Below are 144179 nucleotides of genomic sequence, written 5' to 3' on the forward strand. Positions count from 1 at the left end.
TTGGACATCACTGTTTGTTTATTTTATGAGTCCAGAGTCCAGACTGACCGAGTGTGGAGCATCACCTCTCCCTCAGCTTCGGACACCAAACGGTTCCATTGTTTGTGCGTCTGTCATCAAGACCCAGATAGCCATTACATCTGGCCCGGATCCGTTTTAAGGTCCTTGCCTCCGTTTCTAGCTCCGATATGTTTTCTGACTGTGGACCGGATCCGTGCCAGATAGAGGTTTCAGCTTCTAGAGTCAGTGTCGTTTTTATATCGTTTTACAGATCTGGCCCAGATCACTTTTCCAGGAGGTAACCTAAAGACATTTGGCTTGTCTGACACTTATTCGGTCCAGATCCGCAATACTGATCAGAGCCGACACTACTTGCGTGAGACGGAGCTGGGCCAGCTCCGCCTTTGCCGTACTGCGGATGCGGGCCAGTTCCGTTCCAGTGTATGTTGGCTATCTGGGGAGTGGAGGGTCAGGGTGCAGTGAAGACACCGTCACCACTCAGGCACTCCCCCACTGGGCTCACTGGACAGAAGCATGGGAACCAGATCAGTGACATACATTCTCAAAACAAATGAACCCGTGGCTGAATCCAGCCTCAGTGTGTCCTTTGTTTTCCAACAAAGGTCCACGGTGAAAGTATGTCGCGAGCCACTATGCATATCTTATTATCATTTATATGACGGTTCAAAAATAATTCCTTTCATACTGTGGCCCCTTATATGGAAGCAACAAAAGTTCAATTGGCTTTGGTTTCATCCTGCATGAATGTGCAGTATAGAGAGAGGGATGAACTTCTTGTGGTTTGGTAGCAAATCCACAAGTCAAAATACAATATTACAGAGCAGGAGAAAGAAGTGTTGGGAAGAAGTTGGCTGGATGAGACTTGACTGTATTTTTGTGCCTTGGAGGAGACACTGTGTTCTGCTTGTGTCCTCAAGTAAAGGCAGCTGTGTGCGGATCATTTCTTGTGCTATTACAATAAGTCTGCTGTGCTTGTTTTTTTTTGGGTTAGGATTTTCTACCTAGATATTATAGATGAGCACACTTTGTACAGTGCAGTGATCGAAAATATAGTTTTATGAGAAAGGTCGGCTCTCTGCAGCAACCAGCTGAGTTTGAAGTTGGTCATGCTCACCACCATGTTTCTACTAAAATAGTATATATAATGCAGAACTAATAGAAGGAATCAGCTTCAAAGAAAAAAGGATAAGGAATTAAATAATAATAATAATGATAATAATAATAATAATAATAATAATAATAATAATAATAATAATAATAATAATAATAATAACAACAATAATCAATAATAATAATGATAATACATTTTATTTTATTTTTAATAAATTTGTTCTAATTGTTTTATTGTTTTAAATTTTATTTGTACAGCACTTTTCAAGAATATATATGTATATATATATATAGCTGCCCCCACCCAGAGGTTACATTCAAAAGTAAAGCAAATGCATTTGTGCTTTTGTTTGTTCGAAATTGTTTCTCTTCTCTCATGTGCTACTGCACCATGGATGTTGGTCTCTGTAGAAGCTGGCATTGCCTTTTGTTCCTCATCATGTTAAATGGTTTCCATTTGCAGCCCGTGCTTACTCCTTCCTGCTTTTCTGAGGAATAAATAAATAAATATATACATTTAAAAAACTTAAAACCAAATGGAGATTTTAGGAGTTCAAATGAGAAATCCCAACCATCTACCTATTTCACGATTCCATTGAACAAACCTATTGACATACAGTAAAGAAACAGCTTTTTTCTTTTAGTGTATTACAGTATTGTCATAAGACTGTGTCTCTACAGTAGGTGCTGCAGTTAAATGATGCTGACATGTTCCACTTCATGGATGGTAAACCTGTCCGTCATCGCTCCTTCTGTTCATGAGAGAACTAAGCTCCTTATCATGTCCAAAATAGATCATTGCATATCAGACTCCTAATAACTCAGAGGTAATTTCAGACTCACGTTCTGCTCTCGACCTTCACTTTCTCCTTTCTGCTCCTGTGCATGGGAGCACACTCCCAAGAATTTAATCCATGATTAAGAGTGTGAGGATTACCATTTTCATGCTCTGTTTGAAAAGCTTTAAAAAAAAAAAAAAAAAGGAGAGGCAGAGGCAGAGAGGGAGATCTGATAAAAACCCAATAGAGGTACTGATTTAGTGCAAGGGCCTGCTCCACGTTTGGGAATATTAGCCAATGTGCTGATGGCGAATGAAACAGTTGATATGTATGAGCAGCCTTGCCTGTATCTACCTGCTGGAAGGATTTGCGTGTGTGCCAGTAGGACAACCTGCTTGTTTGTGTCCTAATAATTGCAAACAATCAAAATCGAATCATGGTGATGGAAGACTGAGGGTGGCTGAATGCATTTTGTGGACACACACACACACACACACACAAGTCAATGCCACCTTTCACTCATTGTTTACAATAAATCTTACTGAAGTAAAGCGCTTTATTTCTGAAATTGGACCCAGTTTGACTTGTGATGCATAAAAAGTGTATTCCAAAGGTTTGTGATACGCCTGCACACAGAAGATAGTCTGATCATTTTCAAAGACTCCTCCATCCACCTGGGTTAACCAAATGATTTATAGTTTAAAAGCAGTTAAAAAATAATTAGAGACTGAGCCTGAGCCTCAAATGAGCCAGTCTACACCGAGGCGAAGATTCCATCGTTACGTGGGATCAAGTCCAAATACGACTACCTGAACATGCTCCAACACTCCAAGACTTGGGTTAAAAGATTCCTCACAAGTTCTGCACTCAGAAAATGTACTTATATCTGTCAAAAACTGTGGCAGTGGGAGCTGTTCCTTTCTCAATTTTGCTGATTTTTTTGGGGGGTGACGAGACTGTAAGCTGTGCTTTGACAGAATAACTGTAAGAGGATTTAAGTGAAATAAAGGACATTTCTATTGTGTGTACTTTTTCTATTGTATGTATTTAAGGCAGAGAAAATGTCTGTCTTAAGGGACAACGTGGTGCCTCTCTACATATATATAGACAGTGATTTAATTAAGGAAAAAAAAATATTTTGGAAGAGAAATCCGATGGCTCAGATCACTGAATTTCAGGAAATGCCATTTTTTTCTTGTGTCATCGTGACAACTACATAAAAATTCTCTGTAGGTGTTGTTCTCTTGCTCATTAACTGAAAGACCTTGCTCGTTGACATCTAACAGAAACGAAGCTGACAGTCGCTAACCTAAGCTGGCTCTCAGAATAGTTTAAGAAAAAAACAAAAAAACAAAAAAACACTCCGACAGGAGGAAAAAGGCTAATGGCTAATGGCTGAAAGTCTAAGGTTAAAAAAATAGGGCAAACAGAAAACACTCCGACATGAGGAAAAGGGCTAACACTAAGAAAAATGTACAAATCAAAATCACTGCCAAGGAGGAAAAGAGAAAGTCTAGGACTTCAGATCTAAACTTGGCTATAAAGGTAACAAACAAACAAAAAACACTCGAGGGAAATTAGCTTACTTGCAGTGAACTCAATGGCTGTGATCATGGGCAGTGAAAGGGCTGGGACTCCAGCACTCCATACTTTATATGGTTAAAGACCACCAATTAATTAAACATGATCAGAAAATGTCATAATACCAGCGTAAGAGGTATTGAATGATTGCATGGTCGGTCTGGATCCGTGTGTACCGCATTAAGGATCTAGACTCACCAAAAAAAAAAAGTTAGTCTTGAGCAATGATTCAAATCTGTTGAATATCATTCCTTTTTAAGAGTGTGTGATCACCTGAGGAAGTGGCCAGCACCTCCATATTTCTGGAGGGACCAAAAAATATCTAGTATATTGAAAGATGTAATAATTAAGGTGAAATGCATAGACGCTCTGTGCATGACGACAGTTTAACATGGCGTCTCGCCTCGTGTCGAGGTCACCTCGATATCATTGCGTCTTTCGCATAGTCATTGATTAAGTCAAACCACCGAACTTCTCTGCAGTGACGCTGTAATAAGCGGGGAAGTTAGGACTTCGACACGTGATGCAAGCGGAGGCGGGACTCCGTGCGTGCATTAGCCAATAGCAGCGCGGCGTCGCTTCTGCTCCCAGCAGCTCCATGGGGAGAAAAAAAAAGCGAGAGAGGAGCCGAATAACGTTACACACACTTCATGGAGCTAACCTCGGTATTTAATTTCACGGCAGCTGTGACTCGTGTGGAGGCCAGTACACAAATAAAAGTCAGACGGAGAAGGTGAACGAGCCGTGCGTCTCGGGAGCGGACGGAAACAAGCGGTCCACCATTGTCGGCGTAGAAAAAATAAGACAGAATGGCCTGGATGTGGAAGGTAACTGGAGCTTTCTATCTTTAACATTCAACACAGCCTGAAGTGAGGAAACGGGCAAAAAAAAAAAAAAAAACAACAAAACAAAAAACAGCCCGCCTCCTCGCCGGTAGCTTAGCCCTGCGTCGGTGCGCCTGTTTCGGCAGATGTGAGGCAAAGCGAGAGCCGTGCTGCTGGTGCTGGTGCTGGCGGTGGCGGTGATGATGATGATGATGATGCTCTGAAGAGGTAACCTCCCCTCCTGCTGTGGTTTCCGCCAGCCGTCTACTTTCACTCTGAAAATGTGTGCTTTCCGCTCCCGCACATGGAGATAATAGCGAGGTCTTGGTCGCAATTGTGTTTATTTTTCCCCCACTTTGCGTTGCCTTGTGGACGAGGCCCGCGCGAGCAGGCCATCCAGCTGTGCTCACAACATCCTTCATGCTAGCTTCAGGTGGCGAGAGAGCTCCCCTCACCCGGCAGGGGAAGCCCCCCCCCCCATAGCCAAGTGCTTTCCGTTTGTTTTCGTTTATGTCAGGGACTTGACCGCTGTTGACATTCGACACTGTGGGACGGAAAGATTTGCATCGCTTGGCCATGTGGTACAAACCACATGGCTGCGAGAGTGAAAACTTGTAGTAAGAGAGGAATTGATTTTTTTGTGGCCCACTCAGGACAATCCTTCTCTCACATCATTCTTTTCTTTGCTGAATGTCACACATTTACCTCACCTAGTGACATCTCTCTCTCTCTCTCTCTCTCTCTCTCTCTCTCTCTCTCTCTCTCTCTCTCTCTGTCTATCTATCTATCTATCTATCTATCTATCTATCTATCTATCTATCTATCTATCTGTCGAATGAAAGGTTCACATGTTGAATTCATGTTTTTTTCCTTAAAGTTATGTAAAGTTAAACTTATGTTGGCAAGCTATTTAACATTATATGTTTACAGACATCTATTACATACGTCTGTTACTGTGTAAAAAAAAAAATAGGCGCTGTCTGTTTCATCTGTTACTGCATGCAACTTTTAAACATTTTTAACTTACTTTGTTTCACACAATTGTATAGTAAGTGAGACATTCCGAAAATCATAGTTTTACATTTTGGCAAATTTGCCTATTGCCATCGTCGCTGTAGTCATATGGGTAGGTACATTCCTTTTAGTTGTCAATACCTGTTGTTTTGAGGGGCAGACATGTGAGCTACTCAGTGACCAGAATTGAGGTGAACGGTCCGGGTCCCTCAAAACTCATTAAACACACAATCCAAGCACTTCAAAAACACTCTCATGGATAAGTTGTGACCTGCACATTCACCACGATATGAAATGTTATTGTAACATTATGAGACAGAGTTGTTTTCAATGCAAATCTAAATAATGTACATACTCATAGGATAACAGGGATTATGGTTTTGCTAAACATGTTGAACTATCCCTTTTAAAAGGTATAAACCATTTTTCGTCAATTACGAAATAAACCACCACCACATTTTCCCCCTCATTTTATTGAGTTAAGGTGGTAGTGATTTACTGTAATTCACTCTAGTGTGTTTCATGTTTGTGTTTAATATGCTGAAGTCAGGAGTTGACCCCATTTAAACCTCCTGGTTTTCACTTCATCCCCTGGTGTGTTTGTGTACATGACCAATCTCTCACACACACACTTGATCTGTTTGTTTCTCCTTCCAAAAGTTAATTTCACTTCACAGTGGAGAGTCCTCCACGTCTGTGAGACACTGAGAGTCGAGTCATGTGATAGAAGTTGTAGAGTAATTGAAGAAAAGTAGAAGAGGACAGCAGTGAATGACCTGTAATCGAACAACAAGCTGCAGTTTCCTGTCAGAGGAGCTGAGCATTGATGTGGTGTGACACACTTTGCCTACTTGCTTGGTCCTAAAGACAGCTTTTAACTTAGCATATTTAATCGTCTTGTCTCTTGGCTCTGGTATTAGAGATATGCAACACTACATGCAGACAGCATGTTCTCACTGTGTCAATGCATTCAAAGGATTTACGTTATCCCTGCTCTACTTTTATACTCTCCCTCTTTGCTTTTTGGATTAAAATAAGGAAAATAATTGCTCATATTTGTCTCTTTCACCAAAAATCCTTCATGTATTTTTTTTTTATTCCTATTTTTTATTATTTATTTGTATTTGTGATTTTTTTCCCCCTATTTTTCCAACCCAAACTCCTAATCGTAGTTGTCCAATCAAAGTGCAATGCAGAGCAACAAAAATGGTGAACTGGATCATCAGCCAAAACCCAAATCAATCAGATTAATGGATTGATGGATTGTGTGAATGTAGCAAAAATGATATGTGTTAATTATGTTTCTTCTGCAAATTTTCATTTAAATTTAATTTAACCTTGCTTTGGTGGGGCTTCACATACAGCAGTCTGTTTATTGAAACTTCATGGACTACATCAGATAGACATCAACAATTTCTGTGAGTCACAGCTTTATTTTCTCTTTGAAACTCTAACTATAAAAAGGTGTGAGAGGAACTTTCTTGTAAAAAAAACCCCAAAAAACCCAGCTTTATCCAATAGTGACTTTAAGGCTGCTAAAAGTGCTCTGACTCATTTATGAGGAGAAACTATAAAAACAATAAGGCATGAAGTCACCCGCACCACAACAGCATCTGCTTGGCACGATGACGTCTTTGTTAGCTTGTGTTTTAAGTGGAGTGAGTTCGTCCGTGAAGAACTCTCCGTGAGCCGGCAGACGGCCTCTGGCTGTTCTCTTTCGGCATAACTGTTCAGGATGAGCTTTCCATCCAGCCTCGTCCAAGGATATGAAGCTGTTGCTCTCACTCAGGACGGTGTGTGTCAGAGAAAGGCAGACAAAGTGGCTTTTTCCGTCAGAGTTACCCTCTTGTGGGCAGAAAGTGCTCACAGACCACACAAACTTGCTGTAATTCTGGGAGTTCTTAAGTGCTGAGAGTTGATGGACTGGCTATGGGGAATGTGGTGTCCCAGTTCTTGTAGTTTTCTGGATGAATGGCACTTCTCTGGGTCGTCCCCGTCCCATGTGTTGACTTACGCAAAGTAGGCTGATAAGAAAGGCCCTTCCACATTTACAGAGAATGTGCAAGACACCCTGTGGATTTCAAGTAAAGCCAAGAGATTTGTGTTCAAAGTTTTGCTCCGTCTGTGCTCGTGTCGACTTCCAACCGCACAAGAACTTTGGAGACTCGGGAATTCAGTCTTATCTCTTAGGCTGTGAATTCATTGTTCATCAGACAGTGAAGCGGTTCTTTTAAAAAAAAAGTTTTATATGTATTGTCTCAAAAAAGCCAGAAACCAGAGCAAAGTTTATTTCTTCTTATATTCTTATTATTATTCTTATATTCTTTAAGTACAAAGGAGTTTAGGTGGAACCTTGACACTAACATGCTAGTTTCATATTTGACTGCAAACTCCAGAAAATCAAAAGGAAGACAAAACATTTGCCCACAGTGCAGTAAAACTGTATAAACACATCCCCGTTTCTGTAAGTTTTAGCAGTTATGTATTTGTGCAATCACATTCCAACTTCATCCACGGAACAAGAAAACACGTTAATAGAGCCGCAGTCTTAAGTAGTGCAGACAGAATTCATCACTTGGAGACCCTAAATTCTCTTGGCACATCGGAGTTTCTGAAAATCAGCAATTACTCAACATTACAATACACAACACTGCACTCACTGCACTCAAGTCAACAGTAATTACATTGTTGAGTTTCTGTAAATCTTCCTGACTTCCTGACATGTGAAGTGTTGATTGTTTGCCGTGAAACTTGGCCCAAAATGTGGCATTTTAATTTTGTACATGTGTCTCAAACAAGCCTTAAATAAGGTGGCTCTCTGGGGGGAAATATGCTGTCTAGACTGAAAAAGTTGTGAAAACCTAATAATTCACCACTGAGAGAGTCTTGACAGTAGGATGTCAAGCAACACCAAACCCACACATGCAACAGTCATTTCCGAAGAAGTGTGACCTTCTGTAATGCACCGTCACTGCAACACCACACGGTAAAACTCTGTTGCCCGGTGGCTCTCTTTCTGGATCTCAGCCCTAAGGAAGGCAGCCTGCCAGCGGCAAACACGTGCACTTTTTAGTCAAAGTAGTTTGACACTGAGCGTTCCCCACAGGGGAACGCGCAGCACTGTGGCCAGCTGCTGCAGCTTTACTCGGCACGACCACTTTTCAAAAACGGTTGTCCCTGTTACTCATTTACGATGGAAAATGTGGTAAATGTTGGTCCTTTAAAGTGAGCTTCTCTATTGCAATAGTGAGTAAAAGTGTCAAGATGTGAAGGGTATGGTACAGCCCCGTTTGCTTTATTATGCATTCAACCACCTTTCAGTTCTGCTATGAAATTGGTTTATTGGGATAAATAATAAATGCAGTGTTGCGCTTTTGTCGTTGGCCTCGATAAAAAACATTTTTAATTTAATTACAGTTTGATTTAATTTACATTTAATTTCAACTCAAAACCTACTTCTTTAAATAAAAAAAAATAAAAAACACCCACACGGAGACAGGAGAGTAACTTTGAAGAGCACTGTTTCTTTATCATGGCAGTGTGAGTCACATCACACACACGAGCAGGTGAGCTCATTCACAGCAGTAACCACCTCTCTTGCCATTCAGCATTAATCCACACTGGAGCAGCAGCAGCTGTATGAACTGGCCCAGCCAACTGAGAACACACTCACTCATGAAGCACTATCAACATGGGCGGCCACACAGTGATGTGATCTCCGTCTCTGTGTAGTCGGCCGAGTTGGTCTGCAGTTGACTAATCCTGCCTGGCTTTATAATGTCTCACTCTGACAAGTCAAGGTGTTTGAACTGCGCTGCCACGGCTGCTTATTCTCTTGACTCTTTCCACTCATACTTGGCAACCTACCAGGCAGGCACCCACATATAGTGAAAAAGGAAACTTCAGGCACCCACATATAGTGAAAAAGGAAACTTGGCTGCCTGTGCATTAAGCTAAATTGTGGAACTGCACACTGTGGTCAGCAGCATAAAATGAATATTTTGGCCATATGCTCTATTATTAGATCACATCCCAGTGGATCTGTCTTTAGTGGACCCTAAAGGATTGTAAATGATGAAAATGATCAGTTTCATATACTCTTTCCAGTGAGCCAACAGGCACAAGAGCAGAAAGTTAATTCTTGTAGACCTGAATGAAACAGGTCCTTAAATATCTGAAATCTCCTGTGTTTAATCTTTTTAGCCAAATATCTGCTGTTACACTGTTTCTCTACTCTGCTGTACTCTGTCTTGACCTCATCAGAGGTGCAAAATATGTAGATTTTTACACCTCTATAATATAGATTTATTAAGGTATTGTGTTGGACTGACTCACCTCTGCCCCCCCTCCCTCCTGCCCCCCGTTCCCCCTACATTAAATAGTGCCTTCTGTGCGTTGTCATTTGTTGGATATGAAGTGGACAACTGCCAGTGTGTCTGTACTCTTGACAGACAGTTTGGTCACCTGCCATTGGGAGTCTGGAATGTAAATGAAATGAAATGCAATGCCAGCAAATTCCAACGACACAATGATGACAAACGCTCACTAATCTATGGTCGTGATGAAATAATGACCGTGCTTTCCTTCTTGTGTTGTAAATAATATCCCGCGCACTCTGATCGTGCTTCAGAAAGCATAGCCTCCATGTTTTTTTAAGATGCAATTTTTAAGGTAATAATAATTTGCAAAGAATTTGGAATATCATAGAATGTGACTGCATCAAGACAGTGTTTTACCACACACACTTATGGTCGATGTTACGATATGTCAACAACAATGATATGGAGTTCCTCTTCTTTTGAGGTTCCATGACTCTAAATAATGGGTGCACTCACTATGAGAGGGTTGTGGGTTTGACACCCATGCCTGGGATCTTCCTGTGGGGAATTTGCATATTCTCTGGGAGACTGTGGGTTTCTCCCACCGTCCAAAAACATTAATTTGAGGCAAATCGGGTATAATGGATTGGGTGTGAGTGCGAGTGTCCAGGGTGTTACCCCACTTCAAACCAAGACTGCTGGGAAATGGATGGACTCAACATAATCCTGCCTCCTCTCTCTGGCCTCTTGATATCCTGCAGTATCTTTATCTTGTCCTCCAGGCTCTGTCAGTGGTTTTAGAAAGGATTTTTTTATTATTATTTATTTCAAGATTTTCAGATGGCCACAGTTCTTGTCTATGTGCCGCTACACAGCACTCCACAGCACCTTCCTGCTTGGACACTCAATTCTTGGGATTAAAAGGTCACACACCAGGATTAAGTCTGATCTCTTAACACTTGCACACCGAGCGGTCAGTTGTGAACTTGTGCTCGCGGATATGGTGACTGCGGAACCAATCTGTGAGTAAGCGTCGGAGCTGCCAAAGTAGCAGATTGTTGGTGGTCAGATGGCAGTAGAGGGCCCTGGTGCTTTCCTGGACAAACTCTGCCGTTCTGGACTGCCGCAGGTCATCTGCCAAGTCACTGCTGCGAGGAAATGACAAACGCTGGCTGGACACTTTGTGTACGTGTGTAACCCGTGATTGTCAATTTGTGTTGTAGTGTGAAAACCTTTATGCTGCACAATATGTGCGTTTGATTTCTCATATATTGGAAAATAATTGAAACGTTTGTTTAATATAAAGGTACAAATGATGGTCCTTAATGTCTTTGCTGTTATTTTCTTGATAAAGTCATTAATTATCTCAATAGTTATAGCTTATTTGTCTATAGAAGATTCAAGATTTTAATCAGTGCCTCCAAAAATAAAGCTAGCTAAAAGATTGTAAGTTATAACGGGGCCTGTTGTGAATAGTTCAGTGGAAGCTGCTGTCATTCAGAGGTGTGCTAAGAAACACAAGGCTTGGCCTGGTGTTGTCGAGCAGAGTGGAGAGCGTGTGAAGAATTTCGGATCGTAGCTCCCTCAGTTGTTCTGCTGGTTTTATTGACCTCTGCTTCCTCCGGTGGACATGTAGCAGTGTCACCGGCTGTAATTTAATGCTTTATGTATCATCGTCAACTCACATCAAACCTCTAAATGGAAACACAGCACTCGCAACCAGTCGCTAATAGTTGTATATGGTCTGACTTCCTAGTCAGACCATGTACTCAATATCTTATTGATGCATTTCTGGTGTAGACACTATGATGATGCATCGATGCAATACCATTCTTGATATAAAATAAAGGTCAAAACCTGCAATCCTCTTTACTTTCTCTCCACAGTGTTTGTCTGCACAGTGAGACGGCTTGATGGCTTGGGTGTTGAGCTGAGTAACGGCTGCATTTTGCACCGCTCACCCTGAGCTTTCTTCCCACTCTGCCCTTGATCGAGCTTCTGAGCAAGCAGAAAATCCCTGTAATTGCATTAGTGTGGCCCAACTGTGCGCTCTGTGCCACACCCCCTTCACCATGACTGGCAGTTCCCCCCCCATGTATCTGCTCAACGTGTTCCAATTTTTCTGTCCTTTTTCGGCACTGCCGTATATGTTATATACAGAAGTTAAAATACATTTTTTTTTTGGAAACCACATGCATTTGTGAAACATTAAGGCCCTGTTTGCACTTGGTCATTTCAAGCGTTTTTCGTATTCCGATTGGCAAAAATCACACGAAGTAACCAAGTGCAAACACTCCACATTAACGACCGCCTACTCCACTCACCTCTCCCGTGTACGTACTTGGTCGGCGCCCCACCTCCCGGCGTCGTCATTATAAAGTTACAAACAAGAAGGGAACACAAATCATTTTTGTTAGACTCGTTTATTAGGATGCTAATAAATTTCATTCCGCATTAACGTATTTTGTCAGTGGAGCAGCGGTCGCAGTTTCCCACATATGTGATTAAATGTGCGACGTTGCATCCGAAAATTTGCCAGCCACTGTTGATTCGAAAATAAAGTCGTCACCACTCTGTCCCACCAGTCGTTCCTCCTCGTTCGGATCCATACGAGCTGCAGTAGAATTAAAACCAGTGACTTGATATAGTCCGCAAACAGGAAGTTGATTCTTATTCGTTTTCAGGTGAAACTAGCCGTAGTTTGCGCTTTACTGCCCCTAGTGGTTAAAAATGCACTAATGCGATCACAAGTGGCACGCTCGAGACGCACGTTGATGCCATGTGCGAACAGATTGTGCAACGGATTCAAGATGCGTACTTCGTGATACGATCCCCCAAAACAGTTACAAGTGGCCAAGTGCAAACAGGGCCTAAGACTCACTCTTCGGTCTCGAAGTAAAATTTCTTATTGCATTTTTTTGAAATGCAAAAAAAGATATATCCAGGACCCAGGACTTTTGTATTGTGGATAGTGTTGGGCCCTGAAGTGGGCGGCGTTCTCGGCAGGAGCTAGGTCCGCCCCTTTTCCCGAGGGCTCTTGACAACATCTGCTAATAAGGGCTCAGTGCCACCGTTATTATCCCTGAGTGGAAGTGTGGCAGTGTTGTTGGCACAAGCACCGGGAGGCTGATTGCCTTCATGAGCTCGAGGAGGCTGATGGGAACAAACAGAGGAAGTTATATCGGGGCATTCAGGGCGGCATTGACGGCTCTTTAATTTTTTAGTTTCTCTTCCAATGACGGGCCAGCAGCAGGCATCGGATCACTGATCCGATGCCTGCTGGTGTCTCGGAACTTTTGTTGTCATGGAACATGGAAATGGGCAGCGGTGGGAAATGCCACCGTGTCCTGCGGGTGTTGTTTCATCTGCTCCCTGGGCATGCAGGGTTGCTGTTGGTGTTGTCAGGGGTGCGTGCCACTTGCTTGTCAAGTCATGCTGTTGTGTTTGCTCTTTCGTCACTGGCTTCATGATGGCTTTTCTGCTGTCCAGATGTGTTTTCCAACAACAGCTCAAGCTTGCTACTACTCCCCCCCCCCACTCCCTCCAACCCTGCCCTGCTGTTTTCCTGTTGCCCCACAGAGTCGCTGACAGAACACATTTTTTCCATTTTTCATTTCCCAGCTTGAGCACATGCCTGTGCCACACCGGCAGCAGTTTGGTTCTCCTCATCCCACCAGATTTTAGTATTGTTTTCCAGAATAGGGAAGCAGTTGTCTTCAAAATAAGAGGATTACAGAGTTAAAAAAAAGGAAATGGCAGGAAAAAAAACTAACTTTTTTTTGTTCATTAATCTCAGAGAATTACTGATGTGAATAAACAGTAAAAGCTTGTACCACACATGTCCTGAACTGTCACTTCACTCTTTTGAATTTGAACAATAATGTTTGTATAAAATTAAAGATTAACTTAAAAAAATGTTAATGGTCAAGGCTCTCAGATTGCATCAAAGGAATTTAACCAATTCAGAATTTCTTTGAAGAATGACACAGAATGACTTTAAATGACAGCCTCTGCCCTGGCCAATACACCAGCGAAGCATCAGTAAGCATAGCACTGGCTAATGTTGGGATAAGATTTGGCCATGACGTTACATGTTTGGGCTTGAGTGAGAGCAGGAGTCAGATGGCGTAACAAAGTCTTTTTTGTTTTGGTTTTGTTAAAATGCTTTAAATTTAGATGTCTTTTTGCCTTGCCATTACTCAATGTAGAATAAACGTGTCTGATATAAACAAAACAAACATCAGCATGAGACCTGCTGGCCATCTGCTCAGACTGCGCAGGCCTTGCTGGCCTACATGACTGCCACCCACAGAGTTGCTGTTGGCTGCGGGTGAAGGTAGAGGTGGAGGTTGGTAAAGGGAAGGAAAAACGAAATGTTTTTGGGTGCTTTAAAATGTTTTCGGTTGGCATGATCAAGAAACTACATTAACATACACATTAGCTGCAGTGAGGCGAGTGCCGGGTGAGAACTGCACCTTTGCAACCTCGAGGCGCGTTAGTCCTCATCCCTTCCAGTCCCAGGTTGCAAGCTCCTTTCTATTGCTGAACCGCTTGAAAATTGAGTATGCACCACAGTGTTCTGTCTCCGGCAGCCTGGAGGAGATGCTCTCTTGTCGAACACGTCAGTAACAAATAGAACACCCAGGCAAGCCGGGCCGGTGTCTCTCGGAGTCTGGGCTGCTGGTGGTGGTGGTGGTGGTGGTGGTGTTGTTTGTTCCCTTGTCCTCTCACAGATCACACTTTGCATCCGCATGATGTCTTTTATGTCTCTTTTGCCTTCTGTATGGTTTGTGTATGTGTATTTGCATATAAACTGTATCCTCAGCTGTTGCTGCGTGAGCACACTCTCTCCCTGTAATCGCTGCTGGTGAGGAGATCTTTGACAGAGTGAGAGAGGGATACTATTGAGTTTGAGGGAAAATACCAGTCAGTAAATGTCACTAATCCAGAACCCGCATTTGGCAAATTGAAATGGATTTTCTCCAGTCAATGTTTTTCCTATGCAGTTGGATCAACCCCCCCCCCCCCCCGCGTGTTTACCCTTCAAACACAACGAATCGGAGAATAAAAGCTCTTTCACTGAAAAGTATTCTGTAGTAAATCTTTGGGATTTGGTATTTTTGTGCTTGAATGCTGAGTATCTGCAGTCATAGCCCAGAGCTTCGTGACTGTGCAGCAGCTCTGTTCTTGGAGGCAGTTTGCCCCTTTGCTTGCTGTTTGTATGTTACAACAAGGGCCTGCGGTTGAAACCTCTGAAATTATAGGTACAATAGAGATAATATGTCCTAAGTGATGCGAGAAAACCTGTGTTGTCTCTAACGACTGTTATCCCCCAGAAACTCGAGCACGACATAAAGACTCTCCCCCTTCTCCCAGCGCTCTAGGAAGACCATGCACAGTCCACAAGATGGATTTGATTCACTACAACCATCTTAGCATAAACGTTGGGGAGGGCATGGCCAAAATAATAAACAAAATGGTTCTTTTGAAGATCTTGCCTCATAGAGCAAAATAACAAAATAAATACAACACAACTAACCTCCTCCGCTGAAAACAGGAGAAGAGCGTTTCAACAAACATGGCTTCCCTCCACTACAGGACCTCTCAATGGCCGGCGGCTCCGTCTTCCTTCGGGGTCTCCTGCTCTTGTACTCTTGAAAGGGAATTCAGTTTGTCTGCCACACTTAAGTTTGCATGCACTGTTTGATCTTTAATTCACAGAATTACATATCAATGCTATATAAATAAAGTTTCCATTTTTTCATATTTAAAGATAGGGGTAAAATGTTGACAGGCACTTTTCAGCACAGCGTCAACAAGGGCTGTGTGTTGTAAAGTTGGAAGGTGTCCGCCTGTCACACTTTGCCTCCAGCAACTGCTGGTGTGGCTGTTGTTGGTCAAAAAGTGACGTGGTTGGCCTTCATATCAGCGCAGTGATAAGCAGCACAGCTGTCCTGTAGATCTTAGTGGGTTTGTTGTCAGTCTGGTGATCCTGGCACCCACAAGTATCGGACTAAAGCCAATGCTGTCAGTGCTGTGAATGCAACTTTGTTACTTTGACACTGGAATCGTTTTTAATGCTGCATCTCCGCATTGCACCATCCGACTGCTTTCTTTTTTTTTTTTTTTTATCTTGCACTGGTACACTGGTATTTGCATTTCACTTTTGTATTTGTGCTTTAATTATATTTAATTTGTATTTTAATTGTTCCTATCATTATTTCTGACTAGCTGTTTTCCACTAAGAGGCTTTGTGAACAGTTCTCGGCATTTCACTCCGCAATTTTAGAGCATGTGATTGGGCGACACAGTGGTGCAGTGGTTCATGCTGCCGCCTCGCAGCGATAAAGTCTTGGGTTCAATCCACTGGGCTTGGGGACCTTCTGTGTAGATTCTGCATGGTACTTCCTGCGTCTGCGTGGCTTCTCTTGGGCTTCTCCAGATTCCTCCCACAGTCCAAAAACATACATGTGAGGTGAATTAGCAACTCTAAATTGTCCATAAGGGATTGAGGATTACTGTTCATAGGCGTGCGTGTGTGGATGCTTGTTTGTCTTTGTTTGTTTTCCTATGTGGCCCTGCAATGAACTGTGGACGTGTCCGGGGTGTCACCCTGCCTTTGCCCCATGGCAGCGAGGACAGGCTCCAGCAGTGCAGGAGGAACTGGGTATAGAAGATGGATGGATGGGTGGAAGTAATGAATTGATAACACATACGAAATCCACCCTAAGCAGCAGAGCTCAGAGCTTCACCCGACTCTCTCTGTGTGTGAGCATATGGCAGCGTTTCTGTCCCCTCGGCCCAAAAAGTTTGCTGACTCCAGACAAAGAGGGGTGGGAGCGGGATTCCAGTGAATATTATAGCGCTTAATCCTTTATACTCGTGGGGATTATGTTCCATTTGATATCAGATATGCATTAGTCTGATGGATTTGGAGCGCTTTGTCGTTGCGGTCACACGCACTCGAGTCCACGTGTGCAGATGCACACATGCACGTCACCATCCGCAAGCTCTGATTAAACACTGGGCCCTTGGGTGTCGATGATGCGACTCTTGTGGAAATAAATGGCAGTGAAGTGGGTTTTCTTAACCGCTGTGCCCCCCACTCCCATCCCCACCCCCACCTCCTGGCAGCGCGGCCCTACTCACATGAAGAGAAACTCACTGTATTTATTTGTATTTCAGATTAAAACTCTCTGTGCGGCACTGCGTTATAATGAGCCCCTATCATGCCATTGGAGCAGATTAGCGTTTGTTTGACCTGGATTGAAGGATTAGCTTTTCACATGTCACAGCTGATGTGAATACATGCGCACCAAGAGCTTCAGAATCAGGACGTGATGTCAGCGGTGCTGATGGGGACAGAAGCGCTAAATCGGCACTTTCAAAACTAGCAGAGCTCCAAAGGCTTCTGAACAACGTTGTTGTTCCGAGCACTTTGCATGAGTATTGGAATTAAAAGGATGATGAAAATGAAAGCCACTAAGGAAACTAGATCATCCAGCACATTTCTTGCTCTTCTTCAGAAACCGAGTTTGCTGAGAAAGAATTAAACATGGTCTTTGTTTGATAATTATATGTGACACACAGATGATGAATGAAGATAAATTATTGTTATTAGTATTGCCAATTATTGTAATTCTATTCACATTTTGGACATTTCTGCACAGACTATCAGATGGTTTTTAATGCTAAGAAGCTAATCCCTCCACAGTTTTATGCTAATAGGAATTTTGTTTCTTCAGATATTGTATTGGCAAACTGTATTTCCACCAGCACTCTGGGGAGTCTTTTTTAAACAAACTAAATACTTCTGGGCCTCCAGCTGCTCTGCTGTTGCTGCGAATGCTTAGGAACAGATAAACCTCCTGCTGCCGTAATCCCTCCGTTGAACAAACCTTAATTACATATCAAAATAAATGTTTCACAGTGACACATCACTCAGACTTTTGGCTCTTCCCCCGTCAGTGAGGCCTGCCACAGTCAGAATTCTCCCAGCTGGGAGAATTCTGAAGAAACTCCCAGCTGGGTGCTAGGCAGCAGCTGTGTGAGGTGACTGCCCCCTCTGCTGGACTATGCAGGAACCAGCAGGCTCCAAAACTCCCAGATGACTGATGAACTTTGCGTGTTCCCGCTCACTGCTGCCTCCTCACTCAGCATCAGCCATGTCGCTGTATTCCTGAGGGTGAAGCAGGATTAAGACGGTCTGCAGCGGTGAAGTTGTGGACAAGAAAAAGAAAATCTGACAGTCTTTTTCTCTCAAACTTTCTTGTCTCTGTTTTTATGCTCATATCCACAACTTTCTGATGGATTTTTTTCTAGCAAAATTGTCTGCATCACTGTCACCGCAAGCCTTTCCCTCAAAAAAAATGCATAAACATTTTTTCCTCATCGTTGAAAAGAGCTTAGCTAAGATTAGAAATGAAGCTTTTGAATGTTCTTGCGACTGAAGCAGGAAAACCATCTGAACATTTGCCAATGCACGTCATGAAAGAAAGCCCAGAAGGCGTGTGCAAACAGCCCAGAAATGAAAAGAATCATCAACCTCACATAAATGCAAAATCATTTACAAAGTGTACTAATTTCCCCTCCATGGTTCCCGTGGTGCCGTGAGCTCCTGCGGGGAAAATTTGGAGCGGAACTTGTGCATGACCGTACCGTGCTGGCAGCAAACACTCAGCTGCTCCCCCTGCTGGGATTGCCGTAGTTTCTTATCTTGTACTTGCGCAACTTTTGAAGTGAGAGCTCCGCTGGAAGTATAAAAAGAATTCTATAATGCTCCTGGACCCAGCTTTTAAACTTGAACGCGGCTCTCGCGGCCCATTCGACACCCTTGAGAACAGCACTAAGGTTCAAAAACAGGAGTAGTGAGACTGAGGCCGGCTCTTTTTCCTCAAAAGCCTTAATTGAAATTTGAATAGAAGTGCGAGCTGCTGTTGGTGCTCGGCAAGAACCAGGTGCCAGAGAGGTATCGTTTTTGCATTGCAAATGTAATTATCTCTTTTGTTTTCTTTTTTCTTTGTTCTACTCATTGCCTTGCTCTGCCCACGAGGCACATGGGAATAGCTGGCGAGTATGTTTTTTCATGAGCCATTTCCCTAAGGTCGAGACTCTCATTATTTCAGTGCCCGCTGTGATTAGCGTTTCGGATTGAACTCGTAAGCTGCCCTTGTTTGCTGAACGCAAACGCGAGTCTTTGTGGAAAATTGTGTTGTCTTTATGCTCGCGTAGTTTCCGAAGGGGCCGCCGACGTGTCTAGAGCACACAAGTGGCACGTAGACGTTTTGACAAGAGTGGGAGACCAAAAGCAAACGCATCATGGAATCAATACTGCTCTTGGATTGACTGCAGATTCTTAGATCATAACGGTTATTTACCAGACTGTCTTAACCAAGCAGGTGCCACTCCCAAATCAGATTTAGATCAGTTATCAGAGCGCGCGAGTGTCCACTTTCATCTGGGGGTGCCAGGTGCCGAGCTTGATATGCAAATCAATTTAGAAAACATAAAAAAAGCAGTTCTGATAAAACCGCCGCCTCTGCGGGATCCATACTCGGCTGGAGGACTCTTGTCTTTTTTCTCCGCTGGTTTTTAAGGACAGCTTAAGGCTAAATGTTTGCTAAACTCAAAGACTCACTGAAGATGCATTGTAAAGCTGAAAGCTGGGACTGTGAGTTTACTTAAGGGAACCTTCCACTCGCTTATTTTCACTGAATGCATTTTTACGCATCTTCCTGAAATCTTCGCTGCACTTTCATTCAACTTTAATTTAACTTAATTACCCACAACTTTTGGCTGCTACTTTTGACAGTGCTGACATTTTCTAGTCTAGGCTGTTCTATTAGAGCTTCAAAATCTTGATCCAGATCTAGAAGTTGTATGCACACTTACTTGACCAGGAAACCCCTACGCTCCGTTCTTATGTTCCCATCCTATGACTGAAACAGCATGATACTGATTCTATACTCTGCAGCTGTTTGAATGATATATTTTGGAATTTAGCTTCGTATTTTTCAATTTCAACAGCTGGCCTCTAGTGTTTCCAGGGGCTAGAGAAGATCACTCTTTTTTAAGAAAGTATTTTTCCTCAGAACAAGTTCACAAGGGGTCCGTCAGTATTTCCTTTTTTTTGGTCTTGCTAATTTCCTCCGCTGTAATCTTGTCACAGCCTAACTGCAGCAGGACAGAGCCGTGGAAAATTATGGCTCTCTGGTGTCTGCACGCCCACTGATCGCACACAGTCTGTCTGCCAACCGAGATCAATACCCCCTCAGAGAAGGTTTTAGCACCTTTTAAAATAGCCCCCGCCAAGCGCTCTGTGCATGTAGGGGTGCTAAATGACACATCCTCTCCCGGGCTACGGTGCTAAGTGACGCACTGGCAGTTAACGGCCATCATTGGCTCGTTCGATGGCCCCAAACAAGGTCGTTGCGGCTGCATGCGCAGCCATATACCTTTAACATTGACCGGGAAGCCTCTACTGTTGTGACTTTATGGCCTTGTTGCTGTGTTAATGGTCCTTGTATCTTCTGTCTCCGCCACAACCTGTACTGTACTCCTTCCTCAACATTAAGAAGCTTCTCTGCTCGTCTGTTTTTGTCGTCCCAAGTGTTTTGACATTTGGTCGCTGATTAGTTGACATTTCGGGTGGGATGTGAGGATTTCTCCTGTGCTCGTGAGAACGCAGGGATGTTGCAGAATTGTTTTTTCCTTTTCCTCCTCCGCTCTCCAAGAGAAGGTGCTTGCAGGCTTTGTGATGGGCCGTTATTTTGGACTATTTTCCCAGCAGCATCACCTGCCACCTCTCTTGGAACATCACAGAACAGTCTAACTGTCCTTGTTGGTGAGGAAAAATGTGAAACTTCGTGAAAGAAAAAATGACTCTCACCATTTTGGAACGCCAATTGGGAACTTCTTGCGCTGCGTGGATGGCCCTCTTTGTGCTGTTTCATGTTAGATCAAAGTTGGCACGCTGTTTGTGATCAAAGATGGGCGGTAATGCTGTGAAATGATGCATGATGAAATGCACATGCAACTGGTTAAGACGGGCGGCTTGTCAGGGCAACAAATGGTCACCTTTTTTCTTCAATGCATCTTTGATCTTGTCACTGAGAAGGAAAGCCCCCCTCCCTCCCCCCCTACCCCCCGCCTCCGACCCCCCCGCCTCCGACCCCTTGGGCTGTTTTGATGTTGGAAATCAGAGGTTATTGTGGTGCAGGCACGATGGCAATGGGGGCTTCACCATCATCCCGCACCTCATCCAATCTTCTCGCCATCAGATCACTTCAAAGGACCAACAGGAAACCGCCACATAGAAAAAAATCTCGAGCTTCCTCTCAGTGTTGCATGTGAGATTTTTCTGCGCGCCACTGAAGTTTCCCGGGGAAAGAAACGCCTCTTATTCAGCAGAATTTCATCATGACCCCCCAGACTCTGAGGTGTCGCTGCACAACACAGATTTTTTTCATCGCTGTCTTTTTCTCTTCTGGGCATTGATCTGCGGCGTCTCCTCTGCGAGACCTTTCCCCACCCTCAGTCTCCCATCTATTATTCATAACCCTCAGCTCTTTCTGCCGAGCCATGGCGCGACTTACCTTCAGATGATCATTTTTCTGTTTTGAAATGTATGAAAGCGGGCCTGCCCTGCTGCTACTTTAGGGTGCGGGTGCAGAGAAAGTATATTTCATATTTTTGCTCACCAGACTGCATATTTAGTCATGTGGCTCTGATGAAAAAAAGGAACAGAGGTCTACTTCCAAAGTGGCTCTCCAAGCTTTGCTTTGGTCGAGTTTGGTGTTTTCAACGCGTGTTGAGCAGATTAATACAGTCGCAGAGGAACATATAAGGCAAACAGAAAAAGTATATGACACATTGAAGTGTTGGACATGTGATAATCAAGTTAATGATGAAAATAATTGGTTAGACAGGAATTTGTTTTTCCTCATATATAAAATTCACTCTCACATATAGTTAAAAAGTAAAATACCACTAGTAAAACAATACTGCACATGCGTCTGTCTCCAGCACCCCCTAGCTGTCAGCAGATTCAGTTGCGAGTGACCCTTAATATGCTGAACGTGTCCTTAGTCGTATCATCTGTCATTCCATTGACAAGCCATTGTAAATGACAAGTGCTGAATTTATGCATCAGTTCCTGCATTATCTGCAAAAGCATCTTGAGATTTTTTTTTTTTTTTTTAGATTTTTGAGTGGGGACCAAAGTGGCTGGAGGATGTATGTTATGTATTGCTCGCGGGGGTTTGTTCAGTAGAAATGATTTCCTTTCAAACATGATCACAAGTTGTCTGAATTAGTGATTATTTTGTACGTTAATAGCAGCACCATTGAAAAGGCAAGTGCACACAGTTCAGTTCAAGTGTTCAAGTTCTTTTATTTTTACAAATTTAATGAGGCGATTAATTAGTGCTGTAATTTAAAAGAAAATTACACCTGTTTGGTTATTAAAACCATCTCATCTTGGCATTCCTTACAGTAACAAGACTATCAGATTGCGAACTGTGGAAGTTCTGCGCCTGATCATCAATCTCTGCTGGAGTTTTCCTCCAGAAGAAAGCGGACACGGGAGAATTTGTTCCATGCATTTAAAGCAGGCAGCGGAGATTTTCCCGCAAGATATTTTACTGAGAGGGTTTGGAAATACAGCAGAATATAGTCACTTCTTAACATGTCATCACACCAAATGGCCTGTAGCCTAATGATGCCTTTGAAAATAGACCTTTACCAAGAGATCAAGCACTGAGATGATAATCTCATGCATTTGTCACTTTGCTGCTGTCTACGCTTCTTCTACTCAAGTGAAGACAACACAATGGCACACTTATTTAGTGTCAAATATTTTTATATTTTTTTCCAGCCTTTCTACGGTCTACATCATCTTAATCATTATAGTATGCTAAGCATTCATGCATTGTAAGTAGATTAAATACAACAAAACAAAATCAATTAAAATAATAGATTGAATTCAGGAAGATTTAAAGGAATGAAATAATATCAGCAAAGGCCGGGCTAACTTTCAATATCTAGGTATGATTTCAGGTGTTTTGACCATAATTGGTTGGTGTCAATGAGGAATGATGTCTGCATTGCAGTACTGAAAGTTAACGAATCTGTCATTAAAATAAGTCTCTAAGTCTCTAAAAAAAAAATGCTCTCTATTTCCACAGAGGAAGTCGCTGATTGCCACCAGTCTGATTGTGGTGGTGTCGCTCTTCGTGGTGGTGGTAAACTACTCGCAGAAGCCCTACTTCCTCCTGCAACCGGTGTTTGGCCAGACGTTCAGCAGCCACTGGATCTTCTCCAAGCAGCCCTACAAGGCCTACAAGCCTCACCCGGGCTATGTTAGCATCCCCAAGCAGGAGGTGAGTGAAGACTGGGCTGGAGATATCTGCCAGTTTAAACTACATGAAATGGTGCACCTCACTTCACTGTGAACACAAGGGTCCGCTTAAAAGTGCCCCCATGAACCTCCTGAATGACATAATGCCCTACATGCACTTCACTATGTGACGTATTTCCACTTACTGGTACTGGCCTGCCACTTCCAGTTTCCCTGTTTACACATAGGCTAAACCTGTTGGTTAATAGATACTGTCTGGGCAACTGTAGAGGTAATACTAACAATGTGAAATAAATGGTGTGTGCATTGAAAAAAAATGCAGTTTTACACTTTTGTTCCCCTCTGTGTTATTTCTTTATTTAAATGCACAGCATCAGCGGGAGAGCGTTTATCAGGAGTGAAGTGTAATCGTGTTTCTTCTTTGTGTGTGCAGAGGGCTTTAACAGCAACTGTTCTCCAACAGGCTCACTATCTCAGCTTAATGATGTGATAACGTGTCGGCCATGTATTTGTCTTGTGCGACATCCTCAACATCCTCAATAAACTTATCAAAGAATTTTGTAAAATTGCAGCTTACCTCATTACTGGAGACATTTGTCTGTGTAAATATACGTAGTGCCCTTTTGTCCTACCATTGCTTCAATCTGGAATGCAGTCATTTAAACTCAGTTGTGCAAATCAGAAAGCTTTCACATTTAATAGTGACACAGAAATCGACGCACAACAGGCTGAAAGAGAGCGTGATTGTGGAAACTCTGGCTTTGGATGCAATTGCACAGAATGTTAAGCAGTGCTCACGGAACGCTCATTGAAAAGCTTTGTATCTGATTTAACGCTTACGCATTTTATCAGGACACATTTGGGAAGTGCAAGTTTGCAAGTTGACTTTAAATACATCTAATATATATGACAGCAAACCTTAATTTATTACTACTGTACGTAGCAGAGTAAGTGGCGTAATTTATGTCATAGCCAGGTAAGCCTCTTTTTATGCTCCCTTTTTGCATAAACCTGCACTACCCACCTACAGTAAATGAGGAAGGTGTATTGAGATGCATTGGTGCAGAACCCGGCAGGCCTGCTGGAGGATTAGTTCATTACACCCTCCTCTCTGTGATGGATCCGAAAAATGCCTGTTTGATGTCTCTTGCGTGCATTATTTCTTTGTAATTCCAAGCAGCCATGTCCGTGATCCTTTTCTTCAGCCTTCACAGCTCTGCGCTGTAAATTCCCCACACAATTTATGGAAATTGAAATATCCAAGCCTTTTCAATTCCCACTAAATCTAAATGTAAAAATCCTAGCTGCGCGCTTCTTGTTTGGGGAGGCAGATGGCAAAGTTTGTGTTGGTGGATGGCGACGTAGGACCAGCATAGAATTTGCTCGTCACGGCACCCGAATACAACATGCTTCTCTTCTTGCTCACATTCTTCACATCATCCTTCGACTGGTCCTTCATGGGGAGCGGATGCCTGATAGTCAGCTGGCTGATATTGGCAGATTAATGTGGAGTGTCATTCTGCCGCCGCCGGAGGGTTTGATCCGCACAACTCGGGCCCAGAGGCAATCACAGTTTACACCAATCTTTATGTCTGCACCTCTTCCTGCCTCCAGACGAACCCGCTCGAGTTGCTGCCCTCCTCCCCGCGGAGATCCATGCAAATCATAGGAAAAGCTGGCAGCTTCTGCAGAATTAGGCCCCCATTTTGGCTCAAACCGCCCAAACTGTGAGCTCCATTTATCGAACTGGGACAGTGATTGGCCCTAAATAGCGCTGTGGAAAGCGCCCTGCGTCGCTCCAAAAAAACTACTCTATGAGAGGAGAGACCGAATGAAGAAAGCCCGGTCAAGGTGATACTCTTGTGCAAGGTGTCATAAGCGATTAGAACTGGAGTGAAAGCCGGCGGTGTGTGCTGTCAGCTGCTGTTAGGAACACAGCAACACCTTGCGAGGCTCCTATATTTCTGGCAGAAACTGAGGCCGTCGCGCATGGTGCGCAGCGAAGCATCAGCTGAGGTGTCATAAGCCTCTTGCAAGAATGTATTATACATAAGGCAGTGGCATGGGGCTGGCGTACCTTATTTTCCTCATTTGATGGGGTCTGCCTCCAGATGTGATAAATTATTCCCAGTCTGCTTTTTTTTTATTTCGGAAGGGATGGAACCATTTGTCTTGTGCCACTTTGCATTTGCGCTGCTGGTCAATCAATGACAAGGCAGAAGGTGAATATTTTCATTTAGATTAGACACAGATTTCAAATTCCATAGCACTCCTTCCCAAATGTGTTCTATTAAAAACTGAGTCTGTCACACATTGTTTAATTTAATTCAGTGTATTGCTTGTGTTATCATTGAATCTATTTTTCATTGTCCATAAGATGAGTAATGTTTGAGTCAGGCTCAGTTCAATTCAAAAGCAGTCATTGTAATGGGATCTTTGTTTCGAAGGGAAAAAAGTTATAATTGTGCAAAGCCAAACCTTTGAAATGATTCTGCATGAGGTTGTACATTTTTGCAACTTTTGGTATGTGTTTTATCGACTCCTTCACTCAACATGACTGATATCAGTTGCATTTCAATCGAATCGCAGATAGAATCTTAACTGGTGACATTTAATTGTGTCTCAGTAGATTTAAGTCGCGAGTAAAACGAGTCAGATTCAATCGTTTTTCTTTTTTCCTGATGCTTCAAAAATTACATAAAAAAAACATGAATACTATTTCCAAAAAAAATAGCCTGCCTTTACCCTGAGAAATAAGAAAGTAATAAAAAGTCAAATGACTTACAAATAATATGGTTCGTTTTTTTTTTTTTTTAAACTAAAGTCATGTTTATGAAGTTACTTTTAAGTATGAAGATGTTGCTTATGTCCTCACAACAGTGTTGTCACAGCTAGCATACTACATACAGTCACAACTAAAGAGTCCAGTCAAGCTTAGCTTGGAAAAACAATTATTTTTCTTTTCTCATTATTCTCAGAACTTGCACTGATGAACCTCTCTGTACCTGCACTTTGTTGCATTGTGGTGTGTTCCTTTTTTTCTATTCTTCAGTTTCGTTTCCTCAACAATTAAATAAGTTTCTACACCATGCTGGTCCTGCTAATCAATGAATGCAACGTAGGCTTCTTGGTAATTTGCACATTAATAACTGCTTATTAATTGATTCTGTGAAGAGCATTTTAATGAATGGCAAGGTTGAGTTCTCTGAGTTCAATGACTGCACTTTTCAGCATCAAGCCTGCTTGAAATAAACAACAACCGACCCCCTTCACCCCAAAAATAAACAAACAAACAAAAAAAATTGGGTTGATTTTGTGTTTTTCAGAGGATGCCAAAATTTGTACAATTGTCAGAACACTCTGTTTTGCGATGAGTGCGTCACAAGCATTAAAATATAACATGACTCATCACTAAAGGGATTAAAGGCTTTGTTTCTTTTTATTGATTTCAAGGATGTAATGTACCGGCTGGAGACGGTTTCCTTAGGGTTCTGCATCATCGATACATGTGAGTGTCATTAGTGCTTCAGGGAAGTTAAACCTCCAAATAGCTGCTTCTGTCCCGGCGTTATGCAGTAGCTGTGTATCAAACGCCCTGGCCAGTGCTGCTGAGGTGAGTGAGCTCTTCGCTCTGAAAGCCATGTGTCTCGCATGCAATTTGCAGGCTGGGTTTTTACCCACAGAGCTCGGCCAATCTGTGCTTGCCGGGAGGAAGAACGGAGTCAAGAGCCAGGCTGAAGGCACTGGCTAATGATGGACGAGCTGCTGACATCACAAGGCTGCAATGACACGCGTCTCAAGCAGCCAGTAAATTGAGAACGACCAGCTTTGGTCTGGAGGGCATTCCCTAACACTGCATCCCTACATGAGGGAACAAGTGACAGCAGTTCCCTGTCGGGTTAATTCAGAGAAGAATTGTGTCCAATTATTGAAGAAATAAACTCTCACAGTTTCTCCTTCACACAGAGAGTGAGAAGTTAAACCAGAGGTCGGCATATCATACTGTCTGATTTCACTGCCGTTCAGTGGCCAAATGCTGAACAAGACTCTTTTTTTATTCATTCATTTATTCATTGCCTTACCTGTCACCCAGAACACTGTGCAAGTGTAATAAGCCCAAGGGAAAAAAAGCAAAAAAAAAACAAAACAGCAACTCTACAGTTTTTCTCCATTATGGAAATGATCAAGCAGGCCCTAGTTATTAATACAACAGACTTACTTTTCAGAGTTTCTCTTGCATTCATCCACTTAAGTGACTTCAGTCTCATCAAATGTTAAATCTTTAATTTTGGGTTCAGGGAGGGCTTCTTTCCACTGCTGGCAAAGAGTTGCTGAAAGCTATTATCCAAGATTAATTGCAAATCCCTTTGGCCCAATAAAATGTAATAAGTTACATGAGAAATATACGGTTATGATAAATGACATGGCTCCCTTGCTGCATTATCACAGAAAGACCTCTGAGATCCCATGCTCAATTAATTTAATCAGCATTAATTCAGGACACAATGCCATTACTTTGAGGAGATGAAGAAAAGGGAAGAAAAACGACACAGTTTGATTCGGAGTGGTTCTGTGTTACCTAACTGCTTTTATGCTGATTACATCCAGTACTTGCCAAAAAAATCCTTTCTTATTTACCTTTTATTACTGGGAACCAATGTGCATTAAATGAAATTGGAACAGTGGATGCCAAGAATCCTACTATAAAACGGCCTTTCTTTCTATTGGTCATTGATTATGGTAAATGGGTTTCTATGTAACAGGAGACTAGACAATACCACTAAGCATTTGAAAGAGATCATTTGTGCAGTTAAAATAAAAAAATCTTTAATGACATACTTGAATATGATAAGTATTTTCTGTTTTTTCTGGACATAAAATGAACAGGTAAACTTTCTACTTGCTATGTAAAAAAAAAAATCCCTGATGGTCATAGCTGTAAAATTTTTAGGCTAGTTGCATTTTAGCCCTATCATGATCGAGGATGCTATTACTTTTTCTTAAAACACGGGCATGCAGGCTAAAATAGAACCCTGTTCTCAAGGAATTTAAGAACATGATAAAGCACTGTGCTCTTTTGCCTTATGAGATATTTGCTCTCCTCTGGGTCTAGTTATCTACTCCTGATCCTCCTTTGTTTGTAGCTATGCTACAACTTTTATTTTTTTAGTTGCCTTTGTCACGAAAAACAATAAAAAAAAAACCCTACAAATTACTTATATGCATCAGACTGAGCAGCACAGTATATTGTCTTAAATAAGCCTTCAAAGTCATTTGAACAATAGATTAATAGCACTTCAGCAGGAAACGATACAGTTTAGCATCTCACTGTGTTGTGCAAATATAATAATTATTTCAAATCAAGTAGAGATATTGATTCCAACATGTCCTCATTTAGAGTGTTCCAAGTCTGTGTGAACAGTAGTTCTATGGAGACATCAACTTGTTGACCCTTCTCTGTGCCACACTCTTTATTAGTTTGGGTCTGAGTTTGTTTAAATGTTTCAAAGATTTTCATATTTATTTTACCTGAAATTGATGAAAAGGCATTTGATAGCTCAATTAGATAGCTTAATTAGAATTGCTGATGGAAGCGGTCAGTATGCAGACTTGGACCTTGAATGACATTGAGCCCATGTCTCAATGTAGACATACGTTAAAGGTTAAGTGTGTAATACTTGGAGATTTATTAGAAGAAACAGCAACATCAAGTGGTTACATTTTAGATTGCAGCGCTCTTTCACTTAAGTCCTCCTAGCGACTTCATGCATTCCCTCTCCCGAGCTTGCCAGTGAACTACAGTGGCCTGCGAGCACAAACCTGGATAGCTCGTCCACCTCCTTCTTTGTTAGCTTATTTGAGGACGTGAGCGTTCACCTTAAGTACGAAACGTGCTGTCAGGCAGCTGGATTGTCCATCCTGGGCTTCTTTACAAATATGGCAGTGCAAGATGGCAGCTAACTTGGAGCAAGACCCTTGTTATATGTACATTCTTATATAATTTTATAAAATTATAATAATAGTTCTAAGGGTAGGAAAACCAAATTACTTTTTATTGTACTGCGAGTATACACTTCTATTTATGTATTTTTGGGCTGTATGTTTGGCTTTTACCAATATTAAAATCATAAATTACGCCAAATTTTACACACTGGTCCTTCAAATGAAGAACTTGTGATTTGGGTTGACAGTCTTAAAAACCCTCACAGTCATGGATTTATTCTCTCGGATTCACGTGCTCCAACTCACTTTCTTAGACTCCACTTTGCCGTCAGACGACAAAAACACTAATCGCTGTGCCTCCCCTCCATCCAGCCGCTGAAGCTGCACTGTGAACTCTGCAGTATCGTCTCCAGCTCCGGGCAGATGTTGGGCCAGGCCGCTGGCTCGCAGATCGACCGCTCGCCGTGCATCTGGCGGATGAACAACGCACCCACGCGGGGCTTTGAACATGACGTGGGCCAGCGCACCACCCTGCGAGTGGTCTCCCACACCAGCGTCCCGCTGCTGATGCAGAAGCCCCAGTACTTCTTCGGCCAGGCCAACGACACTGTCTACGTGGTGTGGGGCCCGCTGCGTAACATGAGGAAGGACGGCAAGGGCATCGTGTACAACATGCTGCGGCAGGCGGCCGAGAACTACCCTCACGCCCGCATCTACGTCACCACGGAGGACAGGATGAACTACTGCGACATGGTCTTCAAGAAGGAGACGGGGAAAGACAGGTGAGTCATCCCTTCCTCAAGTCCCCGTTTGCAGCAGACGGCCAATTTTCCTCTCTGACAAATCCACTCAGCGCTCTGATGTTCACTGCTCCCCCCACCGCGTTATAACATCGACCTTATCAGTGCCGATGGTCCGCTCGCTGCTCTGCACTTTCCTTGTCTCACATCTTCCCTTTCATGAGGCCTTATCAGAATCAGTTGCTCAACTTTCCCTCTGAAGAGGCTGCACCGCTCTCTATACGAGGGGTTTTCATAAGAAACCTTTGAAAAACTAACTACCTCGTTCGTGGACATCGTCCAAGTGCTGATCTCTCAACTTGTCTTTTCTTGGCTCAGTTTAGATTTTATAGAAATTAGGGCAAACCATTCAACTTTTTAAATCGTGGTTAAACTCTGAATTTCCATAGTTAACCGTGATTAATCGCATTTTGATTTGCATGCTTTAAATTCTGTGTGGGCGACACGGTGGCGCAGTGGTTAGCGCTGCCACCTCACAGCAAGAAGGTCTTGGGTTCAATTCCGGGGGCCGCACCTGGGACCTTTCTGTGTGGGGTTTGCATGTTCTCCCTGTGTCTGCGTGGGTTCTCTCCGGGTTCTCCGGCTTCCTCCCACACTCCAAAAACATGCATGTGAGGTCAATTGAACATTCTAAATTGTCCGTAGGTGTGCATGTGAGTGTGAATGGTTGTTTGTCTCTATGTGGCCCTGCGATGAACTGGCCACTTGTCCAGTGTGTCACCCTGCCTTCACCCTAAGACAGCTGGGATAGGCTCCAGCAGACCCCCCGTGACCCTGAATAGGAATAAGCGGGTATAGAATATGAATGAATGAATGAATGAAATTCTGTATGTATGTATGTATTCATATGGAAAGCAATTCTTACACTTCCTCTATTGAGATGAATCAAGCATCTGTTCCAAAAACAAAAGTAAAAGTTAAAATTTGGGCAGCACACCAGGCTGTCTGTGTTTCGTTGGTGCGTACAAGTCCTGGCCAGTTTATTACGTCCCGGGGGTTAGGGAAAGAAAGAAAGTAAAAACCCTGAAGGACTGACAGGTGCGTTTGTTTCTTCTTTTTTTTAGTTTTTTTTTTGAGGACGACACATCAATCTCCTGCGAGTCCCTCCAGAGAGCTGTAGGTCGGAGACAATAATGAGCGCCAGGCTGCAAGCTGGCCATTGTTTTGGACGAGCTTCATTTCTTTGGCTGTACACGCTCCTACCTCTCCCACATGTCGTCAAGACCTCTCTTAACTTCTTAAGAGGATTAACATGTGCCATAATAGGCGCGGCATCCATCCCATTCCAGCTCCATTGTCTCGCTCTTATTCAGGATGGTGGGGTTAACAAGGAATTTCATGTCAGGCGCCCATGTTCAGCCCGGCTCAGCTGTTATCCAAGGGCCTCCCGGGTGCAGATAGAGACATGGGATTAGAGAGGTGCGTCTGCGGTGAAGAATCTCATTACGGACCGCAAGGCTCCTGGGTGTTGAGGCAGCGCTTCCGTCATGGCTGATTGCTACGGTGAGGTGTGAACAATGAATTGCATCAAATGCTTACATGATGGTGGGTGAGGGGCGTTTGTCTCCACGTCGGCTTTCTGTCACACGTCATCATCGTTTTTGTGCACACTTGGATTGCGCTTCACTCAACTGTGACTGTGGTCATCAGTTTTGAACAATCAGGTGACTGTTTATGTTTAGGTGGTTTTACGTTGCTGCAAGCTCAGTGTCTCGGAGGGGACGGTTAGCTGCGCAGGCTAGCGATGCAACCTCCCAAAAAATTGAGACTAAACTTTAGCTTTTAATTTTTTTTTATCTGCCAAGAAATACACAGCACTCAACCCTGAAACAGTGGCATCAGAGCGGCCCCGTCACTTGAGCATGTTCACCGGGGTGCTGCGCAGGGATAATAATCAGCCTGGTGCAGACAGAGCAGCGATCGGACACGGGTCTAATTATCCAGACTGCCTTGAGCACCCTCGAGCAACGACACCTCGGCTCGGAGTTGCCGATGAGGCGCAGCAGAGTGTCGCTGACAGACTAGCTGGTCAAACTGAGTGCATTTCTCTTTACCTGTGATTCAAAAGCAGGAAGTGGAGGGAGCGGCAGGAAGCGCGATTACTTCTGGGCAGAGGCGTGAAGTGACTGTAGTTCGGCTGTTTGGATAAATTTGACGGGAGCTATATTTAATTCAAAGACCCCCAGCAACATTAAACGTAGCTTCATCAGATTAACGTTAGCGCTTGGTATCCATTCACATTTTCCAGATCGGTTCCATTCGATTTTACAAGGTCCTAATTTGATTGGAGTCAAGATTCAGTTCAGTTCAATTTAATATCGATTCAGTCAGAGATATTTCAGTTATATTAGCAGTTACCAGTTTTGCTACTGAGAAATAATGCTGTACATTTTACAAGGAACCCTTTGAAATTTGTGTTTACATTAAGACTTGAACCCAAAGCAGTTGCATTTATCATGTACTTGTCTTCAGACGTTACTACACGACTACAGTGGTTGTGATGCACACTGCTGCATCAGAACAGAAACAGCCATATATTGACTCATAAATAAATGGCATAAAAGTCTTTTAAACTGTATATTTTAAGCATATGATGAAATACTAAAAAACAAAACTAACATTAAGTTGCCAGGTTATATTTTCCCCTTAGGCATTCTGCTGAACTTTGTGTCTGGTTTGTTTTATTTTTCCACTCATTCAGAGATGTGCTACTTCACTTAATTGTTTGCGTGATGGCAAAACATAACGTGCCTCCAGAGTTTTAATGAGGCTTTAGAAAACATCATTTTCAACAACGCTAAATGGCTTGAACATAAAAATAGCCTCAGTTATTTTCTGTGCACATTGAGGTTGACCATTGAAAGGGAAATTGATAGAAATCGAGTAAATAGATTTTTTTTTTATCCCAGCCCTAACGTCAGCATTGGTTAATGGTATTAATGAAGTATGACTCAATCTAAGAATTATCGTGTGGAAAGCAAACCATTATTTTCATCTGGCGTGCTTACTGTTGAACAATAATGCACTCAACACTATTTTTAGAGCCGACGTGTGGGTAAAATGTAATTTCCATCAACCAGCTTAAGAGTAACCAGCAGGGTTGCAATTATTTCGCAGAAAATGTGGGGTCTGTGAATGGAGCTTCATATCAGCACAAGCAGCCAGAGGGCGCACTTCCAGTAGCTGCACATCTCTGAATGGAGGACACATTGAAAAAACATCAGACTGAAGTCAACAGTATTTTATTAGAATAGCATTAAATAAATACATCATTATATCAAGCAAAGGTTGAATTACAACAACTCAAAAATAACATCTATAAATAAACAACCTAATGTGTGACTAAATGTTTGTGCCGTCAGCTGACCTGAGCTCTCTTAGCCATATGACCTTCTTGGTCCATCAATATCACTAATCTGTATTGCAATGACTATTCCACCGTATCTCTCTCTCTCTCTCTCTCTCTCTCTCTCTCTCTCTCTCTCTCTCTCTCTCTCTCTGTCTCTGTCTCTGTTTCTCTCTCTGTCTCTCTCTGTCTCTCTCTCTCTCTGTCTCTCTCTCTCTCTCTCTCTCTCTCTATCTCTGTCTCTCTCTCTCTCTCTCTCCCTCTCTCTCTCTCTCTGTCTCTCTCTCTTTCTCTCTCTCTCTCTGTCTCTCTCTCTGTCTCTCTCTCTCTCTCTCTCTCTCTATCTCTGTCTCTGTCTCTGTCTCTGTCTCTCTCTCTCTCCCTCTCTCTCTCTCTCTCTATCTATCTACACATATAAATATATATCTGGACACCTGACATGCTAGAAAGGCTGCTGCTGCCGTTCAGACCTCACTCTCCACTACGTAATTCATGACATTTTGAAGGCGTGGAGGAGGGAGCAGCCCTGGTGTTCTCACTCTGCACTGTGTTACCCGTGCTCCTCACTGTCTGGACCACGTTGTATGAAGAGAGGATAAGATGGGCTTGGTAGAGGACAAGCTCCTCCATCTCCTCTCTCTCCTCTCTGACTCCATCCATCAGCAGCCATCGCTCTGCCAAGCCGAGAGCAGGGGTCCCTCTAAAAGAAACTGGAAGTATAATGTCAAATCAAAAGCTCCTTCTTGGATGTAGAAGGTTTGTGCGTCTTGTATTTATGACTGATGGATCTCACGCTGCTGCTGCTGCTGCTGCTGCTGCTGCTGTTGCTGAATGTTGCGCTGGCAGAAACTATCCGTTATCAGTGCTTCCGGCAGAGCTGCAGCCGGTAGCTGTCGGACCATATCGTCGCAGCCCTCTTACCAGCAGTAGATAACAGACCTCAGGACGACACGGCACCTAAATCACTGTGTCACTGTACAGTATTGCCACCCAGGCCTGTCTGACTGGGCTCTGTGCTTCCACTGCCAGCTGCTCCTTTACTGCGTGTGTTGCCTAAGGACTTGTTTTTTGTGTGTGCTTGTGAACTCAGTTGTGATAGCGGAGGCAGCTTCATCCGTCATTTGAATGATTGAACTTGCCCACCCCTCCCCCCCCCCCCAGTAAACTCTCAACTTGCAGCCTGCAAGCTGAGTATTTCTTTTAACTAACTTGGAACTTTTAACCTCACAAACCAGCCGGAATGCTGAGATTTCGAAAATCACGCAAAGTGCCGACAGCTACGACCAGGGTGGCTTTGAGGAAAAACAGGAAGAGCAAGACAATAGCAGCTGCAGTGTAGATGCTGCAAGAGAAGCAGTTCTATCGGAACTCGCCAACATTTGGTCATTAGAAGAACAGCAAAGGACAGCACTAAAGGCCTTTGTCTACTCTCTGTAGTCTTGGGCACGTCATGGCTGGGCCGATTGATTTGAAGTCTCAAGGATATCCAGTCGACTTTTAAGCCTTACACTTTCCATGGCACGGCTCTGTGTCCTGAACAGTTTGGTTTTAAAATATTTGCAAATCCACCCGACACCTTTGCATAACAACTGGCCCTCGGCTTGTGTAAAAACTGAATTTTACAACATGTGGAGTGGAAACACAACTCGGAGAAGCTCCGTCTTACACTCAGCTTAGTTTTCCCCTGGTCTCTCATCACCCGGGCTGTTGAACTCACCTTCAGAGTCTGGGGCTGAAAGTTGAAGGTTGCTGTATTTTTTTCCTCATCATTATCCACACGCTTATAAAAACAAAATGTAATTGAAGTGCTCAGTCTGTCTAATGCGTAAAAAATGAAGTAAAACGGCGCAGCTGGCAGGGTGGCAGATCTCAACAGCTGCAGCTGGCTGCAAGCATGAGACACCAGCTCACCTGCTTTTTCGCCTGCAGATTTCTTAGATTTTTTTGGTTACGCCTCAGCAGGCGTTTCGATTAAAACCCTTAAATTCCCTTCACCTTTACTCCCCTGATGCAAAAACACTCTAGCATCACGTCTGTGCTGCTGCTCTGAGATAAGACATAAGACACGGTTGTTGTGCAGCTGGTCAAAATCTGAAGAAACTTAATGGTAACATCCGCACGTTCATCTGCAAAGCATAAGGTGCATGTCGTACTTACATTTCATAGCCACCTGTTGGTCAAAACATTGAAAAGGCAACACATGGTCAAAAACCTACACAGGTGACCTGTACCTTGAGAAAAACACAGGTGCAGTTTAGTCACAGCTCATTTAATTCTGTGTACTCCACTTTCATCACACTCAGTCATCTGCAGACGCATCCAGCGTGAAATTAGATCAGTTGTTGTTGTGATGTGTCGTAGATTATGGCACCACATCTGGTTCAATTTGAGCTTCCATGGAGAGATCAGAGGATGTGACAGAGACACTTGCAAAGTGGAATTATAGATTATGTTTACAACAATAGTTGCGTCTCGTGCTTTGACAAAAGCAGCTGAGAAAGACCAAATGGTGACCATGCAGTGACTCTCTCTGCTTTGTGTAATGTGTTTTTACCGGCGCCTCAGAACCAGTGGTGGCTGCACACTGGAACTCGGAGAAGTCACACAAGTATGAATCATCCTCAAAGGGTTCGCAGAGCCTTTGGGTGAAGTCAAAGCATTACGAAAGAACCAAAAAGGGACGTGTCGTCTGAGATTCAGCAGTGAGTCATCCTGATTGTGGACGAACTTAATAGCAGATGTTCTCCTTTTCAAATTATGCAGCGAATTCCATTTAAATCCCCTGTTAGTAGCGCAAATGTCACAGCTGTGAAATCATGCTTCGTAATGTCCGGCCATCCACTCCGTGTGAGTGTTTTTTTTTTACCTGAGGCGGTCGGGGCTGAGTCACCCCGCCGCAGTTTTGGGCTTAAAAATAAAACGCCATTCGGCTCTGCAGCTCCTCTGTGCTGTTACCATGGCCTTGGATATTTAGTGTAGTATTGAGTGTGAACGAGAGCAGCTCTTGATTGAAGTCGTGTACTGCTGTTGTGAGGTGCCCGTGATGTCGGTATAAAAGCCTGCAGGGACACTGAGAAAGAGGGGAAGAGGTAGAAGCATCCATAAGCTCGACATAAGGGAGCATTTTCTGATTCCAACCTAACATCTCTCATCCCAGTCTTGTTATTATGAAAGTTTTTTTTTAACTGGCTTTATCTAAATTAAGTGTGGCGATTCGGGATGGGCGATATATCGCCCAAAAAATCCAAATCCACACTTGCCTGGCAGCCGGCAGCAAGTGTGTCGCACAATAACAAGCACGGGGCTGATAGCGTAGCCACTGTGCTCGAGAATCGATCGTGGATTGTGTGCAAAGTGAAAAGAAACACCACGGAAACGATTTGCAAACATCCTGTTTTACTTTTTATTTATTTTCTTTTGGGTCGGCGGACCGGGATGTTGAGGCAGGAAACGCAAAAATGTTAGCGAACTTTTACTGGCACAACTCCGAGTCAATTTTAGCATGGACCTTTTCAGGCTTTATGTTCTAAAGGAACTCAAAGCAGACGTTTTTCGAGTGCAGTTTCAAAAATATGCTGTTTCAAAAAAAATCCCAAAACATGGAGTTTAATTGTTTTATATTTTCTATTGTCACTTTTATCGTTATCGCAATAGATCCCAGAAATTATCGTGATATAAAACCTTTAGTCCATATCGCCTATCCCTAATGGCGATGTTCTCCTTAGATGGTCCTTATCTTCAGTTCTACATGGCTGCTATTTATCTTCTGTTTGCTTTTTTGTTCTTTTTTTTCAGGCAAATGTTCAAAGTTTGAGTAGAAGCAGCAAACATCAGTTGTACTCACTACAATTTCACGGCGGCAAAATTCTTTTTTTTTCCTCCTTCGCCCAGCCTTGCAACATTTCGCTTTCATGTCTAAAGAAATGTTTGCTCTCAGCTTCTAAGTGTTTGTCAGTGTTGGAGAGGAGAAGGGCCACATGGCCCTGAAATATTCCCGTGCAAGGCGATACAGTTGACAGAAAGCAATGTCTCAGAAGTTGTTTTGATGCAACGCCCACTTGTGCACAGGCTTTTGTTTACCAGATGTGACAGCTCTGGCTGTATCTATAATTGCTTTGAATATTGGCGACGAGAAGAAGGAGTCGCAGATAGGAGAGCCGCTGCCGTGGCTCATGTGGAGGATCGAAAGCAGTGTTTTCAGCGTCACCGCGGTGGAGAGGCGATTTCACGCTCCTCCCGACTAGCTGCTCGGAGGGACGGCAGAGCAGGAGGAGTCACTGCGGCTGCCCCTCAACAAATCGCCCAATTCCCACTGCAAGCACTGCTTTTGACTATCAGCTCTTCTTCCAAACTGAGAATTTGTGACTAAGCAATGACTTTACATTTCCTGTGCAGAAAGCTTGTAATTGCTGTGAAATGATCCTCTTAAATTGGGGGGGCTGGAAAAGCCGCAGCGCAGGTTGCTGGGCGTGTCACGCCGGCCTTTCTTCAGTCCAGAGTCGGTCAGCGCGGCGGAGAAAGGAAGCCGTGACAGTTGCTGCTCCGTGGAAGAGGGGATCAGACGCTCAACCTCTGTGTTCTGGAGCCTTCAGAGGGAGAAATGAGGCAGGAGTTGAAAGGGAGAGGAGCAAATGGCCGGCCCCAGGCAAAGTGTAGCCCTCCTTAACGTCCATTTGCATTTATGTCTCGGCGATGGAATAGCATTTGGGGAACATTAGCAAAACTTTCATTGCTGGAGGAATAAGGAAGGAAGATATTTTACCTCTATTTTGAAGTTTAAGGAGTTGAAAAATTCCATTTTTTCTTCTTTGAAGTTTATGGGCCAATGTGTTCACACCATTCATTGATGCAGTCCGACGACATAAATGTAGTTGTTTTTTCCTACTATGCTTTAGCCAGTGATTGGAACAGCAGAGGTCAGGTTGTCATGGTCTGTTGTTTTGGTGTATCTTGTCTCTCCTTGTTTTGTCTGTATTTTCCTTCCTGTTCCTGTTTCCCCGACTTTTTCGTCTTCTCAAGATTTTTATCTGTGTCTCGTTATGAGTCCTGCTCCTAAGAGTTCTCACCTGTGTTCCTCTCTCCACTTGTACAAATAGTTCTTGTCTGTGTTTGGTAGTTGTTTGATTGCCTTGTTTGTCCCATGAACACTCTATCTTTGTCCAGTTCTGTGAGTTTGTGTGTGTGTGTGTGTGTGTGTGTGTGTGTGTGTGTGTGTGTGTGTGTGTGTGTGTGTGTATATATGTATATACAGTATATATATATATATATATCTCTGTGAGTGTGTGTGTGTGTGTGTGTGTGTGTGTGTGTGTGTGTGTGTGTGTGTTTGTATTTGCCTGGTGTCTTGGCCCCCGCTCTGAGAACTGACTGAATCGCAGTGACTGTAGCGGCGACACAATAGTATCGCAGGTAGACATGATGGTTAGCCTACAGCCACAGGAGCCATAAATACATTTCCTGCTTTGCTTTGCAGCACCTGATTGAATAATATCCTCTGGGCAACGTCTTGTACCAACCCTGCTCCATCTAATAAGGCTTATTACATCAAATGGCTCTGTGGCTTCAGACAAATAACGCTCTAAAGAGATAAAGTAGCTTCATATAAGAGCCTCTGCTGTGGCGTTTTCCTGCCAAAGAGTTAAAAAAAAACACAACAACCCTCTTCATTGTGCTGTTCACGTTTTGACGAGACAAAGACATCTACCAAAAGGTTCACATGGAAGTTATACATGAAGCTACTGAGAGGCTAACATTTTTTGTTTTGACTAACACCATTGCTGTTAGCGTTTGGTTAAGTAATATTTTAGGGTTGAATTTAAAACATTATTTTAGTGGGAGTCCTTTTGGGAAATCCAAAACAAATAAAAACCTAATAGGAATTGCATTGTTTTGTATTAGGGAGAATGGCATCGTGGCATCTCCTTGATATGAGAACGGTAAGACCATATAACAGCCTGGCTGGTGGCATCTTGACAAGAAGACACCAGCATCAGCAGTCAATATTTGAAAGTAAAAAAAGTAAGAAGTGTCACTTTAATCGTCGACAATCCGTAATATCTATTACTTTCATATTTACTCAAGAACGAATCACTTTCTTTCTGCTGACACGTTACATCGTCAAAAACTCTCTTCCCTCGTCCTCTCAGCCTTTTTCTTGTAATCTTATTTTTGTCTTGACTGCTTTTTCATTCACAGGCACTCTGCTGTAAAATCGAAATCAAATAATCTCCAAAATTGGCCACCATACAAAGATACAAGATGTGCAGGGCCCTCTCACTCTGTGATGTCAACTGCTGTGAGATTGACTTTTGAACGCTGAGCACAACAAAGACTGAGTCCCCAGTAAATGTGATCTACAGCACAATGGTGATATATTCTGTCTCTGGCGCTCTGTTGTATACAAATCTCTTCAGATTACACTTGAACAATGCAGTGTGCAATGGAAAACAGCCTCTTCCTCGCAGCACCATTAATGTCCTCTTGTAAAATTGCCAAGTCCATATCTCACAAACGGCAAAAAACACAAAGGCATTGACAAATGATGAAATTGGCAATTTGCTTTGCCCGACAAACAGCGGCTTTTAGGTTATTTTCATTCGGTTAGCACAATGCTTTACTTTTTCACACTTTAGTTTAGGACTTAAAAAACACTGACGCTCCTGTCAGAGTAATCTCAGCAGGAGATTTGTGATGGTTTTATTTTCTTATATATCTAGATAGCAGTTTTAAATGAGATCATTTATCTTCTGGTCAGATTTTATTTCAGCAACAAAAGGTTTTTCAATGTAGTGTTGTTATACCTTATCCTTTTCAAATGTATTTTTCCACTTGTGCAATGTGGCAGGGATAGCCCAGATAATTCTTTTTTGGAATTTAATATTTATACAATTGTAGATTAATTTGAAGCTCTTGTCTGATTTGTATTCACACTTATATAACATAACTGCAGTGGGCAGGGTACTTCATCCACAAAAAGATGGCACAAGGGTCCATTAGTCAGTGATCACTTAGCATAACCATAACCATAACCATAAGCAGTCAGCTTGTTTTATGGATCCAGAGGGAGGAGATGTGCTTGTAAGATTTTTTTTAAAGATAGTCAAGTACAAATCTTTGAAGAAAAGAACAGAGTAAGGCTGATCTTTTTACTCAGTAAAGTTTGAGAAGAGTAGTAGTGGTGAAGAAATAGTGAACGCATTTGATTGGCTGTCCAATCCCATTTATATATTTTTAGATGGGACCTTTTCCAAAATGTTTGGGGCAGCTGTGTCTCAATTGGTACAGCAGGCTGACCAATGATTGAGGGATGGTTGATTTGAATTGACACTCTGACTGCCCACATGTGGAAGTGTCCTTGGGCCAGACACTGAACAACAACTGAAGACTCTGCTGGGCAGCCAAACCTGCAGCCGGACTGCAATAAGTAAGTTCCGTCCTTGGCTGACAACCGATTGCCCTTCAGCGTTGCTGCACCTTTCCAGTCTTGTAGTCCTAAAGGAGAACTTTAAGACTGCAAGGCTCAGTTGGACAGCCAAGTGGAACTTATGTTGGAACTGTGTAATACTTTCCCGTATGTACTGCCAGCTTTGCTTTGTCACTTTTACATAACAGATTGATTTGTTGACCACGTGCATGAATGAGCATAATCAGCAAGTAGTCAGGTGTGGCGATGTGTAAGTGTTCCACATTAGCAAATATGACACACAAGAAAGGACGTTTAATCAATTCAGTCTGCAATCTTTCACATGGTACAGATTTCCGATTTGCATGTGGCACCATGTAGCACTTTCAAAATCTGCCGTGATGTTCATGAAAATGTAAAATTTCCCCCATTGTAACACCTCCTTGCGAGCAGTTATGAATCTTACATCGTTTTTGAAATGTGGGGACGTGGATGTATGGCGTTAGAGCAGCCTGAACAGCTGGTGAGCTTAATAAGCGCCTCACTTATTGAGTGTTAACGCAGGATTGCTCGTTGCAGGGAAGCTCTCTAAGGTGTGCAGCTCTAAATAATTCAGCGGTGCGAGTGAGATTAACTGATTATTGGGATTTAGATCAATGATAATCAGTGCTTCTCTGTGTAATTCTAGATCTCGGGTCTTTGTCTCGATCTGTGTCCCTGGAGAAATCTTTTAAGTTGGTCCTCATCTGTACTAATCCTCAGGTTTTACTCCCTCGGTCTTGGGCAGGCATCACATTACCATGTTGAATAGGCCACAGAGCTTTCTGCCTCCTTCCTCATTCTGTTCTCCTCCTTTTCCCTTCCCCCCAATTTTAAGACAAGCTCACTTTTGCCAAACCGATTTGGCCTGACCTCCTCTGACATCCCTACATTTGTCATGCTGCCTTTTCAGCGAGATGAATTCAATTATTGCTTTACAACTCTTGTGCGTAGCGACGGTGTGGTTGCTAGCGAGGGGAGCGCCCTGCCAGTCAATCCAATCCAAGGTCTCACTCTCTCTGAGGACAGACACTCAAAGGTGTTGTGTTGCAGTGCCGATGTTGCTGATTTTCAATAGTTGTACCGGTCAATCTCTATAAGGCCGATCAATTCGACATTTTCTTCTCACTTTGAAAAATTCATGATGAAACCTCTCACACTTTCAGAAAAAACAGTGTTACTGGCTGAAGTTATGTGAAACAGATGCTCTGTGTTTGTCAGCGTTTTAAAATGTGAAAATTACAACTTAACTTTTAAGTTAGTAATGACTTTGAGCCAAGTAAGTCATACTTCTAAGACAATATTTCCTTGATTTATTTGTCAATAAATCATCAAATCCACATGATAAGTGAGTAAATGATATCAAGGAAATTTTAAACCAACTCTTAAACATTTAACATTATTGTTATTAGATGGAGTGCCCTAAATTCACACTACACAATACATTTTAAAATTCACATTCCCACAGATGTCTAAGTCCAATTGGGACATAACTAATCACCAGCACTCATGCATATATGATCCAGCAAACACACTTGTTGTGTGTGGTAAAAAAGCATTTTGATATGAAAGCACTGCTGTGCCTTGCTACTACTGCTACCGACTGCTACTGACCTGAAACATCTGAAACAAAAATGAAAATTGCTGTTGATTAAATCCGTGCACAAGTGCCTATATTGACACTTAATTAAAATTGGGAAAACGAAGCCCTTGCTTTAATTACTGCAGCCATGGTAACCTGTTCTTTGCACGTTAACGGGTCTTGGGTTTGTTGCTCCCACACAAAATCATAACCCCTCATGCAGCAACAGTGTCTGCACTCATCTACCAGCCCAGGTTTTTTCAGTTAGTTCTGCGTTAGAAAGCAGCAAGTCCAGATCGCGTTCGTTTCAGACAATTGAGAATTAATAGATGCATAGATTTAAATGTATACATTATTTCCAACGCTTTTTTAGGATAAAAACACTGCATCTAAAATAAAAAGGATTTTTCAGGAAATGTGTGGTGAGATTTGCTATGATACATTCTGAACCAAAACGAATTACATCTCTCTCAAAGTGCAGCTTCAGCTTCTTATTTATTCTCAAGTACACAGGCAAAAAACACATGAATTGCACAAATAATAATAATAATGGACCCTTTTAGGAATTGCTTCCATATGTAACCCTATATGAAAAACACTGTGGACCAAGTCATCAAACTGTACAGCCAAAGAAAATGTAAAATGAAGAGAGGAAATTAACATCAAGGGTTTGGTTCAGTTCAGTCTTTTTTGAAATACTTTTGTAATTGCCAAGACAGTCTTGTTTTCTTTACACACTGTTCAAATTCAGAGCATCCACCCCTTCACAACATAATGATAGGCACAATGGCATGCTTCTGCACCAGTGAGAGGTGGTGGTGGTGGCGAAGTGGTGGTTGCTGATCGAGGGTGGGCTGCTTCCATGACACCGTAACACAGATATCTATTCATAACCAGCCCATGAGTCACAAGAGTGCCAAGACCCGCCTCTGTAGACAAGACCAGGCCAAGACACAAATCATGTGATATCTTTTTTAAAATTAGATTTTGTGTCTTATTTCACTTCACAAAAAGTTACATCATAAGATAGCATTGTTGTCTTAAACCTCATGCATGGAAACAGTACTGCTAGTGTATATATATATCTGTAACCATAATTTAGGTTTACGTATTGCTACATGTATTGCAAAGTGCATATTTCAGAAATCATTCCCAATGATAACAAGTCAGGAATTGTTATGTTCACCTTTGTTTTATTTAATATTAAAGAAGAAAGAAAAATAATTGAATAGTCATGATATGTGTAACAGCCAGCCTAATGCATGGTTATTGTGTTGACCCAACACATGCTATGTCTGTCGCGCCGTGTGGCTGTTACCTTACTCCTTGCAAGAAGTATTGAGAGTCCACTGGTTCAAAGAAAATTCCCTTTTATTCCAAAGTTGTGACAAACAATCCAAGGATAAAATTCACTCTCCGCTGCCTGCGGTCAAAACCTATTGCCCTTCTGGGGTCAACACACCTCCCGACATCACTTCCCAACTCCTTCTACTGTATGCTCACGATTACATCTAGTGGACATACACGATACCAAACACGCACATTCCAACATACATTTCGACTACGATTTGTGACAAAAATCCCAAGGCATTATATCATCTGTGCAGGTGTGATTCCTTGGGTTTTGGGAACCCAAGGACTCTGCTGGCAACCAAAGATATGATATGATATGCAGAGCAGTCCAGCTGTGGCAATCAGCTGCCAGGAACTCTTAGACAGACGGCAGGCATCTGATACAGCTATGTCTTCCTCAGACGAGAGTCGATTGGCTGGCCCACGCTGCCCTACAGTAGCTGCTTGACAGCCACAGGTTACACGATCTGTCCCCAAACGTTCTGACATTTGGCAATGTCTGCGTCCGTTAAGATGATGCACAAAAGAGGTTCGATGGAGATGAACACCGCATGCTGAACCCCGTTCTGCCCTGAGGACACAAGCTAAAAGCCACTGCAGGCAGAGTAGTCCCTTTCTCCCAACAGCACTTGAAGCGCCTAATAGAGAAAGAGCAGGATGGCAACTTCTCATGACCAAAGTTCAGCTATTTACGAATGTTTAGCATTGCAAAGAGTGTTGGGACCCCCAGTATAATTGCAAATAGAGAGAGGATGTGTGTGTGTGTGTGTGTGTGTGTGTGTGTGTGTGTGTGTGTGTGGTGGGGGGTGGAGGGGTGTTGGACGATCAACCTGCGGGTTAAATTTCCTTTTTAAATGTGTTAGTGTCTCTTCACTAACCACTTTCACTGTAGTAATTATTCACTTAACACGAGAAACATCTCATGGCTGTGGTCTAGTAAAATCGTTTGATTATACTCAAGCAGTTAGAGAACTGAATCACACTGTGCTTGGCTAACGGTGAATGTGTGCATGTTGCTCACACACGCTTTGCTTCGACCAGATGTTATTGTTGTTGTGTGCGAACCCAGGCGAATAAAGCTTCATTCTGCCCTCACTTTCAGACTCATGGCCAAACACCCTTAGCGCATGCAGTCTGCTGTCTCCTGACAAAAGCACGATGTAGTCCGAGATAGTTAGAACACTATACTGTCATGAGCCTCTGGTGGAAGATTAGCTCATATAAAAAGAAATCTTTGGCTCCGTCTTTATCTTCTATCCAAACATACACAGTGTTTTGTTGCACAGCTGAGACAGTTATATTAAATTTTCACAGCTTTAATAAGTCGGCTTTGAGCTTTGCACTCCACTCAGTCAGGTCCTTTTTTTTTTTTTTTTTTCGAACTGAGGAATTGGATAGAAGAAGAGAGAGAATAAACCTGTGTTGCTACTGAATGTTTTGCCTCAGTCCCTTATGAAACTGTGGACAAGTTCTGAAATAGTCGAATCGTTTAGTGTCAAACACTAAAATACATTCAATTCAAAGTCATATGTACTTTGTACAAGAATGGTTTATTTGTAAGGAGAAGCAAATCTGGTAAGTTGTTTTTCCACAGTGTACATCATCGCTCTGACTTCTTCTCTTGTGCTAACATGAGGTTGCTGTGGGTTTTTCTTCTCTCCTCCTGACTAACAAATTGAAATTTTGTAAGTCTTGTGATTAACACTGACTTCCCACACCCCAATATTCAGATTTAACTACAATTATGAACGAGCGCCTGTACAAGTCTTTTCCTTCCCGTCCCTTAATGGTTGGCCAATCGTCTGACTCCATCTGATCCTGTCAACTTCATCCTCTTCTCTTACAACTAACTTCATGTCACTCTTCTACTACATCCATTAATCTCCTCTCTGACAAAGTTGTCTAACGCTGACTAAAATAAAGAAGCAAAAATCTCAAAGAATTCAAGTAAAAATGTGCTGTTCTGCGTTTTGTGCACCTCCAAGGATTAACATCTCAGCTAAATGCTTCACATTGTGAAAGGGAAAATATTCGAAGTCAGTGTGGCACACTTTGATTCAGCACTGAGCTCCCTCCAGATGATTAATCTTGTTTTGTCTTTTTAACATGAGAATTAAGGGTTACATAATCGGCTGCTAATATCTGCTGAGTTTTTTCACATGAGGAAATTAGCTTTGAAGTTTAGCCAGAAGTGTGACGGTGTGATTAAGTGTGGGCGGAATCGCTGTGGAACAGCTGTCACTGCTTTTGACTTTGACATACTTTTGAGGTTTCCAACTGGAATCGGTTCAACTGAACAAGAAGAACAAATAGGAAATAAACTGACAAATTCAGGCACATTGTTTTCTTTTTCTCCCTGAGAAAAAAAAATCGAATCTGGAATACAATATGTATATTTTGGAGAGTACATTTTGAGAAGGAATTCAAACTCGGCTCCACGAGAAGAGCACTGTGTGATTTATTATTCATTATCAAAGTAAATGCACTACTGAGGATTAAATGACGTAACACAGACCAAAAGGCAACGGGGCACATTTGTTTTCCCAACACCGTGAAAGCAAGGCTGCTGGTAAAACAAACAGCTCAGACACTTTCGAGGGAGTACTAAGAGGGCAAATAGGAGGACGGACTCAGATGTGTGTGTTGTCTTCTACTTGCCTTTGCCTCAAACCCACTGGGGTGCTGCGAAATTAATGAGAGAAAACTGCCAGGGTGGTGGTGGGCATAAAAGCATCAGATGCCGTCATCTGCACTGAGAGAATTATTAAAGCCCTGGTTGCCAGGCGGAGATGAGGAGATCAGTGAGAAAGCCCTCGCCACAAGCTCCTCGCACATGAGGAGAGGAATCGACTGGCTGGGAGGAGGCGGCGGACAGGCAGCGTGGACTTGGGATAATAGATGTTATTTTTGGAGGAACGCGGTGGGCTATTAGCACCATGTGGTCTGTTATTTGGGCATTGAAAGGGTTTTTTTTCATACGCAAGGGATGCTCGATGAGCATCGGAGAATTGGTAATTTGGTGGATTTGATGGATATTCTCCACATGCGTCAGCTAACACCGCAGCCTCGGGCTCCCTGCAGTGCAGTGCATGTGAAGAAATGAAAAACATCCTGTTATTTCTTCCATATAATCACACAAAACCCGAATCACCAAAACATCAATTTTTTTTCCATAAATCAAGTCAAGTAATCTCAGTAAACAATCCCGAGCACAAAGGAGACGAGGAAATAGTATTTTTTTAGAGTCTGTTTTGGTTTTTAGAACGCCCTAATTTCATCCTGACAACATTCCTTATCTGAAGCGAGGTCTGAGCCGCTAAGTACATATCATACATCACATTTAATAGGTCCGTAATTGCGTAGTGATGTCAAAAATCAATGTCAGTTTACGTGCAAGGCTGGTTCCAGTAGACCTTGTCATTTGTGGTGGAGAATAAGTTGTTTTTAGCCAGAAGTGAGGACAAGCTAATCCAGCCTTTTTATGACAGTTAATAAATATGCCAGCCGTGTGGATTGAGCAGTTTGGAAAGGCCGACTTGAGGTCACCGCGGAACTCATATGGTGCACTCCTCTCACTCCTCCCCAGCAGTGCTCTCGAGATGTCACTGCTCTGTTCGCCTTCTGGCTGTAAGCCACTGAGACCCAGACTCTCTTCAGAGCTGTGCTGTTGCTGGTCTGTGTGTGTGTGCTTGGGGCCTCAAGAAGGTGGTGACCTTCTGAAATCCATCCAGATCCATCCAGTTTCTTTTCATGCCAGTTTTTGAGTTTCCCCCAAGCGAGGGTGGCGTTTATTCGGTGACATTTATTGCAATGAATTTTGGAAAGCTGTCTTCAGGAGGTTGGTTATGTGCAGACAGTGACGAGTTCTCTGTGACATGGATCACAGCCAGACCTTCAGTTGCTTGTCGCCACACTCTTCTCTAACCCCTCCTTCATGGGAGGATCCTTTTAAGCACCACCGATTGTCAAAAACGTAACATTTTCAGCTCCTTGATGTGTATTTTTTTTGCGTTACACACCAAGTATGAAAAACGAACACTGGCTCATTTCTAGATGGGCTGGTTTTACCCGTGTTGCTGTACCTTTACAAGTCCTTCGGATTTTGCTCAACTTTTTATGTCTCAAGTCTCAGGCCTATTATCATAGTATGCCACTGCAGACTTTTTTTTTCCCAATAAAAAATGTGCTAGCTAGCACCACCTACCAGTGAGTGCTATAGCAGTAAGCCGCTGACCAATCACAAAGGGTTGAGCTGTTCCAAGGCGGAGCCACAGCAGGAGCAGGTAGGGAGGGGGAAAGAGCCACACATGAGAGGAAGGCTTCTTTTGTAAGACCTGTACAGCTCAAACTAGGAGCTGATCATTGGAAGTGGACGACTAAAATGAATTTATTAAATCTGGAAATGGCGATACTAGAGCCCATTTAAAACATCTATTGTATAACAACTGTCCTGTTTTGCCTCAGTGTTTTGATTTGTTCTTCCTGGTTCAGTCTTCAAGGATATCATCAGCATATTGACAAGATCAAGTGGAAAAGATTGAAGTCCAAGTAATTGTAACATGTCTGAACTTGTGAAATTTGCTCCCTGTATTAACCCAGAGGGAGTGACAACAAGCTAAACACTCCAAAGTCCATGATGTTTGATTCTGGGTGCCAAGCAGGAAGGCAGTAGATCCCATATTCAACTGACCAAGAATTGAACTCACAGCCTCCCAGTCTGGTGGTCATTTCTATTTGTTGAAGATGGTAACTGTGAAATGGTCCCTTTTCCCAAAAACCAGAACCATAGAAAAACAAAACATAAACACAATATTCAGTTTATGAGTTGATAACAAGGTGAAAATGTTCTAGCAGCAAAATTACAAAATGCAAAATGATCTTATATTGCATGGCTTTGTTGAAACTGAATTTTAAATGCTCCTTTTTTGCCTCATTTGGCAGGACTTAATGGGTCTTAGTGCAAACAAGTTTTATTTATAGAGGCAAATAAAGGATTGAATAAACAAATGGTCCAGTCTTTCTTTTTTTGCTTGAAGAAAGCAGTGTCACTCTGAAGGTCATTCTGTTGCATATCTTATGGTGGGATTTGTTCAGTGCTGATGCTTTGATCCCTCCCTGAAGTGGGATATTGCCCACTTCTTAAATGGGATTAAGCTATTTTTTGAGCACTAAATTAATTATGCAAACATTAATGATGCTTAGAAAGGAGATTTAGCAGAATCGGGACTTTGGCCAATTTATAACAGCCTCTCTTTACTTCTGCAATGTTACTCCAAGTTAATGAAGCGTATTTTATTGTTCTACCCCTCTGTTTTTCTGATGCTTTTGCTGGATGCCCCCACGCCTCACCTCTCTCTCTCTCTCTCTCTCTCTCTCTCTCTCTCTCTCTCTCTCTCTCTCTCTCTCAAAAAAAAAACAAAAAACTTTTTGTTTGTTGTGTGTCTTTGTGCAGTTGATTTTTATGACATTTGGCAGCCCTGAACAAGGAGACAATACCCTTTTCAGGCTGACAGACACGTCACATTAGAAAAAGCTGATTAGCGCTGACATTGTAGTGGAGTAAATGTGTCATCACAGGCAGGCGACTTTAATGTGCTGACATTTTCCGGAACACTTCAGCCAGGGTTTTCCTACTTGACTGTGGCATTAATTGCTTGTGTTGTGGCTTTGACAGAGTCCTTGTCTCTCTCCCAGTCCTCATTGTCATGAAAACACAACACAGTTTGACTTTCCTTTCAGCACCGCTGTCATCTTCGGGCATTAATCTGATCACATACTGTAGATCCCTCCTCATCCGAGCCAGAAAGTTTGTTTTTCTGTTTTTGTAATCCAGTGCACCCTATAAATGGCGCCAACTGTATCCAGGCTTTGCTATTCAGTCAGTGGCTACTTCAGCTCTATAAAGGCCTCTGTGCAGAATTCTCAGGAGTGACAATACTTGGCTGTTTGGAGGAATCCTCAAGGGGAGTTCAGGGCCTCAATCTTTTCGTTTTTTTGTTCAGCTTTTTTTTGTGTGTGTTAAATCCTTCTGTCCTCTCTCCTCTCGCCGTGCTCCTATTGGCATCTTTTTAAGAAGGCCAACTCAGTCATTAACGAACACAGTATCAGAACATACCGTGTCAGGAGGGGAACAAACGGAGTGAGAGGGGAGTTGAAAGGTTTCAGCAAAGAAATTACGGGTAGAGGTGATAACACACAGAGGGGCAGAGTTTGAGTATGATCGGGAAATAAGGAAAAAAAAAGGGGTCAGTGGCAAGAGAGGGGAGGTGGGGAGATAATTTAAAAACTGCCCAGAATACTGAGTGAGAAACAAAGCAGTCCTTCAGGGCCTAGAATCCAATATTTTCAGGCCCCAAAGGACTACAAGACCAATGACTAAAACCCATGAAAAGACAGTTTTACATATCAAAAGACAAAGTGGGGCAAAGCAATTAAACCTTTTCTTTTTCTTTCAGTCTTTTTTTTTTTTTTTTCTTTAATAAAGCCAGCCTGAGATAGCTGAAAAAAGGCAGGAAATTCACAATATTGCACAGCAGTATTGTGAATTCAGGAGAACTGGATCGTGAAGAAATGATGCATAACTATGCATAATCTTACCTTTGATTCATTAAAAAAACATTTAAAAAGTGAATCAAAAAATTTTGTAGCAGGAGTTTATAGCTGCTTTGACAATGTTTGTAATCACACTATTTCCATTCCATTAAACAAAAAGACTAAGTCAGTGTTCCTGCATTCAGCAGGTACACTCTTACATTATACATACTGGTTAAGGTTGAATGAAGAACGGTACCACCCGTTTAGATCTAGATTTAAACTTTTAATAATTTCTCCAGAAATATTCGTCACCATTGCCAAGAATCAAGAACGCAAACAAACTGATCTGTGTGTGTGAGCGTGTTTGTGCTTGTGTTTCTTTTTTACATCCCACTCGCACACTGGCAGCACAGGTGCCCTCACCCTCATGTTTGTTTGTCTTCTCTCATTTTTAAGGATTAGACATTTGTGTTCTGACCGGCGTATCTCATACATAGGAAACTTTTCCTATTTACCTCCTTGGAAAACAGCTATTCTTCTCTTAGTATTTGGCTGTTTTGTGTTGTTTGGTTGGGGATTGGGGTGAAAGACATCAGCAACAAACAGCAAACAAGACATATTGGAAATCAAGGAGTGCAATCATGACGGGTGTGTGTGTGTTGTGTGTGTTGTTTGTGGAGGTTGCTGGGCACAAGTGGCTATGGATGATGTGGAGAGGAGAAAGCTGATAGAGGTTGACACACTGCATGTGAACGACATCAGACTCCTTCTGTTCCAGTGCTGAAAGAGTTTTGCCACAGTGATAGACACAGGAGGCCATGAGGGGAAAATTCCACCAGGAAACACCTCTAGGCAAACATGGACTAGTCCAATAATATGTCTGAATATGTCTGAAAGCAGCAACCTTCCTAGGTTGTGGTAATTATTTCTTGCAAAGTCTGTGACTTATTGCTTCATTACTTCAGCCGGTTTGCTTTGACAGATTTAATTAGTTTCAGACTTGTCTTGATGAAAATTTTGTTGAAAACCTTTCACACCTGTAGGAATAGTATGTGTATGTTTGTATGTTTGTCATCTACACCCTACTCTATCAACCTTATAAACATTATGGCACATTGCAATCAGGGTGTCTGAAATTTCTACATTTTGCACTGAATGTTCTGACATGGTCGTATTGAGCTGCACCAGTGGTGGAAATGCCACAGTTTTGCAATTGTCGGTTTCTCAAAAGTTACTTTCACATTATAACTTTGTGCCAAGACCGAAACACAATAGTGGATGCTGATGTAATAATGCCATTAGCTCTGCAGGTGTTTGGTCAGGAGCCTTGAAGTCTTGACATTTACAAGCTGTAAATGTCAATACGTTATGTTGAACTAAAGCTTCAGTTCAGCCTTTGCTCAACATGATTTATTTTGTGCCAAGTGGCGAGGTCGTTTCTGTGGAGTCAAGATATTTCTCTGAAATCCCCAAAAATGGGCTCTCCTTTGCAGGAGGAAGGGTTGTTGGATCAACGTAATCGGACGGCTTGAATTTCACTGTACTAAATAGCGTTAAATATCTCAACAAAATATCATGCCAAACTACCAAACTAGTGGTGATTACCATAGAAACACAGTGTTTGGTTAAAATAAACCTTGACCTTGTAATTAAACTCAAAGTGTTGATATTTTTTATTGTGGAAATTAACTGTTGTTTATTTTTAACGGGATAAAATATAAAAGCTAAATTTAAATTCTACTTGCACTTACCCGGGGCCATTGTCCTATCTCATTTTAATCTGTACATAACAGTGCTTATGCTGAAGGGAGTGTGTGGGATGTGGGTGACTGTACTGTGTGTCAGTTGTCAACCATATAAATAATAATGGTTTTATAATGTCTTGTTTTTTGTTTTGTTTTTTAAATTCAATCCTTACCAAAGTTTTAAAAGGGCAATTAAGATTTCCAGTCACATCAGATCCAGTGCTAATGGTAAGGCGATAACTGCGATATGATCAACTTTATTTCCATAGCCACATATTTAAATGCACTTACACTTGAGGGAAACTGTCTCTCATCAGACCTAATCCACACTAACTCTGCATCAGCAAGCCAAGACTCTGCAGGGCACAACAAACTCTTCCGGCTTATTAATAGCTTTTTATACTGGTACAAAAGTAAACAGAGAAGAACATTGTCTTTTTCATAATGCAGGTTGTGGAGGTCACCCCTGATGCTTCCTATTGCCTCCCGGCAGAATTAAGAAACGCTCCAGCAAGCCCACACGGCAGCATTGCTCATTCACGTCATTAAAATAAATTGCTGTTCTGTGGTCTGTAACACAAAATAGAAGCAAAAAAAAAAAGAAGAGACCAGCTTTCTCCCTGCAGCTTAGCTCTGGGTTTTGTCCCTGGGTCTGCCCACTGCCTCCTCAGCTGCTCCCGGGGCACAGCGAGTCACAGTGGCTGCGCAGTTCCTCGCAAATCGCCCATGGGGCAAAGGCGAGTGCTTGTCTCACGGGTCCGATGTCGCGCAGAGCAATCACTTCATAACAAACAGTCATTTGCATCAGCCGATATCTTGGATGCACAGCACAACGAAATCAGAGGTTTCGTGAGAAAGACGCCGAGTCATCGCAGGCGAGTGCGAAGCCTCCAACGAGTTGCAATACAAGTACGGGAGAGGAAGCAGCCCCCCCCCCCCCCCCGTCTTTGTGTGCCGGTGGGATGGAACTGGTAAAAAGCCAGCGATGAACAGCAACAGTGAGTTCCAGCATCCCTTCTCTTATGGCACAATGGAGAGGAGGAGCAGAGCGGCGGACGGAAGGCCTGCCCGAGTCTCGGCTTGCTCTGATGAAATGCCCTCAGCTGATTGTGTCTGAAGTTGCCTGATAACAGTGGGTGTGCGGGAGGGTCTGCCCGTCTCCATCAAAGGTGCACAACTGACCTGGTGCAACACCATACATTTGGCTTTTTTTTCTTTCTTTTTTGGCCCAACAGGTTGACAGCTAATTCATTGTTGGTGCAAAGTGCGCCACGTCAAGCCGATTTGCATTTCAAAAGCTGAACCAACATCAGAGATAAAATGAGACAATAAGTCTAAAGGCCTGCACTTAATTCTGAATGCTGGGCTAACGCTCGCGAGCCCTAGCAGCCAACATTGTCCAACACAACAGCACCAACAGGCAGGGTCAGTGGGATCGGATTGCCCTCTCCCTCTGGCACTTTTCAGCCTGTTTCACCAGCAAGCAGTCTGTGTGACTTGTTGAGCGTCGTCCTGTTGGGTGGCTGTCGGTGTCTCCTTTGTCTGTCATATTGCTGCCAAACTCTGAGAACTATGCGGTTGTGGACTCAGCCGTCCTCCCAAGTTGTCGCCGTTTTCGTTCTTATGAAATCTTCGGCACAGGAGCTAATTAACCTGAAGATAAATGAGGTCATCTATGAGGCAGAATTTTTTTAATTAGCAGAAATCAAAGCTCGGGGAACAAAAATAATGGGAAATTAATCCAGTGACAGAATTGTTGCCTCCACCGGTATAAAGACACTGCAGAGAAACGCTCTGGAAAGTAAACACTAATAGTTTTATGACTTTAATTCATTATAAAGGAAAAGACCACTGTAGATGTGCTAAAACAGAGGATAAAAAAAATCTGTTTACAGTGAATTCAACTTTTGCAGCTCATAACTAATATGGCACGATTTGCTATGATGTCAAGTGAAGTGAAAAGTGTTTCAAATCTTTAAACAGGTGTAAAGCAACACACAGAGCAACGTCTGGGAGCTTTGAAAAGCAGCAAAGAAATGTGGCCAGTGATTGCATTCTCCCAATCGATTAACAGTCGACATGGACATTAACATCAACATCAACAAACAGTGTTGGTCTCAGTGAACTTCAGAGATGCTGAGAAGGTTGTCAGCCTTTCAAAACTAAAGGCCAGAATCTGAATGTTAAACAGGAAACACAATAAAAACCACAAAAAGGCAAAAGGTGGCTGAAAAACTGGTTGGACTAATTATCCTAGTTTATGGTTTTCACACACACGTGCGTGCACATTCACACACACACACACACATGCGCGTGCGAGCTCACACACACACCTCCTCCTCCATGATTCCTTCATTATTCTACTCCTCAAGGTTTTCCTGTTGTATTTTTTAATTTCTTCTACTTTTTAGTTTTTGCGGAAGGCCAGAGAGACAGACAGGTTTCCCCTGTTTTCAGTCTCTGAGTTGCTGATAATGGCTGAGTAGGAGCTTCAGAATGTGTGCAAGCGTGTTGATCGTCAACCTCTAGAGTCTAAGCATCAACCTTCTTCTTTATTTTTTTTATTATTTGGATCAGCTTAGCTCATATTTCCATTTTTCAGTGTTCCCATTTGATAAAGCGATATTTCTCTTAACGGACTCCTGCCGTTACGGCGGCGTGTCACAGCCTGAAGTATGGGAGCACAGATTAAATTCTCACAATAGGGTGGAGCTGTATTCCCCTAAGTGTTTTTGGCAGGTGTCATATCACATTTGTGCCGCGGCGGAGGAATTATAAAGTATGTTTCGACAAATCGCTTGTCACTGCGGCTTTTCCCCGCACGCGCAGACAGCTCGGCGGCCCGGAGTGTCAAGAGTGTGAGTTATTGAGCGGAGTCGGAGGGAGAGTCGAGGAGTCTCTCACTGATCCCGGGCAGCTCTCCACCGCTCCTCTGCCTCTGGCCCTCAGCAGGTGTGGCTCAGTAAACCTCAGGAGATTATTTACTTAGAACCGCCTCACTGCGCCTGACTTTATTTCTCAACACACTTTGGTGGGGTTGAAGGGGTGGTGGGGGATGGGAGGGGTGGTTGCACTGTTGCATTGTGAGGGAATGTTAGAGCCACATCACCTGTTTGCTCTTAGGCGAGAAGAGAACGACTGAAGTTAATGTTTAACTTCTTCTCACTTTGTTGCTCTGCTTTTGCGAAAACACGATTTATTGGGCTGGATTCATCGAGAAAGCAGAAGCTGTGAGGAACCAAAGAGACTTGTGGAATTGCTGGGACACCCTTGCTTGCTGTCGCCATTTCGACAGTTTTATTGCTCTGCTCTCGCAACAAAAAAATACTTGATAGTTGAGTCCGCTGTCCGTGCTGCGGCTCAGGATGTCAGGCAGGATGCTGCACACTGCAGCTTTTCCACTTTTAATTCAACAAACAATAACGACATTCTTGATGCAGAGACCTCATTATGTTGCTACAAGTAAACACTTTGGCCAGAGGAGACCTTCAGCCCCGTCATTTTTATCGCCGCTCCTCCGCCAAGATGTCTGCTTTGTAATGATTGTTATCGGGCCGGCCGGACACGCCCCTTTTCTATTTATTCCGGTAAGCTTTTTTTCTTCTTCTTTTTTCCCCATTCCTGCCTCCAGGACATTCTGAACCCGACCGGGGACGTGCTCTGCGTGTGTGAATGCGTGTGTGTGCTGTGTGTTTATGTGTGAGAGTCTGCTGCTGGAGTGGCAAGTGGCTAATGAATAATGCAGGCTAATAGTGATGTGTTGACAGCTCTGACAGCTGAGTGCTGCAGAGCCGCGTAGCGCCCATAATGTGCTGTTTCCCTTCTGCGCTCATCTTTTCACTTATTACAATTACTTTTTTTGGGGGGGGGGTAATTTCACGTCCACAGCCCCTGCGCCTGTGGTGCGCTGGTGTTTTTGTCTGTGTTCTGAAAGCACCGGGCGAACACTCACAGGGATAAATGATCACAGTGTAAATCTTTGCAGTGACAAAATCTGTACTTTTTTAAACCTTGCATCTGCATTTATGACTCTGGTTTTACTGTAAGTCGCGGCTGCGTGTTTGCTTCACTTTTATGTCCATCCATCACAAGTGGCCACTTCATCGCAGGGCTGACATGTGATGGACACAAGCAACCGCATGTGCACACCAGAGAAGCCACTACCACATTCACCCATTATTTATTATATTTGATTTTTTTTTTTCTTACTTTCTGCACGACTACAACATTAGCTTTCGTCATTATAAACAGTATGTGCAACAGCTTTCCGCGATATACCCACAATTTCTGTAGCTTGTTAGTTCTGGCTCACAGCAAACACAAAACCATAATGATGATGTAAACAAGGCTATCCAAATGGGTGGACAGACAGGAGCGGTAGTGCCGACGTGCATGTTGACATTTAATTCATTTTACCTGTTGGTAGGCAAAGACGTGCATATCTCTATGAATAATGCATGAAACCGTTGGCAAGGCTTTAACTAAAATCCATGGTATGTTTTGGTTTGCATGAAGTCAGTGAAAGTTTTTAATTATCATGCTCCCATCAGTTCTTCCTGAAATGTTGCGGAACAGTTATTATTATCACTATTCTGATTATCTGAGACAATCAGATTGTGTGGAAGCACAGGTGATCTGACAACTCGAGAACTCTTTCCCAATCCGTAGAACTCTCAAACAGTTTGCACTTGCCCACAGATTTGTTTTCCAGTTGGCTCCCCTCCAAAGTGAGGAATCTCCACAGCAGTTTGCACCAGCAAGACAGACGGACTGCGCATCGCTCTCAGGGGAAGACATAAAAAGCAGCAGTGTTGTGGAATGTGACCAGAGTGTACATTCAGTAGTAGGAGCAGTTTTATTAACTTCAATAGATGTGTCCCTTGGCAGAATCACGTCCTGCCAAATCGTGTTTGAATAAGATGCTGTTGCCTCCATGTGCTCAGCTTCTGCTCACACCAACATGTGAATTACTAGAGCAAATGCTTGTTATGTGTTTTGTAGACAAAAATCACCTTTTAGAGTCAATCTAACTTTAAAAGCTCTGTCATAATACAGCCTATTGACCATTTAAATTGAATCACCCTGACATTATTTCTTTCTAGATTTCTTTCTTTTTTTTTTTAATTTCAGGACTGAACAAGAAATTATATTTTCTCGCTGTCAGTCTACAGTCATTAAATGATTCTTCACTTTTTTCCACAACAGTATTTTAAATGGTGCCCTTATTTATTTCTGATTAACAACGAAACTGAAATGTGTTTACATGTAGAACTGTGAAATTTGGAATATTTCTATGCAGCTGATTCCTAACAGTGAGAGAGTTTTTGTGTTTATTATGGAATGATTTTCCTACTAAATGTTGCTTGCCATCTTGGTCAGAGCTTCGGCAACAGCTGGCACATTGTTACATGATGACGGGGAACAAATGGATGTATTTGTTTTTCTATTGCATTTGAATGGCCAAAAGCCAAAAGGAAAACAGAAAGGAAAACTGTGATTTTAAGCTAGGAGCTGTCCAAGGTGCTGATCTGGGAACAGCTAGGGTGCAGGAGCTGTGCAATGTTTTACATTAACACTACATGAACGTGATAAGGACTGGTCAAATTGATTCAAATGTAGGATGAGCATTGTATTTACTGTTTTTTCTTTTGGCATTGTATTGAATTAAAAACAACAACAACAGTCTTTACACAGAGAGTAAAACGAATCAGCACATGAAAGAAAAACATTTATTTGCATTTTAAAAGACTGTCTAGTGGTGTTGTGTCCAATGTGTTTTGTGATCTTATCTTAGGACAAACCTTATTTTCAGCACATTTTTCTGAATGTCCAATTGAGCACTTGATTTTTACCCTCTTCTTTTATTATCATCATTATTATTATTCCCGTGCTTGTTGCAGTGTTCGTTGACGGCAGTGCTCCTTCAGTAGCTGCTGTCCGGGTGCTGAGGGCCACTGTGGAGGTGGTGGAGCTGTCTTCTTCTCCCTCATTATCAGCATCATGCTGCGCCGCCTTATAATATATTCAGGGTCTACGGCTCCTTGTAGTCCTTTGCATAACTGAAAGCCACGGGGGCACGTGGGAGTGCGGGACCACCTGCCTGGTGGGGGGCCGCTGGCCTTCGTTTTATGACCTACTTCTCATGCGGTTTGCCTTTGTTGGACAGAACCTGGAGTGAAGATGCATCTGGACTTTATGTACTGTATTTGAAAATGATCAAAGATAGAATTTTGTTTTGAAACTTTGCTGGGTTCAAAGTTTTCTGCCGCTGGTCTGATCCTGTGTGATGAAAGGATTGTGGCGAGTAATTGATCGGACCGCAATGCTTTCATGCGTTCTGCTGTTAGGTGGTCTAAAACCGCTTTCTTTTCTCAGCCTTTACACGTCATGTACGCTGGTGAACATTTCTCAACCTGTTTAATGGTCTTTGAAATAATTTACTGTGAACTTTTCTGTAGCATCTGAACCAACTTTGTCATGAACGCACTCTTGGCTTGGAGGCAACGTTGGATCCTTCAGCTTTGAAACATGGTTCGAGTCAAGTTGGACACAAAATACTTCATGTATGTTTATGAGACGTGTTGCGGTTTTCTTTGGTTGTGTTTAATGTTTGAGTTGGTTGCCTTCAATCCTTCCTTCGGTGAAACACATTTTAGGTCTTTTCTTTCAATGAAAATAAAACAAAATGGCGTAGTTATTTTACACTGGTGAAAAAAATGTAAAGAAAACACACAAAAAAGTAGCTACATTTTTTTATCCTTATTCTTCAAGACTGTAGCATGTATCCATGGTCCATGGAGTTCAGCAACAACAGTTACTATCGTGGGTCACGTGTCTTACAACCTTCATAAACAAACTACAAAAAAACTAAGATAAAATGATTTTTTTTTTTTTTTATGTGATTGCAAAATGTCCATTTGAAGAAACAGAAAGGAAGTGAAGCTCACAGCCGTGCTGTCATACAGAAGGTAGCGCCGTTTCACATTTACATTAAATTTGCATTTCTCATCCCTCGCTCAGATTTCACTTCCAGAGCCATGTGCAGTAAGAACAGCTGTTTGAATAATTTAAATCCTCAGATCCGCCGCGTTACAAGCACACTGGAGGAAAGAGTGCAGAGGTCACAAGAACAGCGCGATGGCGCCTCCAAATTCTCAACAACGTCTTCCATGCTGAAGCTTGCCTTCGCAGTAAAGGAAGCTCATGTTCTTGTGTGTTTCTTTTTTGCAGGATCCAGTCGGGCTCCTACCTCAGCACCGGCTGGTTCACGCTCATCCTGGCCATGGACATGTGCAAAGAGATCCACGTCTACGGCATGATCAACGACACCTACTGCAAGTAAGACGCCCCCGTTGCTGCTCCCTGCCAGCAGCGGGAAAGATTCTCTCTCAACATGAAGAAAAGTTTGCATTCGCAGCAGCGAGGGCCAATTGCACCCCACTTCCCCCAACCATAATGCTGCTGGGCCCTGCTGGAAATTCATTTCCAATGCCCGAGTTCAGGTCTAATGGCTGAATTTGTATTCCGAATTCCATATATGGGGCTTCTCTTCTCTGCACTGCCAATGATACAATATATATTACTGTCTACACTATACCATGACGACTTCCTGGTGAGAATACCCTGCGAGCTGCAGCGTCTGTGGACCCCCCCCGTCTGCTGGCTGACTGATGACTGACTGGCTGAGCGGCTTAGCAGGAAGGATGACAACCAGAATGCTGCCGCTCCAGACGTGCCCTTCTGCTCACTTTCGAGTCATGTCAAGCTGCTTGCCGCTTGCTTACTGTACATCCCCACCTCTCAGCTCCACCTGGGCGCTCTCGCCCCACATCAAACTCTTTTTTTTTCTCCTAATGCACGGTGAAAATCCAGCCTTTCATCCTCCTCGGCTCGCCCGTGCGCAGCGGGAGCTGCCGTACGAACACCTCCAGACACGTGGCGGAAAACTCAGCCAGCGAGCAGGATTTTTATCATTCACTGGGGCAGGCAGCACATCTTTTTTTTTTTTATTCCCCATTCCTTCCCTTCCTCCTCATTTAATTCCTTCCCCTCGTCTCCTCTCCCCTGTCAGACAGCAGGATATTGTGTCTGGCTGGCTCCGCCAAAGGACGATTTTCAGATAGACAAAGTGACGACGGCAGCAATCACGAGAGGTGGTCGATGTTGCACGTTCCCGTGTTTGAGGATTTGGTCGCAATGGACCCCCTGCAGTCGAGTGGTAACGCTGCTTCAACAGGTGGTGTAGGCAGGCTGACTTTGATTGTATGTTAGCACCGCCACTGTGTAGCACACTGAGAAAGATAGAGAGAGAGAGAGAGGGAGAGAAGGAGAGAGAGAGAGAGAGAGAGAGAGAGGTGGTGCTCCTGGAAGCTGACAGGCAGGCAGGCAGGTTTTTTGCTCCGTCTCCAATCCAAAGTCTCTCCGGAGTCACCCGCTCATTCACTATTGAAAAAAAGTATATTTTAAAGAGTGTAAGTGTAAGGGGAATTCGTCCCACCTCCATTTCTTGACTCTGGTTGTATTGACTCCTGCTTGTTTGACTGAGAGCTGCGAATTCAACCTGACGCTTTTACAGCCGTCAATTTATTCACCTTTTGGCTGTTTCACAGGCAAGAAGTGAGTCTGAGCACCGTGTCCAACAAATTTATTGAAGTCTAGTTTTGGCGGCACTATCTCAGCTTTCGATCCCGCTGAGCAGAGGATTTTCCGTTTTCTTTTTTTGCTGAAGGCTGTATGAGTCCCAAATGCTTCTCAACACTTATAGCGTATTGATTTGCCTTTGTCCATGTGTAAGATGATGGATTTATTATCATCATTAGAGAACATCTCTATCTCATGATATGTTATCAGACCTCTGTAAATTTGAAGAAAGAATACAGGCGCAATGATTAATTATATCATCTAATTAAGTGGTAATTTAAACACATTAATAACTTGTCAACGGATCATGATTGCATGTTTAAAACAATGCATAATTCATAGGCACAGCTAGAAGATTTTTTTTTGCACGTCGTACTGGCCTCACACTCTAGATTACAGCATTAAGTCACTAGTAATAAAATTCACGCATTAAAACGTGTGTACATCATAGAAAAAGCTAGAAGTGCTGTTTTTACACTTCAATACAGTGAAAACTGTGCTAAAAATATACACTGTGGAATGAGGAACAAATATAGTGTTACCACTTGCAGTTGCAAGTGACTGTAATCCACAGCCCCATAGCCTTGGTAACTAGCAAATAATAACGCTGCTCAGCAGTTGACCTCATTCTTTATACAGGGTCTGAGCCAGCTGGCATGCTGCAGCTTGCAACGTGTCTGTGCCATCAAATATATACATATAAATACAGTCAGGTCCATAGATAGTGGGACATCGATACAGTTCTCATCTTTTTGGCTCTAAGCACCACCGCAATGGAATTGAAATGGAACCAACAAGATGTGCTTTACCTGCAGACTTTCAGCTTTAATTTGAGGGTATTTCCATCCAAATCAGGTGAACGGTGTAGGAATGACAACAGTTTGTATATGTGCCTCCCACTTTTTAAGGGGATGAATTCTGAGGTGTTTCAGGCAATATTATCTGCTCATATTCAGCCAAATGCTTCAGAAGTCATTGGACGGCTCTTCACAGTGCAGATGGACAATGACCCGAAGCGTGCTGCGAAAGCAACCAAAGAGTTCTTAAAGCAAAGAAGTGGAATGTTACGCAATGGCCAACTCAGTCACCTGACCTGAATCCGATCTGAGCATACGTTTCACTTGCTGAAGACATAACTGAAGGGAAAGTGCACCAAGAACAAGCAGCAAGTGAAGACAGTTGCAGCAGAGGCCTGGCAGGGCATCAGCAGGGATGAAGCCCAGCGTCTGGGGATGTCTATGCTTCCCAGACTTCAGGCTGTTCATGACTGCAAAGGATTTGCAAGCAAGTATTAAAAAGTGAAAGTCTGATTTATGATTGTTAATTTGTCCCATCACTTTTGGCCCCTTAAAAAGTGGGAGGCACATACACACACTGTTGTAAGCGTTCACCTGATTTGGAGGTATACATACATATACATAAATACACAATGTTGATCAAAACACTGTAAAAAAGATAAATAGAACTTGACATGATGTACGTTTTCTTTCTTTGTCTTTTCAGGACGGAGGGGATCAGAAAGGTTCCCTACCACTACTATGAGGTCGGCAGCCGGGACGAGTGTGCCGAGTACGTGCTCCACGAGAGCGCCCCCTACGGCGGGCACCGCTTCATCACCGAGAAGGCCGTGTTTGCCAAATGGGCCAAAAGTCACGCCATCAAGTTCTTCAACCCGCCGTGGCAGCTGTCGTGACCTCGGCCGGAGCGGCGCCGGAATGATAACACTGTGATCATCACCAACGCTCATCCTGGAAGCAACAGCAACAACAGCAACAGCAACAACAACAACAACAACAACAACAACAACAACAACAACAACAACTAAAAGACTCTTCATATCCATTGAACAAGTGTTGATGTCACGTCCCGTACGGCTCGCAACAGACCAGAACCAGAATCTCGCCTGAAGAGAAACTTTTGCTCTGTGAGTTTGGGCAGCTGAACAAATTGCACAGTGTGCCGCTCTTCATCGACTCTTTGATCCGTTGCTGCTCTGTGAGTTACGCAAGGGATGCCTGAGAGACGGCGCTTGAAAAGAAGGGAAAAAGACGCGAAAAGGGAAACAACCGTCCATTAGCCGGCGGCGGCCTCGGAGCTCGAAGGACCTGCAGGCTTCTTCTTCTTCTTCTTCTTCTTCTTCTTCTTCTTCTTCTTCTTCTTCTTCTTCTTCATCTTCTTCTTCTTCTTCTTCTTCTTCTTCTTCTTCTCTGGCAGGATGGAAGTTGAAGAAAAGCTCAGACGTGTGAGATGAGTCACGTCGTCGTGGACATATGACGAGCTTGGCCCGCTGTGTTCCCTCTGCGTGTCTGCAGTCCGACTGTAATTAATCTATAACAAGTATCATTTAGGTCTTTGTGTCGGAGCGGAGGAGGGGCAGGGAGCGGGTATAAGGGTGTGTGTGTGTGTGTGTGTGTGTGTGTGTGTGTGTGTGTGTGTGTGTGTGTGTGTGTGTGTGAGAGTGTGTGCGCGCACGCAGAGGCAGCTTTTAATTTGCTCCCCTCTGTCTGAGGAAGCCTCAAAGAAAAGAAGAGAAAAGAAAAGCTGGAAACACCAAGAGCAAAAAAGAGAGATTTCAGTCGCACTGGAAACAGCCTGCGTGTGAATCGTCCCAGTTTTATATCCTTTGCTTGTCGCGCAATTCAAACGTGTCAGTTCTTTTTCTTCCCTTTTCTAATTCTCCGAGATTGAAATTGGAGTGGCTTGTTCAAAACGGTAATTTATTCCGCCGCGATAAGATCCCGCCGCCTGTTCCGCCCGCGACGTTACGGCGAATGTAGCGGCGTGCAGTTCGTGGCTCCTCCGTCCGGGAGTGAAGTCAGCGGCCGACTCGCCTGTGCAGTCAAACCATCCGGTCGTCCGTGGACTTCTGTTATCGTGTCGTGCCTGCGTCGGGCAGACGGAGGGAGGCGCTCGCCGTCTCTCTGGCTCCGTGCTCTCATCCAGCTTTGTGCCTTTTGTCTATGTTGTCATTATCACTGTCTGAAGGCGTCTCGGCCATTTCTGCCGTTGAAGGGGTCGGCCGTGCTGTCGCAGCGGCCCGTTACTTCCGAATGCACCTGCTCCACCCGCTCTTGTGGTGGCTGCTCGCTCTGACTGAGACCCCGACTTCCCCCGTCCCACCACCACCCTCCCAGGTGTCCTCCGCAGTCCAGAAGGGGGCAATGAGCCATTTCTGCCATTTGTGATCTGCTGCAGAAATGGCTTGACGCTCTCTTTCTCTCGTGCACTGTAACTGGGGTTACTGTCGCAGTGCGTTCGGGGGGGATTTCTCAGATTTGCTGGTTAAAGAGATGGGCAGGTTAAACCTCCAAGGCTGGAGTCCAGGGTCCTACAGTCAGCCAGTGTGGTGCGAGAGGCAGTGTCGTCATGCTGAAGGTCATCACACTGTGAAGACAATCTGTGTTCGAGCTGAAGATTTTGCACTAGACTTTGAATCATTTTTTGCCTTTACAAACAAAGCCAGTCTGAGTCCCGTTCAAGAGCTGCGTACCGGACTGGCAATATGGCGGCACAGTCATTTTTTTCCAGTGGCCTTTCAAGGTACCGCAGATCAAAACCCCATCTGGCCTAAAAGTGTTTTTCCCCACACAAAGAAAAAGGCTTATTATGTGACTGACATAATAAGCCTTCGTATTGTAGATTTTGAAGTGTTGTTTCTAGCCTTGTTCTGATTGGCTGATGCGTCCTCGTGCATCACTTGAGGTACAGAGGCAGGATTGGAAATGAAAACCTTTTCGTCGTATGCGCTGGATGAGCAACTCCATTGAAATGAATGGTCCGCCATATTGGAACCCGGGTGCTTGGTCCCGTTGATAGGGGCCTATTTCAGACACAGCCCCAGTGTGTGTGGAAGTGAGAACCAGGAAGTTCACCACCGGAATTCTCAATGCTATCAAGTAAAGGAGCAGAGACGTGCCGGTAGATCTTTGCACCTTAATGGAGTCTGGTGGAAGAGAAGCAGGCAAATTCAGATTATGCTTTCCAAAAAGAAAACGGAACGGTTAATGTTAGCAACACAGACAATAAGGAGGCGCTGAAGTAGCACAAGTGAGACCCTAGCAGAGGTTTGACTGAGGGCTCCAAGTCCATCTTTTGACACGCAAATCTGCGGAACCCTGCACTGTGTTTGCGGCCTTCCTTCCTGCTTCGCCTCAGAAGAGGAAAACTGCCATCGTTCGCCCTAAGTCAGACGACCCCAGCGAGCCGTGGCAGCGTGCGGGAGCCTGTTTGGCCGTGACCGCTTCAGAATCCTCAATGATCGGGTGTCACATGATCGCCGTGCGTCCTCTTCAGCTTGTGATTGTGCGCTCATCTGGCAGCTCTCCACCAGCTTTACCTCCACTTTGGGGTGCGGCCGCCACTTCAGCCGTACAGACGGAAGTGAGGCCGTCTAATAGCTTCCCTCACCGCCGCGACGAGACCACCGCATTCCCTCCTTTCATCCCACACGCTCCCCCTCCTTTTAGTGCAGTTGTTTGTGAGATCTGCCTTCCCCTTGTTTTTTCTTCTTTTTTTTCTTTCTGTTGCTCGTGGCGGCGCTCTCGGTTATTTTCTGATCAACAAAGGCTCCATTGTTTCCTACCGGAGCACACGGGAAGAATACCCACAGATGTATTATACAGTGTATTACGGAGAGTATGGCCTTTTCAAGGCAGCCGTAAATCATCTGCGACTCACAGGAACATCTGTGAATTAGTAATGTGTGAATAAAGTGGCGACACATCCGGAGGGGGGAAAAATATTGGAAATTTTCAGGGATGTGCTTGCACTTCACTGAGGCTATTATTTCTAATTTCATTTTTTAGGGGCGGCGGATGTTCACTTTCTCGGCTGAAGTTAGATGACACTTAAATACCACTTATATTTGTCTTTCTTGTCCATCTTTCTTCCCTAACATCACTAGTCGAGGCAGATGGGCCCTCCTACACAAGGTCTGCACTGAGGTCTCTATATTTCTCTTGCCAAAGGCCATGAAACAGCTTCTGTTTTTTTAATTGGCCCTTTGTACATGTATAGAATTTAACCAAACGCAAACACAAACTGTCAAATATCGTCCCACAGTATTTTGAAACTTTTTTTCTCAGCTGTTTACGTTTCAATGTTGCAGGGAGATTCGTTGAGTGTAAACCCTCTTTTAGTAATTAGACATATACTTTTTCATCCATACTTTACATTTTCCGAACAAAATAACAATTTTGCGAAGGTCAAAGCAAACAGATGTTTGTTGGACACACAACATCCTGTGTGTTTCATGGCATCATTTGATGGTTTGACCTTAATATTTGAATGTTCACTCTGATAAGTATGTTAAAATGCAATGGACACATAGTCTGAACAGCCCACAAACTGACTGTGTCTGGTGCAGTTTGGGCGGCATGAAAGTGTGTGAGTTTGGTTTAGGCCTGATGAATGATCACATTTAGTTCCTGCAGTTCAGCCTGAAAAGGAAAATAAAGTAAAAGTGTGACTAGTTACCATCAACACTAAACAGCAGCGGGCTCTCGTAGGCCAGTGTGGTTAGTGTACCATATCATCAGTCCACTGTGTTGAATGACATAAGTTTAGTATTTGGAACACACCATGTTGGAAATATCAGTTGGCCAGTTTGTGCTTTACTACATTTTGAATTATCGTGTTAATTGTCAGTGAGCAACATGAGATGTGACCCAGACAGAGTTCATGCAGTTGATGGAACAGGGTCGGCCCTGTTACAATTACAGTCTGTGGGCCAAAAGCTGAAAGCTTTTTTTGTTTTGTTTTGTTTTTTGTTTTTTGTTTTTTGTTTTTTGTTTTCTTTAGCTTTCACCACACTAAAATGTGAGTCGTGCTAAAATGATAATAATATTCCTTGAAAGACTGTTCGGATCATTAACTGCTGCTCTGTTTCTGCTTTTTTAATCTGTAATTTTCTCTGTATAAACGAAAATGAGGAAAGTAGTGTTTTTCTTTGCGATTGCACTGCAACACGGGTGGCCCTGAAATGAGGGCCGATTCGTTTTCCCAGCTTTACAAAAAAAAAAAAAAAAAGACTTAATGGGCAAAATGAAGGTCATTTCCTTTAACTACAAAACAAACAAACATGAAAATGGTTCAGATGATCGCCGTGATTTTCAAAAAAAATACTTTTTTTCCCGTCATGCTATGTGTAGTTTTGTTCCGTCTCTCTTGCTGCCATCGCATTCTGCCTTTTATTTTTGATTTGAGAGTTTTGGATTTATTTTGGATGTTCTAAAAGCCGGAAAGGTCGTCCCCACAAAGAAAGCATTCTACTCCCCCTCGACTAGCGCTGCCATCTGCTTAAATCCCACAAGTGCTTTTCCAGTGGCAGGAGATTCATTCTGTTTTCTTACCTTCCCCATGTGCATGCTTTTCTGTTGTCTTCTTTGTTTTGTATTTTTTGTTTGTTCCATAAAGCACTTTCCCTTTTCATTTGCAGGTCAAGTGTCCTTGTGCAATGTGTTACTACATAGAATGTAAAATAACACTGCGGTTGTTGGTGTTTCTCCAGCTAACACGGCTAACACTCCTTTTACTTATGGTGGAATAACATCAAATACTGCATGGATTATTGCAGATTATTAAAATGTACATTCAAATAAAAAAACCCACTAGAGATTTGATGTATTCCGTCTGTTGCTGTTGCCGTACTAGATGTAGTAGAAGTGTTGTAAATGTTCTTTTATGACTGTGGATTATTTTTTGTTTTATTCCCTGGGGATTGAAGAAAAGCGTGAAACCCCATCCTGTGATTCAATCAGGTTTTAAATAAAACAGATGACGCAGCATTAGAATGTAAGAAACTTGTTGAAATGTGTTTATGTGATGTGAAAGGAGCCAAGGGAAACTGCAGACTCTCAGACTCTGGTTTGCATGAGGATTTTTTAAAGAAGAAGCAGAGATGTGCTGGGTCCACACACTTCTTGGGAGTTCCTTTCTTTTTTTGTAAATCCTGCATAAATCAACAACAGTTTTAAACAAAATAATGTTTGCATTCCTGGTCTTTTTTTGTTTCCCAAGTAATGCATAAAGAATGAAGGTGTAAAAAGCACAGGTCGAGTAAGCAATTTAGCCGTGCACTTGGTGGATTATTTTTTGGAAAGTCACAAGAGGCGGATTAAAAGAAATGACTGTCAAATGCAAAGTGGAGATGTGCCAATTCACTCTCTTACAACCTCATGCAAGTGATTTGTCCTGCACCAGATTCATTCGTCCCCAAACAGTTTCCTAGAAGACAGATTACTTTATTAACCGCAGTTTTGGTCTGATGGCAACTTGATCAGGACTTTTTCCTGACGACTCTACAAAAATTTGCATTCACTAACAATCTATTCCCTACATTTTCAGCGCACTCTTATGTTTTTGTTTTTTTTTGTCATACTTCCTGCATTTAAAGGAACCACCTTTCCTTTGAACATTCTGCCACATTTTTATGCGGAAACCTCCAGTCATTCCGCGCAAGAATTCTATTACCTTCAACACACCAGAAAGAGATAGGCAGTGAAAAAAACACTGTGAATGCAATAAATGAGACTCAAGGCTGGTAAACAGCACATTGAGCGCCAGGCATCACGCAGCACCCGCAGAGCCACAGCAGGAATGTTCAAAACTGGTGCCGCGGGCTCGAGGAAATGATGCTGAAGCTGGATGTTCAGCGCCGCAAACATGCTGCAGGACATTTAATTAAACACTCAATTAGACAAAAGCAAATCTGCCCACTGATCCCCGTCATCAGCCTTTTCAATGCTCTTCATTCTAAAAATAAAACAAGGGGAAATGATCGTTCTAAGCCAATGAAACAAATGAAAACAAAATGTCTCATACGTGAGTTTCAGCACGTGGACGTTTACAAGAGCAAGGCCTTGAATCCTGAAGCAATCTAGCAAGTTCTGTGTCGGCGCTCCCGTGAGTGCGCTGAACAAGGTCAGTGACAGACAACTGGAATGTTTTCCATTCAGTGTTTGCACATTTGCTCCCGCCGAGTGTTTGACCTCTGCAACACATTTGCGCGAGGATGCGTTTTGCAGGGCCAGATGGCGCCACTATATTTAGCCCTGTCAACGCTCAGAGACGCCCGTAACTGCAAGTGCAAATGTGAAAACTAGAGGGGAAATGACAAATGTTCATTTGTGCACGAGTGAATTTGGCTCCCTCCCTAATCTCCACCTTCTACGAGAAGCATGTTTCTATACTGGAACATTTTGGATAAACGGAAGCCAATTTTCTCCTCCTGAGTTTTTTTCAACTCCTGAATTGCTTTTGAGTTACATGATGGAGAGGAAATGGCAACCATGACATCCTTTCCTTCCCTTTTTCCCCCATTACATCCCTTTCCTATATATAGACTCTCTGCCAGGACTTTATGTCAGGTAACCCACACCTGGAGCCTAGAACACCTTCTACACTTAACAGAAGTCTCAGAATACTACAAATACCTTGAAACATAGTAATAGGAGCAGGACAGCCATAAGTAACTTTATCCATTTACTACTAGTACACAGTATAACGTTTGTATGTAAGTTGCATGAATGGTTATATCTGATATTCCAATCAACGGCATATGGATACTTGAACATAAGAAGACTGCAAACCTGCAGCAGAAGATTGGTGATTGGTCCCATTATATTCCTGCCAGATCAGATCAGATGTTTTAGTGGCTGCTGTATGAGATGTCAGACTTTGAACCTCACCAACACAGTTGATATAGTTGTACAGTTGTACATTGTATTAGTAATATTGTGATCATCTGCGGCAGATTTCCACACTGTCTATGATAAAGTTAATTATTGTCATGATTGACCAGCCACACCTGAGGTTTTAAGCTGCTTTTTCCCCTCTGTGCACAGCTAGAACCGGCCCACCCATCTCATTCCTATTATAATAACAGCATGAAAGTGACCAGGCACATTTCACATAGTGCACAAAGACATTTGTCAGAGGAAAAGCTGTGGTGAAGTGTTTGATTGCATTGCATTTCTGCACACTCTGTTCATAAATCTGTTCAGACCTTTTTTTTTCTTTTTTTTCTTTTTTTAAACAACTGCTATTTTTGATAGCAAAATAAGCAAAAATATCAAATGACCCTCCAACCAACCAAAAAATAAAGCTCTACAAGCCATAAAAGCCTTTGCTTCACTTTGGTTAAAATTAGTGGTTTCTCTACATTAGAGTGTTTATTTCGAGCATCTTTGCATCATTACTGTTGCAGCTGCAGTATGCTGTGCTGCCTAAGTGTTTATCAGTGGGGTTTTTTTGCTTTGTGTCTTATGCTTCACTAATATTCCAGTGACATGAGTGTTGCACCACGACTCAGAAAGTTGTTTTAGTAAACGCGCAAGACTAATTATCCTTGTTTATGCCATTTTCACCCCAATCCAAAAGTTTTGTTTTCTTGAAACATTTATGTCCCCTCGGTGTCTGAGTGATCTGCTGCACGCTTTGTGCGTGCGTGCGTGTGTTTGTTTGTGTGTGTGAACCTAACTCATCATCCCTTCAAGGCCCAAACAGCCTGTTTGTGTTTGTTTACCGCGGCCTTTGAAGGTTTGCCTCCCTGTTTTTGCTCATTTGCATATTTCACGAGGCCTGGTGACTCTGCCACATCCTGTCACCGAGTGTTTTTCGCTGAGCAGTCAAGCGGCTGTCTGGACTCTGATGACGGCTCTCCGCAGAAAGAAAATGAGTTCTTGAGTGGAGCGAGTCTGCAGCGAGTTGTCTGCCTTCTTTCCGTCGGAGCTTCAACTTTGCTAATGGTGCGTCGGCCCGTAAATCGGGTGAAATATGCAGGAGTGTGCTGCGAGTGAATTAATTACACGCAGGCTTCCTAAAGGCTCTTTAACAATATATCACAGTAATCGCAATGATGCCTCAGTAATGACCTGCATGGAGCAGACATCACTTTGATCGCTCCACGTTTACACCCACCTCCCTGAAGAAATATGAGCGCTACACTAATTGCCTCATGTTTGTATTGATTAAATCCCTCCTTTCCCCTGACGGCCGTCCCTCATCCTCCTCCTTAAAGGAAGCATCTCCAGCTTTGCTGCCATCTTTTTTATTTTAGTGGTTGTTTTTTTTATCTTATTGACGTTCTTTTGGAACACTAACCCACGCCCTCGCTAGCAGATGCATTTCTTTAAAATGAAATGTGCCCACGAGCGACGTAAGTAATGTCTTGACTCCCCGTTTACAAGCACTGCCTCCCGTCCATTCATCAGCCTTAATGTAATGAAACATTACAATGCCCTCCGTCTCCTGTTCGCCCAGACCTAATGGAATTGCTTTGAAAGGTCTCCCCTCTGGAAAGCCTCTTTTGGGCTCGTCTCAATCAATCATCACCTTTGATGGAATCTTTAGATTCGCTCCAGTGCACTTTGTGTGTGTGTGTGTGTGTATGTGTGTGTGTGCGCACGCTCTTTTTAAGCAGATGACGTCCCACCATGACTCCCAGCAGACAGGTGACTGACTTGAGCTGTTGCAGCAGCTTTCAAGCTGCACCGTCAGAAGCAAAACATTCAACGGTTCCTCTGGACCACTGCAACATCACTGCTGCTGCTGCTGCTGCTGCTGCTGCTGCTGCGGTCTGTAGCAGTTGCTTTCGCCAGCCCATCACAAGAGGGGCTGCACTTTACACACACCCACCCCCTCTCCCACATACACACACACACACACACACTTTAGACGGACAATGTCATGCTTTAAATCACTCCTCATTAACATAAAATTAACAAACACACCTGACAACACCAAGCATAACAGGAACAGTCATTTTATTTTCTAAATAAATGGTTCCTATTTTCACACAATCCGGCATGGAGCCGGCCCATCAGTCGGTCTTTTAACAGAAAACAAAATCAAATAAAAATAAAAAATTCAAAAACAGAACTGGGTTTATTTCTAAAAGTGCATGTGGTACAACCACACCAAACAATAACAGCACTTGTTGCCAGTGGATTTACAGATTTTTCTTATTTGACTGCCTTTGTGCAGCTATTCCTCTGTTTCGGACAAAGTCTCTGATATTTTGCACTGTTCTTTGTGACAACAGTGGGTCTTGTACCAACTTGCAGTGACTGCATTCTGTTTTGGTGGCCAGTTTTCCTTTACTGATGTGGTCTCCGAAATGCTGCATCACTGCAGCGACTTCCGCCTCAGACCACACTTTCTTTGGCACTCTTCTGGACCCATGTTCACGATCAGCACCATTTCCTGGAAGATGTGTAAAGCAGAAAAGTTATCAAGCAGAAAAGTTATCATTAGTATTGATTGATACGCATCAATACAAGGTTCATCAGTTTAAGTGTATATGATAACTAGAACATGTTCACCACTTTTCTTTGCTGTAAGGCATAATTTTCTGATGGGAAACCACCAATATCCACCAATACATAAAGCTAAATATTGCTCTGCCCACACAACCGAAGTTTATAGGTACTGTTGTTGTGTTTACAGTAGCCCACACAAAAATATTTTTGAGGGGATCTTTTACAAATCTGCATTCTGAAATTTCCTTCCCTCTTATCACTCGTCACCGTTTTCTCCTCTTTCCTTTTGTCTTTTCTGCTCTCGTTTCACCTCTCCTTGCTGTCCTCCCTCCCTTCTCTACACTTATTTTCATGTCATCTCCTACTCTCTCCTGTACTTTCCAGTCATGGCGATTTGTAACAAGTCATAACATGAGATGTTATTGAATTTATTTCATATGCATCTGAGTATTCTTAACAACTGGGTTGTATTGTGTCTAACGATGCGCCGATCCGATACTGTAGTGAAGTAACTTTCCGATCTGATCCCGCAGGCCATTCACGACATCACTGGCCTCACTGCACGACGTGCAGCAGAGTGCAATTTGTGCAACAAACATGTCTCAAAGGGTCGCAGCAGCACTGGAAACTTCAACACTACGAACTTCACTACGAATTTCATAAAGCGCTTGCGTAAGAATCATGGAAAAGAACATTTCAGTGGATACACTATCAATGCAAAGGTGAGATATTTGTTGTGAATTGGTACAGCCAAAAGACAGTGGGTAGATATGTTCTGTTTTATAGAAAGTTATCAAGTTTAGTCTGCTGGATGACCAACCGCTCTCTGTTGTTGAGAACACGGGTTTTGCTCGCTGAATGGAACATTTGGAGCCTCATGATAAGATACCTACCTGGCATTTCATCTCTTGTCTTGGGGAAGTTTACGGTGCTTCTCAACAGTTTACTGTAGTGTTTGTTGTTATGGCTCATTTTTCTACTTGGGGCCCGTCGTTTGTGTATAGTCTGCATATTATATTCCATGATGCTTCCGCTAGAGTTGCCAACCGTCCCTTAAAATACAAAATTGTCCCGTATTTGATGATGAAATGGTGCGTCCCGTTTTGAATCGCTATGGGAAGGGGTTTGTCCCGTATTTCTGAGTTGTCCTGAACGTAACTTTATTTCCAATGCAAGCTTAAGTTTGTTTCCAAAGTAAAATGGTATCGGTATCGCCGTCTGCAGATATTCAAGGTAAAGTATTGGTAATCAAAAAGAGGCATCAATTCATCCTGAATTGTGTCCATTATCTTCCAGACCAATGAGCCAACAGTAGTGAGGGTTCAGCTTACCTTCAGTCTCATTTACTGTGGACGACACTGCTCCTTCTAAACACATAATTTGAGAAGTTAATTGTTTTGACAGGAAATTTTACTTTTATCAATAAGAAGTTAAAAAGTGTTATTATTTATTATTTATCATTACTTATTTATCATTCACTGCTTTCATTAGTGCTTCTTGGTATCGTGCCACTTCCTTTGTTGTTATAAGACTATACAGTCCCAACTATGGTGGGATTAGTGAAGGATAATCTGACCTTCAGAGGGACGGTCAGTCTCATTTTCTGTGGGTGAGACTGCTCCTGCAAAACACAGAATTTTGAATGGGTTCATTTTTATTCATAGGAAATTTTAATTTTATTAATAGAACGTTATAAAATGAACCTACCAACATCTTCAATATCATGGACTTGCCCCATAAATGTAGTCTGATGCAGCATCCACATGCACACTCGGTTCACACTCTGACACTACGACTTGTGCTGCCGTCGTCGGACTCGCTGCCGCTGTCCTTGCCCTTGCCGTCACTTAGCAGAATTTCTTCTGGGGAAATTGGATTAGTAGAAGTCACATTATTAAGCTTGACATGAAAAATAAAAAGATTCTTTGCTTAATATGTAATAGCATAAATAGTTTTAATTTAAAGAATTGATTCAGTTCACTCGTCCCCAAACTGAGGTTTGCCGAAGCTTCCCAGCGACACTTTCTTGATTTGAAGTGGTGTCAAAACCTTTTTCAAAATATGTAGTATACCAACTTCTTTGCATTTCGTGGATTTCAGTGAGGAAAACTAAATGAAATTGTTCATTTTAAAGCCATGACCATTATTAAAGTATGCTGAAAATATAAATTAAATATACATTTCAGTAGATAAGAGCAGAGTGGGGACTTGGACACAAGTTGAAAAATCTTCATCCTATTTTTTTGGCAGATTTTTTATTCACATTGCAGCCCTAGATTACAAGTCGTAGTCGTAGTCTTTTTGTCATTTGCTTGGTTGGTAAGTGGGCGCAGTGGTTCGCGCTGCCGCCTCACAGCAAGAAGGTAGGTTTGATTCTGGGCCTGGGGCCTTTCTGTGTGGAGTTTGCATGTTCTCCCTGTGTCTGCTGGGTTCTCTCCAGGTTCTCTGGCTTCCTCCCACACTCCAAAAACATGCATGTGAGGTGAATTAAAAACTAAGTTGTCTATAGGTATGTATGTGAGTGTGAATGGTTGTTTGTCACTTTGGGCATGTTTCCAATGGCTTGTTTGGTGTTGGCCGGGCTCGCCTCGGCTGGTACGCGCTTGCACTGGCCCCTACACGGTTCCAAGGGTTACCATTTTGGTCCCTGCTTCCTTGGGGTTCCAAGTGTGCTGAAAAGGGACCATAGAGGTGACGTAGCACAAAGCAGGGCACTGATTGGGTAAAGGTTTTGACGAGAGCGGAGTGGGAGTCTTTTACAAAAACCAAAAAACGCCATTTTTAAATGCCCCGCGTGTGGATCTTTGTATTTTCACGTATTAAAAACTGAAATGCTTGTGAAACTGTGCCATGGGCGAACGAATACATGACGAGCTGCAGACGTTTCTGTTCTCAGTGGTGGAAGAAAAAGCTCAAAAACAGCAGGACGGACGGAGCGACGCGCAATGAAAAAATCTTTGACTTCACAGCTGGTAGCCGCAATACAGCACAACAGTGTCAGGAGACGCTGGACCGACGAGAGAATAGTCACCCACGGCAATATTTGAAAACATACTGTATGAGGACTGTTTTTCCCAGAATTGTTCTATTTTTTAACCACCTGTCCCGGGAAAAATAAAATCCCTCCCGGGACACAATTTGTCACGTTTTTTTTTTTTTTTTTAGGGAAAATGACAAAACCTCATTTGATTTCCGTCTGTGGTCTAGATAGGGTTGCTAACCCTCCCGTAAAATATGCGATTGTCCCATATTTGGCAACTAAAAAACCTGTCCCGTAATGAACTGAAACAGGACTTGAGAGATTTTTATTCAAATGATATTATTGTGGAGGTGCAGAGAATGAGAGCCAGAAGCGAAGGCAGAAGGTTGAAGCGTTTATTCTCCACACTTCCAAAACATTCAAATCCACCGAACCCCGCCCCCATCACGCCCACTTAAGTACCCCGCCAACCAGGTGAATGTCTCTCCCCTTCCCACCTTTGTAGGTCACTACATTATATTATTTTTAGAAATACGGCACATTCCAGCCATACCTACTAATATGTTTTAAATCGCCGTTGACTAACTGATGCTCAGCTGTTATCTGTTGTCTCTGTTATCTCACAATTTGGCGAGAGTCCATATGTGACGGACGTTACATGTTCGCCAGTTGAAATGGTGCATGCACGACGCATATTAATCTAATGCCACAAATCGAAAAAGGCCCTGTTTGCACTTGGTCACTTGTAACTGTTTTGGGTGATTGGATCACGAGAACGAATCTTGAAGCATGTGTTCGTTGCGACAGTGTTCGCTGGCAGCCAAAGTGAAGGTTCTTACGCACCGGGAGCGAATACCGTTTGTCACTGCCATCCCACTGACAAAGTGAGACAGCAGTGTTCAATAGCATGACACATTTTCACTTCAAAAAATATATTTGTTTCTTTATAAAGTAATTTATTATACAACAGAACATATCTACCCACTGTCTTTTGGCTGTACCAATTCACAACACATATCTCACCTTTGCATTGATAGTGTATCCACTGAAGGGAGGATATGGGTCCCACACACTGAGCGCAGTTGTCCAAGGAGGAAACTGTTGCACACACCAGCCAGCTGATGTTTTGGACCCTTTTAGCAAAACTTTGTAACACTAATTTATGCCAGACAATATGAACAGTAACATCTTTCAGATATAGATTTTGAGACCTAATCAGCTTTAGATGCAACACCATTTAATTCAAATATAAAATGGAGCGATTCCGGTAAAGAAATTCTGCTTATAGTCAGTGTGCTGGAACTATACTTTGTTGCTGGAACTATACTTTTGTTCTGTTTGAAGGCTTTGTTGTTGGAACTATGCTTTGTTTTTGTTTGAAAGGTCTACTCCATTTTGGTTGTGACGGACTGGAGATTGTGTGTGCGGCTCATGTTCGTGTTGATGGCAATATTTGGAAACTATATATGCCTCTAAGTAGATGCTGACACGCTTGTTTGTTGTCCAATTATGTTTGACAACTTTTAAGAATTGATTGCGAATCAGTTTAATGGTTCAATGTGGAAATACAAGGAAACGAGTAAGAAAAGCTAAAACTTCCAAGCTTCAGTTTCGTCTCACATGTTAACTATCTGTCTAGTTTGACACCAAGTCAAGCGAGGACAGAATAGTCACTGGTCATCTACATTAGAGAACCCAGTAAACCAATTAAAAATGACAAATGTTCAGTGTTTATTGGTAACATTTAAGGTGTCCACCACAGAAATTATATGAAACGTTTTTCCGGACTAAACCACATTCCGCTCAGATTTGAGTTGGGAGTGAATTGATAGTGGTATAACCTTGCATCAAAGATATTTATCTGGCGCTGTGTATAAGCGTGACCTGAGACCTCATAAGTCATACTTGAGCATTTCACTGTTCCAACACACATAAGTGTCCATATAAACCACGTTGTCAGGTGACTACACACTCACACAGCACCAGTCAAACATGTTGGCAGCTAAAGTAAAACCACCTTCAGCCCATCCCTCACCCAAATCTGAGACAAACCCTTTCACTGTTGGACACACATACACTTAGTATGCAAGTGTCCTTACATACAAATGTCCATGCAAATGTCCACGTCATACTCAGGTGACTACACACTCGCAGCTCCAATGAAAGACGATGGCATTTTGAATATTTAGCCACAAGCAACATCATTAAGCAGTAGTTTGGAATTCATTTACCTTCTCTGCCTTGTTCAGTGGACCAAGTACTGGATTCATCTGGTTTTGATCTCCAGCAGCCACCTGGATCCCGTCGATTTCGGTTGCCATCGTTATCAGATACAGTGCAGAGGAAATTACTTCAATACCACATGTTTAAAAACTGTACAATACTAACATTCAATGGTATCGAAAGTGTCAAAGCTACATTTAAAAAAAAGTGTTCATCATCATCATCATCATCATCACCATCATCATCATCACCACCACCACCATTATCATCATCATCACCACCACCTCCACCATCATCACCACCACCACCATCATCATAATCATCATCATCATCATCATCATCATCGTCATCACCACCACCACCACCATCATCATCATCATCATCATCATCATCATCATCATCACCACCACCACCACCACCATCATCATAATCATCATCATCACCACCACCACCATTATCATCATCATCACCACCACCTCCACCATCATCACCACCACCACCATCATCATAATCATCATCATCATCACCACCACCACCACCATCATCATCATCATCATCATCACCACCACCATTATCATCATCATCACCACCACCTCCACCATCATCACCACCACCACCATCATCATCATCATCATCATCATCATCACCACCACCATTATCATCATCATCACCACCACCTCCACCATCATCACCACCACCACCATCATCATCATCATCATCATCACCACCACCTCCACCATCATCACCACCACCACCATCATCATAATCATCATCATCATCATCGTCATCATCATCATCATCACCACCACCACCATTATCATCATCATCACCACCACCTCCACCATCATCACCACCACCACCATCATCATAATCATCATCGTCATCACCACCACCACCACCATCATCATCATCATCATCATCATCATCATCATCATCACCACCACCACCACCATCATCATCATCATCATCATCACCACCACCACCACCACCATCATCATCATCACCACCACCACCACCACCATTATCATCATCACCACCACCACCATTATCATCATCATCACCACCACCTCCACCATCATCACCACCACCACCATCATCATCATCATCATCACCACCACCACCACCATTATCATCATCATCATCACCACCACCACCATCATCATCATCATCATCATCATCATCATCATCACCACCACCACCACCATCATCATCATCATCATCATCATCATCACCACCACCACCACCACCATTATCATCATCATCACCACCACCACCACCATCATCATCATCATCATCACCACCACCACCACCACCATCATCATCATCATCATCATCATCATCATCATCATCATCACCACCACCACCACCATCATCATCATCATCATCACCACCACCACCACCACCACCATCATCATCATCATCATCATCACCACCACCACCACCATTATCATCATCATCATCACCACCACCACCACCTCCACCATCATCATATTTATCTTCATCACATCACCACCACCACCACCACAACCAACATCATCATCACTATCAACAACATCATTATCATCTGACATGAAATGGCTGAAACTGAAAACCTGAGCAGGCAGCTGCAGCGGCTTTAAACTCAGAGAATCTCGTGTGTTGTGATTTTCCCGGCAGTGAAAGGGAGAGTTCACACTGCGTTTGTGCGGCCATGACAGGCAGCTGAAAACATGAGAGATTTCCCCGCCTGCGCTCGCCGGCGCAATCCACTGACAGTTCAATTAATCCCCGCTCAGCTGGAAATCTGCTCCCAACTGCGGCAAATTTTTTCCCAGCCCCCAGGCAAGGAGAGAATTGCAGCAGGGTGGCGTCCCACAGTCATTGTACTGCTTCTAACCAAACACTCGACGAGTGGCGCTTATCCTCCTTCCCCAGGAAAAGCAGCAGGTATTTGGAGCAATTTGCTCCTCTGTCCAGGCCCTATTCCATGTGCTGCTCCATTTAAAAAGAAAAAAAAATCCTCCTGAAATTTAGCTTTTTTTCTTTTTTTAAGGCGTGAGGAAAGAACTGACAGTTTTCTGAGCGGCAGGACAGTCATTCCGCTTCACCACAGTGTGTGTGAAACAGCATCAGAGCACTGCTGCAGCCCTGGGAAACACAAAAAGACAACAACAAAACACGGCAACTCGTTTACAAATGCTTTCATTGTGATCAACAGCAACAACACTCAAAAGGATGTTTTCGTCTCGTCCAAATTGCAGCCTGGAAACATTTATTTCTGTGAGTCACTGAGGAGGAAACGATCACAAGTCTGCAGACATTTTCGTCCAACTGTTTACCAGACAAAGTACATTCTTTGGATGAAATGGTTTAATTTGAACACGTCATTGTCATTTTGGAGAATCTGATGAGTGATTCCAAGATGACTTACTTTAAAGTTGGCATCAGTTGTTTCCACCTGTAAAGCCAGTGGAGATTAACCATGTTCTGTCTCTGGATACTTTCAAATCTACCCTGAAAATCATCATCACAGTCAACAACAATTGATCCTCCGGTCCGTTTAGAAACTGGAATATTCCATATTTGGATGTGTGGGTGGTACCCAAGGTGAGCAATGATTGGAGATTTTCGAGTGATTGCAGTATGGCCATTTTACCCAGCATGAAGGCAAATCAGACACAATTTACATTTGCTTATGTAACCTGCATCTGGGTCTCTAACTGTTGCACAAAAAAAAAATATCTTCTAACCAGGGCTATAAAGCTCAGTTCAATCACAGGCTTTGAAAAAAAAAGGGAGATTGGCAGCAGCAACTTAAAATAGAGCCTCAACCCACACAAAACACACACACACACTTGCTGAGAGACTGTTTACGTGCACGCGTAAAACAATTATGATTCCTCTCAAATAGATTCAGTGTGTTCCAGTGATGTCTGATGTGCAACTGTCTTTCCAATAACTAATCAGAAATCAAGATTCAAGAAAATGCAATAACAGAATACATTCACAATAATAATAATAATAATAATAATAATAATAATAATAATAATAATAATAATAACAATAATGATATAATATATTCACAATGAAATTAAAAGTATCCTTGCAGGACCGAATGTGAATTGTCTATTTTGAGCTGATAAAATAGAATTAAAAAAAATACCCGAGATCTCAGAGCAAAGTATCAACAAAAAATAAATTAATTAATTAACAACAACTCCTCAATGAAGTTTCCACCTTCCTTGCTACTCCCCTGCAGCAGCGCACCGTCCACGTGTCCGTGCGCCAGTGTGTAGCTCGAAACTTAAAGGTCACCTATTATACTAATTTTCAGGCTTTTGTATTTAATATATATTTTACTTTGTGTACTGACCGTGTTTTTGTTTTGTATTTTTGCGAGACATCTTAATAGGGCTTAGAATGATTTGGTTTCTTACTGTTGACCTGTATCAAAACACTGTCGTAGCAGAGAAAATATGTACGCTGAAACGATCACTTCAGTCATAGAGTGGTTTATTATTAGACAAGAATATCTGCACAACTTACGTCCACACCAGGCACAAAGCAGGAAGAGCTCTATACAACCCATGTTACCATGCTGGCAGCGTGAACATCGCTATAAGGAGTGAAACTTGCCAGTCAAAATCGCTGCCTCTTCAGTTTCTGTCAAACCAGCACGCTAAGGGATGCGGCATTTAAGACGGTGCGAAATTAGAAAACATAATAAAAAACAAAATAATAAAAATAACCAGGGTTACACTTATTTGCCGACATTTGCTTTCTTTTTTGATTTAGACAAAAAAAATGTAAACCATTCAATTCAAGTCATTTTTGGTCTTTTTGCAACCAACTTTGGTGGTCTTGCTGGTCGAACAATAGAATGCAGGTTTTTGGTATTTGTATTGGCCATTTTGGAACAGGAAGCTCCACCCACCGTTTTTTTTTTTTGTTTTTTTTTACAGTCAATGAAAAAAAACAAAACAAAACATAAATTCTTTGTTTGTTTTTAGCTGTAAATATTTCTGAGGTTTCTTTAAAGGGTCAATATAAATTCAAGCCATTGCTATTCATAATAAGGTTATTTATAGTGAGCAAGAGCAAGACACCACCCTTCCAAATATTCCTTCAGTGTGAAGAGTCAGCAATGACTTTAATGCTCCTGATCGACTCCCAAGCCTCCCTGAGCTCATTAGAAAATACTTAAACTGTTTGATATTTAAGATCTCACTTGAAACTGCCTCAAGCGGTCCGGCAATGGGCAAGTAGAAGCAGCCTGGGAAGCCTCAGCAACTGGATGGTTTATGCTTTTACACTTGTTCCTTATATAGTTGCACCTTTTTTCGACTGCGCCTACACCATCAACATCCCTGACTGTTTTGTTCCCTTCTGAAATCTGTTTGCTTACCTGAAAATTATGATTACACACAGCAGGTGCGTGGTCTAGTGTTGTGGATGCACCCCCCTGGTGAGCACAATGAAAGGGTTATTCTATCCATCCAGCCATCAATTTTCAATGCCTGCTTATTCCTGAGCTAAGGGTCACAGGGTCTGCTGGAGCCCATCACAGCCAATATCTGTTATGTAAGAAGAAAATAAATGATTTAAGAAGTGTGGAAATTCTCCTTCATTTAGCGCCTTTGAATGTTCAACTTATGACACATTCTTCTGGGTTAATTTATATGTTTGCCTGATGTGAAATTAAATTCAATATTGTTTAATTGTGATATTGAGATTGGTTTGTGACAGAAAGGGAATGGAACCAAGAGAAACAGGGGAACACAGTCACCGTGCTGTTTTCCTTCCTCTTGCTGTTTATCCCTTGAGCCCGTCAAAGAACAAAGGTGAGCCTTGAACCTCGCTAGGCTGCCGGCTGTAACATAGTTGTTGTTACGCAGCCAAGGCAGTTCAAAACCACTCAATCCTGACACCCCTTTTGCAATCAGTGCTGAAGGACGCGTTCCTTTGTGAATTCCTAAAAGAACCGCTGCACCTTGACTTTCACATGCTCACAAATGGTTCCAGGCTGCGCCGCCTCGCAGTCCTTTGCTCCTGACCTTCAATCTCCAGCCCTTTTTCCCAGCATCTGGACCGCTCGCTGCCCCACCCCCCCAGAGCCAGCGTGTCGAGGCAAACGAGCGTGCCTCCCTCCGGGCCACGATGATGAGACGGTGCATTTACATTAGCCTAGTGAAGCGGGAGCAGCGGCGCCCTGCCAGCGCTGGAGCGCGGAGGATGTAGCTGGAGCATCTGTGTGGGTTTTTTTTAACCAACGTCAGTAGCCGGCCAGTCAGCCTTCAAACAGACTCCACGACGCAATACAACAGCAGTCAGACGAACTGCCGCCCAGTCAGATCGTAAAGTCGGATAAACAGTCTGATGCAGAATGCTAATTGTCCATCCCTCACTCAGCCAAAGCGTTTCCCATCCAAAAGATAGAAGCCAATCCCTGGCCCCGTATGTCGGTCAGCTGGAACCTGGGAATTGCCCCAGAGCGGCGCTGGGATGGGATGGAAGGCTGCCTCAGACCAGGGCTGGTCTCAGGTCTGCTGGCCCTCCTGCCGACGACACGCGATTCCATTTGTTGGGAAATTGGGCAAAGACAGAAAGTAGCTCAGTAGTAAATTACCTTGGGCACAAGCTGTGATCTGCCCCCCAGCCTGTGGTCATCAAGTGGCTGTTTTCTTTTGATCACAGCGTGACTTTCAATCAAGATTCAAATGGAGGCGGCTGCAAAAGGTGTCAGAGCGGCGCTCAGAGAGAAGCACTTAGCTACGCTGAATGTCACTTTCCATTAGTTGCAATGGGGATGGACACGTTAATGGGAGGAAAGGAAACATTCGGTGAGAGGTTGGATTTAGAGTTGCCGGAGCCGAGGAGAGGAATCTTCAACTTTATCAGCAGGGCTGGCTTTAAAATCTTTTTTTCTTTTTTTTGTGCACTAAAGCTGATAAAACTCTAAAAGCATGGCCTAAAACATTCATCACACCCCACAGTGGTGAGCTCTTCCTCTGTCATTATGCATGGACTTGCATACATGCTGGAACTTAAAGCTCATACCAATTCACAGTGCCCGAGCCAAATTAAAAATAGGCACTTATTAATGAGAGTTGCTGATATTACATTATGATTAGTAAATTATGACGAGGTAATAATTCATGAGCTGTTATCTTCTAATGCAGCAAAGTAACAAGAGCTCGGCCTAGGTGAAACTTTTCAGAGTTTCAGAAGGGGGAGCTATTGGAGGTAGACCAAAGAACAACAAAACAACAACAAAACGAAAAAGCCGAGACTCAATCATAATATAAGTGAAAGTGAATGGGGCGCACTGCTCCGGTTCTCCCTGTGCAGTAATTCCGGCTTCCTTCCATATTCCCAAGACATCAGGCTAATCTGGAACCATACATATCCCATAGATTGTGGTGCAAATGCGTGGGGTTTCTTGTCTCTATGTTGTCCTACGATGTAACCCTGCCTTCATTCGAAGACAACAGGGATAGTGGTAGTGCTCCAGCACGCTGAGTGCAAGAGAGGTGGTGAGGGAGGACTGGGAGAGATGTTAGAATACATGTTAACACCAGCTGCATTTCCATTACCCCTTGAATTGTGCACCTAAATATCGCAATAAAAAACTGTTAATGGAAACGCCTAAACTTCGAAAAATACTCTCAAATATTGCTAAAAGGTTTTGACGTTCTCATGAGGTGGTTTTTCAGACGTTTCGATATAGAGGTACAGTATATCGCAAAAGTGTCACGGAAACACTTTTTTTGCGCCACCTGACCTGATGTACAGGGACCAGTTCACTTCAAGTGAAAATGGCGCATTATGTTTGGACAGAGGAGGAGATGGAATTTTTTTTTTTACAAGTAACTATTCTTGACAGCAAACAAATGTGAACAAACAAAAGCAAACATAAATCTTGTGTTGCAAGATTTTAGGAGAATTACGGCTTATGCGTTTCGCACCATTCAATGGAAACACCAGCAAATTGCAATTGTGCTTTGTCGAAATTTTAGAAATATCACTTTTATTTTGCGAAAAAACGAATGAAAACGCATTGAAAGCAGGCAAAAGAAGAACAGCGACTCAAAACAGAAGGCACTGTAGAGGCCACATGACACTCGTGCAGATCAGACCGCACATGCAGATTCTTCACTATCGAGTCACTCTGAACGTTGCTTCACTTCCATCGGAGGCTCGTGAGAAAAACCCGGCCCCTTTCGCCATGCGTGGCGTCTCCCTTTGCTCTCGGGGCTCAGCCACCCCTGAAACTAGATTCCTTCCTCCATCATGCCCGAGGAAACAATTTAATTAAAGTCCAGCGCAGAGCAATGGTGGCCTATCACCCTATTCTTGACGATTCACCGTCAACAAACATGGAGAGCAAGTAAATCCTCAGGCAGACATTGCGTCGGCCCAGCTACACTGGTTGGAAATACACCATGGCAGAGTGGAGCAGGATGTCATTTTTCAGGCAAAGGACAGGTTAAGAAAAGGTTATTGCATGAAAATGATCGCTCTGATTAACTTCCCATGATAAAATGTTAATTCTATATTTTTTATGTCGTTTGTTTTAGTGAACTAACATTGTACGATGAGTTCCTTCATCCAAAGCTAAGTCATCTCTGGTAATTTCATTCAAATTTGAGTGGTGACCGTTTGAAAGTGAGGGTGGCTAAAACACTCTGATTTCCTGAAAAAACGTCAAAACTTGTCATCTACTATTTACAATGTTTGCAATAAAAGCACGTCTTATTTTTGTCATGTTTGTGTTGTAGTGCTGTCTCCAGTGGAGATTAAAAGAAAAAGCCCACAAAGGGTTGGTGGAGAATTGAATCTGCAACCTCATGCACCACACTAAGGCTTTCACCAGCCTCAGCAATCTATCCTCATGAGATGATGTTTTATTTTCTCGCCCTTTTCTCTCACCTTGACCTTTTCTGCAGAAAAAGTCTGACCCTTTTGTTTTTTTTAAAGAAATTTTTGACCTTGTTGACATTTTGCGCTCTTTAACCTTCTCTCGTTCAACGAACAATAATCTCTGAGAGTTTCAGAAAAATCCAAATCGCGATGCCAATATTCCAAAAAATAAAGACTAAGAAAAAACTAGATGACAAGAAGAACTTAACTAGAAGAAAAAATATTATAAAAGCTGATGTTTCTTTGCATATTTTGTAGCTTTGCTACAAAATAGTGGACCAGGGGACGACTTGCTAACCCTAACTCCAACCACAAACCCAACCCCATCCTAATTATTATTAGAAATAATAGCTTTGAGTTTATTTTCATTGGATAATTTGTTTGTAGGTTGTTAAAATGAAGTATGTTTTATGTTGTTTAGCTGTTTTCATTTGTGATTTAATATTAAGTGTTTAGTTTAGTGTAGTTCTACCCTTCTCGTTTGGTGGTCTGATCAGTCACAGTATAAACGTGTCCTCTTTGTGTCTGGTGGACAGGTGTGTTAGTAGCTTTAGTTTTTGTTGACCTCTTTTTATGGGCCTGGCATTTCCCTAAGTTGATTTTGTTTGAAAATTGTTTTCTCTATTTTTTGGATAAAGAAATCTTTTTTTAAATTTTTTTTATTCGACCCCTGTGTCTTTGCCGGATGCCTCGGTCCCTCACAACAATAAGTAACCAAAACAAAAGACAAAACAGTTTTTCTTGGTACCTCTGTTCCACGCTGGGTTTTGATCATGTGATCTCTGTGTTGAAAGGCACCGTTGCTCCCCGCAAGACCATCTTCAGTGCTGATGACCAAAGAACTACAAAGGCATCCGTGCTTCACCTGACAAAGATACAGCAGCTACAGAAGACACACAAAAATAAAAAGCAAAACAAAACAAAGGACAATAAGTAACCAAAGATTTTTCAACTTCTTTCTTCCTAAGTAATGAATAATAGGTGGTCATATCATGATCAAACCAAGACGCATATATATACAGGTACATGTAGTGAAGAGTTTAGGGAAGAAGTGAAAGAGGAGGAGGAAAGGGAGGAAGAGGAGGAGGAAGAACGGGAAGAGGAGGAGGAAGAGGAGGATCCCTCCTGCTGTAGACATAAATATGAGTGGCTGCAGGTGTGTCTTCCTTTCACTACAGCCGTCCACCAAACCAGCGTTGTTTGGCACTGTGTTATTTAAGAAAAGACCAGTGAAACAATGAATCAGTGAAACAACTCATGTCAGCCACACATTCTCCTGAATTAAACAACTTCAACTGCATCCTGAACTCTTAGGCTCTTGGTGTCTGACCGCACTCCCATTTTGTGAGCCAGCCTACGTTTTCACCAGCATAAGCAAAGTAAAATTTAACACAACATGTAAATCCCTGTATAATATGATAAAACAGTTTATAGTAGTGTGTTTATCATACGCAGAGTGCCGACAAGGAAGCCGAATATATAAATAGGGTGACTTAATTACCTCCGTAGTCACCAGGTCACGAGGTAGTTCGCTCAATAGGATGAGCCTCTGACTGTGGTGTTGGAGATCTGGGTTCAAATCACAGTTTGTACCAGATAGTATATTTTTGGGGGTTACGTTTAGAACTTAGGTTTATGCTTGGTGTTGTGATAGCGTATAGGTCTGCCTGCCTGCACACATCAACATATATGAGACCTCTTTCAGGAGATATTTCACCAACTAAACATGCTTCAAAACTAATCACATTTGCCACACAGACTGGTCCAGACTGGTGAAACATTTCACAAACATGAACACAACAATGAACACAACTAGACTGTACAGTGCCACCAACAAAAACAAAAGCAGCCACCCACTTCTATGTGGCTGTTTTCCAGTGATGCAAAGATAAATCAATTGTTGGTCTCATGGGTTGGCAGGGGTTGGCAGGGGTTGGTGGGCCACAACAGGCTCAGTTCCTTGAACGCTGCTTATCCCTCTTTTGGCATCCAACATGCATCACTGGCTTCCACAACTTGGCAAGTTGATGCCTTTGGCTGGAAGCAAGATGCAATTAAGGTGTCAACCACGCTGCACTCTGCAGGTGAGCTGTGAGTGCAGGCAGCCTAAGGACACTATCCATGATATGCTGTATTCCAACCCACTTCGTGACCCCAAACTTTCAAATGCAGGCCAATCAGTCCTCGGACAATTTAGAGTTGTCAGTCAGCTCATGTCTTTGGAATACAGGAGGAAGCTGGAATGCCGGGGAAATGTGCGTGAGTGTGTGAATGTGCTTCATAGAGAATTGATGGTGATGTTTGGTTGTAGAAATTCACGCTGTATCCGCTGTCCATCTATTCATGATGTGAAATTCTAAAATTCTTTCAAAGTCTCCCTGAGGAACCAGTGGAAACATGCCAACAGATGAATCTGTACGCATTGAGCTGCAATGCGTACGGATTATTTTTTCCCAGATCCTTTGCACTATACAATAAAATGTGATAAACACCATGTTAGGCATAAAAGCTTCATGAAATGCAAAATATTTAGAAACAACATTTATTACATTATTGGGCGACTGTGGCTCAGGAGGTAGCGCAGGTTGTCCAATGACCGAAAGGTTGGCGGTTGAAATCCTGCAAGACACTTAACCCATATTGCCTCGTACGAATGTGAGTGGATGTTGTGTGTTGGGTGTTGGGTGGTGGTTGGAGGGGCCGTTGGCGTGGATTGGCTGCCACGCTTCCGTCAGTCTGCCCCAGGGCAGCTGTGGCTACACGTGTAGCTCACCACCTCCAGTGTGAGGTGTGAATGAATAATGGGCTCAATTGTAAAGCGCTTTGGGTATCTTGAAAAACGCTATATAAATTCAAGCCATTATCATTATTATTACATTAACAATTCGGTATTTTACCGAACTGTTCGGTAAACATACATTATGTATATATAGATATGTTATATATATTTTAGTGTGATTCTACTATTTGTATTAAACATTTTTGAGATACTGCTACTGTATATTCCCCCCATTCAACAGCATTTTAACAGCAGCATTAATCTCTAAAAGCAATACTAGTTTTTGTTTTGTTATTTTAATTGTGTTACAGGTATGAATCATTAAATGTCCTCAGTACCTTGAATATTTTCATTAGGAACAATATATTGTCCACTAAAAGTGGTGGTCTTGACAGGTTTATTACTGTAATTGACCTACAGTATACCGTATGTGGTGAATTCCTCCTTTATCCTCTTTTCACGCTTGGTTGTTCTCTTGGTTGTTCTCAGGCCGCCAGTGAGCCTACATTAAAACAGGCCTCCTCATCTCTTGTCTCTGGGCCCAGGGGTAATGAACGGGTCCAATTGGATAAGTCTCTTTAATTATGGAAAGGACAAAAAGCCGGACCCATTCCCCGTCAAGGTCTTTCTCTCGCCGCGCCATGTGCTCACACTTTCACTCATAGATCCGAGGCCGGAAACAAACGGCGTCTGAGGCTCAACAGGGAGAAAATACGGCTGCGCGCGGACCCTAAACAATCAAGACATGAAACGGTCCGAGATGCAACATAAATCAGCGTATCCTGCACCTCGTAAAAACACCTGCTGATCATCGCGTCCACATGCCAGTCGCCAGCCATATTCCCCGGCGACCCTGCCGTCACTGTCAACGGATTGGCTCCGACAACCAGCCATCGCCCCATTACTACTACGACCTTATCACACCAGCGGCATTAGCATCGATCAACATGCTAACAGCGCTGCATGCGGGTCTTCTGGCACTGCACACTGATTAGATTTCAGATTTGTGTGACCGCTCGCCAGCGGCACGTCATGCTAGCGCTACATCATACAAGGCACTGACTAGAATAAAGGCACAAAGCTGTCAAGCGTCGGTCTGTGCGGTGCTTATGCCACTTTGCGTCTGGCTTTGTTGCAGCTTCTTCCACAAAGTCACACAAGAGGTTGGACCCATGCATAATGCATGAACAGCAGTGTAACGCTTGCGCTGGGGCAATCGCGGTACTTCCATGCTGACGCAATGTTGAGCAGGAAAGGCGACTCCCTTCATTGAAATCCTTTTTGAAGTTATAAATACGACAATGAGCCACTAGTAGCTTTAAAATGTTACGCTGCTGTACAGTTGCCTTGTAGGCATTTTATATTGAAAATGTGGATTCATTTCCAGTGTCTCAAAATTATTCTGCACTCGCCTACAGGGACCGGAGATAAAAACGTGCATGTTACTAACTTTGGCTCGGTGCCGGGAAGGGTGGTGGTGCGGATGGTGGTGCGGTGCTGTTTTTCTTTCCCCAAAGTGCTTGTTGAACTTTTGCTACACTTTGATTATTTTTCCCAGCAGAGAATTTTGAGAACTTCAACAGGCGGCAGACTGCAACAAAGGCGAAAGCTTTGGTCAGGGTCTCTTCCGCTCTCCTACTAAATACCAACCAGTTACAGCCCCAAAACAAACATGTAGACTTATTATGTGGACTCAGTTTACTGCTGGGTGAGGATTGTGCCCTTTCACTGTCCTTCAGTGAGAGCGCACTTCAAAGAAGGGAAACAGCTTTTCTTTTTGTTGTTATTGTTTCCGCTGCTGCTAATGCTGCTGCCGCTGAGCCCTCCAACCTTATGCCGCGTTATCGCACATTATTCCGCCATGGCCCCGATGGTGACACTGATGTGGATTATTGCTTCTGGGAAGTCTCCCTTGCAGCTCCCACAAGAACCCACCCACTCCCTCATCCCCACCCACCACCACCCACCACCATAAGAAGATTACAGTCAATCACTGGAAAATGAGAGTGAAGCATACAGCAGCCGTGCCTCAGATTATGCATTGTTATAAAGGCTGTAACTGTCCATTGTCTGCTGGATTAACACAGAGGATGAAGCGATGGAGGCTGAAGGAGATGGACAGAAATTCTGTCATTATGCGAGTGGATGGCTCCCGAACTATTCTCTTTGCCCAGAGAAAAACACTGCTTAACTCCTAATCAGCAACACAGCAGCGTCGGCCACTTGTTTAGAATATTTAAAATTCCGAGACAGCAAAACGTTGTGCAACCTCGTGCAGCAGCTGCCACGACGTCCCTCCGCTCTCGTCGAAGGCTGTCTCTCTGGAGAGGTTCTAGAATACGTGCCAAACTTTTACTTTGCTAACCCTTCATTTTACCACGCTTTACTGCACCACCACCAGACTTGGTACAGGTGCTGTCTAGATCTTGTTTCATGGTTTGCTGAAGCCAAAAAGCGTATTCAGCATATTTAAAAGGTTGGTATAGGCTATAAATTGGGTGAAAAAAAATTTGTGAGACATAAATTCCTTCATTAAAGCCGTGTTCCATCTGTTCTGGTGACGATGATTTCTTGAAAACCTGTAATTGACGCTATTAATCTGCAGCAAACGACTATTAATGCTTTTAGTCCCATGTCTTGACCAGTTTAGATGTCACGGGAGAAATATTTTAACATGTTGTGGATTCTTTTATGAGCTTTGCACTCAAAACTATATGACAAATATGACAAGCATGTGAGCACTATTGAGTGTAATCCCAGCGGGATTAGAACACTACAGGAGCATTTCTCAGATTCACCAGAACTGCCAGTGATGAGATTATTTAACTTCTGCTGTACATAAATGGATCGGTATCTCTTCTAATTACAACATTCTACTTTATGTAGCATCATATATGTAATGTATTTGAAATGGCTTATACTCTTTAGGCCTAATTTTATCATATTTTTTGGCAAGCTGGATTTAAGATGTGCCTCCACTCCATTAATGACACTGAAATTAGATGAAGAAAAGCTGTTTAACCAAACCTAAATGCATGTTGTTACAAAACAACTCACAGAGCACACAAAAAATTAAATTATGTATTCGTACATGACAGAGATTATAAAAAAAGGACAAAGGTGTTGATTTGATGAAATTGTCCCATAAGAACACAGCGTTGACAATCCAGTAAAAAGTGACATGAAACTCCAGGCTCCAGTGAGCCACACCAGTACAGCACCAACATGCAACAGATTATTCCTTGTTAATTTAAACACTTTGTTTATCAGCTTGTGTTTCCTGCAGAAAGAAGCCTTGACGTGTACATATATATTTACAGTTAATTCCAGCGCAGCTCTCCTCCAATGCTTTGCAGAATAACAGGAGGGTGAGAAAAAACCTATGAAACAAAAAACAGTCTTATCGCCCTCGTGCAGGTAGGGCCTCCTTAATGAAGTGCGCTACAGCCCCACTTGCAGAGCCCTGGTCCTCGAACTCGTGGGGTTTTAAGACCCGGCAGAGGAGGAACAATAGTGAACATCTGTCGCCTCGGTCTCTCACAGTATGAATTGTGGCAGAGCTCCGGTCTGGAGACACTCGGGCAGCCAGGCAGAGGCAGACTAGCCGGCGGACTGGCACGGTGTGGAACGGCTCGGCACGGACGCAGACAGATGTGCCATGAGCGGGAGCGCAGCAGGAGGACGCACTGAGGCGCAGCGATAAGATGAAGACGCCGATGGTAAAGGTCTCCGCTCACACACTTCACTCCCATTTATCAATCATAAATAATATTGTTAATTTAGAAAAAAAAACAAACAAAAAAAACAACAACAACAACAACAACAACAAAAACAACAACACCCCGCGTTCTCCGAAAGCGTCGCGACCGCCGCTGAGCTCGTCACTGTCGAATCGCGAGATTAGCACGTGAACAAAAGGACCTCCAGCTGTGTGGCCCCCTTTACAGACTGAACTAGTGTCGCGACGCGCTCCCCCGCTAGTTTCGCCTCTCGAGGTCAGAATGCGAGTTAAATCCCACGGGGCTGTGCGCGCGTCGCACCAAAAACCCCTGACTGAAGTGTGAAAGTGAAATAAAAATAGATTGGCGCGTGCGGCGGTACATGAACCGACGGCGTGTCACGAGCGATTTATTTCAGAGCTTCGTTCCAGTTTTTTTTTCTCTCACTCCCTGTTCACACCTCGAAGAATGGACGCAACTTTTAGTTGCGGCGCAGTTTTGCGGCTTCTTGTTTTCAGTAAAAAAAAAAAAAAAAAAAGGTAAAAAAGCTCCGAGTTCAGGGGATGCTGCGCGAGCGGGTTTAAGCAGCTGGATGTTTTCGCTCCTCGAGAGTTGCGGGAAGTTGATGGATGTGTGCGTGATGATTGCGCTCGTGCACTGTGCATCCTGAACTCATGTGCCATCATGCGCTCTGTGTGTGCGTGCGTGTGAGATAATTGCCATCCGGAACTCATGTGCCATCCTGTGCTGTGTGTGTGTGTGTGTGTGTGTGTGTGTGTGTGTGTGTGTGTGTGTGTGTGTGTGTGTGTGTGACAATTGCCCTCGTGCAGGGTGCATCCTGAACTCATGTGCCATCATGTGCTCTCTCTCCCTCTCTCTCCCTCTCTCTCTCTCACTGTGTGTGTGTGTGTGTGTGTGTGTGTGTGTGTGTGTGTGTCCAGCGCCACAGGGCGGCCGTGCTCCTGCTGCTCCTGCTATGTGCCAGCCTCTTCCTGGTCTACAACGGCAGCTTCAGCGGCGCCTCCCGGGAAGCCAACGAGACGCTGCGCGGCCGGCAGCCCGAGCAGCCGAGGCGGCCCACCGCAGCCTCGGTCCGGCTTGCCGAGCCCCAGCTTCCGGTCCTCCAGGGCTACAGCGGCATCATTGACCACAAGGTAAAACACACTTTGGAAAAACAAACGTTGGACGTGCACGTCTCCACCAGAGGAAAGGAGCGAATACATTTTAAGTGTGTGTGTGTGTGTGTGTGTGTGTGTGTGTGTGTGTGTGTGTGTGTGTGTGTGTGTGTGTGTGTGTGTGTGGGAGGGGTATCAGCTTTCCAAAGTTTGCTGTTGAGCCTCACGTGCACTGCTTTACTCACTTTGCTCACCCCCCACCCTAATGAGCAGCAGGCAGCCGTCTCCGGAGAACCAGAGCCAATGTGAGCCAATGGCTGTTGCTGCGCACTCAATACTCAGCTGTCGTTACTAATAACTGCTTAGGCTACAAATGAAACCCTGGGCTGCATCCCCGAGCCTCTAATTGATAAGCCCGGGAGACCCGCCTGCAGCCAGGTGAAGCCCTGACGTCACCGTTGTGGTCTATTGACTTCTGCAGGCAGAAGAAAGCAATCAATGTGAGTAGCGGTTGAGTCGACTGCTCTGCAAGTAAAGCAGAGCGAATCACCCTGAACTTTTTTTTTTTTGGTGAGCAAACATGCAGGACAGTGTGTTTGCGGCACTCGGCAGGCAATGTGCCTGATGGGCTGCAGGACTGCAGCCTCAGAGCCAAGTGATGGATGCAACAGTTGAGTTTCCCACACTGGGTTTCAGTTTCACTCTCAGGCATATGAGGAGACACCGTTACCCTCCTACCAAAGACCAAATTAGTTTGTATTCCTGATGGGTGTGTGTGTGTGTGTGTGGTGGCGGGGGGTGAGTAGAAGTGCACTGATTTACAGACTTTAACTGTGCTGTAAGACTGACGTCTGACCTCTTAGCTCCCACTCTGTTGGCATAATTAAAGCAGCTAAATATGCCACCCCACTGACCCGCCTCGGTTTCCGAGAAAATCTGTTTAAATATACTGAGTTCAGGTTTCATTGGGAGTCATACTGAGGCTCTCGCTCTCAGCTTTGTGTCTCTCAGTGGCGGCTGTGTGTGTGCTGTCATGTTCTGTCACTTTGAAGTTGTTTGTTCCCCCCCCACCCCCCATTCTCCCCCACTCCCCATGTTGGTGTAATCTTTCCTGCCGCTGCGGTTGTTTTACATTCTTTAAAGAGCACTCTGTCACACCTTGTAATAATCTCCGTCTCTCGCACAAGCCGTCTTCTTCCCCTTAATATTGTGTATTCGCATCTGTTTGTGGTCTCCTGATTGAGCTGTCGTGGAAATTGTTTCCATTTGATATAATGTAAGCTCCCCTATGAGCTCAGTTAGTTCAGTTCTTGGATGATTTAGTGCAGGACTCACATTATCAGGTATGGGGAGCTAAAATATCTTTGGAATCGTGCTATGAGGATGGAACATGTACAGTATTTTTTAAAGTTGGCACTTTGCTTCTGGGTGACAGAAAGAAAAAAGAATTGGCTGACAAATGAACCATTTCCTAATCCGGCAGCAGAAGCTGCAACGATTCACTTCATCTTGTGAGTCATTGGCGCTGAATGCTTGATGGTGGAAGTGTTATTCACTGAACGCATCTCTGTTGGGCCGAAGCCAACAGGCGTGAATGGTTTTGATGGCTGGGGAAGTTGAGCTGGTCCAGTTTGGTCGCTGCCAGTGTGAAACGCTCAACTTTTGCCTCTGATTACGCCACTCTGTCGGTAATCTTTTCACCGTCCACCTTGACGGTTTGACATGTTCGATCAGCTTACAAACTAACTTGGCTTGTGGTTTTAATGTTGCCTCTCTGAGGCAAATTTAACTGCTGTCTCGTCTGACACCACCTGGCATGACGAGAGCAACGTGGAGATGTTTCTCCATCCAGAGAGATAAGAACATGTAACTAAGTGACACAGTGGTGAGCTGTTTGTGGTTGATATGTCAGTTTTTCTGGTGATATGTCACATATCTGTGAGATACACATGGAAAAATAGCACAAGTTAAACATTTTGTTAAAGCGGACCCCTTTGAAACCACTGCCAGGGCTTTGTGTCAAAGTGTTAGAGAAACTCTTGCCAAGCAGGTGGTGAAATATACAAAAGCCTTAAGTGCCGTCCCTTGTTTAAATGAGAAATAGCCAGCCAGCCATTCCATCCACGTCAACCTGTTCAGAAGCCATCGCTGTTCCTAAACCCACAATTTACAACACGCAACCAAACACCTACCTGTTGCTTCAGCCTCTTTCCACGCCAGGAAACGTTCACTGGCCCGAACACCTTTGGATGGGCTGAAACCCAACCAGCTGAAAGGCTGTCCTGATGGAGCTGTGACATTAGATTTGAAATCTCATCAAACTGTTTACTTTTCCATGTGGGCAAGATTAGGAGTCCTTGGCATTATTTTATTCAATTTAAGATATTCGTCAGCACTTAAAAAAAAGTTTTTTTTCCTGAAAACCCAGCCTCTACCAGTCAACTCTTCCCATTAAGGCAAATTTTTGTTAGAACTTTCCCATTATATTCAGTGTTGGGTTTCCTTGACCTGTGCTGAACTCGCTGCTTCACTACATTTATCTGTTATCTATTGCTCCGGCTTTCGTCCTTGAGTTAGAAGAGTTTTTTTTTTTTTTTCGAAATTGAATGGTTGTGTGGCATGGCATGTTGTCAGGGAAATGATAAAAGTAAGATATGGGCGATCATCCGATGCAGACTAGGAGCAATGTTTTGTATTAGGCAACATGACCCTGAGGATGGAGGGAGTTCAGCTCAGTCAAGTCCTGTTTTTAAAATGACACTAGGTTTAATAGAGACTACATAATCTTTATTTCATCCGTCTTCATCTGCTGGTTCATGTGCTTTTTTTGGGTGTTGTTTTGGCAGCTGTTTTTCTCATAATCCACATTAGTTCCCCAATGGCTAAAATTTCACTGAGGCCCTTAAAAGTTAAATATTGCAACATGAGCGATGACCCTTTTCTGCAGAACATTAAACCCAGCTTAATAGATGTTGAGTGCTGTGGCCAGAACGCTAGGGGGTGTTTTGCCTTTTGGCAGTTCAATCTGCAATATTTCACAGCTGAGCCCCTCAGAGTGAAGGGCAGCTCATGTGAACATGAATGGAGTCATGTTTGAAGATAGCCTATGAGACAGGCTGCAGAGCAACCCTCTCCCCCGCCACCACCCATCTGAAATGCCAATAATCAGTGACCGTGCATGTTTTGATTTGCTGAGAATTTGTCAATAAAACCAGCTCAAGATGAGAATTGATTATTCTCCCTTCATTGGCCGGTGCAGCCGTGCATTCAAATGTTCACTGATTTATCTCTCTTTGGGGTAAAAAGAAAAAAAAAAGTCTTGACATTTTGATGGCAAAAGACTGCTCAGGGCCGGCCTCCCCATATTGTCATTTATGTATCTTCATGACCTCCTCCACCATTTTTTGTCTACAGCTGTCATCTGTGATTTTTTTTTTTTTTTTTTGATACTGCATGAGGCTCCACAGCCTTCAAATGTGGAAATATCTCTTTGGTCAACAGCACAGACACTCTTCCTTTGTGGATTAAAAATACTGTTGGCATCACCTCCTGTTTGCAGTCCAGCCAAACCGAGTGATCCGTGCTCACAAAGAGCAGCTATGACAACAACATTTGTCTTCTTCATCATTTTCCGTTGACCTCTCCTACTATATTGATCTTTCCAAGAAATCTCACGGCTGCCATGCTGGGTGCAGGGTCAATCAAGCTTTTGACCGCCTCACTTCATTCTTCAAAAAGTTATCACATCACAAAGTGAATTTCAAAGCCTGCGAGTTCACAGCAGGCTTTTAGTCTACACACCAAACTTGCTAAAACTTCCTCTTCCCATCTTTGGATTGTGAGCCAAGTTTTTGTAGGAGACTGTTTTTGCTTCAGAAATTGTTTGTATGAGGTCTTTTCAATACAAGTTTTCTGATTCAGGTCAGGATGAAGGTGATTTCTCTCTGGCACGTAGCAGCTCCTGTCGGATCGGACACAGGCTGTGAAGGTTGTGAAGGAGAGGTTTGGCAAAGCAAAGAATCGATGGTTAGGAGGGAGGTGAATAAAGACGTGGAGTGAAGACTAAATGATGAGAAGCTGACAAAAGCATCGAAGGGCAAGAGTGGTGGAAATGATCAGACTGTGGACACTGACAGGGTATCACAAGCGAATCACACGTCAGTAAGAGATAGTAAGAAATGTGAAGGGTTTCTCTGTCTTTCAGCAGCACTCATTTCATCTCGTCGGGGGAGGACAGAAAACTGCTTTGGTCTGTCTCACTGTGAAAATGGCCGTACGGAGATGGTCTCTTTGTCTGTCTGGCTGTCCTTGAATAACTCTCTCACACCGGCATTATGCACATTTCTGGCTGATATCCTGTGACACAGGTGGAGGCTGAGGCAATGAAGAAGGACACCTTAATGTCACCTGAACATCTCTGACTTTTACCTTTTAACAAGCTGTATTTGGATAAATGTCAAACTTTTGGATTTGCAGGACCTTCGGTGTGCAGCAACGAGGTCTTCATCTGACCACAGGTACCTTTTTCGGACATTGAAATCAAAGGGATACTCACCTTGAACTTTCCCACTCACCACTCAGCCAGTGTGGGAGGATACAGTGGCATTTCTCTAATCAATGTACCAGTTCTGAAATATCACAAAAAGGAAAGAATTCCACATGAGTAAAACATGCCTCCATTCTGAGTGGTTTCATCCAAGTGAACAGTCCAGTTTCTCTATACACTGCTACCCCCTTGACAAAGCCACATGTATGCTACAAAGGCTCTTTAGCCACATTAAGCAGAAAGTAAAACTAACAAGACCAATCAGACGGCGACAGGAAGTAAGTTTGGACATTTGGACTAAACTACAGAAAAAGTCCCAGCAACCTCCAACATGGTGAGTAGAAAATGAGTGAATTATCAACAATCATATTGTGGTCAATGAATTACTTCAGTGATCAACCCGCAGGCAGTAGTCGGTAGAGTTGTATTGTCTCTGCTCTATCCCATCGAGGAAGATGGCAGCTGTGGCCTCAATTATGTCCCTTTAGGGATGATTTAATGTCTGATGTCAGTGAATAGCGGTGAGCTAATGTAATGCCCCAATTGTATGCCCAAGACAATGAGTCACTTTTTGCCAACTTGTCCTCAGAAGCAGACCACCGGGCAGGTCAGGTAACATGAGGGCATTCTGAATCGTGCACACTCCACCCGTCAGCATGGCCAACAGCACTGTTGATCTTGTTATCAGTTGTGGATGACAACTAAGTCATGATCAGAACAAGCTGATAATGATAATGATTGTTTATTGTTTATTTCATATGAATGGCAGACATACAAACGAAAACAGTCAAATCTCTCTGTGAACGCTTTGGTTGATTTTGATGATTGCAAGTAGTTGGATACAGCTGTTTTCAGTTAAGTGTAATCAATAATTTACCTAATTAATAATTCATTAAAAAAAATAAAGAAAATACTGACAGGATTAGTTATTGATCATTTTATCTTCACACTATAAAGACACTATAAAGACTCAAAAACATTTCATATTTTCCACCTTGTGAAAGTAATACTTGGATGCGCATCTAAAAATAAATAAAAAATGTTAAAAAGCAGCTGGCCAGAGCTGGTTTTACACATTTCGAGGCCACAAATAGTCACAATGTATGGAACACCAAGCCTGGAGGCAGGAATAGCAAAGCCATCAGTTTCAAGGAGACACCACAAGGCATCGTTCTCTCAACCACAGCTTAGTGACAGCTGGAAGAAGGCAGTGTTTAATATTTCATCCCAGAGTGGCGTCTCTTCCAGACTTATCCCTGAGCAACACAGCCAGTTTTCACCTTTCATTAGAGTTTTCGCAGTGCAGTGAGCCAGCTGGATGGCGAGACAGAGAACTTTCCAATTAGGTAGTTATGGCTAAGGACTAGTTGTCATTGTCTGCACGATGGCTGTCTGTGAAGCCTCCGGGCTTGTGTCTGTGCAGTTGCGGCTTTGCGTTTTGCACCATCTTGACGTGAGTTGGGTTAGATAGTTCCCGGCTTTTCCTGGTGCTCACTGAGAAAGGTCTTTCAGTCTTCAGTTGTAGATAATACCAGGTGGGTACGTGGTGTAGTCTTGGATTTCAAGGTGTCCACAGTGCATTCCGTTCACCGCAAACAAAACACGTCTCTAGGCTCTTTCCTATGCAGACCTTGAAAGCAATTAAGGGATGTAGACTAAGAGGAGGAGGAGTGGGACGCTGCCTCTTGATAACCGTTCCCCTCCATGGAATAATCTCACACTTGGTGCCTTTTGGCATTCTGTGGCGCCGGCATCACTGCTGAGGTGAAATACTTTACACACAATGATATAAAGGAGGAAGTGGAGCTACTTTTCTTTTGGCATCGTGAGCCAGGGTATGATTTTGCAATTCTCTGTGTTCTAACCCTTAATGTGTGATATCTCTTCAAAATGTTGCCCGTTTGGGAGACCTGTATTGAATCTGAAAAGGTTAAAGTATGATAAATGGTTGATGGCTTTTGGCATGGAATTAGGAAACACATGATCCCACCACCACTAACGGCGCCCTCCACGTGCATCGCCCAAGGCGCCTGCAAAAGAGACAGCTGGCAGGAAGCATCGCAATAAACCCAATTTCCTTTTGCCTTTGTTTCCTCTGGTCCCACTAATACATGAGGCCGGCTGCACTAGTTAGCTCTTTAGACATGATAAATGAGCATGTTCTATAAAGTGGGGGTGGGGGTGGAGAGGGGGAGGGGGGGTTGGCTGATCAAATGCTCTCTTGTGTTTTGAGGAAATCTCTCTGCATCCTGTCAGCACCTTCCTCCCAAGCAATTGGGACTTAGACATTTATCATGACAGGTGCATTTTTTGGAAAAAATTCATGAAAGTGACTGTAATCATTTTATTTATTTACATCAATTCATTCATTCATTTGCCGCCAGTGAGCAGAGCTGAACACTGTGTGCAAACCAAAGCAGAGAGGCTTCAGAGATCCACGTCCTCTCGCTCCTCTCATCCTAAATGCTAACACCCACTGAGCAATCAAGGTAAATGTCGAGTGACGGTGTAAGCGTATGAGGCCGCAAGCGTGTGAATGCCAAAGGAAACAAGCTCACCTAAGCTAAGCTGTCATCTAACATGAAGTTACAAGTTAGCGCTACATAGCAATGTGCAAATGTTTTGTTCTGCAAGTTTTCAAGAATGGTGGTTGAGGTGCTGGGAGGTCCGTTCCGATGGGCGAGAGAAGGCGACTGGATGGACAGGAACAGTCGGCTAGCTAAGATAGAGGATATAAAGGGCTGGATATCAACAAACAGAGAGGGCGTGTGATATGACGCTCTTCCGAAAAAGAAAAAAAAATAACACCACTACCAACAGCAGTATTTAAAAAAAAAATGTCCTTTCCTGTCTCACGATGAGGAAAATCACTTATTGGCCCTTTGAAAGGTATTGTTCACCCTAAATTGACACTCCACCACTACTCACCACTTTGCAGGTAAAAGTTTAGGAAACCTTTTTAAAAAAGGACTCAATAAGATCAGAGGAATTCCACTTGATGGATGATTATGATAGCAATGGACTCAACTTTTAAAAAACAAACAAAAGAACAGCATGTCACCACACTGCTTTCATGAAACACATGAAACTCCCGAATGGTTGCATGGATTCTGAAATATCACCAGTTCCTACATTCACAGAGGGGTGAGTCGTGAATTGGTGTGAAAACAATTCTTGGCTGAACTTTTCCTTTAGTTTGCTGTCGTCTATTAATGTCGGCTGAGTGTGTTGTGGAGGAGCCTGGAGAAAGCTATTAGGATTGAGAGCCTTTGCCAGCCTTGGAGTGTTTTGCTGATGTGACATTACATTGTTTCCTGTAATGTGAGTTATACCTGCACAGGAAACCTTAGCAATTACAGAGCTGTCTCTGTACCTCAGCATCCCCGTCACTGCCGCAGCCTTATCATGGCATTTCAGTCGCAGGTTTTTTTTTGTTGTCACACCTCCACTGATGTGTGTACTGACCTCCTCATTCAGTGATGGAGGTCGTAAGCACTCCCCCTCCCCCTGAGTTCCGCACTCTGCAGCTCCCACCCCACTCCTTCGTTTCTGCTAGTGGAGCCTCACATTTATTCTGGTTATATCAACAGCAGGGTCTTTCAGGAGAGCTGAAGTCTGTGTAGTGCAAAGTAGTTGCCGCCAGATAGTCCAACATTTCTAATGATGCAACGGTGGTGAAGAAAAGTCACATTTCAGAAGCTGGTAGCCAATTAAAGGAAGATTCTGCACACAGTGTGCATAGAAACAAGTGCACTTTCTCATGCTTTAACTTCTTTATCATTAATAAACCCACTGGCTTCAAGTAAAAGTGCTTTTAACAAATGTTTAGAGTGTTTAAAGACCTTCTGAATCCATGCCAAGGTGCATCGGAGCACCTCCAGTAGCTCACCAGGACCCGACAACATTACTGATACCCCTTATCAGGTTATTCCCTGCTTGTAGCCCAAGATCGGATGAAATCAAATGTAATTGCATCAAAGATGCATTTAGAACCATCTCACCATGTGATAGAGTGAACATCCATCGCTGTCTTGACCTGGAATACATTATGCTTCGTCATTTCATGTGACAGCAACAATATGTCTTTCCCTTTTAGTGAAGTGAGGTCATGAATAATAAAAGTTCCCATGGATTTAAACTGGATGTGTAACATTTTACATGAAGAATAAAAATGGAGCCCTGGCGCCAGAAGAAGAAGAAATAGCTCCCTTGTTAAAAATGTTATTATGGCTCCTTTCAAAAAAGGATGCTGAAAGATGATTTTTATTTTCTCTCAGAAAAAAGCCAATGGCCTAACCTGGCATACCTGATTTCTGGAATCGGCCAGATTTATTTCACATATCCATCTGGTGAAGAGATAGAATATCTAATAAGGATAAATGTTTTTAAAAAAAATGATGGACCATTTTAGAAAAAATGTCTAGTCTATCGTTAACGTTCACCTTAAGGCCTCTGTTCCACAAAGATGGTATTTTTTGAAATGGACCCATTTCTTTTCTTTTTTTTCTTTTCTTTTTTTTTTTTAAAGAAAAAAAAACTACTTTTGGACAAATGTTAGCAGTTAGACGAAACCACTGAAAATCACTAAAAATGCTGCAGTGCCAGGACTTTTGGCCTTGGCTCGCCTCCTGCTTAAAATAGGAAACTGGCTGGTTTTTTTTGGTGCATTATGACCAAATAAAAATCCCTCTCCTGCTGGAGCTTGGCAAAATGGGCGCACAAGAGTCCATCCTCCAAATCTTAGTAATCAAGCTCCACTGCTGTGAAATCATGACCAGCATCTTGTTTTTTTTTTTCTATGGCTGCTTTATAAGTGCAACAAGAACATGGGTGGTGACCAGTGAGAAGTTCAATCATTCACTGATTTGACAGAAATAGGAAACAGTGAAATACTATATTTACATCTAACACCGTCAGCTGTTGGTATTAAAAGTCCAGTGAGTAAAATTTGGTTTGATTTAATGATTTTTATTTTGGTAAAAGCTTAACATACTGTCCATAAATACATTAATTAAGTGCATACTTGGAGTACAACAAAAGTAATTTGGTTTTCCAACCTTCAGAACGGTTCTTATATGAATGTAATAATATACATACACCGCCATATTTTACGGAAGCCTAGTATTTAAGGAAGTCCACCTCACAGTGCCCCAAATTCCTTAAATACCAGGTTTCCTGAAAACAATTACACACCGGACCTTTAAGCTGTTTATTGGAGATTCAGCGAGTGGTCAGGCTGTCCTGTCTGGCCCGGAACATTGACAATGACTATTTAAGGAGGACACGATTCGTCCCGACAGCTCTGCAACATTTCACGCTCGCGTACACCGACGCAGTTTTTGTGGGAGGCGGGTGTGGCTGTTGGCCTGTTTGTTTTAGAGCACCAAAGACATGAGGCGTGTCATCACCTCGGCGCTGTTATAGCTGTTATATGGCATCCCACCTGAGAACACCTGAGGCTGCAGTTCTTTGTTCGCCTCGCCCTTATACGGCCCTGAGCTCTCGGACCAGCCTCTACTTCTGCAAGTGGGTCGTGCTGACATGCACTTTTCTTGTTTGTGTTTGTTTGACAAAATATATTTTTATATACTAATGTTTATTGAAGTCAAATATAAAAGCAGGATTTTACACCTTTTTGGAAATAAAACATTTTCTTAACCCTGAACGTTAGCACAGCACCGACAAAAACCTGCATTCAGATCTGCTTTCAAGTCATCCTATCCTCCCTGCAGAGTAGGTTTTTTGTTTATTTTTTCGGTTAGTGCGCTCTGTGTTGCTGTCGAGCCCTTGTTGCCCTCCTCTGCAGACAGAAATGAACCTGCACTGAACCAATATCAAACAGGCTAAATCATATTGAGCAACTCTGCAGAATCAAAGGCAGCTTGTTCTTTGAGATAATACACTTAAAACCAGCTGGGATCTGAGTTCATTCTCCGGTTGACGACTTTCCAACTCAATGCTCCAACTTCTTGTAATTAAATCAATGAAATGTGTTGTCTGTCAGTGAAACCAGATAAAGCCCTAATGAAAGCTGGTGCAATTTCCTCAGTGGAGATTTGGAAGGAACGCATTTTTGCTTTTCTGATGATACCAGCAGAGATTAGCCTTTCATTTAGAAAGTATCTCTGCTTGCTTTGAGTCAAACAAACTTTTTAAACGTCTGCACCCCCTCTCAAACTGCACTTTATTGCTGCCAAAATAAACAAATGGAAATCCGCAACCTTAGAAGTGTATGAAGATGCGAAGAAACAAACCCCAATATGCTTAAATTCAATGCTGGTCAGAGTTTTTATCTTTGGAAGTCAACAGTTTTGTGCCATGTCATAAAGTAGTCATTGAACCAGCACATGGTCAAGTCATTCAGTGTACATAAATGTGTCATCGTGAAGTCACCCATCAGATTCCCGGGAAGAGTCCACATTTAGGTGTGTGAGTGCTACCTGGGGTGAGCGATGATTGGAGCATGAGTGCAGTGTGTGACCCAACACCCGCCCACCCGCTGGTAAACCAAATGTTCACCTGTAGCCGCATTCACAACTTTATGGCCTTCTTTACTCAAAATTTGACCAAATCACATTTGCAACATTAGCGATTTAGACCAACAACAAAAAAATGTCCACCAGTTTGAAAAGGTATGAATTTAGAGATCTTTTCCACGCAGGCAGTTATTATTTGTCTTTTTGCAACCAACTTTGGCGGAGCCTGCTGGCCAACTGATGGAACCTCCGTGTTGGCCCCTCCTTTTAAGGATGAGTGCCATCCACCTTTTTATATGACTCAGCGAGTCAACCCTAATTTTCCAACACAGACTCTGTCATGTCAACTGCTCGCTGATCACATGACTGGGAACGAGAGGGACATTCAGGGGAAACAACATGTGAGGAGTCTACTAATTCATGTATGTAGGAAGTGAGTACACTGCAGACAGCGTGGGATGTAAATGGCTTGCTTCAGACAATTTCTTTGTCTTTTGCAGGTTATGGCTGCAGTATTGACATCATAATGCTCAGCTGCAGGCTGCCAAACTCAGCAACAGTAGTTGGTCGGCATTGAAGCAACTTTCATTTTATTTGGCTCAACTTTTAGTTTTAGTTTTTAATGTCGTACGGCCTCCAGTCAAATCATCAACGATGAGCAGGATTTTTTTTTTCCAAAGACAAAATACACAGCTTTCAATGCTGCCTATAAATGCAAATGCTAAAATGTGTCTCTGGGTGTGAGTTGTGGATGAGGCCGTTTCTGCGCTCACAATCATTGTTAATTCCGCCCTCATCATCTCATTAAAAATGCCTTGATGACGAGGATGATGATGATGATGAGGAACATAATTGACCGCACAGGCAGTCGACTGCAGCACTGCTGCAGGCTTCAGTTCCAGAGCTTAAATGTTGTATATAGTTCCATGTAGTTTTGCTACTTAACCCAAGTTTCTTTTCTCACGTTCCTCCCATTAAATTCTGCTGGCATTTTTAAGACTCAATATTAAAATGTCACCTTAACGGTACGGCCAGAGCGGCCAGACTGAGATGGTTTGGGCATGTAGAAATGAGACCGTCAATATATCAGTAGAAGGATGGCGAGGTTGGAAATGGCAGGCTTCCTGGAGAAAGTCCACAGAGGAGATTTATAGAGGTAGTGAAAGAGCATGTGGAGTGAGTTGGTGCAAGAGGAGAGGATGCAGAGGATGGGGTGAGATAGAAGCAGATGGTTGGCTATGGCCACCCCTGAAGGGAACATCCTGAAGGAATAGAAGGAAAATATTAAAATGTCACAACAATGACCTTTTCTGCAAATGAGAACATTTGCCTCAATACCTCGGGTGTATTTTCTTAAAGGGGCAAGCAGCAATTTTTCGGTGCTCTTGTAAAGTGTGGGAAAGAGAAATTGGAGCCCCACCTCGTTGTGCTCCTCTCACGTCTACCGCTCTGCCCCCTTCCTAGTCTTGTATGCATATCAACACCAATGCAGACCAAGGAAGATGTGGGAGAACTATGCTGCAAGCGTGTGAATGTCGAGTGAAGGAGCTGGACATGCTAATGTTCACTAGCATTATTCTGGATATAACCCTAAAGCCTTCTGTTAGCAGAACTATTACCATGTCATGTTACCAAGGGGACCGTTATCAGTGAAGGACGTGCCTCTAACACAGAGTTCTGCCACCAGAAAGAAGACCTTTACGTTAGTTTTATTTACCCAAAGTCTCTTAAAATGAAACAAACTAAAACCACTAATAAAGAGGTATTTTACACAGCCACACATACCAATTTTGTCTCTTTAATTCCTAACCATGTAGTTAACTAACTGCATCGATGTGGTTTGTTTTTATTGGTGATTTCACTTTCACAGTTCTGAGCTCCTTGGCCACGGTGGCAGCTTGCTGCTAACCTGTCTTCAGTGTGCAGTAATGTGAAAAACGCTAATCAGACCTCAACAGGGGTTGAAACGGCAGGGGAGCAGCTCCCCAACGGAAGGCTGCTGACAAGTGCATGTGCATTGTTTGTTTCCTGGTGGGCAGAATACACTCAGGATTAGACTAATGAGGCTCATTACCTTGGTGAAAAACAGGCACAACAAAAAGCTCCAAACAGCTATTTTATGCACATCACCCGCTCAAAGAAATTCCAAAGACCAGAGGACCAGGCTACGAGAATGCAACTCTTGTTCTCCTTCCTAATCACCAGTATGGCTGTTATTGCATCTCATGTGTGCAGCCATTACTTAAATGAATAGGCATTACTGTGGCAATAAACATTAACGTTGTGATTCATTTCATGAATGTTTTTCTCTATTAAAAGTCAGCGCCTCATAAACAAGGCTGCCTTTGAGTTTACTCTCTGTCTCAGTGGAAATTCGTATTTTTGTTTAACAGAGATCAGATCCATTTCCCCCCCAACGTTTCACTTTAAGAATGACAAAATAGACCTTGAGGATGCAGTTCGCATGTATCTCCATCAGCTGAACCTTTGTTTTGTTTAGACACATTTAGAAAATCACTTAGATGATCATCAAATATGTGTTCTGAGTGCAATTTATAGTATATTATATATATAATATATATCTACATATGTATATATATATATGTATATATATATATATATATATATATATATATATATATATAGATAGATATAGATATATATATATGTAGATATATATATATATGTAGATATATATTATATATATTATATATATATATGTATATATATATATATATATATATATACACACAGATATATATACATACATACATATATACAGTACATGTATGTGTGTGTGTGTACATATATATATATATATATATATACATATATATATATAATACATGCGTATATTCAACATACATATACATATATACACATATATATACATATATATGTATATATGTATATATATGTGTATATATGTATATGTATGTTTAATATACGCATGTATTATATATATATAATACATGCATATATATATGTATATATATATATATATATATATATATATATATACATATATACATTAATATATGCATGTATTATATATATATGTATATATATACATATATATATACATATATATATATATATATATAATACATGCGTATATTAAATATACATATACATATATACACATATATATGTATATAAATAGGTTGCTAGGTTATATATGTCTGTGTAATTGTAATTGCAAATCTTATCACGTGACAGCATTGACTTTAATTAACTTCAATCAAAAGGGCAGATTGGGTGACTGAATATCAGTCATGTTGATACGTCACAGGAATGTTGCTCTCATGACTGCTGCTTGCCAGTCTGAAATCTGCCACATCTTCGTAGAGGGTGTGACAGACACACTCTGGTCAAAATTTTATATCCCAGTACGTAATGTACACAGGCCAATTAAAGCGTTCACTGGTGGAAATGTCTTCTGGATGGGCCATGTATTAGTGTCGTACCAGTGATGGATCATTGATGTCTACTTTGTTTATTTGGTGTTTTTCTTTTTTTCGTTTTTGGGGTGTTGGAGGGGGGAGGGGGGGCTCGGGGGGACTGGTTTGTTGTTGTAGCACGCAAAAACAACAGTAATTGCTCTTCTGGGATCAAGCCTGACTCAATTCATTAGGCTCCCAGGATACAGCAGTCGGTCTGCACGCTGGAAGGAAAAGACGGTTTGTTTTTTAAGTGTTGGGAAATGTTGCCCTTGCTCACAACAATCTCAAGTTTCCCTGTCGCCTTCTTACATATTTATTTATTTATTTATTTATTTATTTATTTATTGATGTGAAAACATTATATGGGTTTCCTTCTGCCTTCCCCCTCCAACACATCTAGTCTTCTGCAGGCCTTGAAATATTGCACATCTTTTATGTTTGCATGTATGTTGGGAAGTGGGGTTTGGGGTAACGATAGCGGTAGCTGTGCAGACGTAGCGTGAACTCATCAGATGTTCCTCCTCTTATCATCACCCTCGCAACACAACCAGATCCCTCCGCCCTTGTGTCTTCAGCCTTTTCGTCTGCTATGCCATGGCAGGCGCGAGCCCCGGCCCTGTGCCCGGCGTCCCCTGCAGGCCGTCTCAGAGGATTGTGGAAAACCAATCAGCTCAAGTCACATAAGCAGCCACAGCTCCCTTTTCAAACCTCCTCAAACGCCGAAATTGACTACAGGTGTCTTTCCACTCTTGAATGGGTTGTGGAGGGGGATTCCTGAAGAGGCCTAAATGACGCCTTTGTGAAGAGGTGGCACGGCGGCGGCGGCGGTTTGGGGGTAATGACCTTATCGGCTGTCATAAATGTTGGCACGCTCGCCTCATCAAAGCGCGCCTCTGAAATCCCTCGGCAGGCTCTGCCCTACATTCCTCGCTCTCTGACAGCCACTCCTTTCTCTGGCTCCTCTTTTTCATCTATCTGATTGCCTTTCGCTTCCCCTCCCACCCCCTTCCCCTCCTCCTCCTCCTCCTCCTCCTCCTCCACCTCCTCCGACCCCCCAAACACCACCACCACCACCACCACCACCTTACCCGCTTCCCTTCTCCCAGGCCCACCTCCGTCTGTCAAGCCAACTCCTCCTCTGTTTTGCCGTAGCCGTCTTCTCTCCTCCTGATGTCCCCTTGTCATTCTCTAGCTGCCAAACCACCCCCACCACCCCCAACCCCCACTTTCGGTCTCTCTCCGTCCTCCACCAGTGGCTGCAATTTTAGAACAAATAATGTATATATAAAAAAAACAAAGCCAAGAGAGATTCTTTCGCCTGCTAAATTCCACCTTGATCTTATTGTATTCATAGTGGTGGGCAATATTACCACAGGGGGCATGGTGGGGTGGAGGTTATATGGGTAAGCAAAGGCTGCATCCTTGCTCAGGCTGCACCCAGAGGCTTGCATGCAGCCAAGAGGTTGTTTTCACATGACGTCACACAGCTGGAGATGGAGGGCAGGAAGTAAAAAGAAGGTTAATTGCTTAGGATCCTTCTACAGTTGCTCCAATCACGCTAACCGCGAAAAAAATTAACATTTGTTTTAGAGTTTCAAAAGTTGTTGTTGAGAAGTGCAAAAAGCTCACAGAACAAACACTGTAAAAAATGGATTCCAACCCTTCGTCTGCGGTCAGGAGGAGCCAAGTCTGCTAATGCTCAAGTCTGCGGCAACCACTTCATCTGAGGTACATTAGAACATGGAGTTGACTGGGTTTTTGACACCTTCAAATGCGCTCTAAATCTCTTTAAAGACGGACTCTCCTGACCAGTTGCCTTCATAGACTTATTCTCTATTTCTACTTCCTGCCCTCCATCTGAATTCGCACTACTCGCGTGATCATGACCACATGTATGAAACCCAGCTGTTAAAGGTCCAGTGTGTAATATTTGACCTGATTTATGACTTTTATATTTTGTAGTGGATACTTGCACTACAAAATATCTTGGCCATGGTGGAGAGGTTGCAGTCTGACTGTTGTCTTTTATACAGATAACAAGCTCAAACAGGTGCCATTAATACGTAACGAGTGGAGGATAGAAGAGCTTCTTAATGAAGAAGCAACAGGTCTGTGAGGGCCAGAATTCTTGCTTTTTGCTAGGTGCTAAATACTTATTTTCTGCACTTTTATATAAATAATAAAATTCTTTACAAATCATGCAATGTGATTTCTTGGGATTTTTTTTTTTTTTTTTCATTCTGTCCCTCACAGTTGAAGTGTACCCATGATGAACATTACAGACCTCTCACCTTTTTAAGTGGGGCAACTTGAAGACTTGGTGGCTGCCGAAAACTTTTTTGCCCCACTGTACTTGGAGATCAAGGGTCTTGATCCCAGTTGGCTGCCATCTTGAACCTCCATATTTCTAAGGAAGCCGGGGACAATTCAGCCCGCCTGACAGCGCGTTTCGTGTTTAGGGTGAACGTTTGCATCCAAGTATTACACACTTAACCCTTAAGGCAAACGAGAACGTGTCAAAACAAGGAGCTCCAACTCCTACTGACGAGACGTATCCGGCTACTTGGATCCACTTTTTCCCAGCAGCTCACACTGATGAGCGGGTGCTCACATTCAGCGCATGAGGTGAGACACGAGGGGAAGAAGTTCATAAGAAGGGAGAGAGCAGAACACAAGAAGCTACACGCCTCTCTCTTCACCTTTGTCCACGTCGGCAGTAAGAAGAGTTACATTTTAATGACGCAGAGTCCTGCCTCCAGGCTGCACACCGGGCACCGCTGCCGCTGCTGCTGCCGCTGCTGCTGCCGCCGCTGCTGCCGCTGCCGCCGCCGCTGCCGCCGCCGCTGCCGCCGCCGCTGCCGCCGCCGCTGCCGCCGCTGCTGCCGCTGCTGCCGCTGCTGCTGCTGCCGCTGCTGCTTCTCCAGATACAGACACGTTCTTCGGATTTGGCAGGAGACAGTGAGACAGGAGACAGGACTCAGGCTGGGGTTGTTTGGATTGCTGCTAATGTGGAGCGCCAGAGAGACAGTTTTTTTAGCAAGGCAGTGCCATGACCTCGTTAAGTGGGACAGTTTGTTCCGCTGGTTCAAGGTTTTTTGTTTTTTTTTCTCCAGGCGTGCGAGTGTGCGGCGCTGCGGCCTGAGAGGTGACACAGTATCTCAACACACAAAAACACAGGGTGAGAGGGTGTTGACGTGCTCATCAAGAGTGACACAGGCTTTTCGCACTGAAATGATTTTTCCATGATCTGCAATTCACTTTCACTCATCCAATTTCACTCCCCACTCTCTCCCTCGCGCGCACACACACACACACACACACACACACACACAATTGGCATTCTGAAGAGGAAATGATGGACAGTCCTCGGCGGCGTTCATCACTATAATCTCCTCTTTGGGAATTTATGATGTTTACTTCGACGGACCCTGACTGACAGCCGATTAGCTGTTTATTGCTAGTATAGGGAAGTACGAACATTGAGGTCACAACACATGTATTATATGCATGTCCTCTGTGGTAGCCACCGTCATCAACAACACTTCAGGCTGCCGATGATCTGAACTCAGTGATTGATGAGCTGACGTGCAGTTCCTGCACACTTGTGTGAATCTGATGTGTCGTGTCCACTGTGCCAGAGCGAGCAAACTTTGTGGTGCAACGTTAGAAGCTGCAGTAGCCGTGGGAGCCAAGCTGTGTCTGCTAATGTAGTTTTTTTAATTTAAAAAGAAGGACATTCATTGTGTGTTAAATGCATACTTTTGCTTTTGCTGTTCACAGTAATTAAGCTACAGGCTCAGCAGTACATAACATAATACATAGAACTGCCGCGCCACGCTGACACATGCGCAGTGGAGATAATTTTACCCCAAAACAGGAAGACAGGATCCGAAAGGGTGTGTACATGGACACCATTCGGAATAATGATCAGCATAAACCACCTCTCTCTTTCGGAATGAAATTTCTTTCCGAATGGACCGTATCGGATCAGAATCTTCCGATTGCCGTGTTTACATGAAGCATTTTTAATGTGATTGGGCCTTTTTTGCCTATTCTGATTTTTTGTGTCCATGTAAACATAGCTAATGACAAAATGCAGCAGCCCGGAAGTTAACATTACTTTGACAGCAATTTTGACTGCAACAGTCAGCAAAGTGGACATTTCTGGAGGTGTTTTTAGCACTTGTTTGACAATCATTTGCTGTTTATTAAATCAAGCAACACCTCTAAAGTGAATGTGCTTATTCTGCTCAAAACCTTTGGAGGATTGTGATAATTGCTGCTATTTTGATAAACTTTTAAAAGTGGATCTACAAAATTCTTCTGCCAACCTTTTCTTCTTCTTCCTCTATGGTGTTTCATACAGTCGCGCCCTTGTGCCTCACTCCCCCCACCCCCCCACCCCCCCACTCCCTCCTCCCCCCGTGGATGAGCGACAGATTTCAGAGTTGAGATCTGGTGCGGCATGTGTGAGTCAAGCTTGCGTCTGCTTTCCTCTGCCACCACGCGACAGTAGCAACTTATTTCACGGCACGGTTCAATTTGTTGAGACTGAACCGCTGCCGCTCAGCCGACTCCCGTTTTGTTTTCAACGTAAGACTAATCAGTTATTTAGCCTCCCACTCAGGCTTCACCTGATTATGTTCCCAGAATAATGACAGCAGGAGGTCCAGGTGTCAGATGGGGTTTTCATACAAACTGTGTCTCATATTTCGCTCATTTACACACCTGTGAAGATGAGATTGCGGTCGCTGGGACGACGACGTCGTCCCTCCACCACCAACAGCCTCCACCACCACTCCATCAATGAGTTTCCGTCAGTCCCCATCCAGGGCACTTGCTATTTTTCTCTCGGAGACAGATAATTGCCCTCCATCAGACGTGTCTCCCGTTCAAGGTGCTGGAAAACTTTGGCCTAATTAAGACCTGAGTGCCACTGCAGCAGATCCCATCAACCAGGAGCACGTCTGCCTGCCGACTGCTGGAATCTCTAATAGTCCCAATTGGTTAACCCCCTCCCCCCCCCCCCCTCTTCCTCACTCCGTTCTCCTCTCTCCTCCCTCCCCCCCGTTGGCCTCCTCTTCGTCTTCATTAGTTCTCAGCAGCACCTGCTCTGTGACTCGACTCCCTCTAATGAGTGGTCAGACGTTGCTCTCTGTGACAAAACACTACCAAATCAGTTGACCCACGCCACAGCGCTCAACAGACATCAGCACAACATATCTCATGTGTTACTGTTCATTCACTCCTGCGCTCAGGGTCACAGGGGTGGTTGGGGGGTTGCTGGAGCAGATCCCAGCTGTCTTGGGGTGAAGGTGGGGTTACAACCCGGACAAGTCGGCAGTTCATCGCAGGGCCACGAGGAGACCAACAGCATTGACTCTCGCACTCACCCCTCCGGGCAATTTAGAGCCTTTAGAGAGTTTTTAGCCTCACATGCATGGTTTTGGACTGTGGGAGGAAGCTGGAGAACCCGGACAGAACCTGCGCAGAACATACAAACTCCACACAGAAATGCCTCAGACCTCCTTGCTGTGAGACGACAGCAGTGACCACAACCACAGTGTGGACCTATCTCATTTACTTTATAAGTGGTTGGTCAGAACGGAATTTCCTCTTTTCCCTTTTATCTCCCTGATTCAGCTGTTGAACTGGACTCTAATCAGTGGCTCCAACATGCTGCCGCCTGCAGGCATCTCCTCTGCTACCACTGACTGCAAAATGAAAATTGTCCTCACCGACTTAAGCTTTTTTTTCTTTTTACAGTCTTATGCCTGATCTTTATGCCTACCTTCTTGAAAAAGCCATTATTATTATTACATATTGCACCTTAGAAGGTGACTGAATAAAATGTCACACACTGGAAATAGACCAGTCACGTATACATGTACGTACAGTATGTTTCCCCTCTATGAGTCAAGCTAGTTGCAAGGGGCAACACTCGACATCATTATCCACTGGCTATTCGCAGTGCGTCAGGGTGTTGAACTGATCTCATAAGTAATGAACTTCATTGATGTTCTTTCTTCGTTTCACCTTCTTCTGAAAAAACTCTCCTGGAGCATCTACGGTTATGATTTTAGCTGCAGTAATGATGTCAAGCTTGCAGTCGCAGTTTACTTCCTGGTCTGCAGATTTTTGAAAGTGCAGGCAGCTTGCAACAGTCACTTCCTTCTCTTCCTCCAATTAAGGTAATTCCTCATTATGGAGCTTTTCAAGATGGAGGTGTTTAGCGCTGACGTTACACACTGCAACATGACGTAAGCGGGGTATCATCAGACACAAGTTGATAGTTCAAAGACAAACTCAGGAGAGGATCATGAGGAGAAGCTCATGTTGCATTCCTCCCTCAGTCTCTCCGTCTCTTCCATCATATCATAAATTGCACATTTTTGCAGCAGGCAGCAAAGAAAATATTTTGGAAGGGCATTTTGTCCCCTTTTTATCTGATTATGGAGCTTATTTTTGTGCCCTTTTTCTTCCAACGACGTCTTCACTTAATGATGAAATACAGCATTAGCATTGCAAATGTCCACTGGTCCGTCCCGCTGAGACTTGTTTTTACTTTGCCCCACTGGTTAAAAACAGCCGTGTTTTTCTTCTTCTCTCCTTCACTGCAGCCGTTGATTCTGTTTGAAGGCTTTCTTAAAATGTTGGCTGTTTTAATTGTCGCTTTCGCAGCTGCTTGCTGTGTCATGTTGCTGCTGTAGGGGTTGAAGCATTGCTTGGTTTTCTTTCTTTATCCACTTTATTATTACAGACCCACCAGATGGAATGTCATTAGACTGTTTTTCCCATAAACTTGGATTCCCAGAGGATGCTCCTCCAAATTTACCTGAAGTAGCACTTTAAGGTTGTCATTTTTAGCCTTACAAATTAAACTCAAAGCACCTCACAGTTTCTATCCAGCTGTTTTTAATCTGAAGTGCACATCAAAAATAGCCTGATGCTAAAATGCTTAAATTAAATGGAAATGGAAAAGTTTCTGCCTTGACAAAAGTGACAGAGAGTAACACCAGAGGAAATGGATAAAAACAAACATCGAGTTGAGAACATTTAACTACAAAATTACCATAAGCTTCACCTTTTGGTCCATTGGAGAGGAACAAGAAGGAATAATAGAGCGGCATCAGGACAAAAACAACACGAGGTCTCTACGGACGAATGAAAGCTCGGTGCAGCTGCAAGAGGTGGCATATAACATTGCCACCATGTATGAAGACAGCCATAAACCCATTTTCAGTAACTCAACTCCAGCAGAAAAGCTCACACTTTACTACTTTTATTTGCTCTACTCTACACAATTTAGCTATACTAAAGTCTTTGAACAGCCCTTTCTGATGTCATAAGGACATTGGTTTCCCCCCGGTTAGTGACAACAGCCTGAGGCAGATGTTAGTTCCACTTTCTGACACCATTTTTATCCTCTTCCAAAAAAACTTTCAGAATACAGGTACTACCCGAAAAATTAGAATATCAAGTAAAAGTTTGAAAATTTAACATAAAAGATCCATCCATCCATCGTCTATACCCGCTTATTCCAATTCAGGGTCACGGGGGTCTGCTGGAGCCTATCCCAGCTGTCTTAGTGCGAAGGAAGGGTGACACCCTGGACAAGTCGCCAGTTCATCGCAGAACATAAAAGATGAAACCAACCAATTTTATTGAGCCATTACACGCAAATTGACATATCTCAAGCAGTTCCTTGTTGTAATTTTGCTGATTACGATTTCCATAAGATTTGGCTTTATGTAATATTCTCATTTTCTGAGTTTTTGAATTTGATTTTTTTTAAGCTGCAAGACCTGATCAGCAAAATCCAAAGAAATAAAAACTTGCATATTATTTGTTTATATATGTCGAAGTTGAATTGCAAAAATACTACAACCTTTTCAGGATATTCAAATTTTCTGGGTAGTACTGTACTAACAAAACAGTACTTTTAGCAATTTGAGCAATTTTGCATGAGGCAGTAAACAGAGGGCTAAATTTGCTGTTTTCTGGAGACTCCAGTTGTGCAAGACCGCTCCACCGAGGCTCAGGACGGAAAACAAGATCTGAAAATGGGAATAATATGGAACCTTTAAAGCTCACTTGCCCTTAGGGTGGAAAGTTAGGTTCAAAAGGAATGAAGCAATCTTATAGACTAACGAAATAGAATAATAGAATGTCTGGGCTCAATACAGTGAGGTATAACTTCAAAGTAGAAACTTGACTTTTTCCCTTTTGATATTTTTTGAAGCATCTTCCTCACTTTGTCTTGTTCACAAAGATTTCAACCCCTTTCTCAAGGCGTCATTTCCTCCAAGCTATAATTCCTGACAGTGAGTACAAATCAGATGGTGCTACGGGCAACACAAGCGTCTCCTACCAGCCTAAAGGTCATCATGGAGAGACGTTACCAAGGTATCGCTTTGTTGCGATACTATTATGCGCCTCAAGGCAGCCAGACGGCGCCCTGCTGGGCCCGCAGCTCAATTTGAACACCTATAACCTTGCCGTCTTTGAAGAAGCCAACATCTTCACTAAACTCACACTCTATTCCCTTTTCCCGCTGCAATTCAGCCGCACCAAATCAATAACAACACTCGAATGCTATTCCTCTGCTTCAGGGGGGTATAGCATATGTCATGCCAAATGGTTCACTGCAGTGTGAGTATGTCTTTTCCTCAAGGGACCCCAGCTGCATGTAGAGGGAGGGATGGGGGAGTTGGGTGAGGGATTAAAGCTGATTTCATGGCCCCTCAAGACCCATGTGAGTTTTAACCACCAATTATCGCTTGTGTTACCCATGGGCAGCGCAGGGATCCGAGCGCCGACTGCAAAGCCAATCAAGCTGGACGCAGAGCAAGATCTCCTGCACACGCGAGCGCAAAGTAATAATGCGTGATTATATGAGTCCTCTGTGGCTTTTAGTCTTCTCCACGGATTTTATTCCCCGTCAAATACAAGACTTGTGACTCACGCACCGTGTCTGAAACAGCCTTAATAACACTGAATTTGCATCTTCTGTGGCAGTCATCATGTTTATTCAGAGTGTGGATCAACAGCGCTACATTGTGTCGGGCAGCTCGCTCGCCCGCCCACCCGCAGACCTCCTCTCAAGGATAACACATCCCCAGGTGGTCCGGGACCAAACTGCCTCTGTCTTTTTCCTCCCTCCTCCAGCCCTCAAGGTTAAGCCCTGCAGCTCTGACAGCCATGTTTTCCTCCGGTTAGAAAGTCTGCATAGTTGAATGTCTGGACGGGAAGTGATGGTTCATGCATGGGCTCACTGAGAGCAGAGGAGAGCTCTGATGTGGGCAGAATAATAAGGGAACAGGTGAAGAGACACCCCTTGTCTTTCACTCCCAGCAGGTTGAGCAGAGAGAGAGTTGACAGACTGCTGTCTGTGCCCTGTGTGTTCCTCCTCCTGTGCTTTGACTCTGCCACCCAAGGTAGATGGATGGATGCAAGGGTTTAATGAAACCAGGGTGTTCCACCTGTGGGACACGGTTAATGTCACTCCCATTTGCTAGAAACTTCACCATGGATGAAAATAGTTACTGAGCTTTAAAAGGTTTTTTTTCCAACTGTGTCTCCTGTGAACAAGAAAAGATGCTTTATACAGGATATTCAATGGCCTTTTATGTAATTTTTGTCTGAGCTATGAGCTACAAATATTTTCTGGTCAGAATTTAACTTTTAAGATTATGGATTTGTGTAACGGATCCATGAATAAGTCGTTTTTGAGTGATAAAGTGACAAAGTGCTTTATGAAGGGAATAAAAAAAAGAAAAGGCTGAGAATAAATATACATGGCCTAAAATATAAGCTAAACACCAAAGTTTACTCAAAGGCAGTTGGGAAAAGATGGGTCTTCAGTCTCCCTTTAAAACTTTCTACACTGCAGATATAATTCCTAAATTTTCACAGCAAAAGCAAGGTACAGTTAGCAAGTTTTGATGGTAAGATCTAAGAGAGAGTGAAACAGAGTGAACAGGAGTGAGCTTAGTTAGTAGAAGGCGTATGGTCGGCTTGACATAGTCACAACCCCTGCAGCTGCTTTTTGAATGGATAGTAAACAGCAGAGAATAGATTTATTAAGTAAAGAATTAATATGGGACGAAATGAAACCGTGAATGAGTATTTCAGTGTCCAACACATCAAACCCTCCCAAGAGCATGAGGGCCCTTTGATGTCTATTTTGAGTAGGTTTGTTGGGATTTGGAGGTAGCAATATTCTTGCATGCCAGATGGAACAATGACTGAAGCCCTTGAATACATCTCATATATCTCCATCTGGTCAAGAGCCCATAGAGAGTGTTTTTGCAAACAGCGAGGTACAGTCATGCTGGCCGATGTGCACTACAGCTGCAAGCAAGGCCAGAGTGAGGAGAAGAGAAAACATGCTGTCCATTTGGAGGATCTCGCATTGCTGTTTGCTGCTCTCTGTAATTCAGTGCTGCTATAGCAACTTTTCCACTTATCTCTTCAGCAGGAGCCATACAGCATTTCATCTTCCTGGTCTTCTTTTGTGGTATTGCAGGATCAGCTTGCTTCTTAATCTTGAACCTCACACCTCTCCATGTGCACAGCCACGATTGTTGCAGAATAGGTGGGAAACCAACAATAATTGAAAACACTTGCTTGGAAAATCCGTTCATAACTTCACTCCATTCACAGCAGACACTGAAGCCCATCGCGAACATGAAAGTCAATCTGCAGTGGCACGAGTGCTAAGTGAGAATTCTCTTGAAATTGACTTCTGTCTTGCCAGCAGATTATATTAGATTTGCTCACTTGAATGAAATCGCTTTGATCAGCTGGAGTGAGCACATGCTGATGAAGCACTTATGTTGGGTTTTTGACAAATAAGTGAATCTTTCAATTGGGCAGTGTTTTGTTTCGTGGACAGAACAAAGGACTATCTTGTGCTGTTTGTAAAGTAGATTTGCTTGGATAATATCTGGAGTTACATTGTGTGGATTCCATCCCTTAAATCAAAACTACAACATTGGACGGGTCATGTGATTCTGCCAAACCTCGTCTTGAGCGTCCAGTTCGTCTCTGTGGTAGCCTGAGCGAGCAAGATCCCTGAGGAAACCAATTCTGGCCAGCGACGCTCACTTACATTCTCAGAGAGACCGAAGAAGTAGAGGTGTTGGGGGAGGGGCCGATGTGTGCAGCCACTTAAGAGCTCCCGGGTGAAAATGGGATTTCTGAGCTGCTCCACTTGTACTGCCTCTCGGCAGCCTAGATTAGCTGTCAGGGCACAGTCACGTGGGAGAGGGGAGGGCGGGGACAGACGGGATGGGTGCTGCTGATGGTGCCGACCGCCAGGACCTCATTAGTCCAACATTTCATCAAACTTTGGCACCAGGGGAGCTCCTGCTGTTGCCGCCATCACCGCCATGTACATCTCTGTCCCCTCATGGCTGCAGCCTACTTCCTGTCTGTTCCTTTCTCTCTCCTTCACACTCTCCTCCCTGCTCCCACCGACACTGCAGAAGGACTAATTAACTCGATGAGGCTGCTCTCCTGGTAATCTGCCACTAAGTCAGAGTTAGCAGATAAGGATGGTGAAGCCCCACCACCACCACCACCCACAGACACACAAATACACACATGCTCAATCAGCTGCGTTGTTGGTTGTTGTTTTGAAAATGTAAATATAAGTGAGTCTGGCTAGAAGGTGAATCTTTCTGCTCTGGAAACGTATCAGGGCACCTCTGCAGGCCTGCAGGCACATTTGTTTTGTTTTGTTTTGTTTTGTCCTCCAGTGTAAGAAGAGCCTGTGTAGAAAGACATTTGTCTACATTCATATATTAACAGGCGTGACCTGTTCAGATGCTTAATATTCATAAGGAGCTCAGCAAGAGGCGGGTATTGGAACTGCATGGATGAAAGGTCCAATATTAAAGATTTATGTGCAGGCGAAGTGCGAAGAGGTTGCACACTTAATAATCCACAGGGCTTGGACTTGTTCAAGGCAGCCATGGAGCTGATTTTCAACATCAAATTAAAACACATTAGTGCACAGCTGGAGATAATTGTAGAAAACAGGCACTCACGCAGAGGTCAAAATTCATAGAATGTCAAACTCCAAGCTGAAAAATGCAGCCCTCGAAGCATTCTGAATCACAAACTGCTGTGTGTGTCAGTTGGTTGATCAGCTGTGTTTCTGATTTGTGGCTCCAAGGAGTCTGTTCACTTTTGAGCTATTGTTATGTTATAATACATTGTGTGTCTGAGAGAGTGTTTTATAATACTATTTATACTATGTATTATAGTACAAGTATTTCTTTGTTACACACAAATGGATATAACCATATAAACTTTATCTCTCTTTCTCTCTCTCTCTCTCTCTCTCTATATATATATATATATATATGTATATATATATATATATATATATATATATATATATATATATATATATATATATATATATGTATATATATATATATATGTATATATATATATATATATATATATATATATATATATATATATATATATACATATATATAAATATATATATATATATATATATATGATACCCGAAAAATTAGAATATCAAGTAAAAGTTGTTTTATTTTGGCAATTTAACATAAAAGATGAAAACAACAAATTTTATTGAGCCATTACACGCAAATTGACATCTCAAGCAGTTCCTTGTTGTAATTTTGCTGATTAAGATTTTCATAAAGATTTGACTTTATGTAATATTCTCATTTTCTGAATTTTTGAATTTGAGTTTTTTTTTAAGCTGCAAGACCTGATCAGCAAAATCCAAAGAAATAAAAACTTGAAATATATTGATTTGCATATTATTCGTTTATATAATGTCAAATTCACCTTTTAAGTTGAATTGCAGAAATACTACAACCATTTCAGGATATTCTAATTTTCTGGGTAGTACTGTATATACAGTATATACATAGTTAGGAGGTACATATATATTTTGTATTTCCTCAACACATTCTTAAGCATGCATAGTTTGTTTTTGTGAGTGTTCTTGTGTTGCCGTTCCAAAAGTTAAATTTTGGGTTTCTGAATTTATCATTTTAATTTAAAAAAAAGATGATAACATCTCTCTCAGCAATAACTAATAAATCAAAAAGAGTGATATTAAAAAGGCACAAGCAGGGATTTACCAATGTTTTAATTGTTTGCCTGTTTGTTTATTTAAAAACACACAGGAACAAAATACGCAAGCCTTAGCATAAAAAAAAGCCTGCATTTATGTTGGTATTTGACTTAATCTACATCTAACTCCAGTGTGTTTGTGTGTTGTTTTCAGATGAAGCTCCTTGGGTCAAATACTAACAACACATTTTGCATCCTTCAGGATGTGACAATCACTGGGACTTTAATTTTGCATTCGTCTTCAAAAAATAAACAACTGTGGAAAAATAGTTCTGGCTCCGTCCCCGATGACGTCATCAAACAGCAAATGGAATTTGTATCACCTCTTTAGCCCGGTTGTGTTGGGTTCGCTCATCTCATAAAGAAAGCCATGTTGATTTCTGCTGGTGCAGGTGAACATGTGTGGCATTGTGGTGGCCTTACTCACTCAGTGCACACCGTGCTCTGCTGCCTCCACAGGCTTAGACTTAATGAAGATCCGACCTGAGTGTCGTACAAGGGAAGTGTTGCTCCGAGGCCAAGCGCACGCTGGCTGTGTTGCGTGCAAGTGGTAGGAAGATTTGAGGTGAATCCTTTGAACGACCCCAGGCTCTCAACCAATCACAAAGCAATATGACAGGCTACACATCCCCAGGAGGCCATGTCGCTGCCGCTTTGTCAACAAAGCCTCAAACACACAGCCATACTTTTAAGTCCCACTTGGCTCGCATCACTATTCACTGTGCTTGTTTCTAGATAAACGAGGGTGGAGCAACTTCAGGACAAATGAGCCCTTTCTGCAGATTCTGGCGAAACAGATTCCGCTTCACCACATATTTTCACATTGTTTAAAGGTCCAGTGTGCAAAATTTTGAACAAAGCCCGGTTTTTAAGGAAGCCCACCTCAGAGTTATGTATTTAAGGCACTGTCAGGTGGACTTCCTTAAAGAAATGGCGGCGTAAGATGGCGGCTAACTAGGAGCAAGACCCTTATTGCGCTGTGTATATTCTTACATATACAAGAACCGTTCTGAGGGTCGGAAAACCAAATGACTTTTATTATACTGCGAGTACACTCTTATTAATATATTTATGGGCCGTATGATAAGCTTTTACCAATATAAAAATCATAAATTAAGTCCAATTCTACACACTGAAGCTCTAACACGTGTCTTCTGTCTTTCCTCACCCGCCTCCATCAGCCTCTCAGGATGCACTGTGGGACCTGCGCTCTGGTCACCAGCTCGGGACACCTGATCGGCGGCGCTCGCGGCAGCGAGATCGACCGGGCCGAGTGCGTCATCCGCATGAACGACGCCCCGACCTCCAGGGGTTACGCCCAGGACGTGGGCCGCCGCACCTCGCTGCGCGTCATCGCTCACTCCAGCATGCAGAGGGTGCTGCGCAGCCGCCACGAGCTGCTCAACGCCAGCCAAGACACCGTGTTTATCTTCTGGGGCCCCAGCAACTACATGAGGCGCGACGGGAAGGGCCTGGTGTACAACAACCTGAGGCTGATGAATCAGGTGCTGCCCAAACTGCGGGTTTACATCATCTCCTGGCAGAAGATGCTGCAGTTCGACGAGCTCTTCAAGAAGGAGACGGGCAAAGACAGGTGAGGGAGCGGCATGCAGCGACACTTCATTCAGCTAATTGGCAACAACTATTATTTTATTTCACCCCAAAAGAGTAAACATTCATTTTTCATTGTTATTTTGATTATTGAGGCCTTCAATCACAAAATAAATTCACTTTATTATCACTTTACTGAATTTTCTTCGGGATAAATAGAGTACTTAACCATCTATCTATCTATCTATCTATCTATCTATCTATCTATCTATCAATAACTTATTAGTGTAGTAAGAAGCATATTAAGGACTTGTTTGCACAATAGATGCATGAGACATTAAGTAATTTATGCGGATTTAACATACCAGTTGCACATGCACAGCGTTAGGAGGAAAATATAAGAAGCGCCGGTGAACACACGAGGGGAAACAGTTCAGGCAGGTGGAGAGACACTGTGAAGCCCATTTAAAGGGGTTGGAGGTTGGCAAAGTGTTGGCACCAGTTTTTGCTTGGAAAGATCAAAAAGGGAGGTGAAGGTTGGCCAGTGGTCAGGGACACTGGGTGGACATCCCACATCTCGTCCCACGAGTAGCTACGGGGAACTACGCGGACTGCTTTTTGATACCACAACACAAACACGCACACAGCAGCAAGATACCAGCAAGCTGCTAAAACCAGCCGGTACGTTTATGATGGCAGAGTTGAGGGAAAAAAGAGGCAAAGAAGAAGAAGAAGAAGGAGCAAGCGACTTGCACCGTTCCCCTTTAAAAATGACGAGAGGTCTCTGCCAGCAAAACACATCGTCGACACATGCAAACACAAAATTGGTCTGTTAGCATTTAAGAAATGATGCATAGCCTGGATGGCTTCCAGTGTATGAGTAGTTTTTAATTTGACTGGAGCAAAAAAAACAACAACAAAAAGAAAGAAGAAACGGCTCATGTCGCTCTGCTATTAAACAACAAAGAATGAAAACATCTCCAATGTTTTTCTGAGTTTCTACCGTCGCCTGAACTGAACCCTCACCTTGTTGAACTTTGTGCACGGTTGAGGCCCAAAAATGATTTACAAGTCCTATTCAGTCACAGCCGTTTCCAAGTGGAGCTCTGTGTCTCCTGCATCTCCTCCTCTCAGGCTGATAAAAGTGACTCAACTGTAGTGAGTCCACGCTGTGTACTTCATCCTGTGGCTATGACTGCCTGATGAAAATGCTGCTGCACGGCTCTCACACACACACACACACACACACACACACAAAAACACACACACACACACTGTCTGAGCCTTTGCCAGTGAAGTCAGACTCTTCAGGATAGATTGGGTGAATAGCTGTTCTTCCCAATGTTTACAGGGAGCAAGGACCTTACATTGTTCTCCTATCTTTTATTGATATTAATATCTTTGAGGCTTCTTTTGGGGTCATTTTTCCACCGCGGAGTGTGGGCAGCAGAAGAGGAGCAAGCCTTTTTGCTGTTTTTCATGTTACAAGGGATGCTAAAAGTGAGACAGTTTCTAGGAAAATCAGCTTCCTGTGGAATATGATTACGGATTCGGTGAGGATAATTAAGAAGGTGTGGGATGTTCACCCATCCACCTATTTTAAAAACATTTGCAGAGGTGCATAAACAGCTAAAGCCCCCCCACATCCTTTGCTTTCAGGCTCAGGTCCCTCAGGGACTCTCAGCATTAATCCTCAACTTGTAAATTAGGTTATTTATTTTTTAAATCAATTTATTATTTTCTCTGTTTTCTCAGTTGATGACAGCCCATTTTATTGAACTATACGCTAAGTCGAGCTCTACGCTGATTTTCCGCAATGTGTGGGCTGGAGGTTAAAGACAGTTTGGTTACTAACAGAATAAAGTTTTGTCCCTCTAGAGGGAAATCGACACACACATTGGCTGATGAATATATAAATTATTCAATAACTAAATAAATAAATATGGTTGGCAGAAGTCAGAACTCTTTTGGACAACTGTTTTCTTATGACTTGAGAGAAAAGGACGGGTGGAGAAAAAGAGAAGACACCTCAGGCCGACCGCATCAAATCCAGAATCAAAAGCAGCAACGGGCAACAGTTGACCACAACAGAAACCCTGAAAAGAATGCAGAGAAGAAAAGTCCCTTTAGAAATGGATGAAATATTCATCTGCTTTGTGTCTGCAGTCAATGGAGTCGTTTAAAGGCTCCAGCTGAAAGTGAAGACACGTTCAGCAGAAGACTTCAACGGTTGCGGTAACCTTTAAAGGCCTTGCCCTCCCTCAAATCCAACACATTAAAACAATTTTTTCTCCTGACCCGCACAACACAAAGGCAAAGAGGGTTAAGGAAATGACAGCGACTGTAATAACTAGAAATACAGAACCCACCCCCCCACCCACGCATCCCCCAGCCTCCTATAAAATGCAGATAAGATATTTGATAATGTGCGTCATGCCAGTCTAGCCTTTGAGTTTTTCATCTCCTGTTGCGAGGTTTGATTGGAGCTTCGTTATCTTAGCGTGGAGGATGGAACAGTGACAGTGGCACCCACACAGACTTTAAAACAGATCAAGTGATGTTTAGCAGCCTGAGTGGGTGGAACATGGGTGTGCAGGGAGAAACGGGAACAAGGAACAGATGTGTTTTAATGTGAGGAACTGTGGCGTGTTATGGTGGGGAAAATACTGATATATTACCTGTGACAGCGGAATCCTGCAATTCTCCATTCACTTCTTTAATCATGTTGATGACTGAGATTTAAATGCATCTTGAAAGAAAAAGGATGAAAAAATAAAGCCAGAATCTAATAGACCTGTTTTGAAAATGACAGAAGGTTCAGAATTTTGGAAGAACTGCCTACAGTTAGTTAATTACTTAGTTAGTTAGTTAGTTACCGGTAGTTTCAATAATGAAAACAATCTTACCAGTCCATACATACCTACTGGCTCTTTACCAGAGAAACATGTGAAACGTACCACTCGGATATGCAAAACAACCAAGCTGGGCTGGCAAAGTCAAGTCTGTTAGCAAGCTCTAATTGACTGATATTCTAAGTAGGATTAAAATTGCATACCAGTATGTGGCTGACTGTCGGCAGAGATTAACACATTGTTATTGAGGTTAATAGACAAATATAATGTCTATTAAATGTGTCTTGTTTTGTTAAAATACAATTATTGTAATGTACTGCTTTAAATGGGTTTTAGAAGGATGGAACTTTGAAGAGCAACACTGACTGATAAAAGTCTCAGCTCAGCAAAACATTTTCGCTGTGTCAAGAGGGAGTAAGAGCTCTCAGCCTACCGTGTTCTTTGGCAGAATTGCAGATGCTGGCAGACCATCTTGCCTTTTTAGGAGATGAATATGCAGTTAGGATCCACTGATGCAGCAAAAAGGCATAAGGGAACTAAAATACAGAGAGCACGGGACGCTAAAAAAAAATGACATGGAAATGATTTGTGTCGCTGTTAGCGGTGAAATAAATATGTGCAGCGCGTGAAGAAGTCAGGGGGAAAGTAAAGCGCCTTCAAAGAATTTATGAATATTGAGCAGGATTTAATTACAGCAGTCCGTCAGGTGAAAGGCGCGAGGCATTTTAGCTTTAACTAATTCTCCCTAATCACACTTTCTCGCGCTCTCTTCCTCTCCACAGCGCCATAATTAGTGTTAGCACAAACTGTGGAAGAAAATCCGCACACTTCTCAGACATTAACACCTTCCAAGTTATTTAAGCAAAAATAAAATAGGAAGAAGAGCCTCTCATTTCTTCTTCCTTCTTCCCGTGTTGAATTTCATTTCTTGAATTTTATTTCTCAAATAAAGTCCCAGTAGTGTTGGTGTTTCATTTATCCATGTTTTCTAGTGTTTCTCCTGCAGGGTTCCCTCGTCTAATAACGAGTCATTTCTTCCACTGAATGTGAGCTCTGTTAGAAAATAATCTTCCTTTTCCGTTGAAAGTTTTTTTTTTTTCTTTCTTTCTTTCTTTTTTACATTAAGATTTTAAACTTCACTTACCATGTCACAATAGTGCAGCTCGTTATATGGGTGGGTTCTCACAGCGGATTTACAAGCGTGAGCGGTGTAAACACGAGGACGGGCGCCGTTCCTCTGCAGGGGGAAATCTGCTCTGCCTTCCCACTCGCAGGCGCCTCAACTGGGATTAGCTGCGTGTGCATCCCCCTCAGATTACTGCAGGGAAAAACATGTTGCGCTCTGAATTTGGGAAAGTTTTTTTTTTTTTTTTTTTTGTCTCATCTGGAAGTGCGTGACTAGCGGTGGGTGGCGTGCGCGAGCTGGCAGTCTGCTGAGCGAGCTGCCGTGTTTAAAACGTTGCACATTCTTCAAATGGAAAAACCTGGAGATCCCGCCTCGATTAAATGGAAACGAGGAGCGGCGCGACGGCGTCGTTCAGCCTCGTTCCTGCCGCCGAGCGGCGGATGGAAGCCGTCACGTGACATTGGCTCGTCGCCCCGCCGCTGAGCGCCGCAGCTGGTGCAACAACAGCTAATGATTTAACAAGGCGCCTCCTGCAGAGCTGCTGTCGCGGTCTGAGGATGGATTCTGGTCGGCTGTCGGTCGGTGGTTGGAAGGAAACAAGCAAGCGCTCCGTCACGTTTATTTTATCAATATTTTGTGGGTTTTTTTGTGTTCTTACTTCCAGATTCAAAGATTTTATTTGTTGCATGTCACGTGACAGGTGAGTGACATGTCGGTGTTGCAAAACCCCACGTGATTACTTTATTCTTTTGTTCTGTTTCATGGTGATTCTTCACATGTTGCTATGTGTGACAGTGGCGGTCCTGTCACTATGCCTCCAGTTGATCATGCGCCTTGGCTACCAAGCCATGGGGATTTCCCTTTGGCCGAATGGTTAAGCACCATGGCTATTACCTGGGAGTCTGGGGTTTTGAAGCCTGCCTGGGCCCTCTGCGCCTTGTCACATTCAGTCACATTTTGAAACATAGACGCATTGTATTGTATTGGTGTATCTGAATGAATCAAAATTAGTTACAATATTAGCTCTTTTTTTGGTTCACAAACTAAAAAAAAAAACTGCAGGTGCGGGGGGGTAATGGTAACTGACCTGCTTTAACTTATTGTAGTGCGATGCAGTCACAACAACAACAACTGGAAGTTTTAATGTGTCTCCCAGAATTTAAAGTATGTTAGATCTGTGGGATCTGATCACGACTGTGTCTAAATAACCACAAATGCTTTGCAGTTCATTTTTATTTGATTGGATCCAAAAAAAGAATCACCTTTTGACGGATTAATTTATCTTCACTTGCATACAAAACATCAGAATTGTTTTCTCCCGAAAGAGTTCAAATGAATGAAGCCAAATGTGTCGGTGTTTTAAAATAGACACTCGATTTTATTCAACCAACCATATATGCCAAGCTTGGCCTTTAAAAACCAGACGATGATTTATGCTTCCTCGGTTTCCCAGGTTTAAAATGATCATGAGTCAGGGGAAATGTTTAAAATGTGAAACCCACGCAGGCTTTTTAATTCAGGGATATATTTTTTTTCTCCCTGAGAAGTTCACTCCGCTGCAAAAGTAGAGAAAAGAGAAGAAAATGTGAACTCCTTTTCAAACAACCGTTCAGACAGGCCCTGCATTCGTCGAGGAACCTGCCTCCACACTTTCCTTATCAGCTACGCCCAGGTTTGTTCTCTTTTGTCCTGTTGAGTTAAAGCCTCAGCTGATGTGGAGGTTAAGTGTGCTGCAGTCAAGAACCGGCGCCCTGAAAGCAGCACAGTGATGAGGTGGTTCAGACAGATGCCTCCCGAGTTTCAACCTCTGCCCCCCTCCAGTCACATTATAAAGAAAGAAGACTTTGGTCTCAATAAATCCACATTTTCAGGTCTCGGCACTGACGTGACTGCATGGATTCCAATAGACCGCGAGATAGTGTTTGTAAGTGGTTTTGAGATTCCAGAACTTCTGTACCAAGGTGACAAGAACACTGAGGGCCAGATTGACAAAGTGATCGCCCTGCTTTTGCGCCAGAAAATCAGTGCATATAGCAGCAAAAATAGTATAACACACACACCTTATCACAAATATAATGAAGGTTTTTGTTTATTTTTTAAGAACACGACACGTTGATAAGTTAGAAATTCACTTACACTTGAAACCTGCACTGACTCGATCAGATCAGCAACTAAACAGCTATAAAATTGCACAAAGGTGGCGGTAACTGTAAAATATATCACACAACAAACATGTGTCACAGTTGTTATAAATATATAATCAATATTATATTGATTATATATATCAATATATAAATATACTGACGCACCTTGCTGCCCACCTGCTGATCGTGACAGCGGTCGCAACACCCGGAGTGCACAGGAGCGCCGGAGTTTCTCTTTTTGAAACCCCGGAAAGGTGTGCGTGCTGTGTTCTCAAAAGGTTTTGGGAAGCATTCGGTTTCCACCATTTGAAGGAATCTGAATGTCTGCTCATGAATGTCTCCTGATCTACTAAAATCTGACATGGGAAATGCTGCACACTGTGTCTTTGCCGTTTCCCAGCGTTTGGGTTTGGTCGTCACAATTTTTGGCATTTTATTCAGACCATCAACAGTGTTTACATTTTCAGTTGCATTAATAAATGTTGTTGACACAACAGTCTGAATGAATAATAAATCAGACTAGAATATCAGTAAAAACAAGCTATTGAGACACTGACTTGTTTTTGCTGTGATTCAGCCTGCTGTAAAATTCTAAAGGCAGAATCCTGGCGACGCTCACTGTGGGGCTTACGATGTTGATAGGTGGGGATCTTGGAACTCTGCCATGGTGATTGAGTCAAAGGTGTGTGTGATGTATGCAGTATTTAGTTTGGCAGTGTATCAAACAGTGTAAGTTTGTTCATACAGTTTGTGTGTTTTCTTTCTTTCTATCATTTGATGCGGGGTATTTTTCCCTTTTTTTTTCTTCTGGTGAACAAATTTTTAACGTGACTGGAATCGTTGGACATGGACATAAAGACGATGAAGAACTGTGATTAGTGATCATTTCCTCACAGTCACGACTTCTAAAACTGCGCGCACTGCATCTCTCTGATTAAGCCTTTGATTATTTGACAGAGGCCAGGAGATCCTGTCGATGTGTATGATGGAGCAGTATTCCACTGAAGCCGTGGAGGGAACTTGAATGATCTGGCAGTCAGGAAAATCAACCACTGGATTTAGATCAATTTTGTGCTCTGCCATACAACACCGATGCAAGATTTTCTGATTATCTATTTTTTTTTCTATTCCAAGTAATTGCATTCCACAGAATCAAATAGGGCACATTTTTCATCCTTGCAAGTCTTCCCACGCATGAAATTCATCCAGCTGTCTACTGTGCCCTCCCCCTCCTCCTCTGCCTCCCCTCTGCAGGAGGATATCCAACTCGTGGCTGAGCACCGGCTGGTTCACCATGACCATCGCCCTGGAGCTGTGCGATAGGATCAATGTCTACGGCATGGTCGCCCCAGACTTCTGCAGGTGAAACAGCCGAGCTGAATACAAAACATTGTCAGCCGCTCGGCAGCGAACGTTTTGAATGATTGAATGAATGAGTATTGCTGCAGCTGTACATATCAATATATTGAATATATATCCGAAAAGTGTATTCAGCAAGAGGGCACGTTAAGTGTGGCTGTGAGTCTTTGGGAAAAGTTTAAATCTCTTTGAAAATGAATCTGGAAAGAGGCAATTTATTAATGTTTTACGCCACCCGCTCACTAATTCATCATGTTTATGTGGTTACGAGGGCCTGAGAAGAAGAAAACATTTGGAGCTCTCTCTCTCTCCTCTGTCTCTCTCTCTCTCTCTGTTTCCGTTTCTGCTGCTGTGGCACAGTGGAAATAGTGCGCCATGCAAAACATAAATGATTTCCTCCCAGTTCTTGCTCTTCTAATACATTAGTAAATAGTCGAGCCCATTTGCAGTTCTGTTTACAATTTCTTACACTTAGAAAAAGTAATAACCACGACAGGAAAAGGAAAAAAAAAACATTTGTAGACAAATACACATAGCATCAGTGTCTTTAGCTAAAGAAACACCCTCAGTGCCATGAAGCTCTTATCTGATTTATTTGCACAAATCCGCTCTGATTAGACATCAAACGACTCGCACACTTTTCACCAGTGCACCAAGCTGTGCCAATCAAGGGAGCCCAGTATCAATTTTTTTTTAGCTATTTAAGGTGCCTTTTAGCGTTACTGGTATGCCATCAAACACACCAAGCACAGAAAATGACCACTTGCTCATTTCTAGATGGGCAGGCATGTTCTGTGTTATTGCGCTGAAACAAGTCTTTTGGATTTTGCTCAACCTTTTTACGTTACAAGTCGAGCTGACTATCATAGTGAGGCCTCTGTAGACTTTTTTTTTTTTTTTCAATGTGGGCAACACTGCATGAGATCTAGTCGCCACTTGCTACTACTACTTCCCCGCTAGCTAGCGCTAGAAGTGAGCGGCTGGTTAAACCGAAGGGAGTGAACAGTTTGGAGGTGGAGCCACGGATGGTGTAGGTAGGGGAGGGGCAACAGAGAACCGCCTCTTCAGGCTGAGGGAGAGGAAGGCCTGTTTTTATAAGGTCCAAACAGCTCAAACTAGGAGTTTTTTGACCAAACCAACCTTGTTTATTGTTGGAAGTAGAACACCAAAATTAATCAACTACATCTGGATAAGGCCACAACAGGGCCCCTTTTAAATTACCTCTGACTGGTGACGGTTCGTGCGGAGCCTACTGACACAAAACATCCACCCAGCATGCACAGTGCAGTGCAGAGTCCCGCGAGCAAGTTCACTGTGTGTGTGCAATGTATTCACATTGTTGAACTTCGCAGACACCAACAGTCACTGTTAAGCAAAAGGGGTTACATGAGGGCGGTTGTCAAATCAATAAGTCACGCTGCCATGTCCCGCCGTATCGCTCAGCGCTCTTTTGCTCCACATGAGCGGCAGCACGCACCGAGTTCGCCGATACAAAATAACATCGTAGATGATTGAGAAGCATCGCCGGCGGCGTAACAATTTAACCGGGAAAATGTTTAACTCACGATATTAGAGTGGAGAAGCCGGTCTACTGTGCATTTGGCGAATGTGTTCTGTTAAAATTATTAGATGTCAGACAGTTTTGCTTTTCCCACTGCAACATGACTGCATCAAGCGGCTTTGGGAGAAAATGAAAACAAATCTGAGAAGTAGGTCAAAGCAGCGTTTTTCTATCTTATAAGTGCAAGTGGTTCAGGGCTTTAGTGCTTCAAACAGTCTCTGTTAGACGTGACACAGATGCAATAAAGTGAATTTGACAGGCTCTCCTACACACACAGGAGTGAAAGTGTCACGACCTGCACACCCAGCTCCTGGGTCCTCCAGGAATTTCAAAATCATTTCCAAGGAAACTGATTCATTAGTAGGTGGAGCTTTTGTTTGTTTGTTCTGGTATGTATCATGCTTCAAAGGAGGTTCACTGAAAATCCCACAGCTTGTCCTGAAGTTACACTCATCACAAGCATGTCAAGCGCTTTTAGTCTATAAGGGCCTCAGTGTGGAGAAAAGGGGAACGACAGATCAGGGGTAGAGAGCTACACCACCCAACAGAAAATCAGGGATGACTTTCAGGTGAAATTTCAGAATGCACTGAAAAATTAAATTGCCTGAATTAAAAAATATGACCTCTCTAAACCATCGAGCGCACATTTCCAACTGTACGGTGTTCCATTACTAATTTCTAATGTCCCGTTTCCCAATGGGTGATTGACACATTGACACATGATTCAACAACATTCACTCAAAAGTCAGAAGCAGTGTAGATAATCTCTTCAGGGATACGATGTACATTTAATGTCGTAATATTTGCTAAGTTTTTATCAACATGTTTGGTTGATTAATATGCTAATGCTGCTCAAGGGGCAGCATTCGTTTCTATCTGTCTGTCTGACTGACTGACTGACTGACTGTCTGTCTGTCTGTCTGTCTGTCTGTCTGTCTGTCTTAAGTTAAATAAATGACTAACAACAGCCCTTTTTGAGTTTAGCTTAGCACCGTTGCACAAGTCAGCTGATGCTGTTGCAGCCTTGTTTGACTGGCATTAAAAAAAAAAAGACATACAATGAGAAAGACAGGGCATCCTTCGAGTAAACTAGTAGTTTTTCTAATGCTCACTTGTGTAGGTTCTTTCTATGGGCTCCACCCCAGGAAGTTACTTGAAATGAATCAAGCACAACTTCATACCTGGTGTGTCAGACAAACAAAAGTTCTCTCGATGTGAGAAGCGAAGACATTTTTTAAGCAAATGCAGGGAAGGGACAAAAACAGTCCCCAGGGAGACTGCCCTCACCTGCGTGTGTCATCTGCTTCACTGCTCAGACAGCACGCTTTGTCCGTCCACCTGTTTTGCTCAATTATATGTATTTGCTTTGTCACGCCACGCTGCAGATGCAACCACATCTGACAAGTTGGCAGTTGTACTCTCTGCGGTATTCGCAGGAGCGGGCGGCGCTCTTGGATGGATGAGCCTGAGACCAAACATGCTGTGTTCACCCTGCATGACGCATTTGACATCATTTATTTACGGCCACGCAGCCTTCTGTAGACCCACGCCACAAACTGTAGTGCGCAACAGTGACAGCAGAGAACGTCAATGACAACTTTGAATCTATGAAAAATGGGCAGCACGCTTTCCATCTTCGTGCACGCAAACTCTGACAGCGCATCTGAAAAGTTAGCTTTCTAAAAAAAAAAAAGTGGGAGAGAAAATTGTCGAGGAACAATGGCTTTACTGAATCGTCTCCGCAGTTTGTTTCTGAGGTAACTGTTTCATTTCCAGGCCTATTTTAGAGTTGGTCAGTCTGTCAGTATCTTTTATCAACTGTAGTAAAGTAATAAATATACAGGTTAGTAGAAACTTTGTAGTCATGGTCTCTAATCTAATCATGTCTGTTTTAAAATAAAAAGGAGGGAAACTGAAAAACTAAATCTGAACCAAAAAGGGGAATGAGGGATTGTTGAAGCAGTTTCAGTTAAACAATATAATTGTGTCCAATATCCTGATGTGAGTTTGGATCGTTGAAAGGGAACTGTTAAATCAAGGCTTCCTTTGCCTTAGAAAGGTACATTTCTCCCACCGCCTTATCATCATTCCAGTCACTATTGATTTTTTCTTTTTCTTTTATATGTTAAAGTCTTAAATGTTGAACAAGTTTCCTTTTTTACCACAGTGACTCTTTGGATCAGTTTGGAATTTTGAACGAAAGCTTAACCGTGCACCTAAAAGACTGACCTGGGAAGGTTCACTGCGAGACTTAAGTGAGAAAGAAAAGGGAGATTCTGATTTGGGCAAACTTCAGAAACTCTGGAGAGACTCTGAGAACTATGGGATTCACCGCCGTCTCTGAGTGGCTTCCAGCACTTTGGCCATCTCGCCTCGTTAGCCGAGTTTAATGGCTTGAAATACAGCTCACATCTCATCCGCTGCAGGCGGCGCACTTTAATCAGGGGTTTTATTGGACGGACTACAAGTCCTTTTGGATTTCTCAATAAAAAAAAGAACAGATGATAAAATGTGATACGTTAAGGGGGCGATGGGGTCAAGGCACATTTAATCTTGATGATGATTCCTTTGGAAAGTGGTCGATTGATGTTCGGTAATCTTTTATAGCCTTCAATTGGAGGCGGCTTGATTTCAGTGGACGGATCGGAAAGAAAATGGGAAAACCGGGTTTTTGTAAGTCGCTTGAACATGAGTGATAGATGCATTATTGAGCAAATGCATTAATGAGAAACTTAAATAATATATACTCTGTATAATGCATAGGTAGGGCTTGTCATTGGAAATTCTTTTTCAAAAGCTTTCCATTTCTTCACTTAATCCTGTTATCATGGTTGTTGCCTGCACAGCACAGCAGACTGACAGATGTGTGGACCACCATCATCATCATCATCATCATCATCAACAGCCTCTCTCAGTTTTTAGAAAACCTTGTTATGCAATGGGGCATCATTTCCCCAGCGAGGCTACATTCTATTTCCACATGAAATGAGATCAGTCTGAATCCTCATGAAAGAGCAGCAATTTCATCCAGACAAAACAAAAACACAAAGAAACCATTGAATCAAATGTACTGACCTCAAGACACAGGAACACAAGCAATAGAACAAATACACTGACCCTGACGACCTCGCGACCAAGGTGATCATGTCATGATGGTGATGATTATGATGACGACGACGACGACAATGAGGATGATGATATTCGTGAATCCGTTAAGCTGCTAATCTATCTATTCAGCTTCGCACCCCTTGTGGTTTTTGGGATAGATAGATAGATAGACAGATAGATATAGATATAGATAGATAGATAGACAGATAGATATAGATATAGATATAGATAGATAGATAGATAGCCAGTTCTCAGCCAGTGACACAGAGAGAAATGTGCATCACAGTTGTTCATTCTAGCTCATTCAGGCTACAGGCTACTTTTTTCTGATGCTTTTATTCTACTCAGGGCTTAAGGTGGCATTTAAATGTTGTCAAAGAAAGTGAAATTTCTCTCCTTGGACGCAAACAGACAGATGCAGATCAGGTCCTTCTCCTCCCACTGAAAAACTCAACTGCGCAGTGCCGCAGCAGCGTCACACTCAAGTGACTCACTAAATGTCCAATCCAAATGTCAGCTGGCTTGTTGTGGTGGGCTGTCAGGCAGCAGTGATGTGTAAATGATGAAGGAATCATCGTTGACACAGACTTGATTGTACAGGAGGAAGATTATTCCAAAAAGTAGCCGCGGCCAATGTGAACAACTCCAACATCACAATAGCTGCTTCTGATATATATAGGTCAGGTGCTTCTACCATCTTCTGACTGGCTCATTCATCACACTGAAAGCCATATATTTGCGTTGACCCTTAAGGTCATTCTAGGATAGCTCACCAACCAATACCAGTTGTTTCATGCGTGTTTCATACATAAACAACCCTTCACCATGAAACCATGCACATCATATACTGCAACCTGATGTAGTTGGCCAGTCAGACACTCCATCGTCTTCTCCTGTCTCTCTGTCTCTCTCTTCGCCGCCGTCTGCAGGGAGCCTCAGCACCAGTCGGTCCCCTATCACTACTACGAGCCGCGCGGCCCCGACGAGTGCGCCATGTACATTTCTCACGAGCGCGGCCGGCGGGGCAGCCACCACCGCTTCATCACCGAGAAGCGGGTCTTCGCCAGCTGGGCGCAGACTTTTGACATCCACTTCTACCAGCCGGACTGGAGCCCCCCGCCGCTGCCGGCCAACAGGACGGCAGAGGGGAAGGTCGTGGCGGCTCTGGCGGCAGCGGCGGCGCCCCCCCCAGTGCACCGGAAGACGTGACCTTCAGTCTCGGGCATGGAAAATGCCACGAAGAAGAAGAATTTAGGGAGAGAGTCTGAGGGAGGGAGACATTTGCGTGGCGGTCCGGCTGATCTCCAGCACGAAGATCACTGTGAAGCAGAGGACGGGGGTGGGCGTGGGGGTGGGGGGCAATGCTAACCCAACACTCCCCTTTTCTCCCACTCCGTCACTCCGGCCTATTTTGTTTGCAGACAATTCAAAGGTTTTACGTCCCAGTGTCTTTTTTTATTTATTTTTTTAAATAAACCTTGAAGCCTTCAGGCTTCACTCTTCATGCATGCAGTCAGATGTGCAACGGTGGTGTGTGGTCGACACGTGTACACAGGAGGACACTGGCGGAGGAGGAGGCCATGTGGGACCAGTGCTGAAAATACAGCTGCTCAAAAGGATGGGGATGAATTATGGCTTTTCACAATTGTGCAGGAGGCGGCCCTGCTGTTGAGATTTCCCAAATTGTCTCCTCCTGACTTTTCTGCTGAAAATGCCTCCCCAATTTGTGCAAGCCAAGGCCCATGAATGCCTCGCTGGTCAGGTTTCACAGCTTGTGGACGAGTGTGCAGCACAGAACCTGGAGGGCTTATCTCAACGCCGGTGCAGCTCCGCTGCCCCCCAGTTCAGACATATCACAAGGCTGCGTGGCCTCCTGTCACCGCTTAACAGTGAGATTTATAGCTAGGGGCCGCTTCTCTATGGAAATGCAGGCCAGGGATGCGGCAGAATGTGTCCCAGGAGCACCTGAGAAGGAGAATAAAGTGTGGGCTGATCATTGACTTTATGTAGAGATGGAGTCATTGTGACGTCGCCTGCTGTTTTGTGAATAGAGATTGGTTTCTTGAGGTTCTGGTTCATGTGTGGGTGGTACCAGAGGTGAGCGGCGATTGGATCTGAGTGCAGCACGTGCCGCAAAAACACCTGTCCACCTGCTGGTAAGACGACTATATTACAGCTACTCCCACAACTTACTGGACAATTTTACTTAAAAATAGATCAATAATATATGATAAAATAAGCATTACAGCCTACCTGACTCATTTTTTCACTTGAGATTTAGACCAACCGAAAACTTTTAACCAGTTTGTGAAGGTATAAAATCAGTGCATTTCTAGTCTTTTTGCAACCGTCTTTGGCGGTCCCTGACGGCCAAACCAGGGAACTTTTTGGCACGTTCACCTTACCGGAAGCTCCGCCCATCTTTTTTTTATACAGCCTGTGAATCTGACACTCATCTCCTCTGTTGCATACACTTGTCCTGTGTTTGCACTCCTTCGTGGTTCTTTGCTAGTCAGTAGTCCATTGGTACCGTGTCCTCTCAGCCCTCCTTTCCCCCAACTGAAAATCGAAAGCGAGGACATGTGTTGTTAACGCTCATTATACGTTGCTGTGATAAGTCCTTGATTTTACCATCATGGTGGGCAATGAGATAAGGCGGTGACCCGGGTTCAAGTCGCACTCGCAGCACAGCCAAGCTTCCATCAAGAGCCAATGCGTTTAATGGAGACTGGACTGAGCTTGGCACTGAAAGAAAGGCCGATACAATACTGTTCGATGACTGATGTCTGTTTTTTTTTTTTCCTTTTATATCTTCATCTACTGAGTAATTGTATGCTGACAAGACAACATCTGCTAACAGTTTTCATTTTTGGTGTTGTTTCTTTTTTTTCAAAAAAAGGGAGTTTTTAAAAAAAAGGAAAGAAAACTGCAGAATTTTGTGAGGCCCAACTTCAGTTTTTCCGAGTGTCCGTTTCATAAAAAACAACAATCCAGAAACAAATAGCGGTCAATTCCTAATGACATAACACTCACTTGGTGAAATGTTCCAATATGAGTTTTAGAACAAAACATTTTACAATGTGTAATTCCTAACTTTCATTCCACAGCCAAATTATGGTCAACGGTCACAAAGCCCAACACAGCCAGAACATAAAATTGCCTTTAAAAGTTTGTCTGGGTAAATTTTTGAACCATTTTAATCATTTACAACCATTTATGCTAAGCTAACTAGTGATTGCTACATATATACTGTACAGGTATGACAGCAGTGTGAATCAGAAAAGTAACGCTTATATATATTCCATGACAGTTTTATCAGTTTAAACAATGACTTACGTCCATCTGACAAGTAATTTCAGCATTCGTTTGTAATGTTTTTGAGGAGTGTGCGTGCGTGTGTGTGTGTGTGTGTGTGTTCATAAATGAAATAAAACAATCTAAATCACTCAACAAACCTGTCGTCAGCCTTTTGTCTCTTTGCAGCACAAAAAGCCGTAATGTTCAAAACGTCACTGATTTTGAGGTGAAGATGAAACACATTTTGTGTATTGTGGGTATTGTGGGTTTTGTGGATGAGTGTGACTCACCTTAAAAGGAAGAAGCCACAGCAGGATGCAACCGTTTCAAATTCATTTTCTCTATTAAAATGTCAAAGATGTTGTGTTCTCTTAATTTTTTTTTCCATTTGTTTGTTTGTTTTTCCTAAAACAAATGAAAAGTACCTGGAGTGAGTGTGAAGCTGTTCATGATCATAAGTTGGCAGTGACGTTCAAAGGGTCAAATATTGACTGGATGTCATTGACCCCTGTCTGAAGCAAGACTCCCATATGGTCTAGCGGTTAGGATTCCTGGTTTTCACCCAGGCGGCCCGGGTTCGACTCCCGGTATGGGAACACCTCTTTTAAGCAATTTCCCCGGTGGATTCATAAAGGACTCTGATTCTAATTGTGTATTTGCATAAATAATTTGGTGTTATTTACATTTATTTTCATATAATTATTATTTTTGATCAAAGAAATCAGTACTTTTTCACATTACCTTTGAAATTATTTAATGACACTCCACCATGACACAACTAACATAAAATGATTTGACACACTGATGTAATTTTGATTTGTCGATCATAAAAGTGGCTTGACAAGAGGGAAATTATTATATAATTAAGTTTAGAAATATGATTCCAAAAATGATAAATACGAACGTCCCGTCATCAATACACTTTGCAAGCTCTTTACCATTAATTAAGTCTATCAAACTGTTTTCATTTCCTTCACTTTCTTTTATCAAGAATTTTATGTATAATAAGTCCATTCATAATAAAACGTCAAACATTCCTGCCTACATAATAAGAGAAAGAGTAATATTTCATGCTAATAGACCAGTCATTTGTCACTTGTAAAATAACTTTCCTAAACATGGAAATTGTGAGAAATTCATCTTCTTTTCTTCACCTTCCCCTACATCAGTGTCTTCCTTTGGAACTTTTAAACCTTACATCTGTTTCTATCAGCTGGTTCTGTCATGAAGACACTGGTAAAACAAACAAACAAATAAATAAATAAATAAATAGATGCAATTGTGCAAACAATATGTTCTTGCAGCCGTCACTGTCACAGAACTGAGAGTTAATTCTGTGACATACAAACTTGGTGAAAGGCACACATTTGTGCCACAGCTGTTGCTGGGCTTGAGAATGTGACTGCTAAATTTAGTGCCATAGATTGAGTGACATGTGAAAGTCTCACTAACAGGCGAGCAGTGGGTTTCCATGGATGGAATTCAGAAAATCTGTCAAAGTCAGAAGCTTGTGCAATGTTTTCGTAAAAAAAAAAAAAAAAAAAAAAAAAAAGAAAAGAAGCGTGTGTTGGGCGTGAATTGTTAAATTTAGCAGGCCTCCTCCCGCATGGGACGAAGGTTCTGCTTCTAAAGACAACAAATGCCTGTGTGCGCACTGCAGGAACAACCTGAAGGTGGCTGCTGCTGCTGCTGCTGCTGCTGCTGATGATGATGATCAAGTAACACGCCAGATCGAGATCAGATTTTTTAAATTCCTCCGTCTGGCCAGGCTCCAATCTAAATAAGCTTGTTTTAAGCATTAAATATCCATGTTCTTGCTACTTTGTTTTTAATTTGTGACAAAACCTGGGAGCAGCAGCTGCAAGCTGACCTCATGAGCCAGAGGGATGTGAAGGAAGGAGGGAGGACAGCAAGTGACCGTGAACCAAGCTACTGTTGCAGTAGCACCTGTTTTACCAAGACTGAACGGCATTAACGATCCACTTCAACATTTAACAAGTGCAACACCTGAGGCTCTCCTTGGTGGAAACTGTGTTTCCAACTACAACCAATAAGGAACATTTAACAATTTATTAGAAACGTTTCCTAACTTGGGGCGCAGAAAAATAATTGCTTGATAGTTATGGGCTGGGTTAGTGGTTTGTCTTGACCGTCCTAATAAAAAAAATCTTTCGAAATCCTTCATATGAACTCTCTCTCCAGGTCCAATAGTAAACACCAGAGATTTAGAGAGACACTGATCTTTATTTGCATGAGGAGACCCTGGGCTTAGCGAAGTCTTTGGAAGGGGATGTCGTCACAGAGAGACTACAGTTCCCTCTGCAAGATCTTTAGGTGGGAATAAGACAGTCAGAGGAGATGGAGTCCTTCCTGAAGTCCTGAAGGACGTATTCAGAATAAACAGCTCCGTCTGAGATGAGTTGGATAGGATATCAAACACATGCGCTGCCAGAGCTGTACAGAGTGATTGTATACCTCTGCTCAGATCCAGCTGGTCTTCTAGAACCGTATGAAGTGCAACAAAATAAATGCAACCCAAATTCAAATATCTCCCCAGACTGTGTAAAGTCTCTCACGTCAGGAAATGAAAAGAGCGTGTGCGTCACACAGCACCACTTGCAAGGATTTCTTGGTGGTACAAATATCTTCAGTTGGGCCACACCCTGAAACACAGCGTCTTCAAACAATCAGTGTGCAACGGCAAGTCAATAAAGACAGCGTTCCCTTCATCCAGTGTTTCGGCTTTATTCCACAATTTCAAATTTTCAGCCTCTCTGAAGCAGATAAAACATCGCAGGAAACAAGAAATAACACCCCAGGGAGAAAACAAGAAGTGGGCATGACATGCATAATAGATAACAAAACGTGTATGTTGGCAAAACACAGCGGCTGCATTCCATTACATGTGCCTCTGCTTCCAACTCCATCTATTCCCCACTTCATTCTCTGGCCCCTGATGGGTGGCTCATTGCACTGGGGGAGAGCGAGAAAGATAAACAGCAGCAGGTCCAATCCCAGAGCTTGGAGCATCACTCACTCCTCCCAACAATGAGCCTGATGCAGAGCGGCCGCTCGCGGAGGGAAAAGTAAAGAAGCAAACACGCCTCGGCTCAGGGGAGAGATCGCTGTCGGCCGGCCGGCGCCTCACTGGGTTATCGCTCACTTATCACCGGCGTGGAACGTCCGCGGGAATAGCTGTCCATCATCCAAAATACAATCAGCCGAGTGCTCGTCTGGGAGGCTAATGGATGTTTCCACAGGGAGGGCACTTTAGGAGAAAGGAGGAAAGTGGATGGGCCCATCGTGCTGGATGGGATTATGTGCGATTGTTATCCTTCACAAGTGTGATACAGCGATGACGGTCAAGGACTGTAATGTATATGGACGAGGGAGGCATTAAACAGCAATCGCTCCGCAGCACGCTCACAGCCAATCGGCCTGCCGTCGGCCCACATTTTATTCTCATGAGCAGCCCCAGTAGTACTTTATATAATCATTTAAACAAAACTGATGAAATATTCAGTGCACCACACAAAGAAAATAAATTGCGTCCTTATCAACTGACTTAACTTTTTTTTACATGATCTATGCCGCAATAGAGCCGTAACAAAACAGAGCATTCACTCGGGAAAAAGCAATAAATAAGAATTAAAATGAAAAAAATAATTAACAAAACGCTAACAAAAGTCACGCAGTTAGTTAGAGCCAAGGAAAAGGCAAAACCCAGAATTAGAAGAAGAAAAGGCTGCACCGATTTCAACAAGACAAATGTTCTGTCTTCTTGACCTTGACTTTTTACCGCACTAGGACAAACTTAGCATGGATGAAAAAAGAAGAGGGAAAAAAAAAAAGTTGTTAAGATTTTGATGTGACGAGTCTGGTCCCTTTCTCACCACCCTTCTGAAATACAACACAAATGTTGGATCCCGTAAGATCGACAGTCAAACGTAAAAAAAGACCCCATTTGGTCGTTTGCGGTGCTGTTCATCTGAATCTGCAGCGTCGGGGCAATCAGGCCGTCACAAGCAGCGTCTTCTCCTTCAAGATCCCTTTGGGCCCAAAGCTCGCAGCCTGCAGCTTCACGCCTCCACGTATGCAGTGACGGCAGGCGGCCTCAGAAGATGTGTTTGAGGTGCTTCATGCCGTACGTCTTGAAGAACACCAGCAGGATCAGAGTCCACAGGCCCAGGATGAAGCCATCAGGGGGGTGCCAGTCTCTCTGCTTCGGTTTCTGAACGGAGGAGGAAGAAAAGGAAGAGGATGAGAGCAGAGAAAGATTGCAGCTCGGCGCTCATCTAGTTGTGTATATTGCTCCAGTCGAGGCAAACATCCTGTGTTCATGCAGCAGAGCCAGCGGAGCAGCGCGGACGGGCTCACTTTTATCTACGAGATCCAATTCCTGGCACCCAACGACAAGAGTTCACGCAACAAGCCGGCGGTGAAGCTCATCGCGACACCTCTCCCGTTGTGTTTTGCCCCATTCGCTGCCGCATCATCACTTTGTGTACGATTATACTTTTAAATCTCACCCGTATTAAACATGCATCTCACAAGGGGCACATTTATATGCTAATGCCACGGCAACATTCTGCAGGAGGAGATGAGATTTAACCTCTTAAAAAAAAAAAAAAAAAGTCTTCCCAACTCCTTCGCTGGCAACAGAGCTGCAGCCGGGCTGCGAGGAGACACTAAAGAGATTCTGGCTGTGCCTTGCTACACAAGCTGCCATTATCTAGTCGCAAGGGGAGACGGGGGGGATCTGCGCAAGTCAGAAAAAAAGAAATCCCCTAAAGCCAAAACCCGACAACTTGGCAAAGAGGATGAACACACAGCGTGTTCCCCCAGTCTCCGTACACACAACATTAGGACCGCACTCAGCGGGAAGCAGGGGGCGCTGCTGCACGGCTGCTTGGGAGATCCACACCTCTACTGCTTGTCAGAGTGCATTAGCCAACATTACTGCTTATTTACACTCTGTAATGTGCAATCCAACTGGCCTCACGCACTCACACCCACTCACTACGTCCACCAGGGGGAGGGAGGCCAGTGTGAAAAGGGTTTACGGTGCCCTCAACACCCTAGACATGAACTCATCAACACCATTTATGTGCTGAAAGATACGCCCACATACAGACAGACAATGTCATGGAAACACGTTATGGACTCAAATGCAGCGTTCTTGTTCTTGTTTGCTGCCCACAAACTTACTTTCCAGGTTGCGCTGCATTGTGTCACAGTTGTGCACAACTTGTACACCAAAACAAACCAACTACCTGCTCGCCCTTCCAGCGTACCGCAAGTGAAACGTCCGGTGAAACCTCCAGTGTAACATCAGCTCAACCCCTCTGAGCCCGAGCATAAACTTGCTATAATGCGACCGACACTGCACTGTGAACATTGTCAAATCTAAGTAAATTAAACTTGCAAGTGAGAGGAGGTCCCCATTGTATTTCTTCTGTATTGTTTTGCTTTCCTTTAAATTGCAATTTCGGCAGGGTGTGTTATCATTAACGTCAGGGTTTCTGCTATTTGTTTTGTTGGAACGGCACATCGTTTGGAGGAACTTACGTTTGGAACCAATTGTTCCTATTGCATGGAGGAGCTGGAGATCCATATATATTAACGTGACTGTGCGGCCGACCCAGCGAGAAATCAAGAGGCTGGCGCACAACACCAAGAGGGCGATGACACTAGTTCTGTACCTTCAAAAGTGATAATGAGCTGAACTTGGCTCCTTTCACTATTAGCCAGTAAGACAAAGGAGTTAACGCAAGTCCAAGAAGGCCTTGTCTTCTTTAATCAGTGAGTGACAACTGGCAAACAGACTTTTTTAATACCTCAGACAGCGAGAATGTTCTATTATAGCTACCTAATGAGATCTATTGTATCTGATTTGCATAACCGTATTATTGTGACAATCCTGATGTCTGTGAGCACTTCACTAATGACTCTGTCAAACTCAGTCTGATCAATTTGATTATCATATTTTATTTTCTGTACGAAGCGGCGTACGCTTGAAATGTCATTTGTACTTGCAACAATTTCCCAGTACAAATGAAAGAATGGCTCATTGTGAGGGGACTGAAGAGAATCAGAGGCTAAAATTAGCACCACTGCATAAGCCAAAGGCCAGCGAAGGTTTGTCTTTTCCAGTCGAAATACTCAGACCACAGGCTGAGGATGAGGATGAGGAAGAGACACATGTACGCCTCAGGAGTAAAACAGCATTGGCCTCAAAGTGCAACTGCTACTGCGGCACAGAGAGCCATTAGTGAAAGAAAAGGCACAGTGTCACACGGCACCCGGCTCCTCTGAAGAATTCAGAAAGGACACGCTTCGACGTTTCTCCAGAACAATGAATTCAAAGAGTGAAGTAATTCAAATTTCCTTTTAATTTAATGGAGCCCAGTTTAGTGAGGCAAAAATCTAATTCCAGAAACAGCATGTGACTGTATCATGCCTCTATATAAGGCTCTGTGCAGAGAGGCTGCATTTTCGATCCTTGTTGCAGGTATCATGAGTTCACAACATTTTTACCAAATATCTTCCAACAAAGACTGAGGACAACACGGTGATAGTATGACGTTTAAAACTTAGTTTGAAAGTTTTTTTTTTTGGTTTGTTTTTTAAATGACCAAATATGAAATTGCATTAAGATGGATTGTGAAGCCTTAATGTTGCAGCAATGTAATTAATCCACCAGAACACACTGCATCATGGAGCGTGACCATTGAACTGGCTCAAGCATGCTGCAAAAGTGGTTGCAAGCTGTGCTGGTGACCGTGTCGGCTGGACCCAGACTCAGGATTCCAGATATCAATGTCAGTTTAGCAGCATTAAACATTTACGAGGTTGAAAGAAGCAGGACTCGACAGTGTCACAGCCCTTTATTTAAAACGCCAAGACTCTGCTCCTCTGGTGGTACTGTCACCAACTCTGCCTGCTCTTCCTGAGACTGGAAGGTTGTTAGTTTGATTCCAGGCCAGGTCAGACCACAGGACTAGAACACTGGAACCCACTGCCTTCCTGCTAGGCACTCGGCATCAAGGGTGGGAGGGTTGGATCGCCAAATTGCAGCTCCCTCAGAGGATGGCTGAGATGCGGAGGACACATTTCACATCTTCAGATATGTGACAATTAGTGGGAGCTTACAGTTAGAATCAACTCACTGTCAGTTAAGCTGCTATAGGCATAGGCCGCTGAGGCAGATCTTTCTCTCCCAT

General features: G+C 43.1%; 3 protein-coding genes and 1 non-coding gene across 4 annotated transcripts in view; 3 read left to right on the forward strand and 1 right to left on the reverse strand.

The window, feature by feature from the left end:
- Nucleotides 1–4079: 4079 nt before the first annotated feature.
- On the forward strand, nt 4080–63980 carry st6galnac3 (ST6 (alpha-N-acetyl-neuraminyl-2,3-beta-galactosyl-1,3)-N-acetylgalactosaminide alpha-2,6-sialyltransferase 3). Its single transcript, XM_076021777.1, has 5 exons — nt 4080–4318; nt 22833–23027; nt 29321–29730; nt 58980–59087; nt 61893–63980. The coding sequence occupies exons 1-5, from the start codon at nt 4301–4303 to the stop codon at nt 62080–62082; spliced, it is 921 nt and encodes a 306-aa protein (XP_075877892.1). The 5' UTR covers nt 4080–4300; the 3' UTR covers nt 62083–63980.
- Nucleotides 63981–91088: 27108 nt separating this feature from the next.
- On the forward strand, nt 91089–136577 carry st6galnac5a (ST6 (alpha-N-acetyl-neuraminyl-2,3-beta-galactosyl-1,3)-N-acetylgalactosaminide alpha-2,6-sialyltransferase 5a). Its single transcript, XM_076021778.1, has 5 exons — nt 91089–91247; nt 92189–92401; nt 121140–121552; nt 128886–128993; nt 134589–136577. The coding sequence occupies exons 1-5, from the start codon at nt 91233–91235 to the stop codon at nt 134866–134868; spliced, it is 1029 nt and encodes a 342-aa protein (XP_075877893.1). The 5' UTR covers nt 91089–91232; the 3' UTR covers nt 134869–136577.
- A 903-nt stretch (nt 136578–137480) lies between these two features.
- Nucleotides 137481–137552, forward strand: trnae-uuc (transfer RNA glutamic acid (anticodon UUC)). Its single transcript has one exon. It is a non-coding gene; the product is annotated as a tRNA-Glu (tRNA).
- A 2131-nt stretch (nt 137553–139683) lies between these two features.
- Nucleotides 139684–144179, reverse strand: part of pigk (phosphatidylinositol glycan anchor biosynthesis, class K) — a 26406-nt gene continuing 21910 nt past the window's right edge. The window contains exon 11 of the mRNA XM_076021779.1: nt 139684–141187. Within this exon, the coding sequence (XP_075877894.1) occupies nt 141071–141187 (117 nt within the window). The 3' untranslated portion in view covers nt 139684–141070. The remainder of the gene's footprint in view (nt 141188–144179) is intronic.

The sequence above is a fragment of the Nelusetta ayraudi genome, unplaced genomic scaffold, assembly GCF_046127955.1.
Source record: "Nelusetta ayraudi isolate G7.1 ecotype Tasmania unplaced genomic scaffold, CSIRO-AGI_Nayr_v1 ptg000011l, whole genome shotgun sequence".
Lineage (NCBI taxonomy): Eukaryota > Metazoa > Chordata > Actinopteri > Tetraodontiformes > Monacanthidae > Nelusetta > Nelusetta ayraudi.

Excerpts from the sequence above, each read along its gene's own strand:
- st6galnac3 (XM_076021777.1), top strand. Across the intron at positions 23,028-29,320 it reads TTAGCATCCCCAAGCAGGAG|CCGCTGAAGCTGCACTGTGA; the intron begins GTGAGTGAAGAC and ends CCCTCCATCCAG. Across the intron at positions 29,731-58,979 it reads AAGGAGACGGGGAAAGACAG|GATCCAGTCGGGCTCCTACC; the intron begins GTGAGTCATCCC and ends TCTTTTTTGCAG.
- st6galnac5a (XM_076021778.1), top strand. Across the intron at positions 121,553-128,885 it reads AAGGAGACGGGCAAAGACAG|GAGGATATCCAACTCGTGGC; the intron begins GTGAGGGAGCGG and ends TCCCCTCTGCAG. Across the intron at positions 128,994-134,588 it reads GTCGCCCCAGACTTCTGCAG|GGAGCCTCAGCACCAGTCGG; the intron begins GTGAAACAGCCG and ends CGCCGTCTGCAG.